The following is a 121,896-nucleotide window of genomic DNA, read 5'->3' on the forward strand; positions in this document are numbered from 1 at the left end:
TTCCGAGCCTAAATTCAAACTATTCCACCTTCCAGCGGATCTCAGGCGGCCAATCGCGTGATTCGAATCTCACGTTTGAACGCGTCCCCTGTTAACAGCTGGATGACAGCTGACCAATGGGGCAACGAGTGGCACACCATTTGAACGGAGGAACCGATACAGATGACTGACAACTGAACAATGGGGCAACGACCGGCACACCGTTTGAATGAAGAAGCCGAAACAGATGGCTGACAGCTGACCAATGGAGCAACGAGTGGCACACCATTTGAACGGAGCAGCCGATACAGCTGGATGACAACTGGCCAATGGGGCAATGAGCGGTACATCATTTTGAATGGCAAGGGCGTCACTTTGCGCTGTGCAATGCGGCGGACATAATTAGTAAATGAGATGCCGCACATGAGCGCTGCTTACAGGAGGTGCGAGTAAAATGCGGAGGTGCCCATTGTGATGGTGCAACCCGGTGCCGGCCCGGGCTAGCTAGGCCCCCCGAGTCTAGTGTTGCACAGTGCCCGGAGTGCGGTGCATAATGGCAGGCCCCGGGGGTAGGGGTAGGGGACAGTGGCAAAGGGGGGCGCAGGGAGCGAGGCATGAAGGAGCACAAGGGGCCGCCAGTGCAATCCCTCACGGCGGGGTCACGCATGGCCGCCCACCAATCAGCACCGGATTCCCCGCAGCGCAGGCGGCGGCAGATGCCGGGGAAGCGGCGTAAGAGTCACCGCTCCGCCAAGCGCGACGGAGAAAATTTAATAAATAAAATGTCACAGCCGCCTGCTGCTTACTGCTCCTACTGCCACCTTGCCTGCCTGTAATACTTTCCACGAAGCTTTTGATTCGGCTCAGCTAAAGGATGAGCGCCATGGCAGTGAGATGTATACTACGTCGCCTGCTATACAGGAGGTCGTGGGTTCAATCCCGACCTTGACGCCTGCTGTATATTTGGAGTTTGCATGTCTCTCTCTCCCCATAATTGCGTGGATTTTTCTCCGGTTTTTCCGGGTTTTCTTTCCACATTTAGAATCAACATCACGCCTTCAGAGTATATGGCTGCTATTAATTTCCACGTGATGATAAGCCACTTTATTGTGCTATCATTTGGTAGCCACGTCACTTCTGAAAAATAGTTATATAGCTCAGTAGGCCTTACCTGGTAAAATAAAAAATAGTTTAGTTTATGCCCTGGTCGATTTTTATTGATTATAATACGTTTCATGCAGTCAGTTTTTTTTCTTAAATATGATTAGGTTATTTCCTGCCCTATTTGACATCTATTGAAATCCATTGAAAACACACATCAGCCGGAAAAAAAACATGCGAGTGATACGCCTGTATTAATTTCGGAATACGTGACGCTTCTTTTGTAGCCGCAATGAGTTGGGGAGGGGGCAAACTGTGAAGCTGAAAACCTGACTGCAATATGAACCTCAGAGGAGCCGTGTTCTCTCAACACGTAAAACTCCCCCCCCCCCAACTTGCCTGGCAAAAGTAAGGCGAGGCAGCATCATAGCCCCCAATAAACAGACTTTTTTTACAACAGCAAAAAAGTGTCCACGCACAAAGGCGCTCTTCGTGCACGCGGCCTATTGGAAGATTGGTTCTCCTCTCTGGAGCCCAACATTTCGCCTGGCAACCGACCTCGTCAACAATCCCGCCAAAACGAACGCCGCACACTATCTGCTATATGCAGGGGACGTTGGTGAGATGGGGGGGGGAGATAATAATTTTTAAACTTGCTTTAAATAGACAGGTTCAACATACTAAGCCATGGGCAAAGTCTGGAGCGAGCTCTCGAGAGAAACACTTTTGGTCAAAGAAAGAGAGCACTATTTGTGTTGTAGGGTTTGATTTATGAATTTTTTTTGTTATCTTCTCACCCCCATCCAATCTGTGTCTCTATACTAAGCAGCTCAGCCACAAAGGAAATCGTTTTTTTTGTGATTCATGTGCCCCAAATAACAACGGCATGGGTCATTGCGAATTGTGCGCACATCCGTGTACACACGCGCACGCATACACACACATGGCTGGGTATTTTGATTGTTTTATATGCATTAATGAAAAGAAAGGGCCATCGCAGGGAAGAGAGAAACTGGCTGCCTCCATGCAAACATGGTCTCTCTTCGTGGATGACATTCGCCTCACCTCCACGTGCCCCAGAGCTGCACGTGGCATTCGCAATATTTCTCCCACATGGCCGGCTGACGCCCCCACACCACTCCTCCCTTCGACCGCTCCCATCCAACATCCTCGGCACCTTTCCGCCTCTGAGGCAAGATTGAGACCCATCAATGTCCCATTGGGGCCTATCACACATTTGTTAGGGCCCCAAGAACCATTCTCAAAAAAATCACGGAGGGTTTAGCGGCCAGGTGGGTGCTCAATTACCAGTCAGGACGTCTCGCACACACACGGGATGTGTAAATTGCTCGCAATCAAGTACAACTTTCGGAGCCAAAATGTTATTTGAGTGATGTGCCACTTGGCAAAGCTGCTAGTCCGAGGGCATCCATAGGAAATGTCAATGTGGTAAACAAAGCACAGAACGATCCTATCTTGGGAATTCTGAGCTTGCAATCAAAGAAAACAAATGTGTGCACTAAATAACGATTTATAGCACACACACACATGTGACCAGTCACGGAGGCCGGCAAAACCCGTGCAAGTAAAAATGTGCCAAAAGATACGGAAAGCAATGTGAAAAAAGGAGCACCATTTAGGCGATGTATTGTGCGGTGCAGAGGGTTTTTTTTCTTTACTGCCTGACATTTTGCTTCTGTCAAATCCTCAAATGCGCAGGGCAAACCAAAGGGAAAGGTTTACACTTGAGCTACATTCGGCTCATTCACAATCAGGCCACCCACTTGGGCTGCTTTCTTTACAGCACACGTTCCGCGGCCAGACCTCTCTCTCTGTATGTCAGTTTTTTTTGTAGCAACCTTATTGCGTAGGATTTGTGAGCAAATTCCCCTTTTCGGCACGTTAGTCTTAAATAAGCAGCCAATATTTCACTTCCGTGACCGAGGTGCTACCCACACGCACACTATGCATCTTTCTTGTTACCGTGGTTTTTGTTTTACGTAAATGTCTGCCTATGCATGGAGCAGGGGGTCGTGAGCCTGAACGGTACATCTTAAACACTTGCAAACTAATTGACGAGACACTACGGGACGAACCCTCCACTCTCCCACGCCAACATTCGGCTGCTTGGCACTTGCCCTCGATTATAAAGCCCCAGAAAATGGATAAACAACCGTTTGATAAGATGAGGCAATACATTCCGACCGCCGGACATGAATTTGCGCGTAGCGTTTTCGATTAATTAAACGCATCAAACTTATGGAGCAGTGGTGTAGTGGTTAGAGCATTGTACTAAGAACTCAGCAACCTCAGTTAAATTCTCGGCCATGGGCCAACACCAGCCACCCACCAGCTGCCCCCTCAACCCTCATAAGCAGCATAATGAAATATGGTTAAAACAAGTACGGTCAGACAACCCCCATAACTCTGGGGGGAAATAATAACAGATCCTCGCCGGCAATGACAAACTGCGGCAATAAAACCTCACTAATACATATTTGATATTGTTCAAGTTGTTATTGTCAATCACTTTGCATCCGTGGCTAGCAGCCAGCATGACTTTTCAGCGAGCGCTGCTGTTCAGCCCACTGGGTAGTGGCGGGCGGCTACCCTTTGCTCAATGAAACAACCCGAGCAGATCACAGGTCAGATTCTTCATCATTCTGCGAGGGCGGCCCCTCCGGCCCGACGCTGACCCAAGTCATCGGACCGCGAAAGCTGCTGGCGTCGCTCTTCACAGCTGTGTAGGACGGGATTGCAAGCCAGAGTGACGCGGCGAGAGGGAGGGATTAAGTCAATACCAATCGAGAACAGGTCTTACTCATCTCTACCACTTCCTGCTGGATGCATTCCAAAAGCATGGTGGGAGGCAATGGTCATTGCCATACGCAAACCGGGCAATCCAACCGACCACCACGGAAGCTATAGGCCAATATCACTCCTGTGCACGACCTACATACTCCTGGAACGCATCATCCTCCGGAGAATCAGCCCGCTCGTCGAGTCGGTGTTCCCTGAAGAACAAGCAGGATTCCAGACTGGACGCAGCAGCTGCTGCTGCTGCTGTGCCCAAGTTTTGTCCCTTGCGACGCACACCGAGGCCGGATTCCAGAAGAAATCCAAGACCGCCGCAGCCTTCGTGGACAGCCTGGATTAAGGGCTTGGTGATGAAGCTTGCAAGGACAATTCCCTGCCTTAACAACAATCCGTCTGATATGGACGATGCTGAGCAACAGGCGACTGCGTGTCGGCGTGGGCGAAAAATCCAGCTCGCCCCAGTTCCTCAACAATGGATTGCCACAAGGGTTCAGCACTCACGGCAATGCTCTACAATGTTTAACACGAGCAACATGCCGCCAATCGGGTCACGCAGATTTGTTTATGCGGATGACGTTACCCTGGCAACGTAAGCAGCCACTTTCAACGACATCGAATCCTCTCTGTACCGAGATCTAAACACCATGGGGGAATATTTGCGGAAATGGAGGCTCAAGCCAAATACCCATAAAACAACAGCCACTGCATTTCATATTATTGGTTCTTTCGGTAAAGTCACGTAGAAGGGAAATAATAAAATATTAAAAATAAAACATGATGAACATTCTCACGACGTTTCGGCCACAACGCAAGCAGCCGTCGTCTGCATTTCATCTACACCACTTCCTGCGATTTGATCTACATTGACAAAGTCTACATTTCTTGCTTTCTACGTTGGTCCACCTCTCACTCTGTTCCTCTCACTTTGAGAGCAGCACGCTACCGGCGAACGAAGGACTGATCTTAATTGATGTCCACAGTCAGCCTCTCGTCTGCTCAGGCAGGAACAGCAGGCTGTCTCCGTGAGTCAGTCTCACCCGTGCAGGTTGTCCATAAAGCAGCAGCCCCTTTGCGTTGATGGCGGACGAACGCATCAGCACCTGCCTCAGCACGCAGAGGATGTGGTGGTGGTGGCATGAGAAGACGCTTAATGGCTTGGTGGTAAGATGCCCTGCCAGCAGCAGAGCGCAGACAGGAAGGCAAGGGAGAGACGGAGAGTGATTGGGCTGAGCAACGATCTGCTGTAATGCCTCACTTCACGGCACGGTGGGGTGAATAACTGAACGTTATGAACACGTGAAGTTGTGGAATAATAACTTATGGGCGTTGAGAGCGGCAGGGCTGTGCTTACTGCGCTTGCGATGTGAACTCAACGACCTGAATTCAGTTACCGACAACAACATTCGTGGTATCTGAACGGATACTGGGAAGCTCGCCACACCAGCCGACACCGAACAGCGTAGTGGCTCATGGTTGACTCGACGCGGAGAGGCGTTCATCCAGCAGTGGATTTACAAAGGGCTATCACTATTATGATTAAAATATTCGGGGTCATTCATTCCAGAGGACACCCACTCTTCACCTGTCACAAGGTGGTTCTCAGAGTGCAGCGCGTTAATTACTGCCCCACCGCTCCCTTTGAAGCCCCACCATCATAGGAGTGAGAAATTGTCACCATTGTCTCAGAGTCATCGGGAGAGAAAAACAGCGCCAGTGCACTCAATCGACCAAGGGAGACACTGACCCTGACCCGGGTGAAGTAAACAGCGAAGTCAACGGTGGACAATGGCTCTTCGGCATGCAGAAGAGCCCCGCGATGTTTATATTTTACCCCACACGGGGTAGGTGACACGTGTGCTGACTGCATTGTTTCTCACAAAACCCCCGTCGCGAATGATTTGTATCCACTCCGCCCAGACCTACAAGTGCCCTGGCGCCAAGCGACCTGCATGCTCACCGCGCTCGCCAAATCCTCCACTCTGATTGCATCACGAAATGTAACAGCAGACACACACACACCCCACGAAGTGAAGCACAACAGCCGACAGGTTACACACGTGGCAATTTTGGAAGGCAGCGCAGACCCGGACTCGCTAATACCAGGATTTCAAAGTGACGAGGCTGATAAATCTACAATTATTTTGGGACTACTTTCCCCAATCCCCCACCTCTGTCAACCTCTTCCATCCAGGGCCCCTTTCAAATGCTCTTCGTAGAAAAACAGCCTATCGGCTTGCATCGACAAGGAAATTATAAACGTCAAATTACGTGCACAGTAGGCAGGTAACGGTGCATTTATTCAAACCGATTCTTAACTCTCACACTGCTCGCATCATATTGTGCATGTAAAAATCTATTCTTTTCAACTACCTAATGTGTGCGAGCTATTCGGTTTGCCTAAATTCGACCGCCACACTTAATTCACCACAATGACGGTAAAAAGGAATCCACTTTAAAAAAAACAATCATGGCAAATTAATCGAATTATAATGGGGCCGGGGGATGGAACATGGTGGTGATTCATAAAATATGCTCGGTTTAGAATGATTCCGATGTAATGCACAATGCGGTTCCTATTTGGCATCACAACTAGTGAATGATTGACAGCCGGGAGTGGTGGTGCTCACGAAGGGCTGGCTACAGAGGGCATTTGGTAACAGAAAAGTGTCCACGGTTCACGTGCGAACAAGACAGATTACGGCTGCACGGACTGTAGAAGAGCAGTGGTATCAGCAGGCCAGGGCCTCATCCGGCTGATCCGAATTTACAATTGCAATGTGGATTTATATATCTTACAAATGCAATCTCATCTCAAGACGTTCCACAAAAACGGGCCGGAATATTTATTTCACATGTAGAGGCAGGCAGAGGTGAAGGGGAAGATGTTGAGCCTCGACCTGAACAGGTGGCAGGGAGATGGCAGCACGGATGGCTGGGGTGGAAGGGTGCTCCATAGGATGGTGGGCATCAGAGGGTAATGAGTGACTTCCAATGAGGGAAGCTTGACTGATGATGACAATGACGACGACAATGATAGCAGTGGTAAGAATTATGAGCTTAATCATGCTCGTGCATGCAAGCGGGCATGTCCTGCTTGTCTGCGTGCAACCGAGACAGAGCAATCGTCATCATTAACATCGTTAAAACAAACACAGAGAGCGCCGAAGGGAAGAAACGCATGCAGATTGTTTACACCACACCTGAGCCTATGCATATTTGTCAGCGTAATGCGATTAGGATGGCTTCCCAGCTCCAATACCTTGCAAGCTGCCGTCCTTAAGCTGCGACACAGCAAGCTGCAGGCACGCGGGGCACCACATCCTGGAGTCGTAACCGCAGACGTTATAGGATTAGCGCAGCATAACGTATTGCCATGCTGTAAGCCCCGTAATCTTCCCTGTCAACGCAACACTCAACATTTGCTTTGTGCACAATGCGTGTATGGTTTTTATTTACGTGCATAATTTGTGTTGTTATGCTCCCAAGTCTGTGAAACCCTGTTCACGTCCACATCAGGAACCTCTTTCTCTATCGGTTCTTTTAAATCAAACCTAAAAACCTATTTTGATTCAATGATTGATTCCATCGTGAAATATTTTAATACATTTTTGCTAGCAGTAGCTTCCCTGGGTTCCACCAATAGTCAGTTGCCGAAGTATTTATTTTGTTTGTATTTTCGCTTTTATTGTATTGTGATTTGGTTTTTACTGGTGTGTCAGCGTTTTTTTTATGGTTTACCTCTGATGTGCAGCGCTTTGAGATGACCGAATTTAAAAGGCTCTTTATAAAACGGAGTCCCCCCCTCTCTCTCTATTTAAGGCCTCGTCACAGAGACGATCTCTCTCTTTGTGCCGATGCGCGTCCTCTCTCTGTGTATCTTTATGATGTCTGTCTGCTTATATGTCTGTCTATAGTTTTCTGGTTAGATTTTTGTTGCTATTTCTTTTATACCTGATGATGATTGCTTGTGTTGCAATCGAAACGTCGTAGTATGCTATTATTTAATTTATCATTTTATCTTTATACGTGACTTTACCGAAAGAACCAAAGAGGAGTCCATTATAATCACGTGTAATTCAGCCGAGAAAAAGTCAAAAATGTGTTGGTGGTGAGACAGCAAACGCACACTGCAAGACTTCACTTCTGGAATCGAACCAGTTGACCTCTGGTTTGCAAGTCCAGTTTGATTGCCATTCCACCATGGAAGCTCCCTTCATTTCTCAGACAGAACATTTCAAATGTTTCACTTACTGATGTGTGGCAAACCGGTCACCGGTTTTTAAGTTGTTTGCACTCATTTACCCGTAATGCAAAGAAAAACTATTTGAATAACCATGATTTATATATACAAAGTGTCCATGAAATGTATTGAGTATATCTTGACCGCAGTTTGAACAAGCGTGGATTATCATCGCCATACGACTGCATTTGCGATGTTTTGAAAGATGATAATTTGTCCATTATTTATCTTTTGGATCAACTCTAAAAAGGACGAGTCCGTGCCCATACAGCTGTTTGCTTTCCTGTGCACTCAAGCTGCGGTGGCGAAATGTTGCCAAAAGTTCTGCCAAAGCTCGTGATACATACACACGGACCTTTAGAAATAATTGCCTTATATAGAACGTGCGTATTGAGCCAGAGGGCCGCCGTCCACGCGGACGTCCGAAGAAGCGATGGATGGACCGAATAAAGGAAGACATGAAGACGGTCAACGCATCCCCTGAAGATGCCCTGGACCGAGCCAAATGGAGAAGACAATGCCGAAAAGCGGACCCTGCGCCACAGCGGGAACAACGCTAGGAAGAAGAAGAAGAACAGCATATGCATGTTGCGTGCCCAGAAAGCTTTGTGAAAATGTAAAATGTCATCGCTCAGCTCATCATCATTATAGGTGTTTATAATAATGATAAGATGTGTAAATAACACTTTTTTTCTTTGAAGACATGTGGAAATGAGACATGGTATCTGCTTTTTAATGTTGTGACTTATTTTCTCCGATGGTTTTGTTTCATGCATGCAAAAATGAATATACTTACCTGGCACCCTCTGCACACGCAACAACATGCTCCACTCATAATCACAAAGGCACGTGGCGGAGAGCAGAGCTTGAGGCAGACGAGTGTAAGAAAAATGGTTGTGGGGACCGAACGAAGAACCAGAAGCTGCCCTTAGGGCCGAGGCAGCCGGGGCTAATGAAGTTATCAGCGTGGAGCAGGAAGAGGCAGAGGAGGCGGGGAAGAAGCTGGAAGAAGTGTCTCTACCTGTTGACTTCTCAAAAAAGGGGGGGGGGAGACGTGGGTCACGTCGGCGGAGGCGTAGCAGAGTATGTTGCCGTCAGTCAGGCGCGCGCAACAGAACGAAGTGACCCCCACGCTTCCCCCCGCACACTCAATTTCCCTTTCAATCGTTTACAGTCCACTCCACACGTCCCATTCCTTGGCGCGCCTTCTCTGTCGCCATTACTTCTTCAATACGACCCGTGTTAGAGCAGAAAGGGGGTGGTGGGGGGCGGAGGGAAAAATGAGACGGGTGGTCACGCCGTATTACTTAAACAGCGCCTTTCGGTGCCGCCTTCACCGCCACCGCGCGTGCCCACGATGCCGACCGAGGAGAACGTTGCAATCCGGAGGGCCCCGATCACGAACCCGCGAATGTTGAGCGGTGGCAACGCACGACGACCGCCGCCGCTCAACATTGCCCAGATTCAGATCCGCCCAACAGTGAGCGACGAATTGACGGCCCAGAAACTGTAATCACTTAAGGTGGGGAAAATGAAAGCACTTGGCATGCGGAGGGAGGAGACGTGCATTGATTATGCGCAGTCCAAGCTATTTTGCTGTTTTTGTTGTTCGTAAGCATCTCGTGGCGCGAGCGCATGCACGTCGATGGCCCCTTGCGTGAAAGGAGCTTCTGCTCCTGTCATAAAACCGTGATTTCCTGCTCACCGTGATGGTCATTTTCAGTTTACAGCCCCGAGCCAGCAGTGGGCGGGCAGGGGGGGGGGGCTATTGAATGGATGATGGGCCGAGTCAATCCGCCCTAACCAGGATTTGAACTCGTATAATTCCGATTGCGAGCCTCTCACTCCACCGCTGGGCAACCCGGCCGGGTCCTGCTACCTTGCCCAGCATTCAATCGAGTCGGCGCGAGCTCGATGCCGGAGCGCTGTTCGCTACGTAAACCCTACGGTCACATCAATAAACAAACGACCTCGCTGCTGGGATAGATATCAATTAGCATGCGCTCCCCGAGCCTCCCCCTCTAACTTGATGCCATTTCATTACTCGGTCTAATTGTTTCAAGAGCTTATCTCCTATACCCAGTTTGGTCATAATACCCCAATTTGAATATCTTACACGCATCTTATTTGAAAACGAAAACAAACAACCACGGGCTGCACATAGTCAATGATGAACGGTTTTAATTACTAAACCATGCGGCAGCAGTTTATTCCCCATTGGGTTTAAGTATCGAACAGTGCTCAGCAGAACCCACTGTTGTGTACTCCCCCCATCCCCTCCTCCACATTCACCAACCTGTGTTGACCAGGGTGGTGAAGTATGGACAAATATCCCTCATAGCCGCCAATGCATGGGGATGCCCTCATCCAGCAGTGGGTTGACATAAACGGGGCTGTGCACGTGCGAATTTGTACATGAATATAATCATCCGTATCATCAGTCAGCAACCTATCCACTGCCGATGAAGGTGTCTCCATGCTGCTGCCACCTCTCAGTCTTGTTGTAATGGCGACTTCGACGCACTTGTCTTTTTTATTTTATTAAGGAGCCACGTGCTCACACTCGAACAGGCGAAGAACCACCACTGCAACTGCCCCGAGACTCCCGTGCATCTCCCTTATGTACGGTCCGAGGCCACGCCCCCATTCCCGAACCTTCTCGCTGGTTCTAGACCGCTCGCTCTACCAGCAGACTCTACCGTCCTCTTCCCTCACCTGGACATGCCCCTATTCTCAATCATTCCCGCAGCCACCAGTTCCACTCGTGCTGCAAGCTGACTCCCCGTGGCTACTAGTCCACTCGTGCTGTAAGCTGACTTCCCTGTCATTACCTCCCGTGGCCACTAGTCCACTCACACCAGTAGATTGACTCTACTGTCATTACCTCCCGTGGCCACTAGTCCACTCACACTGCAGGCTGACTCCCCTGTCATTACCTCCCGTGGCCACTAGTCCATTCGTACTGCAGGCTGACTCCCCTTTCATTACCTCCTGTGGCCACTAGTCCATTCGTACTGCAGGTTGACTCCCCTGTCATTACCTCCCATGGCCACTAGTCCACTCACACCGTAGGTTTACTCTACTGTCATTACACTGTGATGCCAACCTCCATCTCGATCCTTGCGCATGAACCGATCTCATCGCGCCATCTCAACAGCCTGCTCCTCTGAGACTCTCCTTTAGCTGCCATTCTGCAACCCAGTCTCATCCATCGACCACCGTCCCTTCTCGCGACGCATGCTGTCCAAGTCTACTCACTCACCTTTCCTCCAGTCGATATGATGTCTCTGATTTTTATTTTGTCTTAGTTTGTCTCTTGTAGCAATGCCAAACACGCGCCTCTCCATGCGGCATTGCAACACTTTCCAGCTTGTTTGCCTGCAGATTAAAGTTTTCAATAAAATAAGAAGAAGAAATATTAACCCATTCGTCAATAACACTGTGGCCAAGAAAGAAAATACATATGTAGTGGATTCACCTGAGTCGCAGATGTACTTCTTAGAGGCAACACATTTATTGATACCAGCACATTAACACAATGGGGTAACTGCCCCTTTACAAGATAACAGCATATGGTGGTGGACCAACAGGCTAACTACACTAATTACACTGGGAAAAGCTACAACGGACAGGACCCCGGCTTGGGTCCTGGTCCACGTGTTGGTGACTCTTCTCGGACGTAGAACATAGATCTTCAGATGACGACAGCAACGCTGAATCCCGGTCCCTCTGGGGACCCGGTTTATATGCTCCATGGTCGTGGCTGGCCCCGCCCTTGGCCACGACCACCTTCTCGACTCTTCTCATAGGATCTCGCCCCGACACGTGACCACCCCTAACCCCCACTTGGGGCCCATGTGTAGATGTTACCCGTCACGTGCCTTCCAGGGTCAACCAGAGTGCCATGGCCTAGGGCAGGGGTCCTCAAACTACAGCCCGCGGGCCACATGCGGCCCGCCGAGGACATTTATCCGGCCCATGGTCACTAATTGGGCTGCGCTTGTGAGCACTAATTGGGCTGCGCTGGTGAGCACTAATTGGGCTGCGCTGGTGAGCACTCATTGGGCTGCGGTGGTGGGCACTGATTGGGCTGCGGTGGCGAGCACTGATTTGGCTGCGCTGGTGAGTACTGATTGAAGCTGCGGCGGTGGGCACTGATTGAGCTGCGGCGGTGGGCACTGATTGGGCTGCGCTGGTGAATGGTTCAATGGGACAATTGACTGGACTTGCCCCCCAGGCCTAAGGCTGCCAGCCCTCCCCTGGCTGCGCTTGACTGGCTCTCCCTCCCTCAGCTCCCTCACTTGCCCCTCGGCTCCACTCCCAGTGATATTCCTGTGTGCTGGGGATGTACTGCGATCTGTGAACAAAACTGCAGGTATAATTAACTTTTTAATGGCACCCGCACCAGTGTGAGCCTGGGGTAAAAGCGGAGTTCCCCCAATCAGACTGCATTGATGGGCAGTGCAGTCTGTATGTCTCTGTGTGGGCAAAGTTATTGCTGGTATATTGTTTTTGTAGCGCTGTATATATATTGGTATTTTACTAATAGCAATTTTGACTCCCTAGGAAACAATGATGTCAAGAAAGAGAAAAATTGACTCGGAGTGTAGGATATTCAAGGAACAGTGGACTTATGATTACTTTTTCATGCAGTACAAGGAAAGAGCTGTGTGTCTGATATGCCAGAATATAGTGTCTGTGTTCAAAGAATACAATTTACGTCAACACTATGAAACTCAACATAAAGATAAATATGATTGTTTGGTCGGAGAAGTGAGAAAAGATAAACTATTAAAACTGAAAAATACATTAACAACTCAGCAAAATACTTTTGTGAAGCAAAAGCAGCTAAATATTTCATCACTGCGAGCAAGTTTTCAAGTTGCCAAGCTAATAGCGTGCACTGGCGGACCATTTGTGGAATGGAGAATTTATTAAAGAATGCCTTCTTTCTGTTGCCAAAGAGAGGTGTCCAGAGAAGGCCGATTTATTTAGTACAGCGAGTCTTTCAGGACCTACAATTACACGGAGGATTGAAGAAATGGAAGACAATTTGCATCAGCATTTGCAAAACTCCACAAAAAAACTTTCCTATTTTTCCCCTGGCACTCGACGAAAGCAATGATGTTCGTGATTCTGCACAACTTCTAATTTTTATTCGTGGGACGAATGACTATTTCGAAGTCACAGAAGAGCTTGCTGCACTGCAAAGCATCAAAGAAACAACTACAGGAGAGGATATCTATGAAAAGGTTTGCCAAACTGTGAATGGTTTGGAGCTGAATTGGGCTAAACTAGCCAGTGTGACCATTGATGGTGCTCCTAGCATGGTGGGGTCTAAGAGATGGACAAACATAACCATTCTCATCCAATAGCCATACACTGCCTCATCCACCAACAAGCGCTGTGTAGTAAATCACTGAAGTGGGACTCTGTTATGAAAATTGTGGTATCTTGTGTTAACTTCATTAGAGCTCATGCACTAAACCACAGACCATTTCAGGAATTTCTGTCTGAACTAAATGTTGACTATGAAGATGTTCTGTACCACACAGAAGTCCGTTGGCTGAGTCGAGGGAGAGTTTTGAAACGTTTCTATGACTTACTTCCACAAATTACAGCTTTTCTGCTTTCAAAAAATAAAGAAGTTCCAGAGCTCAATGATGCAGAATGTAAATGGCACCTTGCCTTTCTGACAGATGTAACAGAGCTACTCAACAGTTTCAATGTGCAACTTCAAGGAAAGGGAAAGCTCCTCTGTGATATGCAATGACATGTCAAAGCATTTGAAGTAAAATTAGGCCTCCTCATCAAACAAATTAAGGAGGAAAACTTCTGCCATCTCCCCACACAACTCGAAATCTGTTAGCGGAAAACCATTGGTTGCAATTCCCAAACAAAACATGTGTGAATTCACTGGAAAAATTGCAAAAGGAGTTCCAATTTAGATTTAAAGAGCTTCATCTCCATGAACAAGACATACAGCTTTTCCGTAACCCATTTTCTTTTGACATTGAAAATGTGGATACAATTTACCAAATGGAACTGGCTGAACTGCAGAATTGTGACTCTCTGAAAGACGCATTCAAGTCAAGCAGCCTTCATAATTTCTATGCATCTCTCCCCTCTGAGACATATCCTCATCTCAGGAACCATGCACTCAAAATGGCAACCATCTTTGGCAGCACTTATGTCTGTGAACAGACTTTTTCCAGAATGAAACATTTGAAATCTCCAACCAGATCTAGACTAACGGATGCACACTTGCATCACTTGTTACGACTAGCAGTGACAAATATGGAACCGGACATTGACCATCTCATTAGCCAAAAGCAGGCCCATAGTTCCCATTGAAATACTGGCAAGTTTGTTGATTTAACTTTACTTGTTCTTCATTTTAAATATTGTATTTGTTCCCGTTTTGTTTCTTCACTTCAAAATAAGATATATGCAGTGTGCATAGGAATTTGTTCATAGTTTTTTTTAACTATAGTCCGGCCCTCCAACGGTCTGAGGGACAGTGAACTGGCCCCCTGTTTAAAAAGTTTGAGGACCCCTGGCCTAGGGTAACCCCATTCCATGGCTGACACTCTCACACCCCATCCTGTAGGGGATACGACACTGCACGCCACGTGTGGTGCCACTCAGCGCTATGACTCAGCGCTCACCGAGCCCCTCTAGGGCTGGTACTACACCCACCTATGGAGTGTCCGCGATGGCAACACATCGCAAGCCGTGCCTCGCTCGAGCCGGCATTACCCAGTGACATCCACGATGTCGCTACACATATAATAGGCGCCGTTGCATGCAATGGCACTTTAAAGCACGTCAATTAATCACGCAGCGAGGTTTGTTCTCCAGCAGTTTTGTGTGAGTGAATAAACAAATCCTGTATGCGCTATGAAGAAAGGCCCTTGCTTGAAACGTAGCCTTGTATGTATCTTTCCTTTAAGGCCAGAGTGCTGTTATTTCATGAACGTGTTGAGTTTATTTATCTTTTTGCTCAATTGTGCTTGTGCACCACTGCCAACCGCAGGAGCAGCCTCACCAAAATAACGTGGTTTGATATATTAAGGGAAGAAAAATGGCTGTTTGCAGTACAGCCTCGCTGCCGCGCGTGCTGCACCTCGGAATGTGCACGCTAGAAATTAAATGGACATTACAGTTTATCGCTGGGGGGGATGGGAGGGGGTGGGAATATTCGTGTACAATCTTATTTTTCACGGTGTCCTTCTACAGGAAATTAAAAAAAACGCTGTGTGCTGACGCTTATATAAATATGTGCATTTCTCCACATTGTGTACTTACCGCCCATCACTCTTCTATCGTTCCCCGTTGCTATCTCTTCCCACACTTCCCTTTTCGCTGTCCCTTTCCCTTCGCTCGCTCTCATTTTTGTGTTTCCTTAGATCATAAACAAGTGGCTGTCACGCGTGGTTCACGCCTATCGTCTGGATTTCCCTGTATGTGTAACCCCGGTTGCGTGTTGCTGTTGAAAATGGAAATAACATTTTAAAGATTGACAAAATATCTCCCGCAAACAATTTGTACTGATTTGCGATGGACGAAACCCTCCGAGCTGAATAAATGAGCCATTTATCTTGTTTAACAAGGTAACGGCAATGCCAACCTAATTAATTATGAGCGCATTAATAGGGTAAATGTGCCGCTTGCCTTGACCGATATGCCCGAGAAAGCAGAACGCCAGGTCTCGCCATCGTGGCATTTTTTTTCCACCTCTTTCATCCAAACTCGCTGAAATGTCAAACATGTCCTTAACAAACCACTCACGTTCCCCCGCTCCTAAGCGATTATGCGCAGACATAAAATTACCCCCCCTCTCCCCCATATTTATTCACCCCAACTAGCCCCTACCCTCCACTTACATAGCAGCACTCAAAACGAAGTTTGGCTATATTTTGAAAGAAAAAAAATGCATAAAGCTCGAAAGCTGTGAAATAATCCGTAATGGTGACGAATGGCCGCTACGGTGTGCGCGTGTGATTTCGTGTGGAATTCCGCCGTCCGTATAAAGAGAAGCGTGGCCAGAGCCAGCTCCATCACTCCCCGTTGCCTTCAGGCCTCCCGCATCTGTCAGGGTTCGCGCCTAAATTATTAAAATTCCCCTCCGCCGGGACAGCGGCGGGGCTACTTGGCATTTAATCTTTGTTCCCGCTGATCGGGAAAAGGCTACGGAGATGCTGCGGCGTAACTTTTTTTGTGTGTTCCTTCCTCCCACGCTCCACTTTAAATTTCACGAGCGAAGACTCTCTTACTACCGCCACTGTCCGCGCCGACAGTGCCACTAAACACGTCACGCTTTTGCTCCTCGCTATACCCCCTGGGCTGAAATACCATCGTGGTTTTTTTTTGTTAAAGCAGATGTATTTTTAAATTGAGCAAGACAATCCCCTCCAGTGAGGAGCGGAAGAAAAAGAAGAGAGGCGACTGCGCGATCGTATTCTTGTTTATACGCCGATCCAGGAGTGAACACGGGAGCCAGCGCGATTGTGGCAACCGTTTTTAAAGGGGAATTTGCATCGCCGTTATGCGTTCACTTGATGCACGTTCATTCTAAATGTGAAGACGGGTGTGTTTAAGAGGCAAAAATATAATCTGTAAAAAGAATGCCAATCGCTGCACATTACGAATGTGCTTTCAGTCTGTTGCATTAATGCATTCATTATTTTTCGCATAGCCAGTCGCCTGTGAAAAAGAACTTAACAGTTCATCGGGTTGTTCGACATTAAATCAAATGTCTACGTCCATGTCTAAATTCTGCTTTTACAGCCTGTACACTAATTATTGTCTGGGGGCGATTTGGCAGAGAGAAAAGTCATAGCCCAGCAGCATACGGACTTCGTACTGTGGAAAATCTCACAATGAGCACACCACAATATACGAAGAATGTTTACATTTGTATTCTTAAACAGAGGGAATGTAGTGTCAACGGTATCGGGTGTAGATTTGTGCAACCATTTGATTCATCGATCCATTGATAAATTAAATGTTGTGCCTACGCTATGTGCATAAAATAATCCGTCAAAGGAGCTACTGCTTACACATTAAGTGAAATACTGCTAACATGATGAATGGAGCAGACAATACAAATGAGAGAGTAAAAATTAGATAAAATTGAACCATAGCCGCGAATCGTGAGAATTCATCATATCACCCAGGAGAATGACTCGTGACATGCCGAACACATAATATTCCACTTATTCAGCAACATTAATTAAGTCACCTTAAACAGAAAGCTTTTTAGTCCACAAAAAATCCTTTGTAAATGTTTTTGATCAGACCGCATTTGTTTTAATGTTTTCCTTCTTAACCCAATTTATTGTACATTTTTATCAAATTTAGTGTAATTTCCCTATTGGCTCTACATCACGAATCCAGTCCCTTTCCTTTCCAGAAATGACGTTATATTTCTTCAGCAGTATATGTAAAATGTTTAAGTGTTTTTCCCCTTCATGACTTGGCCCTGTTCAGATTTTATTCAACGAGTGTTAAACGCGGTCTAGATTTGTGACATTTTTTTTTAAGAATCCGTGTTTTCATAGTGACTCGATGGATCTCAGATTGCCCTTGCAACAAAGGCGAATGCGTCACGGATCTCGACTTGTCTATAATTCATCCGCGGGTTAAATAAAGGATACTGACTGGCAGACCAAAGCGAAATAAGGACACGCTGGAGAAACACGGCCAAATGTCTAATAGCGCCATGCCTTTGTGGAGGAAACCTTGATAGGCTGCCCTAACTCTGACTGAAATTTAAGAACCCCACTGTTAAATGGGCGTCCTCATAAGCATGCAGCCTGGCAGCTGAGATAGATAGCGAAAGGTTGGAGAGTGTGCACTATCTAGCCCTACTTTCTTCCGCGTTCTGTGATGAAGCCTACCGACACAACTGGGAATGCTCAAAGTCTGCCAATCAACACACCTTCAGAGAAGATCAGCAGCCTTCGCTATAACCAGCGTTATAGAATATTTGATTATAGGACCCAGAACAAAAAGTTGGCGCGACCCAAGGATTAAACACTTCCATGCTTGATATGTTAATAGAGTTCCCTAATCTCCATGTATTAATGACTCATTTTTATATTTTTAGATGCCACCCGGTATCTGTAGTGTAGGGTTATAAAGATTCAGCTCGTGTACAGGTGCGAGAAAGATCCTGGCATGGCAGGATAATGAGTGATGGTAATGGCATCGGGAGTCCTTCATTCAGATAGACAATAGCTGCTGATGATGTAATTTGCAATGCCCCTTAGCCATATTGAAATTATGAACATTGAGTATTAAGAAGTGAAAATTAACCTCCCTGCACAATGTGATTACTATAAGTGGCCGCATTTTCTTATCAAGGTAGAGTTTACAGCCTTTTCATTTCATGATGGCCAGATTGATCAGAAGAACCTGGCAACCCACTCTCTACCTAACCTCTAGCAAGCTACCAATGAACTTGCATTCAATCGTAGGCACATGACTAGACATATACCTATTGATAAATGTTGTGGGTAATGGGTTAACGTGACTCAAGTGACCCACCAGAAGGTCACTATATTCTAGATTTGAAGTTTTCGTGACTGAAATGATCCATACTCTTTGGTTCTTTCGTTAAAGTCACGTAGGTGAAAATAAAAAAAATAAAAATAAAATAGTGATTTAATTTAGTTATTTCTACTTTTTTATTCTTAATTTTGTTTCACCTACGTGACTTTACAGAAATAACCAAAGAGTATAGGTCACTCCATTCTCCGCAATACAAAAAAAAGTGTGATTATTTATTCCATCGCGAGACGGGTGAAACCTTCCACAAACCATTCCAATAATCATTACCTTCATCATCATCAGCCATGATCTATCCACGGTTGAGTAAACTCTAAGATGGTGCATCTCTATCAGTCCTCGGATGCCCCAGTCTATCTCATCGCTTCTCATGAGCCGATGTCATCCGCTCCGTCCCTGCAGTGGTCATTATTTGGGATGAATTCTCCCCTTCGACACGCATTCCGTCACCGGTCTCCGTCTCTACGGTGGTCACCGTTCACCGTTTCTACGTCTCGCTCCGTCCCTGCGGTGGTCATTACGTGGGGTGAATTCGCCCCTTCGACACGCAGCGGCCATCCCTTCCCGTGATGCATTTGCCCCTGCGCAAGCTCACTTGACTCTAATTTATATTTGTTCTCCGAAATGATGTGTTTCCTCTTCTCTTCGTCCCTCTGTGCAATTCCAAAAGTGGATTTGCCTCCACGCTTCTTTGCACACTGTATACATATTGTATGCGAGGCATGGACCTACTATTTGTTACAAAGGAGAGCAACGCGCCTCTTCTGAGGGGACATGATTACAAGAAAACTATTGTTGTCGTGCATTTTCTTGTGCCTTTGGACGAGGATGCTGTCAGCCTACGAGAGAGGGAAAAAATAAACCCCAACACTCGCGCGCTGTGTGACCACAACAATGCACAGTCGCAATCAGACCCAGGATCGAGCACATCCAATTTCCTAGCGATCAAGAATTGTGGAGGTTTTGCTCAGAGGCTGGAATCCCACATGTGAAAATCAGCTGGCGCCTTGGGGAAAGAAATCGCCTGATGGAGGCTGATCAATAGAGACGGGCCTTAGCAGCAGCGTTAATGGCACAAGCCCAACGCTGCACACGGGGGAAATTATGAAGTGATGTGCGTTGCGCATGCACGCAGGCGCTACGTGCTCACACGCGCATAGCGAATATTTAGATGTGCACGCGAACGCACATATATGCTCCAAGGCAAGTGCATGAGCACTCAACACGATGACATTTTGCATGAGATGCATTTAAACCTGAGCATAGTCTGAATGCCACCCATTCTCTATCACTATCTCGAACATAGACAAAGATCCCCCGGATAGCCTTGAACAGACTGTTGAGGCAAGCGCTGTTATGAAGGCCGGCAGGCACACGAAGGGGTGGGTGGCCAAAACCACGCCCGGCCACCTTTATCTCCCCGTCGCACCAGGTACTCGTTGGAGGCCGAGACCACCAATGGGGAGGCTCAGGAACGGCTCAAATATTGATCGGGGAATCGAACTTGAGTCGCTGGGTTTTGGAACGCAGTGCGCTAACGACCGCGCCACCGCTCCCCACCACGCACAGACAAACAAAAACACACGTGCCATCGACGTGCCTCCACCATTCGCGCGCGGTGTACACAAGCGGGCGGTGCACACACCGTGCACAGGTGTTGATGCGGCGTACCGACGACGTAGCAGGCTTTTTCAAAACCACGCTTAAAAATAGCTCGGGGTCAAATAAAACGACTCGCGGCGAAACTGCACCGCCACGTCCCGACACATCCTCCTTTTCTCCTCCACCGTACACTCCCCTCGGCTCCGAGGCGCCGCCGCAGACTTTCCGCCCTCCTCCCACCTCCTCCCACCTGGAGCTTTGCAGCCGCACGAGCAAATTAGGAACCCACCGTTATTTCGCGAGCGGCCGACCCCTCTTTACGAGAATCAAAACCTCCTGGGACCCCCCCTCCTGCTCGCAATCTGCTCGCTGATTGGAGGTGCGCAATCTTCCAATATGCACCTTGTTCCATAATTTCAACGCGTTTTATTTTGTCGGCAGATAAACAGAAGGTGCAGACACACACCCATTGATTGGCTGTCATGTCAGCGTCCTGTGCGGCAGATTGCGGGTGGATTCCATGCGCTCGTCCTGAAAGTCCACGGCTCCAGACGCTCAAAGCAGGAATAACAAAACGTGCGGGTTAATTGGCAAAAGGGATCATCGATGCGTCTTTGCGCTTCCGATATAATGCAACTGCGTATAGCACCATCAGATATACGCGCGGAGACATTCATCAATATTCACGCATTTGTCTACGTCGCGCGTCAAGAGGCACAAGCCGCAACTCGCATATGTATTTTTTAAAGACCGCACTCTTGCAGCTTTAATGTCTTAATTCCCACTCCTATATATACGGGACTGTTAAGCCCTTAATAATTAATGTTACATTTAACGATTTCCCACACAGCACTGGGTAATGCATGGGACGGTCCATTCGGGAAGAAATGAGCAACAATTAAAGTAAGTAAGTACATTTCTAAAGGCGCAACTCGTGTAAGCTACGCTATCACGAGTGTGCACTATTCATACATTGTAAGCTCTATTAAACAGTACCATTGTTGCATTGTATACCGAACTGGTTCAATGTCTGTGCAGAAACATAATTGACTCGCTCCTGTCCTGTATACATAGATGATTGGAATAATAATAATGTACATCCCATTATAATTCTATTGATGGATGAAGGCCTTCTCATGCCTTGTCAGTCAATGGGGGGTGGTGGGGGGGGGGGTGACCATACTTTACCCTGGTCAGTGGGGGAAAGTGGGGAGCCAGAATTGGTTACGATATCACACGCAACTGATAAACAGGTTCAGAGCGCGGTGCACAATGTAACGTGACATTTCGTGGGGGTAAAGGTGCTTATATAGAAATTAGAGATAGTATCATTAAGCAGCTGTTTCAAATTAGAATTAAAAAATACCCACATGTAAATAGACTGACACACAAGGGGGGAGGGGACCATTGAAATTAATCTTACAGGTTGGCCCATAAGAAATTTTATTCATGTGGTATAAAAGAAAGATGCTGCGATAAGATAAAGGCAATGTGCTGTACCCACCAGACATCGTTTTATTATCAGTGGCGTGCCTGGTATCGTCACCATTATGGAGGTACGAGCCAGCGGGAGCGGAGACATGGAAAGGACACAACAAACAACAAATAATAATATCATCACCGTTGCAATAATGTTTCACACTTCGCATGATAATTTCAATGCTCCAAAAATATATGTCTGTTGAACTTCTTTCGCACAGTACGTAGCCAACCAAGCTAATCGGAGGTGTGGAGGAAATCGGGGTGCCGTAGGTTATCTTTCATAATGTATAAAAGTCAAAAAAATACTATTTGTGGGTTTGTGTGTGGCTTTGTGTGTGTTCGCGTGCTTGCGAAAGATTTGGCTCTCCAACAATAGGGTCTACGTTAAGTAAAAATAGCGCTATTCCTTTTTCGCATCCGTCAAATTTAAATTAGTTTAATTAGCGATTTAGTGCGATTTGTGTTTGCTATCTCTTTATTTATTTATGACGCGTGCACGACCATACCAACTCACGCGCCTTTGGTGGGGGGGGGGGGGGGCGGCCTATGCCAAGTCACACGCCTTCGGTGGGAGTGAGGGGGACATTTTCTTTCGCGTTAAAAATGCTATAAATATACACTAAACTGCTCACGTAATTATTTACTGTGTGATGTCCCCCCCACCCCGATGCGTGCAGTTACTACTATATACAGTCGCTAGATGCTACCACTATAGGCCGTAGATATTACTGCAGAGTAGCCAGGAGAGATCGTGGCTTGGAGGGGGGGTCAGGGGTAGCAGCCCAGCCCCAGCCTGCCAAGGTGCCACCTCGGCCAGCTGAACAATCTAGGCGAGGCCGGACACTCTACACGGGACTAGGCCTCACCACGCCACTCTGTCAGGTGAGTACTTTGTGCTATAGAGTGGATAAATACTACTATAGAGTCAGCATGTACTACTGTAGTGATAGCAGGTACCACCACAGTCCGGTATGCACTGCTGTAATCATAGTAGGTACCACCACAGTCAGAATGCACTGCTGTAATCATAGCAGGTACCACCACAGTTGGTATGCACTGCTGTAATCATAGCAGGTACCACCACAGTATACACTGCTGCAGTGAAAGCAGGTACCACCACAGTATGCACTGCTGTAATCATAGCAGGTACCACCACAGTATGCACTGCTGTAATCATAGTCAGTTTGGACTGCTGTGAGATTTTTAAGAGTAGAATCTAGATTTGAAGTTTTCGTGACTGCAGGGATCCATACTCTTTGGTTCTTTCAGTCAAGTCACGTAGGTAAAAAATAAAATAAATTAATTAATGACGTTTCGATTGCAACACAAGAAATCATCATCAGGTGGGAAAACCACAGCAAGAAAATTTGCTGAAGTGGGAGAGAGAATTGCCATGGTAAGAGGTTATATAGGTAAGAAAGGGGGAGGAACAAGGGGGGAGAGGGAGGTGTGGGGGTGTGGGATGTGGGGTAGGGGGAGGGCGAGCGCTGCGTGGTGTAGTAGTATCCGACAGATATGACAGACGACAACCACTACAAAGCAGTTAGGGTTTTACCTGGTTAATAAAATCCTTCCAATGATTGCTCAGTTTGTATCCATCTTCTCGGTTGAAGATATGTCTATGTTTATATATCTGGATGGCTTCATGAACAAACCTTTGATAGTAGCCTGAAGGTTTGCGGAGTACCTTGGTCTCGGAAAAAACAATATCATGCGAGCCCACAGCGTTATAACAATGGTCAGCCACGGCTGAGGTATTGGTTCTGACGTGTTTCAGGTTTGCCTTGTGTTTGTGAACACGGTCCGATATATGTCGTTTTGTTTCCCCAATGTAACAGCCACCACAGGTGCAACTTAGTTTGTAGACTCCAGGAAATTGCATGTCAGGAATGACATCCTTCACAGATGGGATTAGATCACAGATGTTGTGTACTTTATTGTGTTTGTTTAAGATTTTGGAAATCTTTTTGGTAACACCTGCTATGTATGGCAACGTGATGGTTTTAATCAGCATCTCAGGGGGTTGTTTCTCCATGGTCGGAGAAACAGCGTTGTGAATAATGCGGTCCGAGTACCCATTCATCTTGAGTGCCTGGTGTACGTGTTCCAGTTCACTGGCTAGGTGGTGTTGGTCGGAAATGCAGTGGGCCCTATGGTGTAGTGTTTTGATGAGGGAATTCTTCTGTGCCGGGTGGTGGTGGGAATCAGGTTTCAGATAGGAATCTGTGTGGGTGGATTTCCTGTAGACAGTGTCCCAACGAGCCATCAGGTCTCTTCTCAAACAAAACATCCAGGAATGGTAGCTTACCATCCTTCTCCACTTCCATGGTGAATTTGATGGATGGGTGTACGGAATTAATGTGGTTGAGAAATTGGTTCAATGCTGGCAGGCCATGTGGCCAAACGACGAAAGTGTTGCTGTATGTGGTTGTATCCGTGATGACAGGAGCATTGCCCTTGTCGGCCGAGAGGATGACTATGTCATCTCTCTTTTTCAATTTTGCGAGTTCAGAGCGCTCCTCTTTGCTGATGTTACTAATGGGTTTCTTAGCATTTTTAAGGATGGTGGCAATTTCAGATCTAGCACGTCTGTCGCGATGTATCCCAAGCCTTTGAGGGCTACGTCGACCTGGGAGATTATATCATCTACTGGGATATGCTTAGGGGTGACTGCGAAATTCAATCCTTTAGCTAGTACCGATTTTAGGCTGTCGGAAATTGGGATGTTACTCTGATTGATGACAATCTTGTTGACATATACCTTTTTAACGTGTGGCTCTGACTTATTTTTTGACAGGAGGTTGAATGTAGCGATCAAGTTAACTTTACATTTGGTTGATATTGAATTAGCAGAGGAGACTATCATGTTATCTGCATGGTCCCAATCAGAAGTGGACATTTTATCTGTTAATTTTAAGTGTGATTGTAAGAGTCTTGTCTAAATGATCAAGTTCAAATCGGAGCAATCTTATTCTCTCTGAGATTAGCGATAGGCTGGTTTTAAACAAGATCCAATTAGCGTTAAGAGTAGTTTTTAGATATTTTTAAGACCCGGCAACGCCGAGTACTTCTCACTAGTACGACATATAATAATATATTACATTTAATAAGGTACCATTATATCAATTATCTTATTGCGCACGGCAATGTGTTCAGGAACTCGATGCCAATGTCGAGGTGTGATAGCCACGATGAGATAGCTTCAGCAGAAAGTGCGTGTCGTGTTCCTATTCCTCCATTGAAAGGATCGCAGACTGCAGTTGTTTACTATTCAGAGAGGGAAAAAAGTATTTGATCTCCTGCTGGTTTTGTACGTTTGCCCACTGACAAAAAAATGATCAGTCTATAATTTTAATGGTAGGTTTAATTGAACAGTGAGAGACAGAATTTTAAAAAATGCAGAAAAACGCATGTCAAAAATGTTATAAATTGATTTGCATTTTAATGAGGGAAATAAGTATTTGACCCCTCTTCAAAACATAACTTAGTACTTGGTGGCAAAATCCTTGTTGGCAATCGCAGAGGTCAGACGTTTCTTGTAGTTGGCCACCAGGTTTGCACACATCTCAGGAGGTATTTTGTCCCACTCCTATTTGTAGATCTTCTCCAAGTCATTAAGGTTTCGAGGCTGACGTTTGGCAACTCGAACCTTCAGCTCCCTCCACAGATTTTCTATGGGATTAAGGTCTGGAGACTGGCTAGGCCACTCCAGGACCTTAATGTTCTTCTTCTTGAGCCACTCCTTTGTTGCCTTGGCCGTGTGTTTCGGGTCATTGTCATGCTGGAATACCCATCCACGACCCATTTTCAATGCCCTGGCTGAGGGAAGGAGGTTCTCACCCAAGATTTGACGGTACATGGCCCCGTCCATCATCCCTTTGATGCGGTGAAGTTGTCCTGTCCCCTTAGCAGAAAAACACCCCCAAAGCATGTTTCCACCTCCATGTTTGACGGTGGGGATGGTGTTCTTGGGGTCATTCCTCCAAACACAGCGAGTTGAGTTGATGCCAAAGAGCCCCATTTTATCTCATCTGACCACAACACTTTCACCCAGTTGTCCTCTGAATCATTCAGATGTTCATTGGCAAACTTCAGACGGGCATGTATATGTGCTTTCTTAAACAGGGGGACCTTGCGGGTGCTGCAGGATTTCAGTCCTTCACGGCGTAGTGTGTTACCAACTGTTTTCTTGGTGACTATGGTCCCAGCTGCCTTGAGTTCATTGACAAGATCCTCCCGTGTAGTTCTGGGCTGATTCCTCACCGTTTTCATGATCATTGCAACTCCACGAGGTGAGATCTTGCATAGAGCCCCACGCCGAGGGAGATTGACAGTTCTTTTGAGATTCTTCCATTTACGAATAATCGCACCAACTGTTGTCACCTTCTCACCAAGCTGATTGTTGATGGTCTTATAGCCCCATTCCAGCCTTGTGTAGGTCTACAATCTTGTCCCTGACATCCTTGGAGAGCTCTTTGGTCTTGGCCATGGTGGAGAGTTTGGAATTGATTGATTGCTTCTGTTAACAGGTGTCTTTTATACAGGTAACAAGTTAAGATTAGGAGCACTCCCTTTAAGAGTGTGCTCCTAATCTCAGCTCGTTACCTGTATAAAAGACACCTGGGAGCCAGAAATCTTTCTGATTGAGAGGGGGTCAAATACTTATTTCCCTCATTAAAATGCAAATCAATTTATACCATTTTTGACATGCGTTTTTCTGGATTTTTGTTGTTGTTATTCTGTCTCTCATTGTTCAAATAAACCTACCATTAAAATTATAGACTGATCATTTCTTTGTCAGTGGGCAAACGTACAAAATCAACAGGAGATCAAATACTTTTTTCCCTCACTGTATTCGTCCAGACTGAAAGTATATTACAGTGACTGTCTTTCAGTATGTAGATAGGTTGAAAGTATTTTTTGCCTGTTAACTTTTTTCCAACTTATTGCATGAAGGCATACGCTTGGGTTTGTTTGCCGAGTAAATTGTCCACGAATGCAGGTGATGTTGTGCGAAATGGTACAAGTGAGAGAGAAAAATCATCTCACGGAAGAGTTGACAAAGGCTGTATACAAGATTGGCATTGGATTGGGTAAACCACGGCTGGAGTTAGGCACCGACAAATCATCCAATTCAAACCAAACAAAGCTGAAGATGAATTCAAAAGACTTTCCTTTAACGAGTTCGCCAGATTTTCTTTTAAACCCTAAAGAATTTACAAATCCTTTTTCACTCCAATGTTGGATGCCATAGTCGGGAAATGAACTCAGGTCACCGGGTTTAACAGCATAGTTGAGCTAACCACTGCACAACTGCTCCAAATAAACCCCTTATATGATACCAAAAATATATTTTTAAAACATACAGTATATCATGTCATAACATCCTCGCTTACACATTTTTCCTGCATCTCCTCCATTACTCACCAACTGTTTTAACATATTTGCAAAAATCTCAACTGACGGGGGTGGAGTGCTGATGCAGTGGTGAGCGCACTTCACTCTGAACCCAGAAACCTGACTGAGTCCCAACCAAGGCTATGTTGAACTTACACTATGGGAACCTCATTTGTTTTCCCCGAACTCTCATACTCTGATGGTACATTGTTTTTGAGTTGTGCGCCTTTTGGCGTCATCTGGTCCAACCCATGTGAGACTAGGCTCTAAGGAAAGCTGTCTCGGGTGTGGACCAATCAACTTCAAGGACAGTGCACATTATCAGAGTTATGTCTTTTGTTTGTATTATGACTGCAGGTATTGCGGTCTATGCAAACATGACTCCTTGTAAAAAGGTGTCAATTATTATATGTTGAACTTCTTTCGCACCATACGTAGCCAACCGTGATAATCGGAGGTGTGGGGTGAGGACAACATACCAAGCACGAAAAACAGTTCAACAGCGGCGAGTGATATCTGAAACCATTCTTTGTTCACTCCCTTCATCAACCCACGCTGACCAGCGTGGTGAAGTATGCACAAACAATTCCCATATTAAATTATGCTTTCAGGAATTATACCACAACCACCGACTCAGTCTCCAGGCCTCTGTTTCCAACGATGATGCGAAAGCACACAAACATTTGTGATGTTTTGTAATTGCTCCGCTTTCATTATTTTATGCAAATGCAAAACAGCAGTATCATATAATGTGGCATAGGCTGTGACTTCATTATTCACTCATTAACACAGATGTCGGTCTAACAAAGTGCATTTTTTCTTCTTCAGAATTCACTGCAATTTGGGACCATACGTTTCCCGTTTTTTCTTTCAATTCGCTTGTAATAAAGATGTTTATTTATCCATTTGCATTGCACCAAAATCTAGCATTCTCACAAAGCGATCGATCTCTCCGCTCTAGCTCAGAGTTACGTTTCAAGAGAGAGGAACATACAACTCGGGAATGCCGCCCGCAGAGTGAGTGACGGTCAGCAGACCCGACTGGCAATCAAGGAGATCGCCGACTCGATTTGACCTCCAGATGCGGCAGATGAAACATCGGTGGCAATATTTTGTTAGTTTTTTTAACCCCTCCGCTGCCGTTTCTGTTCACCCAGCAGTGTAACATGAGCTCACCATCAACAGCTCACGTGCATTAGGGTGAAGTATGTACTATGTTGAACTTCTTAAAACACCGTACGTAAGCCAACCGTGCTAATCGGAGGTGCGGGGGGAAGATCAACAACCCAAACTCAAAAAGCAGTTCTAGAGAAATGAATTTTAAATCTAGATTATTTCAAAGTGGAGAGCTCCCAGTGGCTTCCCAACATCGGAAGAGCATTCCAGACGGCCACATAATCGCATTTGAAAGTGCGCGATGCCAGTGACCGTCTTTGCTCGATGGTGAGCCATGAGGAGTGAAACGACTCTCCAGGGCTGCCTCTAACGGAGGAGGAGGAGGCCCCTTCTGCCAGCAGTGCCCCCTGAGCAAACATTCAGCACTGCTCCTTTACCTCTTTACCCAACTAAAACTCAGAGCGGTTCGTGCTCATTTGGAGACAAAAAAACATTCCGTCTCTTGCAGCTCTTTCTGCCTGCGTTGTTTGCCTGAAACCCCAAGCACTTCATAACACACGGAAACACAAAATATAGAATTCCAAAGTCCCACTCCACCTCTCCCTCTCTCCCCAATGACATCACTTGTCTAAGACCAAAGCAGCTTCAATAAAAGAAAGAATCGAGACGTGAATAAAAGAACAATATTTGCACCTTGCCATGGATACTTTTATTTTATATAACGACCGGCTTGTGTGTGTCATTTGGCCAAGCTGCGAGTGTTGTCTTTAGATTAATTAATAATTTCGAGCTTGGGACGAAGAATCATTTAAAGCCCCCTTTGTCAATCCTGTCAATCTACTGTTGGACGAAGATCTCCCCAAGCAATGTTGATCGTGAGTTTTCGTTTACCAGAATTCGCGAGTGAAGAAGGAGCCCAGGGTCGATTTAAATAAAAAGATAAAACTCGCCAATTATGGCAGCAGTGGCCTCGACTCGAACTCAGGTTTGCTAAGTTCATAGTGCAGTGAATTAACCGGTAACCAGTATACCACTTTGATTATATATGCATTTGAATGTCCCCCACAACATTCAACGTATGCACGGTTATACATGAGGTTTTAAATTTAAAACATCAAAAAGTGATCTGCATATTGGCCATAACAGCCACGCTATTGGACAACTGCATGTTGATCCCAAGCTAACGATTTTGAGACGTAATTGTTTCATAGGCTGCAAATGGTGTGGTGAGTGCAAGCCGTGTCCTGTCAACCTTCCAAAAGCAGTGAGAATTTATCTAAGCTGCCTCGTGACTGGAGAGCAGTTTTAAGCAGGCGTCGTTTTAACCAGTTTCGTTGGATCGCTTAAAATACCGCATTCAAAACTCGAAATTAATATTTGCTGGCTTGAATTATTCAACCATTTGCACAAACATAAAACGCTTAATATGTACAGAGGACTTAACAATCATGCTTTTGGATGTGCAATGTAGAACTTTATGGTGGCATGTATAATTATGCTACCAGTAAAGGCTAATGATGCAGTTTCTTCCCCAAAATTGGAAAGCATTCCCTGAACAGTGCTCCGTTGTCTAAAGCAGTAAAGTGTACCATTAAATAAGGTATGCTATGTAGAAGACATCCGCATCTCTCCAGCTCCCATATTCATACCTCTGCTCCCCACGCCCCCTCCTCCCCCCATCTCTCAAATCACTCTGCTCCGTCTTCACATAACCACATACAAAAAATCACACCGACGCATTAAACTTCCCTTTGTGCGTGTTGACAGATTGGGAGGATCGCTAGTCGCGCATGGCTGGCCAGTGGTATCTGCTGAATTGAGAACCACTTCAGTTTTGGTTCTTTCAGAGTAGAACACGCGAGGTCTTTGAGATTGTACACCGCATACACTTGAGCACGCCGTGTTACAGACCAAGTCACTTTGACACTTCACTCCCCGAGGAGGGATTTCTGCTGTCAAAGTACAGAACAGATCCTTCCTACAAACTCTCTCTCTCTCTCTCTCCCATCATCAAAATCCTCTTACTTCGATCAAACAGCCAAGTGGCCGGCAGCTGTTGGTTTATGGTGGAACAATGGCTTTCACTTCCCACGAGGGAACCTCAATATCACTGGAATTCGCTAAGAAAGTCAACATTTCACAAAGCTGAAAAACAGCCTCGGGGTTAACGTTATGCATGGAATTAGCATACAGATCAGACATTCATTCATTATTTAAGATTTGAATGTATTTATTTTTTTAAGAAACTTATGGAATGGATATTTTTGAATTTCAAAACTGTACCCTGAAGAGGGATTTAGTGCCACCATATTTGTGCAGAAAAATTGTGAAAAATGGTTTTCTGCACCGGTTGAGGCCTAACCCTCGGTCGGCTGCGACTCTCGAACGACCAGCGGGGGATGTTGGTGGCTATACTTGGCTTAATTAATGTGAGTACAATTTGTGTACCGAAGTGTGTGACCACAGTTGAACAGTCTGCATTTGGCAAGCCAGCCACCAACGAATTTCTGTCATATTTTTTTCCTTGAGGGAGAACGTGAGGATTCGGTTAAACAGAGCCTCTAATCTGCAGGGAGTGTCCAAAATTATAGGGCCCTTAACAGATTAACAACCAGCGTCATATTCTTGGTTCTTTCGGTAAAGTCACGTAGAAGGGGAACAATAAAATAATAAAATAAAATAACATTTATTGTTTGCCTTCTACGTGACTTACCGAAAGAACCAAGAATATGAATCCCTGCAGTCACGAAAGCTTTAAATCAAAATTTAACTAGCGTCATATTGGGTTTGAAGTAGATGTGTTTTTAACCCACAGATACGTAAACTTTAATTTTGTAATGCGTGTTTTCAGTGCTGCACACTTAATTTAAGCGTTACCTACATATTCCATTAACAACTTTATTAATATTTTGGTCTAGTCTATGTCCCAAATAAAACATCACTAAAAGCATGCCCTTAGTTAATATTGTAACACTAAGTGCAATCTAGGCCCAGACAAAGTTACTCCCTCTGGTAATGTTGATGGGGAATGGGAAGGGATGGGGGGGCCCAGCCAACATTATGGAAGTACTATATAATGATAATATAAATATATAACAACACAAATATATAATAATATAAATATATAACTCGCCTGGTAAAGGATGCCTCCTGGTAGACTCTCCCTGGAACTCTAACGGGCAGCACGTCCCACTGGGCGAAGACCCCAGGAGCCGGCCCAGGACACGCTGCTGCTGGCGGGACTTTGTCGCTCGGCTGGCCTGGGAACGCCTGGGAATCCCCCAGGAAGAGCTAGAGTCTGTGTATAGTAGTGTAGAGTATAGTGTAGTTTATAGTAGTGTATAGTAGTGTATAGTGTAGTGTATACTATTGTATAGTAGTGTATAATGTAGTGTATAGTGCCATTGGAACCTCCTTTTCCAGTAGCAAAATATGATCATTGTTTTTTTACCCTTTTATCTGGCAACAAAACTGACACCTTTTGTGGTCAATGCAAACATGACTCCTTGTAAAAAAAGTGTCAGTTTTGTTGCCAGATAAAAGGGTAAAAAAACAATTATCATATTTTTTCTACTGGCAAAGGAGGTTCCAATGGTGTAAATGCTTACCCCGAGCTCTCATGCTCTGATGGTGCATTGTCTTTGAGTTGTGCGCCTTTTGGCGTCATCTGGTCCAACACCATGTGAGACGAGGCTCTAAGAAAAGCTGTCTCAGGTGTGGACCAATCAATTTCAAGGACAGTGCATACTTTATCAGAGTTGTGTTTTTTGTTTGCATTCAGGTATTGTGGTCAATGCAAACATGACTCCTTGTAAAAAAAGGTGTCAGTTTTGTTGCCAGATAATAGTGTATAGTAGCGTAGTGTTTAGTAGTGTCGTGTATAGTGTCGTGTATAGTAGTGCATAGTGTAGTGTATAGTAGTGTGTAGTGTATAGTGTAGTGTATAGTAGTGTAGTGTATAGTAGTGTACAGTAGTATATAGTGTAGTGTATAGTAGTGGTGTGTATAGTGTAGTGTATAGTAGTGTGTAGTGTATAGTAGTGGAGTGTATATAGGTGTATAGTGTAGTGTATAGTAGTGTACAGTAGTGTATAGTGTAGTATATAGTAGTGTTGTGTATAGTGTAGTGTATAGTAGTGTATAGTGTAGTGTATAGTAGTGTACAGTAGTGTATAGTGTAGTGTATAGTAGTGTTGTGTATAGTGTAGTTTATAGTAGTGTATAGTGTAGTGTATAGTAGTGTATAGTGTAGTGTATAGTAGTGTATAGTAGTGTATAGTAGTGTATAGCAGTGTATAGTGTAGTGTATAGTAGTGTCGTGTATAGTAGTGTATAGTGTAGTGTATAGTCGTGTATAGTGTATAGTAGTGTAGTGTATATAGGTGTATAGTGTAGTGTATAGTAGTGTAGTGTACAGTAGTGTATAGTGTAGTATATAGTAGTGTTGTGTATAGTGTAGTGTATAGTAGTGTAGTGTACAGTAGTGTATAGTGTAGTATATAGTAGTGTTGTGTATAGTGTAGTGTATAGTAGTGTATAGTAGTGTATAGTAGTGTAGTGTTGTGTATAGTGTAGTGTATAGTAGTGTATAGTGTAGTGTATAGTAGTGTATAGTGTAGTGTATAGTGTAGTGTATAGTAGTTTATAGTAGTGTATAGTGTAGTGTATAGTAGTGTATAGTGTAGTGTATAGTAGTGTATAGTGTAGTGTATAGTGTAGTGTATAGTAGTGTATAGTAGTGTATAGTAGTGTGTAGTGTATAGTAGTTTAGTGTATAGTAGTGTATAGTGTAGTGTATAGTAGTGTAGTGTATAGTAGTGTAGTGTATAGTAGTGTACAGTAGTGTATAGTGTAGTGTATAGTAGTGTTGTGTATAGTGTAGTGTATAGTAGTGTATAGTGTATAGTAGTGTATAGTAGTGTTATAGTAGTGTATAGTGTAGTGTATAGTAGTGTTGTGTATAGTGTAGTTTATAGTAGTGTATAGTGTAGTGTATAGTAGTGTATAGTGTATAGTAGTGTCGTGTATAGAGGTGTATAGTGTAGTGTATAGTAGTGTAGTGTATAGTAGTGTATAGTGTATAGTAGTGTAGTGTGTAGTGTATAGTAGTGTAGTGTATAGTAGTGTATAGTAGTGTAGTGTATAGTAGTGTAGTGTATAGTAGTGTATAGTAGTGTATAGTAATGTAGTGCTGGAGTCTGTCGCCAGAGAAAAGGAGGTCTGGACTACCCTGCTCAACATGCTGCTGCCACGACCCTCACCAGAACAAGCGGATTGAGAAGCGAATGAAAGAATATATAAAGGTAAGATAAATAATAATGTGTTATCAATGCATTGCTGGATAAGGGCATTCCAATGTCATGTAATTCATGAGTTGTGTTTTTGTTACCGTACGTCACCATACTGGTTCGTGTGGGTTGTTGAAGGGGGGAGCCCATAAACGAGTTCAAATATCAAATCACCGCTGATGTTTGTAGCCGACAATTGAACTCCGGTCGCCGGCCTTTTATAGCGCAGTGCGCTAGCCACTGTGCCACTGCTCCTTCCAACATTAGGATAATCGTGGAAATGATCGATTCTCATGCACATCAAGTGTGTTGTTTTATTGATCATATAATAATTTTGCCATTTGCTCGCGAGCATCAGTCTCTCCGTTACTTGATTAATTTACTCATTCCAGTCAGCGCCTTGCCACATTTTACAAAGACAAAGATCCCCCGTGTAGCCTTAACAGACTGGAAGAGCAAGTGCCGTTAGCGAGCACCTATGAAGGTCGGCACGGCTCACAATGCGGTGTGTGGTCAACACCACGCCCGACCGCCTTTGTCTCCCCAGTGGCGATGTTTACTACACACCACACCAGGTACTCATTTGAGGGCGAATCGACCTATGGGAGGCCCGGGACCGGTTCTAATAATTGTCACTGGTGTTGGCCGTGAACGGGAATCAAACCCGGGTGGCCACACGTTACACACACACACACACGTGTAACACCAACACTCGTACACCCTAGAGATGCGGTGTTTGCTTCCGCATTTTGGCCAGTTTGCACAATTGTTTAAAAACCCACAGCTATAGCGTACATCAGCTAAATATCAGCTATCGTGAGCAGTGAATCCATTAGCTGCTAAGATTGGCTTATATGAAGTATAGGAATCACATTATGTGCACTTATATATGTGCAGGGTTATTATAAGGGTATTTCAACAATTTTGGAAATGTTTAAGATATGGGAAATGTACATATTATTATTATTTTTATCGGGTATAGTTCGTCAACCAATTCGCATCGGCATTGAAATCCAAAATAAATCCGCGTTTTCTGAGTAGGGGAAGAATCCCCCTTAAAGTACCACGAAAAGTGTCACTTCCATGACCATTGCAGATAAACTGGCGCGTGACGTCACCAGGCAGTGGATCAAAGCTGGCGCCCACTGAGGCAGTCACAGTAAGTCGAGAGGGGACAGTTGCAATGGTTACTGTTGTTTAATAGCGACTCGTTGTTGCTCTTAATTATTTATTCATCACGACCAGACCATCCTGAGCGTAATCACCGCACACTCCTTAATTCGTAAGAAAGGTTGCCAGGGTAGAAAGCAGAATAGACATCACCGTGACAGAGTCATTGAATTTTGACATCAACTCTAGACACATGGCCCAGTGCTAAGTCGCGCGCCTCACAGCAAATAAGTTCCTGGGTTCGATACCCGAGACGGGCAGCTTCTCTCTGTGGGGTTTGTGTGTTCTCCCCCTGTCCTGCATTGGGTTCCCTCTGGGTTCTCTGGTTTCCTCCCACATCTATAGAAAAAAAATTGCCATACAATGTAGCTGTCGTTTCAAAACATCCGAATGATGAAATAATGACACTACATCTTACCTCATTTGGATCACACGTCGTGACATCGCCCACTACTGCGAAAAATGTGCAGCACCCCTCCTGGCAAAACAATATTGGGACTCGGTGAGGCGTCCCTTGGCAATCAAGCGTAAAACAAACACAATAATCATCAGAATATGTATGGAGACTGCAGGAACACGATGAGCTATGAAGCTCTTTTTCACAGATGTCCATTTGGGGCACTTCAAAACGTCACAACGACAAACAACACAAACACACGACAGGAAGGGTAAATAAATCACTTTATATATATATACATACACACACATAAAACCAAACTAAAAAAACACACACGGCACATAGAGTACGCGGACAGAAACACTTCCAAAGTGCAAGCGACAAGCCTGGGGCTCGTATCCGGCTCCGTCGTTATTCGGCACGACTCATCGAGCCAGGGAGCGAACGCTGCGGGCAAGTTGCGGTGGCGACGTCTCGCGCGGCCGCGGCCCCGCGGGGGCCCAAGTCGCGACGAGGCAGAGCAGGCCGGCGCGTACTCGCCCGTCGGAGGTGAAATTAAGCCCAGCTAGCACAGCGTGGGAGGGCGGGTGGTGGGGGTGGGTAGGGGTCCCTCCTCGGTCACGTTCATGCGGGGTCGAGGGGTTTGCTCCCTCCCATTGACAAAAGGGACCACGGCCCCCCAGCCCCCCGGCCCCGGGGCAAAAGCTCACCGCTAATAATCGGTAATCACCAGCCGTGCAGGGCGAGCTTGCGAATAACAACAACGTACCATTTGTAACGTCCTTGCAAAAAACAGTTGACTGGTGCCGCATTGCCGGATAACTTCCCGCACCACGAATCGTCTCGTGGTTTGTTTTTTTTTGCGTACCCTTGCACACATGGAACATAATAATCAATGTGGGTGGTTCCATTAGCAGCACTACCTGCGGCTTTACTCCTTTGCATTGCTTATTTAATTACCTTTTTTTTTTGCTCTGCAAAAGAGACGGAAAATAACCCTTGCCAGTGAAAACTCTTCCACCGCGGTGCAAATGTCAGCCCGCTTTATATGGATGGATGTGGAGGCGTCGTTTCGGAAGAGACCCTGCGTATCTCATTAAAGCCGGTGCTCACGTTCGCGCTTGCTGTGCTGCCGCGGCAATTAGACAGGTTATGGTATGATAAATCAATGTAATGGTCAGAGACAGCCATCCGCGCCATCCCCTATTCAGCGTGCCGACAGCTGTAAAATATTGCGCGTTCGTCCAGCCCTCTCGGCATGAGGCCCCCCTTTCCCTCTCGGTTAAACAGCTTTATTATGCAGAGCAGCGCGGGAGCATCCGGCGTCTCGTGCTCGCTCTGCCGTGCGTATAAGTCGGGAGCTTAAACTCAAGACGGTTTTTTTCTTTTTTACGATCATCTTTACACCTCGAGCGCTCGCGGTGAAACTTTTAAGCATCACGGCGGAGAGGGTTCTCTTCAAGATCCCATAAAGGTGGACAAACGAGGGTTTCCCTCTTCCCTCCGCTCCTTCCCAAATGACCCACGCCAATAAACGATCGCTTCGTGCAAAGCTGTGGCTTGTCGGCGAATTCACGATGAAAAAAATATATAATATCGAACTGCGTGCGGCCACATTTTTTTAATATATATAATCAGCAAGTACATGCAATTAATTATTCAAGACGTTATTGTAACAAGGTTGAGAAAAAGGGGTCAGCGTAGACGGCGAAACTTCACATTAAGCCGAGGTCCATAATTGACGCCGCATGGCCACTGCGAGCTTCCCTTCTCGCTCTTCCCGGTGTCCTCGCTCGTAAATAAGTATCTGGCTGTTTAACGCGCGCAGCTGTAGATACGCAAACTGTGCCTATTTACTACGCCTAATGAACAGGGCATGGCTTCGCATAGGTCCCTGCCAACAAAAACAACCTCCGACTTGTCGAGGGGCGCTCATTAACATTTTGCCGTTGGGTAATTGCAAGCCACATTCAGACTTTGCAAATTTGGGCCACATCTCTGATGCAAGACTGCCTTCCCTCGGCCATGTCAGAGGATCTTTAGGTCCATTATATAAGAGGCCTTTACTAACGCGTGCTTGGTACAGGAAAGCGAGGGGTTACTGTATTGGAATGTCTTCGCCGATTATCTTTTAATTGGAGTTTTATTTTTGCATGTGGAGGGGGAACTCACCTTAAATTCCATTAATGATTTCGTTGAAGTGCAAAAGGTGAAATTATAGCTGCCAAAACCCCTCGCAAGCCATCGTCCCATGGGTAGTCCATTGACACCACCTAAGTGGTGTCAGTCACCAGCATGATGAATGCACGCAGTGTCTGGGAGTATGTGTCCTCGTGACGACGAGGCTGGGGCACAGCAGCCTTTTATCTTTAACAAGCGAGACGTCTGCACTCCAGCAAGGGGATAGTAGCCATCTCCAGTCTGCAATTTAGAATTGGATTACCGTATATACACCTAGAGTGGACAGTCACTGTATGTACACAGCTCAGGTTTAAATCCAGCTGGCACGACGTTCCACTGGCTTAGCCAATGAAGGGTGAAGCTTTATCAGAGACGACTTCAGCAGTCTCTGTTCAGAAAGGCTAGTTTTTATGATCCATCATGTTGTAATTAAATTGAGATAATGAACAGATTATCTGTGTTGTGATTTTGGCCCTGTATCCCAGACATCACCAACGACAGAACATGAAATCTGCAGTGGGTCTGGGCCTCCCTTAGGTTGACTCCAGACTTAAATGAATAATTAGCATGGACTGATAATTCACAAGTCTCGTCAATGTGTAATGCTGACATCAATAGGCATTCCCTAATCATGGCCACGTCTCAGTACAGCTATACAGGGACTCCTCTACTTACGAACGAGTTAGGTTTCAAAGGTCTGTTCGTAAGTCGATTTGTTCATTCGTCTAACTTTACTCCTGTCGATTCCAAACATGTTGTACGCCATGTACACTAAACAAGGGAACTTGCTTCAAAAGTTGTATAATCTCCTGTAAATGTAGATGCCACTGGTTCTTCATGTTCTGCAGATGTAGATGCAGCCACCGCCATCTATTGCACGGCCGGTTGAATTCTCGGTCTGAAGAGCTAACTGGACATACACACAGGTTTGTTCGTATCTGTGAAAGTTCTTACATTTAATGTTCGTAAGTAGAGGAGTCTCTGTATTGCGTCTTTATCGTTTTCAAGGTGATTTCTTGCACAGTGGACAGTGCTCATAGCCTGTTTACAGCCCTACGGAGCCGGCGGTGGAAATTCGTCATTCCTATGGCAGGGCTGAGTTTATCCATAGCACCACTTGAGTTCATTTTACAAGAGTGCATTTAATTGAACCTGCATGAACGTGTGAGTCCATCTCTGTGTGAATATTTGTTGACTATCTAAATTTCTCTGTGGTAAAATCAAAAGCCACGACCATGTAGCTGATTTTTATTTCATGTACGTGTATGCTTACGTAACTTTCTGATGGCCAGCGATGTATTATTACCCAGCATGTAATAATATAATCCGGCGCTTAAAATCGATTCTTATTCTTGCTATACATGCATTGACCTATCTCACAGCTGTCTTGTATCTATTCATGCTATATGCCATTTATTTCATTTAGGATAATGGGACAAATAACATAGGGCAAATAACAAGCAATGGTTAAAACGAAGCAGTACGAACAAGGCCAAAACGTATCGCCCTGGATCATGATGATTAGTAAAATCTCGGAGTGGGCGAGGGGGCGTGATTGCGGGCAGTGAGAGATAGCAGGACAAATTGTATTTGGCAGTGGAGAGTGGCGGGAGGGGACAAAGGGTAACATTGTTGGGACGAAGCACTATTCAAGGTTACTTTTGACTTAAGTCAAACAGGAAAAGGATATTTTCAACAATTCAAGATTGTCTCCCCCCCCCCCCCCCGTACACATATCCGCAAGGACGATGCGTGCGCGTGTGTGTAAGCTAGAGATTCAATGCCAACAAGAGTCAGACCTTAAGCCGGTGCCATCCTATTGTGATTATTGCTGAAGGGAGAAAGCCAGTTAGAAACTCAGAAAGTTGGCTGCAAAGGGCCAGTTGCTTTTATTGTGATGCGCTTGCAAATAAAGCCGAAACAATAATAATGATGGAAATTATTTACCCTAGGAAAGCCTTCCAGACGTTTCAGGAAAACGCAGCTTTGGGATGTTTATCCAAATTCATGGATGGAAAAAGCTGGAAAACCAGGAGACAATGCACACAGGGGGCGGGGGCGGGTGGTGACACTCAGTACTGCCACCTCACAGCCCCTCATCTACAACACTTGACAAGCCCCAATGGCCACCCATCAAGCACAAGCACTCGTCAAGTTCAAGCCTGCTTTGCTTTCCGGGCCCTGATATCCATTCATAGGCATTTCGCCATAGGCAATTTCAAGGTTCCTTATGACTGGGGCTGTGAATTTGGCACATCTTCACGCGATGATCTACTCCTGCACTGCGTCAAATGGTATTTTAGCGTCCACTTTCCTCAGAGGGCCTGTGACCAAATCACCCGGAACGTGCCCAATCTCATCGGATCTCAGGAGATGAGCAGGCGTGAGCGCGGGGAGCTTGGATGGGCGACCGCCACACACAACAACAACAACACAACAACAACAGGTGGCTGTGAGGCTGCTGCGTGGCAGCCTTGTTGTCAAAAGAGGGCAGTGGAGAATTCGGTTGTTTCTACTCGACCATCGCTCCAACGTCCATTGCTTTTCACCCTTCACCAACGCACAATGGCCAGCGTGCTGAAGTATGGTCAATACCCCCCGCCGCCCCCTGCCCCCCGACCCATGACCTGCACTCCGTGGGAGAGAGAGCCGCTCTCCCAGCAGTGGAAGGACGAACAGGGGACTGCAGTACGTGTGCATACTACAATAATAATATGTTACATTTATAAGGCGCATTTCATGCGTAGATCCCAATGTGTCTCGTGTATGGAAAGCAGAAAACAAACAGAACCTCGAGGGTAAACGGCCAGAACTCGAGGGAGCAGGGGGGGGGGGGGTTAAGGCCAATTTTAAGAGGTCTGTTTTCCAGACAGACTTAAATATATCTAACGACTCTGGCTGTGGGAGGAGGGGGGGGGGGGAGACGAAAAAGCTCCCAACGGACAAGGCAGAGGAGGAGGAGGAGGCATGGGGCAGCTGGCGATTGGATTGGCTCGAGCCGTGCAACAGTGACCGCCCGTGCTGCACGAGGCGCGTCCTTCTGGCTCAACTTGGTGACCTTTTTTCTAATGCGCCCGTTGTGTGAGAAAAGTCCGCGGTGGTAAGATCAACAGCGATCGATTGTTTTCCGTAACTCGCAGACGTGATTGGGCGCGGCGTTGGCACTGTGCGCAACTATGAACAATTAAATATATATATATTCTTCCAGGTAAGGCCCACTGAGCTGTATAGATATTTTTGCAGAAGCGACCTGGCTATCACAAATGATAGCTCAACGAAGTGGCTAATCATCATGTGGAAATGTATAGCAGACAAATACCCTAAACGCATGTTCATTCTAAATTTGGTGGGGGAAAACCGGAGGACGAGGATAAAAATCCACGCGACCACTGAGATAGAGATAAGCCAACTCTAAATATACAGCGGGCCTCAGGGTCAAAGTCGAACCCACGATCTCCTATATACCAGGCGAGGTAGTTAACATCTCGATGCTTTCCATTTTTAGAAGAAGTGAAGCGGCGAGTAACGCTCGGATCGACACTGAGAGAGGCAGCAGCAGGAGGAGCACTTGGGGGCTGAGAAGGACCAACGCACATCAGAGACATCGCATTGGCAAGGTCACGTTGCGGCTATAGAATGAATGGCGATGATGATGATGATGGCTATTGGGTGAGTGGTGGTGGAATGCCAGCCCAAGGGTAAGTCGAGAAGGCGCCGAAGGACGACCTCCGTGGAGATGAAACGAAGTGACCACCTGGCACGGTGCGGGATGCTCACGCGTGTACGGGTGTGTGCACGCGTGCATAGGTGCTCGTATAACAGCACTTGCCCCAACAGTCTGTGCAGGCTATACGGGGGATCTTTGTCTGTGTGCGTGGCGCGCGCAGTGGACAAACACATCGATCTTGATTTGAAGCTGTCGTGGCTGCAGCAATCCATACTCTCTAGTTCTTTCGGTAAAGTCACGTGGGTAAAAAACATAAGAAAAGAAAAAACACGACGTTTCGGTCGCAACACAAGCATCCGTCTTCAGGTGAGAAAAAATATCTGCTGTTGTGGCTTTATATAGGCACGGCGACAACCGGGCAGGACCAACTCCTCGGTGGCTGATCATTGTTTCAACGCTGTGGACACACATGACATTGTTTTCTCCAAGACCAAGGTGCTCTGCAAACCCTCGGGCCACCATCCGAGATTTGTTCATGAAGCCATCCAGATATACAAACACACATACAAAACTTTAATCGAGAAGATGGATTCAGATTGAGCAATCATTGGAAGGATGTGATAAACCGCGTCAAGTTTTAACTGCTTTGATTTTCACTCACCCACCCGGTTGCCGTCGTCCGATTACTATATGTACTACAAGTCCATTTACTTGCTAATATCTCTCGCCACACCTGTCCATGCACGCCACAAACCCTCCCCACCTCTCCCCTGTGAACTCCAACAGTCAAACTCCTTCCCCCCCCTTCCCTCACCTATATAAAGCCACAACAGCAGATTATTTTTTTTCTCACTTGAAGACGGACGCTTGTGTTGTGACCGAAACGTCGTGTTCTCTTTTATTTTATAGTTTTTTCTATCTACGTGACTTTACCGAAAGAGCCAGAGAGTGTAGACAAACACATTGCTCTGTGAACCTGATTACCCGAAGTCTTCCCAGCAACGATTTCACATCAGTGTTCTGGGACTCGTCTGGGTCGACTCAGCCACAAATGAGTACCTGGTGCGGTGTGTAATCATTAGCACTCCGGAGCTAAATGTCGACTAGGCGTGGTGCTGTCCACACCACCCACGCGTGTGCCGTGCCGGCCTTCGTAGGTGCTACTCGATAACAGCACTTGCCCCAACAGTCTGTTAAGGCTCATACGGGGGATCTTTGTATTTTGTAAGTTGAAGCGAGTGTACATGAGAATATTGATGGGTAAGTAAGTATGCATGCATGTGGGATGTAGCGATGAGACAATGTAGGGTGCAGGAATGATAATGTGAAATCGCAAATCTACGATGCAGGCGAGCGGGGGGGGGGGGTTCATTCAGCAGTGGACAGACCAAGTCTCGTGATAATTTAATACGAAATAAATACGTCAGAAAGCGAGTTACGTTGGGCCGGGATTACTTTGGTTTCACTCTGCGCACGTATTGAACAAAGTCAACTCGGTCAGCGTTGATGAAATATTGCAGAGGAATGGCGAGAGGCGAGCAGCTGGGCTCGCTCAGGGATGATTAATAATGCACGAACAGGGCCGATGTTGTTAAATGTCCGTTCATGCGCCAGCAAAGCGCTCAATAGCCTGGCAGCCTGGCGGCCTCTAACCTGCATCTCGGAGGAAAGTGGCGGCGGAAATGCTGAGGGCCCCAAAAACGCCAGTCAAGGGGACCCCCAGAACACATCGACTCAACCAAATATCATCGACAATTAATATCCTAATCAATATTATTATTTTTAAAAGACTAATTAATCTGTCGCATTCATATCTGGTCTGGAATCTCTCTTCTCGTCCCCTTCCTACATTTCTCTCATTCCACCAAAAGTCGGTCTCATCCCTATCTCTCTTTGCTGGCATCACTCCAGCTCCGTGTTTTTGTCAACATTTATCTGCATTCTCTACAATTATCTTCTTCACACTGCGGACACACACGGTACCCGTGATGTGTGACAGGGAGGGGATTGCACTGCACTCCAGTCCACGCAGCCCACCACGACGCACCAAGACGTACCGCCTCTCCACGTGTGCCCCCCCCCCCACCTCCCGTCTGCTCCGTTCAAATACAAATCAGCACACACGCTTCACGCGCCTCCTGATTGGTAAACACGTTCCACGTGACACACAGAGCCACGATTCAGATAGGATCGTGTGTGGGGGCACCGTGTATCGCGAACTGTGCACACAGATTCAATGGCGAGTTTACATCTGAACCAAGACTCCTCTAGGTCGACTCAGCCAAAACATTACAAACATATTCATTGCCTCATATCGTATTTTTACATTTGTACTACGCTCTCACCAACTATTGTAACTCCTGACACCAATTGTAGCGCTTCAATAAAGACATACACACTACGTGAGTTGAGGCGAGTCTTTTATTAACACTTCCCTTACCGGACGGATTCTATAATTGGTGTAAACATAACTACCCCTATGTAACACTGTGTAACACTATGTAACCCCCTTACACACGAGGCTCACTCACACATCATACACTCACTCACACAACCACTGAGCCATTCACTCATCATACACTAATTCACTCATCATACACTCACTCATCATACGCTGACTCGCTCACACATCATACACTCACTCACACTACCACTGACTCACTCACACATACACTCACTCACACTACCACTGACTCACTCACACATCATACACTCACTCACACTACCACTGACTCACTCACACATCATACACTCACTCACACTACCACTGACTCACTCACACATCATAAACTCACTCACTCTACCACTGACTCACTCACACATCATACACTGGAAGTGTCATACTTCCAGCTATGGCTGCAAGTTTGGTCGTACATGTTATGTATATCGTTTATTGTTACATTTGAATCACAGTTCTAATGATTACTGTCGTTACATTTTTTGTATAGCTTTATTTTGGTGATTTCGAAAACATATTTAATCTAAAACGTCTTATGGTTGTTATTGTTTGACTTGCATCACACTGGGATTATTGCACACAGCGTTGCAATACGTTTTTTTTTAAGATTTGCCGGTTTATCCAGGATGTTTCTGTCGCGCGTCGTCGCTTTAAGATGTTCTCTGTTCATGTTTTGTTTGTTGCCGTTGCACCCGACTCAAGAGCCGCATGGCTCACAGGGATATACCTAATAAATTAAACTTGAAACTTGCTATTGAAGATCCCAAGCCGACGACGTGACCCGACCCACCGAGTTTTACCCACAATGACGACCCTTTACCGTATCCACGCTGCCCTTGTATCCCCCTCGCGGGGCCTTCCCCCCGCCCTCTGGCTACCCCCTCCTTCTGGCACTCTGCTGCACGCTCGCTCCCTTGATTACCCGAATGACGGGATGTACCGGCATTACACATTAATACACATTCATGCAACGCATTCCTGCGGAGGGAGCTGGTAGGAACGTTGGGTTGCTCGGTCAATGGCCAGTGTCAACGGCGGCGTGGTGTATTTCGCAAATATGCCTGACTGTGAGGGCGAGCACAAGCCGGCGTGAGTAGGTTAAACGTTGAGTTTTATAAGGGCGCCACGGGGTGACCAACCCCTCCCCACCCAGCTCCACTCCTCCCACCCCCCACCCAGCCCCACCCTCCCCACCCAGCCCCTCCCCACCCTCCAAACCCAGCCCTTCCCCACCAACCCCTCCCCACCCAGCTCCACCCCTCCCACCCCCACCCTCCCCACCCAGCCCCTCCCCACCCTCCAAACCCAGACCTTCCCCACCCAGCCCCACCCCACCCTCCCTTCCCACCCAGCCCCTCCCTGCACGACGGACACAATAATCCCCTGTGGGCTGGTGTAACCAGGAGGTTCGTACCAGTATAACCACGCTGATAGCTGCAGGCTCGTGAGGCTGTGACGGGTTGCCGGGCAGGACCGGTTCGGATATCACTCGCCACTGATGTCGACCTCGGGTCACCAGGTCAGTCGCGCAGTGCGCTAACCACTGGCACCACCGCTCCCCACCACCACATTACGTGGCGGGACCCCAGATTCATCTCGCCGGACCCCCCCACCCCCCCCTGTACGCCGCACCCAGGGCAGCAATTACTCTAATAAAGCAATAAAGCAGCAGCAGCAACCCTGCGATGGAGCCGTGCGCGTGGAGGATGCGTTTAAGAACCGCGGTGACTGTGGGCTATTTTCATGACGTGGGAAGTGTAAAATAACGCTCCTCGAAGACAATCTGCCTTTGGCAATGAGGGATTAGGGGATTAGAGGCCGGGTTCAGGTTTACGAGGGCCCATCTATCATTGCTAGTAAAAAAAACATTTTAAACACGAGCTGCGTGTGCACGTGAGCGCGTCGCGTGTTGTTTAACGTCGACTAATTGTGCGCCAGCACCGTGATCGTGATTCGACGCGTTATATCATCAACCTGCAGCAGCAGCGCTCAACCCCAGCCAGAGCCGGCCCGCGACGCTGCTCCGGATGCTAGGTTGGCATCCCACATCTATGTCACTCGATTTTTGCTGCCGTGTGTGTTTATAAACCCCTTCACGGATTTATCGGGATATAGGGTGCAGCGATACGATGGGATTATTATTCCGAATATATGTAATTTTCACTCTAGTGGTAGTGCCTTACGCCGGAGTATATCAAGCAAGAAGTTAATCCTTGAGTTAGGACTACCCAGTCAACATGCCACTAACGTTGGCCAAACGTTCAGCGTGTTTTTACTTGGTAGTAACTGATAACGGGGTTTTATTTCCCATCAGCTTTAGCGTCACACTCCAGAGCAGGTGAGTGACGTGGTAATTAGTTCAGTCCGGATGGGGATCGCAATTATTAAACGGATTTAAAAATCGATTTAAATTTATTTTGCCAACCTTGTAACGATTATAGCGGCCTCTTGCGGCTTCAGGCGTCACGCGAGCCCAATGTATACAACGTATATGCGTAATGCGGAGAGACTGATTCATAAACGTGCCTGCCGTGTTACTTAACCGATGCATCAGCCATCGTTACACCACCGAGTGCTCAACACGAGACTTGGAGCCTCGTTGACCTCTGGGCTGACGCTGCTCTGAGTGAGGCCAATACTTGTTGAGGACCCAAAGTCGAGTTGGGTCTCGTTATGATTGTGGACTCAACTTAATTTGCGTAAAAATTCAGCTCTCTGGCCCTTCTAGATCATCATGTATACAGAATCGGAATCTTTATTTAGTCTGGCGGAAAAATCCGATGTGCAATGAAGCTCTTTATCACAGTCGGGATGGGCCAGCGAGTTACAACAAACGACAATACACGCTGAATGTGCGATTGCTTTATCCGCAACTCCACCGATATTACATAGAAGATATCCACTACCTTCATCCAGCAGTGGATAGATAATGGCAAGTCGATGTGTGGTCGACGGACGAACGGCAGGTGTACACACGCAAGCGTATTACGCGGAAACATGTTTACACTTCATTTACAAAATGCTTTGGGGTTTTTTTTTACATATTTTATCGCGTCACTTTTCTTCATTTGTGCGCGTCGCCGCAAACGACAGGGAAATGTATTTAATTAGCGACCCAACTGGCTTGTTAAAAACAATAAAAGCCGAGGCAGCGAAAACGCGGCAAGATAGTGGATGGGATTCATTCCAGACCGGAGCTCGTCTGAGTTGAGGCCTCCTCCCCCTTCGCCCCCTCCCCCCTCTGGAGTTCAATCGCTTCTGATTGACAAGATTCGTGTCAATCATCCAAACATCAACGGGTAACGTTTACACAACGGGGAAGAGAGAAGAACGCCGTTCTATAATGTATAAAAACAACTTTTTTTAATATTTTTATTTTACCAGGTAAGGCTCGCTGAACTATATAGCTCTTTTCTTAGAAGCGACCTGGCAACACAACCAAGTGGCAAATCATGCTGGGGAAATTTATAGCAGCGGCCAAACACACTAAAAGCATGTGTCTACACGTGGAGGGATAAAAACCGGAGGACCCGGAGAAAAATCCACGCGAGCACGGAGAGAACGTGCAAATTGGAAATATGCAGCAGGCGTCGCTATCGAAATCGAACCCACGCACTCCTGTATACCAGGCGAGGTCGTTAACATCTCTTAGTCACCGTGGCGACCCCACGTTGGTACGTCACGTGTTTGCTGTGCACTGAGACAAAGAGACTCAGTGTGGTCGCCTCCGCAGGAAGTTGTGCCAAGTGGTGTTAACAGAATCAGAATATGTATGAATACTGCTGCTGGTCGACCGCGGATTACTCTCCTGGTGCTGCTGGGTGCCTTTGAAACACGTCGGGACGGTTCACATGTGAGTCGTGAGTGGCAATCGAACTCGGATCGCCAGGGATTTTGCTCGCCCACCGTGCTTGGGCTTCTCCATAACAAAGACAAATATTCCCCGTATAGCCTTTGCCAGACTGTCGGAGCAGTGCTGTCAACGAGTTAGCGCCTCTGAAGGCGACGTACGACACGCGAGGGGGTGGGCCAACAACTACGCCCGGCCGCCTTTGTCTCGTTCTGCTGTGCTCATGTTTGACGCACCGCACCAAGCACTCATTCGAGGTTCAGTCGCCCTACGGCGGAGGGGCAGGACCGGTTCAAATATTAGAATATGTTGTTGTCGTCGTCGACCGTGAGCGGGGAATCGACCTCGGGTGGCCGGGAGAGGGGGGGGGGGATGAGGGGGTTCGTAGCGCGCAGTGCAGCGCTAACCGCTGCGCCACCGCTCCCCCCGTCGAATCGCCACGCGTGCACGCGCGGACAGCGTCACCTACCGTGGCAAAGTGACTCGGAGGGGGCCGATCGTAAAATATTTTATTTATATTCAAAATAATAAATAATAGCGCCTAACGCGCTTAATAGGCTTGCATAATTTATGCCCGTAACTTTGCGAAATGAAAACGGAGGCTTTAAATTCTTAATTAAAGCGAGACCCGCCGCGTCGCCATACGCACACACACAGTCGCCCTAAGTCAACATCCGCACCACCCCCTCGAGTTGTGCCAAATCGCGGCTCACAGCGAGTACAGAATCCCCCTCCCCGCACCCCCCCCCCCCGTGTCCGTAATCCGAAAGTCGCCTCGCTCTTTCGGTCGCACTTTTGCCCGCATTGTCCACTTATTCGCTTTTCCCCGCAACCTACGATGAGCACGCTTAGCTACGTACGGCGCGAAAGAAGTTCAACATACATACACGACACACGTGCCGGACACGCGCCCGTACGAGCGTTCGTAGACTCCGGATTATAAGACGCTGCGGGAAGTAAAGACGCACACCCCCCAATGAGGTCGTACAAATTCGGTCACGGACACACCGGTTTACAAGACGCACCCCCGACTTTGTTCTTTAAAATACGGCGGATACAAGTGCGTCTTATAAACACGATACGCGTGTTGTCGTACAGCAGCGAGCAGCTTTTGTTGGTGGGTTTAACCTTGATGTTATATAAAGGGAGCGGTGGCGCAGTGGTTAGCGTGCTGCACTATTATTAACCTCTGAGTTCCTACTCCATGCCAGGGTCCCACGATCCACGTGGCTTTGGAAGCGGAGTCGAGGTGACTTCCCCTCCCTCGCCTTCCTCCACTGCAGTCGCGACTGTTTGTAGCCCCAGGTGGAGGAGGCAACAAAAGTCCACTTCACGTTTCCCAGTCCCACGTTATAGCGTGGACTTATTGATAATTGGAACACAAAGACAGCGTGTGGTGGTAGTGGTATACTGGTGATGATGACGCAGTCGCCCTCCAGCAACAACAGGCTCACAACAATGAGCGGAGCGCTATGCGGATAAAATGCAGCAAGTTGGCACAGTAGGGGGTACATGTAGTGCATCTACCAGCCACCTCAGTCAGCCAAATCCATGGCACCTGGGTCTGTCCCGAGACCTCCTGTCAGCGAACCTTCGACACTTCACGTGGCCTCCAAGTGCACCTGGCCCGGCACAGGCGGCGTGGTGACGTCACCGTCACTGAGTGGCGATTAGCGGGTATTGGTATTAGATGATAATTGTGCCACTGCTCCATCCGTGCTGCGCTCCCACCAGACCGGTTCCCCCTGGGAAGCTGCGTGAGCTGCGTGTGTCCGTCTGCTGGAGAACGCCGATAATGATGATGCATCCACTGCTAGCGCATTCCAGTTTCGCAGTGGGTCCCTATGTGACTGCGTATCTGTGTGAGTTTGTGAATATGTGGGTTTATGTGTGAGTCTGTGGATCTCTGTGTGAGTCTGTGGGTCTCTGTGTGAGTATGTGGGTCTCTGTGTGAGCCTATTGGCCTCTATGTGAGTCTGTGGGTCTCTGTGTGAGTCCGTGGGTCTCTGTGTGAGTCTGTGGATCTCTATGTGAGTATATGGGTCTCTGTGTGAGTCTGTGGGTCCTTGTGTGAGTCTATGGGTCTCTGTGTGAGTCTATGGGTCTCTATGTGAGTCTATGGGTCTCTGTGTGAGTTTGTGGCGCTCTCTGTGAGCCTATGGGCCTCTATGTGAGTCTATGAGTCTCTGTGTGAGTCTGTGGGTCTCTGTGTGAGTCTGTGGGTCTCTGTGTGAGTCTGTGGGTTTCTGTGTGAGTCTGTGGGCCTCTGTGTGAGTCTGTGGGTCTCTGTGTGAGTCTGTGGACCTCTGTGTGAGTCTGTGGGCCTCTGTGTGAGTCTATGGGTCTCTGTGTGAGTCTGTGGGCCTCTGTGTGAAAAAGCGCTGACAATGAAGAAGCCACCTGCCAGCCCGCTTCAGGTTCTCGATAAATCCACCTGCACACATCGTCACCTCAGGCTGAAAAAGCGATGCGAACTTTTTGTTTGCCTTTGGAACCCGATGCCCCGCACCGCCACTGCTTGGTGGCTTCAACATAATAAAACAAAACATTGTTTTTTCCGCTTGCGGGACATCACAGGATGCGGTTCAACGTGACACCCGCGACGACGGAGAGACAAATATTAGCACGCGCGTGAATGCCGCTGCCAGCGCTGTCGCCACTAATCAAAGTGCATGCCGAGGCGCAAATCGGGGTCGTCACTCGCAAGCTGCCGGAACTCGCGTACGCATTCGCAGAGGCGTCGAATCGAGCGCTCGCCCAGCCACGCTTGAACGCTCGTGAAATGAACGCCGACACCAATGATTGTATTCATCCTAATGTTGTTGGGGTTAAGGGGGCGTAATGTTGTGCCCGGAGGATAGATTACGGATAGATTATTGAATCTATCCGCTCGGGCGCATGTGCTTTCACCGAGGTCAACTCAGCCTCAATTTCAGCCTCGGTTGAATGTCTGGTGCGGTGTGTAGTAACCATCGCCGCTAGGAAGACAAAGACGGCCGGGCGTGGTGATGACCTTCCTCCGCCCTCTTGTGTGCCGTGCCGGCTTCCATAGGTACTCGCTAACAGCACTTGCCCCAACAGTCTGTTAAGGCTACACGGGTGATCTTTGTCTTTGTTACCGAGTGGTCCAGTTTTCCCCCCCCCCCCCCCCCCCCCACGTGGAGCCGGACACTCGTTTAAGGTGGAATTTGGCCAAACGTGCCAAACAATGCGGGGACAAAACCTCCTGAGCAATATGTCTTGAGACACGGTGAGGCTTTTCCTGCATAACCAAAAGAACAATATAATAATTATTGTCATTGATATATTTTTTTAAAGCTAAACAGACAAAAAAACATGCACATTTGAATCAAAACGGACCGGTTCCTTGTGAATACTCGCACGAGTCTTAAATGAAATGTTACCGGAGAGATCCGCCAGCATGAGACGGTGAGATGGGCATTGTTTAGCTACTGAGCATAGTTGGGGAGGGGGTTCTTTCTTGGAAAGTTTGTCCCTTATTAATTTTAAGTAAATCGCATGGCCAGATGTGCTGCGTTGAAATTTGTGTGCGCTGCCAGAAGTTGAAACCAATTGATGGTTAAGCAAATGTAAGCAGAAGCTTAATCCGCGCGAACCTATTTGACACTATATTTTCACTTAGTTATTTATCACACGTCCTCACTAATGCAACAAACATACAGATGCCCTAATAATGCTCCAAAATTGGCGGCCATAATTACGGGGCCGTCAACCGGGGTAGACACGTGGTTCACGATTGCACGTTCCTTACAGCTCTCCCGCGCTGAGCCTCAGAGTAATTTGTGAACATGCTTATCCCCACTGCGGTCATTTACAAACACTTGCACTCTACAGCTTGCATACCGAAATGTCAACGTCTAACGTGCCAATAAGTCTGCGCCCGTTATTGGGTCACGGCAGTGAACTTGCAGCCCGAAGAAATATCTAACGATTGTCTTCAGTATAATTGGGTGAATTATGCACCTGCAATAGTGACTAGATAAATGATGGCAGCGGCCGGTTAATCAATTGATATGCTCGAGGCCACGGATCGAATTTGCAGAAGAGAGCGCACGTTCCGATGGCTCTGCATCCGCCGCTGTTGACATGTTCCATCACACACTCAAAACCAGCCGCAAATTGAATGTTGGATGCTGAGCTTCTAACGCCGAGGTCGCAGCTCAGAGGCGGTCGCAATGCTCTCGACAGGGAGGTCACCGATGTTCCCCAAATTAACAAGACCCACGCGGCGATCGATGCTCATGCTCGATACGATACGATATTGACATCAAACAATTACAGCGACCTGAACTTTGCCACCTTATCGCTCACATCGACTGCTCGTGCTTTTGCTCGCAGGGGCCTCGCTTTGGCTGCCGACCCCGGCGCACGCGGCGAGGCGAGGTGGCGGCTGCAAGGGACGACCGGCACCGACCCCGGGGTCAGACGCAGCGCAGAGTCGCGAGGGGGTCTCAGGGCGTGCATCAAGCGCGTAAAGTCACACCGACGCGCAAAAGGTGGAGTCGTATATTCGTGCTTTGGCTGAACTTTTTGCTGATAAAAGTGGCTTGAGATGTCGTCTTGCACGGCGATGGCAGATGATGCCGTGGCAAACAGACTGCTGAACGTAACAGGACAGGTTAATAATAAGGAAAACACCTCATCCAGCACGCATTTCCAACTGAGGAGATTCATCTGGCAGCGTATTATCTCGTAATTATGTAGTGAGTCTAACGGAGTCGCAGACGTTGTCTTGGGAGCAACACTATTTATTAAGCAACTTCAACACAACATCACACAATCTACACTCGGGTATCGAATGCCCATCTAACCATGCTACGGTAGAACTAGGCACGGTTCGCTATCCCGGCGTGGACCACAAGCTGCTGGGTCCCGGACCGCGTGGCTAGAGGCTTCTTCTTGTCCCCGACGTGGATCTTCGTAACACCAGCACACGAAGAACCCCGAGCTCCTCACGGGGCCCCGTTATATCCCCCTGGGCCGCGGCTGGCTCCGCCCCTCGCCCCGCCCACCTTCCAGATCTCTCTCGAGCTCTTTCTCGAAGGCTCCCGAGAGCTCTTTTATACCACGTGACCGCCCAGCGGCCCCCGTCCACCGGTGCCCCCCCCCCCTCCAATATCATCCGGTCACGTGTCGGCAGGTCAACCAGCGTATCATGCCCCAACGTCACCCTGGCTGGCTGACGCTCCCTCTCGCTGCCTCACCGGGAGCCCGCAACGCACACCGCTCGCGGTGCCGAGGCACTGACCAGCGCTCACCCAAGCCCCGCTAGGGCTGGTACTACGCCCCATAAGCGGCTACACATAATGCCAACACATTATCCACCGTGGCTTCGTAAGCCCGGCACCACACAGTGACATTCACAGTCACTACAAATATATTAATGTGGATACCGCTGATCATCTCATTAAGCCGTTTAACTCGTTGATACCGCTCATTACAGCTCGTGCCGTATGATGCGCTTTTTACGGTGCAATTACAACGTGAACTCGATTTCAAATAAGCCGTCTCTGCTTTTCCAATCACAATAGAGGCTGTGCTGTTAAACTGGTATGAACCCACTGGTTCCACCAGCCTACAGGGGATTATTGTGTCCGTCCGTCTGTCGTGCAGGGAGGGGCTGGGTGGGGAGGAGAGGGTGGGGAGGGGTTGGTCACCCCGTGGTGCCCTTATAAAACTCAACGCTTAACCTTCTCACGCCGGCTTGTGCCCGCCCTCCCAGTCGGGCATATTTGCGGAATACACCACGCCGCCGTTGACCCTGGCCATTGACCGAGCAACCCAACGTTCCTACCAGCTCCCTCCGCAGGAATGTGTTTCCCAACGTGTCACTGTCACAAGTAGATGCTCTCTCGGTCGTCTGATCAGCGAGAGAGAAAAAGAGCTCAGGTTTTTGACAACTAAAATATGTTTTGCGAAACAGAGCAAAACGCTATATGCATTTATTTTTTTATCCCAGCTTTCATCAATTGCTGGATGAGCGGTTCCCCGACCTCTGTCCATATTTTGTACGTACGTATGTTGAACTTCTGTCGCACAGAACGAAGCCAACCGTGCAAAACCGAGGTGCGGGCGGGCAGGGGGAGCACAACGAACTGAACACAAAAAAACGCAGTTCTGAAAGAAATGAGTTTTCGATTCTCACCAACACAACAATCCATCAAGCCTCCTGCACGCGGGCTGACGTCCTCGCTCCACCGCTGCTGGACATCTTCTCGGGCACGTGTTCCTCTCCCCTGCCCACCGCCTAATTAACAAACAACGCATTTTGCAGTGTCAAATATCTGAGCTCCCCGGTGACTTTACTGAGACAACGTCTGCCTGTGACGATTCCCTTCTGACAGCTCAACTTTAGGAGTAACACGATCGCCTATGTTTTAATTGAAAAATGAGAGACGGACTTTTTTCAAATCGTGTTCAAGTAGCAATCGTACCGTGAAAAAAACGCTTCATACGACACGAACCGTAATTAGCGGTATTAACAAGTGCAATGGCTTAATGAGATGATCAGCGCGATCCACGTCACTATATTTACGAGATAATACGTTGCCAGATGAATTTCCTCAGCTGGCAATGCGTGGAGGAGAAGGAGGTGGAGGAGGAGGACGGAGGAGGACGGAGGAGGATGAAGGAGGTTTCCTTCATTATTAAACTGCCCTGTTTTTATTCAGCAGTCTGTTTGCCGAGTCATCATCTGCCATTGCTGTGCAGGACGACATCCCAAGCCACTTTTATCAGCAAAAAGCTCAGCCAAAGCACGAATGCACGGCTCCACTTTTTTGCGCGTCGGTGTGACTTTATGCGCGCCCTGAGACCCCCTCGCGACTCTGCGCTGCGTCTGACCCCGAGGTCGGTGCCGGTCGTCCCGTCCAGCCGCCACCTCGCCTCGCCGCGCGCGCCGGGGTCTGCAGCCAAAGCGAGGCCCCTTGCGAGGGAAAGGCCGAGCAGTCGATGTGAGCGATAACGAGGCAAAGTTCAGGTCGCTGTAATTGTTTGATATCAATATCGTATCGAGCATGAGCATCGATCGCTACGTGCCTCTTGTTATTTCGGGAGGACGTCAGTGACCTCCGTGTCGAGCGCGACCCCCTCTGAGCTGCGACCTCGGCGTTAGAAGCTCTGCATCCAACATTCAATTTGCGGCTGGTTTTGAGTGTGTGACGGAACATGTCAACAGCGGTGGCTGCAGAGCCATCAGAACGTGCGCTCTCTTTGGTAAATTCGAACCGTGGCCTCAAGCATATCAATTGATTAACCGGCCGCCGCCATCATTTATGTTGTCACAATTCCAGATGCGTAATTCACCCAGTTGAAACTGAAGGTAGTAATTTGTTCTTATAAAGACTGCAGTTCCCTCACCATCATTATCATCGTAATCATAATAATAGATTTGTTTAAATCTAGATTGAAAACTAATGTCTTTAGAACTGCTTTTTGTGTTTAGTTTGTTGTCCTTCCCAAGCACCTCCCATGAGCACGATTGGCTACGTACGATGCGACAGAAGTTCAACATACATCATCAGCCACAATGTATCCACTGCTGGGTGTAGGCCACCCCAAGCCGTTGTCATCTGTCACAGTCACGCGATGCACCAATCCATCCAGCTACTGCAAACGAGCTAATTCCATCGCTCCATCTCCACAACAGACATCCGCTGAACTGTAGTTCCACCTTTGACTGCCACTCCATCATTAGACTCAACTACCAGACATTGCCAATTTGAAAAAGTGTCCTGCCCAAGGCCACCTACTTTTCCTGACCATCAATATGATGCCTCTAAATTGGGTAGACTCCATTCCGTGTTCCCTTGTATGTCAGTGTAATTCCAAGCATGCGTTTCTCTGTGCTTTTATGTATTTTTTTCCAGCATTTATTTAATATTCTTTGTCAATATCCATGTTTGTGATCCATGTCCATATACTGATTAGAAACTTTGCTTTCATCCACGTATGCGTGTTGCTATTTATAATTCATTTAAGTTTTCGGTGAGCATTGCAACCTGTTCTCGATTTCAATTACTAGTCTCAATTGATCCACACTGTGTTTTCCATTCGAGTCCCTTCCTCTAACAGATAGCGACCATTGTTGAGAAAACTTTGATATCCAGGTTTTGCCCAGATTCATCTTGAGCCCAACTTTGCAGCGTTGTGCATTCATGTATCCAGTCATATCCTGCAGCTCACTTCCCTTTGCGATTACAACCGTGTCATCGGCAAATCGGAGATGGTTAATACTCTCCCCATTTATGCTTATTTTCAAATAAGTGGAACCATTTGTTGGAACAGAGTTAGTGGACCTATTTCACAAAATGTTTGTACAGAAAGTGAAATACCTGAACCGTAGAATGATGCTTCAACCATTAAGTTATTGCCTAAAGGGGTGAGAAAATTGACTTGACTTACAATCTCATTAGACGTTTATCTTGCATGTATGTAATTGGTCACGAAGCTCACTGGGAAAAGAAAGGAAAGCAGAGGCTAAGTAACCATTTGAGCAGTCTGGGTTTAGAAAAGCTTTTTTTATATACCAATGACCGTACATACATACTATCAATCAGACGTTGGGAAAAAAAATAATGAATATCCAATTCCATTATGCGTGGCATTTGGAGACTATGAAAAGGAATTTCACTCGGTGAAAATTGATGCAGTCATCAAAGCTCTCGTGAAAACATAACTACAATTTAAAACAAATAATTTTGTAAAAGTGGAAACCATTTAGAAAAATGGAACTGCGCCACTCAGATTGCATGACGGAAATAGAAAATTACAAATCGGACGGTAAATTATAGCAGAAAACAACCTTGTGCCCAAAGTTATTTGCAGCGATATTTGGGGGAAAAAATCAGTTCATGAAGAATTGCCAGCTGAACGTACAGAGGCATCCCTCGATACGTGGAACAGACACGGTCCGGAAAAGTTTCCCACAAAGCAAAATGCCGTTTATCGAACCCTACGTTCTCATTTACGTTTATTACATAATCGGAGATGCATTCCTAGGGAGAGAAAAAAACATTGGCCCCAAGACATAATCGAATAACACTTAAGAATGCAGCTAACAATTTTGTTCGGCGCACTTTTTGTAATGGGAAAATCTAATTTTTTTTTCTAAATAAAACAATAATACGCCAAATAAGTTGCGGTAAACCAACCGAGTATGAAAAGTGCGGCATGCGAACGACCTGGGTAAGAATGAAACGCAGGCTTGAACAAATGACAGATGGCCGTGCATTTTTTTTTCTCCCCCCATCCCCTCCCTCCAAAACCAATTTTAAGTTCGGGATTCAACATTCTGAAACGTGCGATTCAACGTAACGTATATCAAATTCGTTCCCCGATTCCTATGCCTGCGTTGTAGCAACATTCCGTATACAGAGTTGCCATCTACCAAAGGGGGGTGTACGTTTAATTCACATTATCATGTTTATTTAACATATTGGTGTATCTGAGAACAGTGTTATGAAAAAGCAAACACTTATCCTAAATATTTACATTTGGAAAGCAACTGACTGATGGACTCAAATTAAAGACATCGATTATTTTGAAATAACAACGTCCACTTCCCCCCAAAAATGTATATTAATTATTCGGAATTAACTACCAGCCCATAAGACCAGAATTAATCATTAAGCACAACGCGTGTATTTTTTATCTACACGTTAAAGCATGAAAGTTGAACATCTAAAACAACGAAAGTATTAAGAGTATGTAATAATACTGTTAAACTGACAATTTTGTTTTAAATTAGTATCCATCATTATTACTCCGTTACATTTACATAATTTCAAACATATTTAACGATCGTTTTGAAATGTTTGTTGTTGTTGCATTGGATGGAAACACGTTTTATTGCATGAGCACCAGCACGCCATCGCTCACAGTGTAAAGTCTCACAGTGTAAATGCACGCGTAAATAAGAGAAGTGTATATATCCTTACACAGCGCGAGTGAACCCACCTGCCGCATGAACATCCTAAAGTAAAAAGTCTAAACAAGGCTTGGGGCCCACAACTTGAGCGATAGAAATTGCCCTCGAAATCATGCAACGCCATCGCTGCCCGCAACCGCTTTATCCACATCCACGGTGGCTAGGAAATGTCAACTCCCTCGCCTGGTATACAGGAGGTCGTGGGTTCAAGGGTTCAATCCCGACCCTGAAGATGCCTGTAAATTTTGAGTTTGCGTGTCTCTTTCCCCGTGGTCGCGTGGATTCTTCTCCGGGTCCTCCAGGTTTTTTCCCCTCCACATTTAGAATCAACATCACGCGTTTAGACGATTTGGCTGCTATAAAAATGTCGTACATTATAAGCCACTTCCATTGGGCTATCACTTGTGGCCAGGTCGCTTTCTCAAAAAAAAGCTTTATAGCTCAGTGGCCTTTACCTGGTTACTGTAGAATAAAAAATGTTTAGTTTTAGTTTACATCCGAGCGACACGATGTGTCTGGGTGTGGCTCATCCTGTGTCTGGCGAAGCTTCGCCCTTCCCACCCCACCACCCACGCCGGAATTGTAACGGGCAATCGATAGTTGCCACGGACGTTCGAGCCTTGAAATACGTCGCTAAAAAATCGCCCGAGCAGATCGACGCTTGAGAGTCGAGTCCCTTACTCGACGGTTGGCAAGCAGTTGCGCGGCAGCTTGCCACCAAGTTGCATATATGCACACGAAAGCAATTCGCGCATACCCAGAGTAGCCCGCCTTCACCTGGATTCACGTGTGAGATGCAATCATAGAAGTTATATAAGTGCATATCAGCAGAACACCCTTGTCAAAAGTAGTCAATGTCTCCGTTTTAAAAGCCACAAACACAACAGTTCCCCCATTTTACCTTACAGGCTGCAGAGGCAAGTGCCATTATCAAGCATCATATTAATGCTGCGATAATGGCTGGTACGACACTGTCCAACGATCATCAAGTGAAAGCTGTATCTCGATCTGGACTTGGCTTTTCCGAGGTCTTCCTCAGTATAGCAACCAGCAAAGCCTCCGAAAACTAAACAATCGCCGAGGTACAGACTCAGTACCGTCAGCAAATACAGGGTCTTTTAAAGAGATGGACCCGATTTGAAATCGCTATATCTCTGCAACCACGAACCGCCCATGAATGAAACTCTTACCACTTGAAAGGGCGGGGCATAGAGAGGCCGGGGCATAGAGTTTCAAATGATCACCGCTAGATGCCTCTCCCAGCGCACAAACAGCCCCTAGCCTCAATCATTCGCAAGACGGTGACCCCGTAACACAAGGCGTTTTGCGTTCTGCAGTTCAGAAAGACTGAATCCGTAATTGCGGTGCAGCGTGCGTTTCAACGGCGTTTTGGCATTGATCCGCCAATGTCAAAGAGCATGGTGGCACAAAGACCGTATTTTTGTGCCACCATTAGCGACTAATCTGGATGACCTCAAAAACAGAATCACGGCAGCAGTGAAGAAGACACTTTGAGAGGCGTTCGGGACGAATTCAACTATCGTCTCGATGTTGTCCGTACAGCAGGTGGAAGGCACATAGAGCATTTATAAAATGGTTAGTAAAACGTGATAACTCATTAAACCGTTTGTAACGTTTTGTGTAATTGTAAAATGTTGCCATCGTGAAATATACTGCTTTGAAATTGGGTCCATCTCTTTTAAACACCCTGTATAATGCAATAACGAGTCAAAAATTGTGTATTTCTGCGTACATTACCAATGTACGTGAAGATTCACCAGCCAGGGAAGACGATAACCCATACGTTGGTCTACGTATGGGTTTTAGGCACATTTCCTGAGGACCTCACCGCTTGCCGGCGGTACGGTGCTGGAGATCATCATAGCAGGGAGAGCATTCACGGACCCACCTGGTGCTGCTCGGTGCCCCACCTCCTTCACGTGCCATGCTGGCCTTGTAGGCGCTTGCTAACGCACACACCGTAAGTATATGTATGTTGAACGTCTTTCGCACGGTACGTAGCCGACCTCACTGGCCTCTCCGTGTGCCGTGAGGAAGGCCCATTGCCCAAAGCGTAAACTATTATATAATTTATCTTTTTTTAAGGCGGTGTTCTTGACAAATGTATTGAGGTTGTTTTTTGCAATGTTAATTGGACGTGTGGCTGATCAATGGAAGTCGTCGATACGGAAGTGCATAATTACTGCAGCATGACAGGCAACCGTTAGATATTCCATTCTCTCTCTTAGAATAAACACATGCATGACAGCATGGAATGTGAATCTTTTCCCCTTGTGAAAGAGAAAACTATAAGCCAGTACGTTTTAAACAGCTATTTAAAGCACAGTATATACAAAAGGCATACATTTCATATGTTACTTTAACAAAAACCTGAAAAACAATAAACGTGATATATTACTTATTTATTTCGTAAATGACAAATTATTTAAATATTACAAAAAACACAATCTCATTTCCAAGTCAACCTGTACAATAATTTACAAAAATATTTACAAACCTAACGGTACTATTTTACACTGTACAAATTAAATCCATCAGGTGTATTATCCAAGTCCGCAACATTTTTGGATATTCAATAAAAACCACAAGTGGAAGTCACGAGGAATTATTATTATTTTGCCAGAAGGCAACTCGGAGACTCATCCCATAATTCTACCTCTCATAAGATCCCGTAAACATCTGCGCGCACTCCTCCCCGTTGGGTATTACGTGTATTTATATGTATATACATATTTATTTTAAGCGAGTTGAAACCCTTTTCTCCAATCTTGCCTATTGTATTGCTTGTAGATATAACTCGCTGAACCCACCCCATCCTGCCTGCCCGCCCCTATGGGACGTGTGGAAAAAGAGCTTTACAGCTCATTGGATTCCTCCGGGATAAATAAAGATTCTGATTGTGGGTGGAGGCGTTTGTCGTGTCAAGGCAGCTTGTGAAGGAGAGTAATCCTGTGGCTGGTTCCCAGCCTCTTCACACCTTGGTGGTGTCCACCAGTGAACCCTTCTTGAGCGGCTCTTGTTCAGGCTTTTCATTGTTTGAAGTTCTACAAGAAACAAGGCACATTCTTCATTATTACAACAACAAAAGCATTGATGACCCTTCTTCACAGCACATCGAGATTTCAGAGAGGTAGAGTGTAACACAAACAAACAAACAAACGAATGTCCCCCGTATAGTCTTAACAAACTGTTGGGGCAAGTGCTGTTAGCGAGTAGCACCTATGAAGGCCGGAATGGCACACGAGGGGGGTGAGTGGCCAGCACCACGCCCGACCGCCTTTGTCTCCCTAGTGGCGATGTTTACACACCGCACCAGGTACTCATTTGGGGCTGAGTCGACCTAAGCGATGCCCAGGACCGGTTCAGATAATCGTCACTTGGTGTTAGCCATGAACGAGAATCGAACTCGGGTCACCGACTCGGGACACCGAGTTCGTAGCGAAGCGCACTAACCGTTACACTACCGCTCCCTAACACACAAACAAACACACATATATACTCTGATATGTTTATCTGGAAGTGAAAACGGAAGTGGAGCGGTTAGCAGACTGCACTACAAAACCCATCAACCCCGAGTTGTATTCCTGGCCACGGCTCACATCCGTGGTGAGTGGCTCTTTGCCTTCACGAACCCACAGGGAACGACGGCGCGGCGAAGTGTGGCCAAACAAAAGGCGTGGGAAGGCCTTCCTGCAGCAGTGGATTGACAAAGGTCTGTAATTTATTAATTATTATTGAGTATTTCGCTAAACAAGGTCCCTTTTCTATCCAAAGTACAATCTATATGTACACAAAGAGCGAGACCAAAGGGCCTTGCTAATGTGTTGCCTTATTTTGCATGCTGATTTTTTTTTGTTAAATCAATTTAACAATCAATGGCCGTAATTGATTTAAATAGACTTTGTCAAGCATAACGCATTACGAATTTAATCCGTTTGGAATTAAATCAGTCGGCAAGTAGTTAGCAATGTTGTCGCGACATAAAAAATACAATTCATATGAAAAAACAATAATGCAATAAACAAAGGGATAATAAGTGGTGACAATTCCATTACTGTCATATATTTAGGGGGCAAAGGGACGTAGTGGGGGGCAGATAAAACTCCGCTCGTGCGTCAGATTTCTCGCGGCAGTGCTGACGAGCCCACGGCTGTGCGCCACTTCTTCAAGAAGCCCTCGGGGCGCGCGCAGCGAAACGTCGGACGTCGCCGGCGAAACGACGCGGCAGCTAACGGCGGCGGCGGCGACGCTCCGGTGGAACGCGCCACTTGCCTGGGCGTCTTGTCGGGCGGCGCGCGGCCCCTCCTGCGCTTCAGCTTCACCACCAGGACCACGACCACGACGACGAGCGCCAGCAGCAGCGCGCCGCCCACCGCCAGGGCCAGGACGAGGGCGTTCTGCAGCCAGCCTGGCGGGCGACAGGAGACACGCGGGGCCACGACGACCCTCTGTCACGCAACGCCAGCATCCCCACGGCAGCAAACAAACCTCCCTGAAAACCGCGTCCTCCATCTCGTCCTTCCCCCCGGCACCTCCGCTAGAGCACGATTGGCTACGTACGGTGCGAAAGGAGTTCGACATACGTACATATTCATACGTCCCATCGCAATATTCGCAAGCGGCACCGCGGCCTTGTCGGCGCTCGGGATTGGTGATGGCCACGGTTGGCCAAGCGTCGTGTCAGGGGGCCTTGCGTGGTGTTGCCGGGAAATGGCAGCGCCGAGCGTTGCGCCCACCGCTATGCGAACTGTGGGGTTCAGACTATTTAATCACAATTTTTTATTTATCCCGGAGAAATCTGATGAGCTGTGAAGCTCTTTTTTTACAGATATCCAATAGGTTTCTCCAGGGACTCTGGTCTCCTTCCACGTTAAGTCACAAACTCTTTTGACTCTCCTAAAGTGAGTCTTGAGACTCGGCGAAGATTTCCATAGCTAAATAATGGGCATTATTATAATTTCATTATTATTAAAATAATACGGCATTGATTAAATACATGGGTTCGTAGAGGCGCATTGCCTTATCCTGGACCACATGTGGAGGGCCAACAGCAAGCGTTTAACACGTAGACTTTTGCGACCAATATGATTCATAATAAAGGTTTTTGGGTTACATCGTGTAAGTATAAATGTGTCATAACCCTTCACCACCCTACACAGCCAGTAAGGTTTGTAACGTAAATAACGCGCCAATTAGTTAATTCTTCAGCCCACCGGTGTGTTGAAGAGTCAAGCCACAACATTTACAATTTGAATACGATGTTTCGCTGGTAATTACATCCAGCATCATCGAGAGATTTGCCAGAATAGTGAAGCAATCCACCTGCTTTACCTCCCCCAAGAATTAAAGAATGATAACGCTGTGAGGTTCCAATTCGTTTCAATGATTGATTTTAACAAAAATTGTCTCACTTTCCATCTCATTTGAATTTTGTTGTTGCGGTTTTTTGTCCATACAATTTATACATATTTTTTTTGTTCGCTCCTTTAACCTAGATGTAACAGGAGCGTGTACATTGCCACACATTACGAACAAGCGATTCTTACGCACACATTTCGGGGAGTGTGACGTCATTAAGATTCGATTTCAATCGATGTAGTATTAGCACGCCGAACCAAATTCTTTGGGTCTTTCGGTAAAGTCACGTTGATAGGTTCAAAGAAAATAACATCAGGATGACGACCGCTTGTGTTGCGATCGAAACGTCGTAGTTTTTAGTTATTTTGTTATTTTCTTTGAACCTATCCACGTGACTTTACCAAAAGACCCAAAGAATGTGAATTCCTGCAGCCACGAAAGCTTTAAATCACGCCGAGCCAATATTGCAGCATCTATGGCCAAAGGCAGAGGCTCGAATAGCACGGCCACATGCGTGTTGGAAGAGAAATCTGAAGGGGATGTTACATAAATTGCAGGCGAGTGCGCTTGCAGAGTACAGCAGTTAGCACACTGCACTATGAAGCCGGCGGCCCTAGTTCGATTCCCACTCGCATCCACACCAGTGACGATTATCTAAACTGGTCCTGGGCCTCCCCTAGGTCAACTCAGCCTGAAGTGAGTACCTGGTGCGGTGTGTAAACATCGCCACTGGGGAGACAACGGCGGTCGGGCGTGATGCTGTCCACCCACCCCCTCGTGTGCCATGCCGGCCTTCGTAGGTGCTTGCGAACAGCACTTGCCACAAAAGTCTGATGAGGCTATAAGGGGGACCTGTTTCTGTGGATTGAAGAGGTGGTGGTTGGGGAGGTGTGTGTTGGTCAGGATGTGCCTCCCACTGCCACTATCAATATCGTCTTCCAGTGCCAGACTCCTGATCCGCACACCGAGATACTCTAAACAAATGCAACTCTCTCTCCAGATTGCAGAGCCACCACTGTACCTCCCGCTTCGAGTGAAACCCAATTATCATTGATCATTGTCAAACCAGCCAGAACATCGGAGGATATGAATGCAATTCCAATCCAAACACACCCTGTCAAGATTCTCTACAATCCCATGAATGCAAAAATAAAAAAGTAACATGCAGAGAGAATAAAAAGCAGCCTCGCTATCTACAGCCTCGCCGTGGCCTCGGTGACTAACTATATTATTGTTGTGTGCAAATGGATAAAATTAACATTTTTCTGCCAACAAACCTCCTCCACACCTGCATTATTTTACAAGACTGTGTAAAGCCCGTATTGCAATGTTATTTTGCTTAGAACTGTGCTAAAATTAGTCTATGTATATGTGGAAATACATCCCTATTTTCTTGTAGCTAGCTATTTGTACGTGAATTAATCAAACGTACACCATTGTATTGATTTTGCAGCCAGATGGTTGCTCCGGAAAATATCCTGCTTATCCATTCCTCTTTCCCGTCTGGATCGTTTTTAGAACGCTGCCACAGTGGTGTAACGATTAGTCCATCGGACTTGCAAATTTAGAGATCGCTGGTTCCATCCAATCGCCTGGCTCGACAGTCAAAGCAATGGTGGCGAATTTCTGAAATCCCCCCCCCCATCTCCCACTGCCTCTGTCCATCTAACACCAGGGGTCGGTAACCTGCAGATCCGGAGCTGCATGCGGTGGCTCTTTAAGGACTCCTGTGGTGGCTCTTGAAATTCGAACAAAAAAATGGAAGTCCAATTCACCGCGGAAGTTCAGTTCACCGTGGGCAGGGAATCGGCAAACCTGCAGCCCCAGAGGCGAATGTGGCTCAATTAAGGACTGCTTTGTGACATTATTTATTAAGGACCACCATCTCGTATTCACCACGTGCATTGCAGCTCTTGAACTATTGAGGTTTGTATATTTACTTACTTAAAAAAACAGCTCTTCTTTTTATTTTGGTTAACGACCCCAGATCAAACAGCATACAACGGCTACATTTAGTCCATCTGTACGTGGTGGGATAAAATGTGGGAACTTCCACCGCATCCCAGACATCTCGAGTAGGCCAAAATAGCCTCTCAAGGGACCCTCCAGAGCTCCCTCTAGTGAAGTTCCTTCTGCCAGCAGTAGTGTAAGCAAGCAATCGCAGGCATGCACCTGTACCTACCGATCGTATGATCCCACCTTATTAGTATTTACATAGTACATCACATAGAGCAGAATATATACACCAGCGGCACTCCATTAAATGTGACCCAAATCCCCCCACACAACAAGTCAGCATGAATTCTCTTCACACCTTCGACAGATTCAGGCAGCCAACAGTAATATTATCGCCAGCTTTACCGGCTATCCATAATAATAATATGCGCAATGTCAACACAGGCTCTCCCTGTCAAGTAGACACCAGGGAGCAGAACACAACACAATTGGACACAAAAGCAAAAGCGACCGATGCCGTTTTTGGCGCAGCAAACAAGGAGCAACCGCACGGTTTTTTTCATCGAAGCGATCTTCCCTTGCATTGTAGGGCTTGTTCGGATGTGAGTGTGCAATTAAGTTTTGACGTTTTCGAAAAATAATGTTTAATTTTCCATTTCAAGTGCAATTACATTCCTTTGTCGAAATTATATTGCTGCCATCTCTTCTGGTTTGTCCGTAAATTGGTTATTTAGCTGTCATTGCCGATGTAAGGGGGGGGGGGGCGGGGCGGTAGGGGTGAGGAAATAGTTTTGCAAAGTAAAATTAATCTTTGCATATTATATGGGGTTAAAAGTTTCTCCTTGTCTGAATAGAACGGGGCTCTGTTGTTGCGAGCGAGCGTGCGGCATGCATGGTGTCGCGCCCCAGCGCTGCATGTTTACCTATGAAGCTTCGTTTTGGTGGCAATATCTGACAAGGCAATATCTGACAAGGAAATAACGCGACGAGAAATGGCATCTCATTTAACGCAGTGCACCCCATTTAACAAACACACACACACAGCAAATACAGTAGAACCGATTTGATTTAGCCATAATAATTAATTGGCAGGGTTGTTAATCCAAACACCCATTTACAATACTTCACAATTCTGTCAAAAGTTTAGGCAACAAAACGCATACTATTTTAAAATTTCAGATCGCCGGTTTTGTGCCGACTTTGGAAGGCGGGGGGGGGGGGTTCTAGTGTACTTTTTTTTTTCAAAGTAAACACTTTTGTATTTAGAAATTCAAATGGCAGAAATGTTATGGATCTTACTGCTACACTCAGCGAGAGGCAAATTGTTGCTTGAGAGGATTTGGTACTGACAGCTGCGGCTCAGGGTGAAGCGTCGCCCCTCCGTGCCCAGCCGGTTGCTGGCGTTGCATGTCACCTCCTGCTGCGCTGGCTCCAAGCCAGACACCGCCAGCCGACTTATGAGCAGAGCATTCTGCTCCTCCCACTCCTCGGACTGAAACGACAGACGAACGGAGCACACGACGTTGCGCGCACGCACAAGCGCACGGCACGAGCAATAAGGGGGAGAGGCGTTTGCAGGCGACGGCGGGACCACGGCGAAGAAGGCCCCGAGGCCTGGGGATATGATCCAAGTTCAAGATCGGGGGTCGCTTGTAATTATATTATCATTAGCTCGACGAGGGTGCCAAAAGAAGTACGCTGCGGGAGGCGCTGGACTGCAGCGCTTCGCGTGTTGTATTTGTGCGAAAGCCGATTCAGCGATGGGATAAAACATTCTCCATTGCCCAAGCGCTGCACATATGCCCGTTTTTAATTGGATACCTATTTTAAAAAGTATAAAGAAAAGGGCAATGTATGATAAATAGATAAACGCGCTGATTAATCACGTACATGATGAGAATTAGCAAAAAAACACCCGCTGTTGTACATTAAAAATGACTCTCATCCAGCCACTTATATCGCCCTCCACAGTTCAATTTGTTATTCATTGACTTCTTGGAAAAATTACAATTTAAATTGTGTTTGTTGCTTATGGTTAAAATATGTTGTGCATTTTCATTAAGGCCTGAACACAATACGAAAATAAGCATTCGTAGCTGACGGTTATAATCTTGAAGTGCATTTTGAGTACTTGTAATTTACAACAAAATATATTTGTGATTTAATGAGAATATTGAGCGCAATGTTTCATATATTTTTTCTCCTATGGGATAGATAGTTGTACTTTCGGTTCCATTTATATGTACGCCGCATAAGCAGTCAGCTTAAACCAGAAAGGCTAATGCTATAATTTTCATACCAAACGGCAGCTCATAACTTGAAGTTGCGCCTCAGAGGAAATAAAATTGCTGGCACTAATAGCTTGTAAGAAATATCCATTTAGAATTCTCCATGTAAAAATTAACCCAGAAAAAAGAGCAACACCAATCTGGCCGTGAGAAACATGTGACCACACACAGTCCCTTGCACCGTGCAGCAGATGCGCCACGCAGGCTTGGAACGCAAAGCGCGCGAACGGCGATAATTGACCATGTCCGTAAAATGAATCGTAAGAAATGCACTCGCGAAAAGCGTGTTCAAGATCCATGATCTGCATAAGCCAGACTGAGCCACATTAAGAAAATATAATAATATTCCAAGTGGAAATGTCCCCAGACTCGCGGTGCCAAACGAAGGCAAACCTTGTCGCGAATTCTTAGAGAGGCAGAGATTGACAACGGCCGTGGCGAGCCGGTCCCCGCGGCTGTCCCTGTTTGTTCGGCGTTTGTGCCCAATGGGTGCCCGCGTGCGCCCTTATTAGCGTGAGCCACTTCGATCTTCTCGCAATACAAATGCACCCTGCCGCTTGCCCCTGCCCTACCCAGGCTCACTTCTGGGGTCTCTTCACTCAACCCTGCTCAGCTTAATTAGAGGACCCACCGCGCAACTGTTGACTGTGCCCGTGAGCATCGCACTAAACAAAGCTAAATGACATTATGGCCGCGACGCCTCAAAGTCCATCGGTCGTGGTGTTTATGTTGACAACCATTAGAGACTCTGGTGCAGTACATTAGCCGGTTCTGGTCTTCATCATGTTACATTACTATTTTCGTGCCAGCATATCGAGTGGACATGGCATGTGAGGGCCTTCATCCTGCGGTGGGTTCACAAGGGTCTGTTACATTATCACTATTATACTAAAAGCATGCAAATGCAGAGGTTGCTTAGAGTTCGTTGTGGATGACCTACCATACGAATGTCACGTAATGCATATAAATATTTGGTTCTAATAATTGTCATGGTTAAGAACTTCACAGCTAGAATGAGTGCCTTAAATTGTGATGGTGTTTCCTTCCTGCTCAAGGCTTGCTGCCTGGTCAATGAGTAGCACGACGAGTGGTACAGGGAGAGAGACACACTAAATTAAATAACCTAGCAAAATATCGAAATGTAATGTAATGCAACACAGAGAGTCGGTCAACACACAATTAACGCAATGCCTGGTTGATTACGTTTGTCTCTCTCCCTGTCCCCTAATTTTCAAGCTTTCGCACCGTACCACTCGTCGTGCTACTCATTGACATGCTAATTTTCTGTAACCCCTCCCTCTCTCTCCGCCCCCGCCCCCTCTCTCTATTTAAGGCCTCGACACAGAGGCGTTGCTTTCTCTGTGTGCCTATGTTTGTTCTCTCTCTATGTATCTCTGTGATATGTCTGCTTATATGTCTTTCTATATGTTTCTGGTTCTGTGTTTTATCTCTCTCTCTCAAATTTAACATTCTCAGGAAGAACGTAATCAACCAGGTAGGGTGTTGACTGTTATGTTATCCGACTGTTGTATTACATTACATTTCTAAGTATACTAGATTTGTGTTTCTATTTCATTTATACCTGATGATGATTGCTTGTGTTGCAATCGAAACGTCGTATGCTAGTATTTAATTTATTATTTTATCTTTATACGTGACTTTACCGAAAGAACCAAAGAGTAATTCCTGCAGTCACGAAAGCCTGGTCCCCGTTCACGCCCCGCTTATAACCACTCCGGCGTGGCCGGCTCCGCTCCAGGCCATCCCCCCTTCTCGATCCAAGTGACCCCAAAGCTTCCCCCTGGGGCCCCTGGCCCCCCTTTATTCGGTCACGTGTCCTGTTGGGTTCACGCGGAGTGCCACGGCCTGACACGACCCCCGTGACACCCGCCTACAGCGCCCATACCGAGCCGACACGGTAGTGACGTCAAATGTCCCTACGCTCGTACAGTCCCGACATAGTAGTGACGTCATATGTCCCTACACAGGTAAGTTATCATCAGATCGCATCCTTGGGAGCAAGATCCACTGACAAATGTATTGATAAATTGAAAACTTTGTGTAAAGATTGACAACTAATGCAATCCGCAACTGCTAAACTTGGTGTTTAATCAATGCTCCTTCAACTATTTTTTTTTATAAAATACCATATGACAGCAGTTTATGTATAGCACCTCCCAAGGTCAAGGCCTCCAAAAATCCCTGCAAATGCTGACGATCACCTTGTTATGATAAGATTATCTCATCAAAATCAGCCACTGTGAATCTGCTTCTGGATGAAGGCCCTCCACATTTAATGTCAGCATGGGGTTTGTTTGACCGCACTTGATCACACTGGCCACTCTAATACATCACTCGCCACTGATGTTAGCCGTAGCCGCAAATCAAACTATTTTAATTGTAACCACGATACCGTCCACCCGCGCTCCATAGCACGCTAAGGATATGATGATTTTTTTTCTTGTCCCTGTGAAATGTGTATTTATACTGGAAACCTCCACCACTGTGGTAAATACACAATTAGCACCGCCTCGTAAACATGCACATGAGAAGCAGAATAGAATTTGTTTACAAATATGCAAAAACGTACTTTATTTACAGTTGTAAACGTAACCTGGCCTATCAAATAACATTAAACAATTGGGAGGAACCAGTTAACAGTGGTTAGCGTACTGCGCTGTGAACCTGGCGACCCAAGTAAAATTCCTGCCCACGGTTAACATCAGTGGCGAGCGATATCCAACATGCACTGACCAGTGTGACAAAGATCCTCCGTATAGACTGAACAGGTGCTGTTAATGAGCAGGAATCAGACTCGGTTCGTGATGTAGCGCGCTAACCACTGCGCCACCACTCTCAAACACCGACCAGTGTGGTGAAGTATTGTCCAACAACCTCCATGACCAACACGTGTCCTTCATCTAGCAGTGGATTAACAAAAATGTACGTTATCCTTGATAATGAATTAGTATATTTAACACGGGGCCTCAGACAAGCACTAAACGCCGATCGGTGCAGTTATTTTTAGGCGTTTAATTTTCACGTGGCACCTCGCAAAAATGAATTCTCATCAGCGCCCGTTGTTCGTGCTCGTATTAAAATGGACCTCGGCGGAGGGCGGTTGATGAAAGTGAGCGGCTGGTGCTTTCATCGTAATCTTTTGAACGCGAGTCTACATCGGATAAAACGCAGCCAAACGTTAACTTCCCCCCCACCTCCCCGTTCCCATAAACGCCGCACCCTCCTCCTTGGGTGCGCGCACGGGGCAAGCGCTCCCCGGAGCACGGAGGTGAGATGATTGCGCACATATCTGATACGTTCCCGGTCCAAACCGTTTTAAGTGCGTTCGTGTCAGCCACTTTGAATCTGGGAAACAATCCGTTGCGGTCATCACATCCAGCGGCCGGAATAAATTCAAGAGCGAGTTGCTGCTCATATGGGATCAGCGGCTCCTGTGTGCGATCCCGGATTAACTTTCAAGATTGCATTCGCTGTCTTCAAGAATCCTCCGCGGATTCGCTCCTGCCCACCCCTTGCCTCTCATCTCACTCTATTCCCTCCCTACGCACATTCTGGATGGTTCGGTCAAGCAATCAAAGCGCTGGCCGTGGAAGCCTCCAGTCAACCTTCACTCAGTGGAAGGTCGCCTATTTCTTTTGCTGCCCCCATCGTCCGGAACTTTCCTGTATGTACTATGTATGTTGAACTTCTTTCGCAACGTACGTGGCCAACCGCGCTCATCAGAGGTTCAGTACAGAACAGAACATACTTTGCTGCACTGCTCTCTGCTGCCCACAATGTATCCCCGCAGCAACCCATTGCAACTTCATTGTCCGTGGTGATCGCCTATCCAATCACTATTCACGCTCATCCCTGCTTAGCTTCTGAAATCTGACAAGGTCGGGCACATTCTGGATGGTTCAGTCAGACACTTAAAATGAATACCGTATTCCAAATTAACAACGGCAAGAACATATTGCGTTTCAAGGGGGCCACGTAGCTGATGGGATGTAAAAAAAAACTTGTGTTTCTGTTCAATAAAATAATATATAAGAAGGAGGAGGCGCAATGATGCCCTCAGTTATTTTGTCGCTTCTATACTTCCGCACGGCGCATGTATGCACGTTAAACTCCGTTCGCACCGCACGCAGCCAACCGACGACGCGAACAACGCCGTGGTTTGCGCGGCTCCACGGGGAGACGGAGGCACCCACCTGGCTCCCGGTGATGCTCCACATGACGTGGGGCCTGGGAAAGCCCTGCATGGTGCATGCGAGCTCCAGGCTCTCGTTCACATCAACGCACGTGCTCGGCTGTCCCTGCAGCGCTGGGGGACCTGCGGAGGAGCATGGACCAACAGGCAGAGACAGTTGGTGAACAACAACAAAAAGGAATAGGCTTTACCCTTTCCGGCAAGGATACAGGTGTTCGAACACCAAATAGAACACCTCTCATCAAGTCTGCATTAACCACACACGCTTGTGGTAAAACATGTAGGGAAAAGCGCTTTGATGATATATATGTGTATTGTCCTTGAAAATGATTGGCCTACACCAGAGACGGCCTCCTCTGTGGCCTTGTCTCACCGCCAGTGTTAGACCAGAGAACACACAGAGTCAATGCAAATATCAAAGCATTAAGAGCTCGAGTCGAGCTGCTATATCTATGGGACCCTCGTCATCTTGATACTGGCAAAATAGGATCCCATGAACAAGGACAGCGTTTTTACAAATAATAACATTAATATACAAAAACTAAACCATTTTTTATTTCACCAGGTAAGGCCCACTGAACGATATATTTATTTTTTCGAAGCGACCTGGCCACAATGATATCTCGACGAAGTGGCTTATCGCGTGGAAATTTATATCAGCCAAATACTCAAAACGCATGTTGCTTCTAAATGTGGAGGGAAAAACCGGAGGACCGGCAGAAAAAAAAACACGTGACTACGGGAAGAGAGACACGCAAATTCCAAGTATACCCGCGTCAGGGTCGGGATTGAACCCACAAACTCCTGCATACCAGGCGAGGCAGTTAACATCTTGCCACTGTGGCGAGATGTTAATATTATTAAATTATAAGAATAATAGTAGTAGTGTTGATTATGATGATAATCCTTTTCGTACCCCAACACAAAGTATCCGTTCGGTTCTGTCCCTGAGCAGCGCTTAGAGAGAGAACGGCCCACAGAAGAGGATATCACAGAGCCACCTCTGAGATCCCGTCGAGTGAGCTCGATTCCACACAGCAGGGGGCAGCGTTTTACCACCAGCCCCGCCACCGAGACCAATTGGGCGGCAGGGTGGTGGCGCAGTGGTTGACACCCCTGCCTCGCAGCAAGAACGTCCTATGTTCGATTCCCAATTCGGGCACCTTTCGTCTGTGGAGTTTGCATGTTCTCCCCTATTCTGCATGGGTTTCCTCAGGGTTCTCTGGTTTCCACCTATGTAACTCATGTTGGCCAAACATCCCAAGGCTGAAAATGACATCGCAAATGACTTAATGGGGATGACACATAGCAACAGCGTCCCCTACTGCAAAGAGTCTTGAAACTTAGTGAGGCTTTCCTTTGTAAACAAGCGGAACATTAGTCATCAATGCTCGTCACATGACAGTAAATCCATTTACGAGTCAAACCAATATAAAAAAAATTTAACGCCAGAATTTTGCCAAAAAAAGTATGGAACTATATATTTAATTTGTTTTTTTGTGCGTATAGCCATTGGTGACTGGGCTGAGACCACCAACTCAGTACGCTCGACAATCACCCGGTTGAATCACACGTGCCTGCATTGTGGATTGGAACCCAGAGTCTCAGCACGCTTCGGTGACCTCTGAGCCACCATGCCCCATCTCACGAGCGAGGTCTAAAATAGTCATGTCCTTTATTTTGATCACACTATTTTCAAGAGGGTCTTGCAATGGGATGATTGGTCAATTCAATTCATGAGAATTTGGAACGTGCAAAGAAATTATATTACACGGAGAAAGCCTACTGACACATATAAGGAAATACATCCTCAAAGCTCCACATGATAAGCCACTTCATTGAGCTATCATTTGTGGCCAGGTCGCTTCTGAAAAACGAATCTAATAGCTCAGTGTTTACTTTTATTTATATGGTATTTAAGGGATTCGTTTACCTTTCCTATACTTTGCACTGCTATCGTTTTGTTGTAACGTTCTGATCTGCCTCTACTGGACATCTGTGAATAAGTGCTTCATAGCTCATCGGATTCCTCCTGCAGTATGAATAAATATTCTGATTCTGACATCCATTACTGCATTGCCATAGCCTGGCCAACTCGCAGCCCACGCTGACACGAGCCCGGTCTTCCCTGGCACTCTCCCATCCACAACCACCCAGGCTCCGTCCTGCTCAGCTGTTCATATGCCACAAGATCGGGTGAATTGAGGGTGATTTGGTCACACTCACTGGATGATGGGAGAGGCTGTGTTGGCAGGGAGGAGCGAGTGGCAATTGTGGGGGCGGCGAGGGGGGCGGCTGAGATGCCCGTGTCAGAAGCTGAGGGGTTGCTGCGTGGTGCTGGGCTCATTGAGCCACAGCACTGCTCATTTACTGGGTTTTATTCTGGACAACCACCCATTACTAAAGCAGATTCTCAAGTTACCGTGAGTTGACTGCAGGAGAAAAAAAAACCCCCATAACAATAAACTTGGCTTTTAATTAAATTTGCCAAAATTCCAACTCTAAGGCTTAAGGATGTGATTGACACGTGATGAATACTCGTTGTAATGCAGTACAAGGTGTGGCCCGCGTGTGTGCATAAAGAGGAGGCTTATTGAGGGGAAAGCAGAGGTTGTTCTATGACATAATCTTGGAGATGGGGGAGGGGGTTCTCTGACACAGTGTGATGTGCTGATAGCTGCGTAATAATTCCCAATGGAGATTTCGTCATTTCACGACACGCTGCCCGTATCCACAGCTGGAATATAATTGGGAAATAATGCAGCAACAGCAGCAGCAGCAACAACAAAACTAATAAAGAAGTGGAGGCCTTGTGAACACGACGTACAAACATCCGTGTAACTTGAAGCGACGCGGTGAGAATAAACGAGAGGGAAGACTGCCTTGGGCAGCACATCCACGTTGTGAAGTGGATTGCGTTACACAGGCCGAAACGAGGGGGTGTGCATGAGTCATTGGGAGACTTAATGAGAGTGCCGCTTTAATCCGTGAGGCTCTAACGAAGATGACAATTAAGACGCGTGCAATCTTGCTGATCATTACAAAAAAAATTACCAAAAAAGTCGCGGAGCAAATTTAAATACATTTTGAGAACGTTGGCCGTTTTTTTTTAATCATTTGCATATGAGTGCGGGTGAAAAAAACAATTATTGAACTTATATTCTTCGGGTTTTTCGGTAAAGTCACGTAGGTAGGTTCAAATTCATAAAAATAAAATCAACAGAAACCACGACGTTTCGACCACAACGCAAGCGATCGTCATCAGGAGGATCACTTGTGTTGTGGTCGAAACGTCGTGGTCTTTCAATTTTTATTCAAAGCTTTCGTGACTGCAGGGATTCATATTCTGAGTTCTTTCAGTAAAGTCACGTAGAAGGGAAACAATAAAATAATTAAAAAATACAATTCTCACGACGTTTAGACTGCAACAAAAGCAATCATCATCAGGTGATGATGATTGCTTCCCTTCTACGTGACTTTACCAAAAGAACCAAGAATATGTCGTGGTTTTTGTTTATGTTATTTTTATTCATTTGAACCTATCTATGTGACTTTACCGAAAGACCCAGAGAATATGAATTCCTGCAGTCACGAAAACTTTAAGTGGAGAATTATTGAATGTCTACAGGACATCTGTGAAGAAGAGCTTCGAAGCTCATCGTATTTCTTCAGGATAAATAAAGATTCTGATCTGATCCTTAATCATCTTTAAGCAGATGCCCTTCGCAGTCCGTCTTTGAAAGTGATCGATCCGCCAAAAATATGAACCGATTACATTTTTTCTCTCACGACCAATGTGTCACGCAACATGTCCCCGTGTTTACGGCGAGCGCCGTGCGATTTGACGAGCGGGGGCGGGGGAGAGCGGGCAAGTGAGTGGGAGAGCGAGGGGGGGGTGAGTGGGGGGACGAGCAGGCAAGCGAGTGGACGAGTGGGGTGACGAGTGGGGAGGCTAGCAGGTGAGCGAGCACGAGAGCGAGTGGGAGAGCGGGGGGGGTGAGTGGGGGAACGAGCAGGGGGGGTGATCGGGGGGGCGAGCGAAGTGGGCGAGTGAGTGGAGCGAACGACCTTCCACAAGCACTTGCACGGAGCTGTTGCGGCTCAGGTCCGGCACCTCCTCCAGCGTGCACACGCACGTGTACACGCCCATGTCCGTGTAGCCCACGTTCTGCTTCCTCAGCTTGAAGCCCTTGAGTAGCACCTGGTCGTTCTGCGGGGCCGCACGCACCACAGACACCGAACCCCGATTGAGCCCTCGCTCTAGCGACGCTTCCTCAACCAAACTCACGAGCGGAGCGCCGGGCGAACGCTGCTCACCGTGACCTGCTCGTGTTCGTGTCATCACGTGCCCGCTGCGGCCGACACCAGCGGCGATTATTATCTGAACCGGTCCTGGGCCTCCACTAGGCCGGCTCAAATGAGTAATCTGGTGCGATGGGCAAACATCGCCGCAAAGGAGACAAAGGCAGCCGGGCATGCTGCTAGTCACCCCACCCTCTCGTGCGCCGTGCCGACCTTGATAGGTGCTCGCTAACAGCACGTATCCCAACGGTGTGTAAAGGCTATGAGGGGGGTCTTCATCTTTGCTACGTTCCTGACGTGTCTATTGACACACCCTGGACACACCTAAATCAGATGTATGGTGGGACACGTGCGCAAAGCTTTCAAGTGAATTTGACAGAAACCAAAAATCTGCAACGTGAACCTTTTCTTAATCCTACAAACAAACACACGCGCACGCACACCGTTAAAACGTCGTCGACAGAGAGAGGGACAGAGACGACGAGGTGGAGCGGGTTCCACCGCTCGGCTCACCTTGACCCAGGTGCACACGAGGGTCGTGGACGCCTCGGCGGTGCACCACACGGCCAGCGTGCCCCCCCGCGGCACCACCACGGGTGCCCGCGAGCTGGGCGCCACCTCGCCCATGACTGGCCCGGGCACACGGAAAAAATAAAAAATGTAAAAAAAACACACGAGAGATGGAGAGAGGGAGGGAGAGAGAACAGTTTCACAACGAATGCGCATGATGCAAATGTAGTTAGTTGATTAATGTTGCTGTCATGTTTTTCACTTAGATTAGTCAGCTTGTCGCTGGAAACTCACAGGAACAACAACAAAAAAGTGGTAGAAAAAGTAACCATCATGTCCAACTTGTGACAGCTCTGAATGAAATGTATACAGGCCCTGTGAGCTCCATGGGTTGTAATCTGAAAACTCGGGTCTCAGGCTCGTCCACTTTTGAGAACGAGTGGCAGCCCTTCATGAAGCAACGCGAGCCCACGCCCGTGGCATCCCCCCATTCCAGCAATAAAAGTGGCGCTGCACGAAACGTGAGGCTTGTTGTGTGCACGCAACGCTTTTGCCGGCGGTGAGATGTCGGGGATGAGAACTTCCAGAGAAGCATCACTCGTCACCACCTGTGATGAACGACCCAAGCGGTACGTTGGGCGGGATCCGCGCATCGCGTGTCAAACCACGGGGGCGCATCGCGAATGTCCAGCGGATGACTCAGTCCATACTCTTCACGGTGCTTTGTGCAAGTCAAGGAGATGAGAAGCTGCCTTCTTATCTCGACACCGCCAATTTGTTCAGAGGGTTAAAACGCTGGGCGGGTTCTGAGCGGTGCTCTTACGAACGATTATTGCTCAGAAACCCCACGGGGGGATGGGGGGTTATGGGGGGGGAGGGTGCCACGCATCCCGCTCGCTCTCACAGTGCACGTAGAGGGCCTTGCGATCGGCGGTGAGGCCCGGTCCCGGTTGGCCGGGCGGCGTGACGGTCGGCGTGCAGGCGTAGACGCCCGAGTCGGAGCGCTGCACCGCGGGCACGGTGAGCCGCGCTCCCCGCACGCCCGTGGTCAGCCGCTCCCGCCTCTCCTCCTTCTCCTGGGCGCAGGGGAAGGGTTAAAGGCTTTGTGATGCGGCACGGGGGGGGGGGAGGAGCGGCTCCCCAGCTGAAAAATGAATGAATTAGGTGTTTTACATACCTCTGTCAAGAATGACTGATGATGCACACCGACTATAAATGTGTAAAACGTTTTGTTTTGAATTTCAATCGAGAACTGACTGAAGCTTCCACCATTTATCTTGGCTTTTTCGAGTCAACCTTCCATACATAATATTATCCAAAGCCGGCTCCATATTTTTTTTATTTTTTTTGTTCCATCAAAATGGGTTTATATTTCATATTAAAGTGAATAATTGGTATGGCACTCTGCAAAAGTTTAGGTGTCAAAAAGAAACCAGAAAATACGTAAAAAAAATTATTCTATTATTTTGTGTCCCGCTGACACAACACAGCTAAAAGCGAGGTCGTATTTTCACTCGACAGTTCGACGTGTGGTTCTGCTTTGCCCCTGCAGCCGACATTCTCACAGCATTTACCCAACAATCTCAAACGCACCTACCGTAACCATTCCTTTAAGCAAGTCCCCATCACGTTATTTATTTATTTCTTTTGTCCTTTCTCCATTAATCTTTCATAGGCCGGAGGGCTACACGGCGGGAGTTGAGTCTAAGCAAAGAGTCGCAGGCGTGATCATCCTTCGTCGCCACCACAAGAGTCGTCACGTACAAAGACCCTGTAGAACTCGAAGGAAGAGGGCTGCGGGTTCCCGTCCGTGCTGCACTCCATGACGACGCTGTCTCCCTCCTTGACAGTGGCGGGCTCCACGACGAGTGTCACTCTCTGCGGGGGATCTGCGCTCCGCAAAGATCCACGAGGGGGGGGGCGGGGGGGGCACCACTTAGGGGGCGTAACGACGGTTCGGAATTTAGAAGCGGGATCTTGACTTTTTTTTGTTAGGCTGGTGGAATCCGATGAGCTGTGAAGCTCTTTTCTTACTTACAGATGTTCAATAGGGGACGAGTCACAAAGTTACAACAACAAAAATACAAAACCCGATAGAAGAAAAATCTTAAATAAATTGCCTTCATCCCCCCCACCTCCCCCTCCACGATATGAAGAATTGTCAAGATTCCATACTCGAAACGTCGTGATTTAATATATTTTATACCTACGTGACTTTACTGAAAGAACCAAAGAGTATGGGTCCCTGCAGTCACGAAACCTTCAAATCTAGATTATCAAGATTCCAGTTCACCATATTATTATTATACTATAAACTAAACTTTTTTTTATTTTAGCAGGTAAGGCCCACTGAGCTATATAGCTTTTTTCAGAGGCGACTTGGCCACAAATGATAACTCAAAGAAGTAGCTTATCACGTAGACATTTATCGCGGCCAAATGTATGAATTTATTTCGCCAACCATGCTAATCAAATCGACTGCCTGTTACTACGTGGTGACAATGATGAAGGTGAATGTAGCGGCCACTAGTGGCTCGTGAACCAGTCACGTGGCGCATGTTCGAGTCTGAATGCGTTGCCGAGTCGTGAAGAAGAAAAAAAACTGCTATGAATAGATTCATCAATGCATCGTTAAACGTCTTCCACATCTGTCAGGGCAGGGAAAGTTCGGTGAACAAAACGTTTCATTTCAAACAAATGTGGGCGTCCATTGGCACAGAACGTCTCTTGCGAGATAGCCGACCTGTACAAAAACAGGACGTACAAAACTATAACTGCAGCGTGAGCCATAAAAAAGAAAAACTTATTTACACGGCACTTTACGTTCAGTGGAAAACAGAACAACAATAATACGCGGCGACATAAAACCGCGCGGCAAAAATTACAAACTACATAAAAACGCTTAAACGAAACGCAAAATTTGCCCGTGAAATAAAAACTGAATTTAGTAAGAATACCAAAAAAGCAATGCGTGCATTTACCATTACAGGTCTGCAAAGTTAGAAAACACAGTGGCACGGTGGAAATATTTATGGGGCAAGAGAACAAAGTGTAAAACGATCCATAACAAAACATCAAACATTTATATTATGAATGGCACCAAACCACCCGCCGTACTCACTGAATTCATGATGTGATGGCAAAACATGATGCGCTGGCCCTTGTTTATTTTGGTTCAATTTTTTAATGGAAAGATTTTTCAATTTGTAGTCAAGATAATAGTGGCCAAGAGGCAGACCGCAACATGAGAAGAGGGGCACGAGATGAGATGGTAGTGAGATCGGGGGCGCATGCAAATTAAAGATGGATATCAGAGTTTCAAAGCGTGTATGTATGTTGAACTTATTTCGCACCGTACGTAGCCAACCATGCTAATCATAGGATTGTAGGAAGTCAAATACACAAGTCTTTGTCCAACAGCAAATTCAGAATGGCTGATCAACATTCGCCCGATGTTAAACAAGGATGCCCTGAATTATGTGTCGTAACAATTTACATGCGAAGGGAGATTTTATTCATAAGCTAGTGATAAGGTTATTTGCCTGCCGAAAGGTTGCGTTGAACTGAGTAAACTTACACGCAAGTGTTGCCCGTGATTAGAAAGCAGCAATAGAGAAAGTCGAATTGTATGGCACGACTTTCTGGATCGTTCGTGGTACACGTTGCAAAAAAAACAACCACAGTGGCGGCTCGCCGTAGCATTTTGCCCGCCAGCTGTTAAAAATGAATACCGGTAAATGTTTAGTGACAAAGCGCAAAGTATGCTGCTCGACTGGTCACAACACTGCCAACACACCCACCACCAACACACTCACCACCAACACAACCACGAACAACACACCCACCACCAACACAACCACGAACAACACACTCACCACCAACACAACCACGAACAACACACCCACTACCAACACACCTACCACCAACACACCCACCACCAACACACCCACCACCAACACACCCACGAACAACACACCCACCACCAACACACCCACGAACAACACACCCACCAACACAACCACGAACAACACACCCACCACCAACACAACCACGAACAACACACCCACCACCAACACACCCACCACCAACACACCCAGCACCAACACACCCACCACCAACACAACCACCACCAACACACCCACCACCAACACACCCACCACCAACACACCCACGAACAACACACCCACCACCAACACAACCACCACCAACACACCCACCACCAACACAACCACGAAGAAACACACCCACCACCAACACAACCACGAAGAAACACACCCACCACCAACACACCCACCACCAACACAACCACGAAGAAACACACCCACCACCAACACAACCACGAAGAAACACACCCACCACCAACACACCCACCACCAACACAACCACGAAGAAACACACCCACCACCGACAACGGACTCACAGTGCACCGTGACGTTGACGGCGGCGGACTTGAGAAGCTTTTGCTGCGGGGGCATTCCGGGGCCTTTGCCCGGCGCCCAGTGAAGGAGCTCGCAGTAGTAGAGCGAGTCACGGTCGGCCCTGGAAGGTCTCGAGCGTAACTTTGAGGTGACGGAGAAGAGGCCGTCCGGCTGCACGGCCGACTCGGTCTCGGCTGCGGGAAAGGTCGCAAGGTCGGAGAGAAGGAGGACTTTTGTCAACATCAAAACTATTTAAAAGATATATTTTATTTAACCAGGTAAGGCCCACTGAGCTGTATAGCTCTTTTTTCAGAAGAGACATGGCTACCACAAATGATAGCTGAACGAAGTGGGATATCGCGTGGAAATTTATAGCAGCCAAATACTCAAAATTCGTGATGTTGATTCTAAACGTGGAGCGTAGAACTGGAGGATCTGGATAAAAATCCACACCACCACAGGGAGAGAGACATGCAAACTCCGAATATACAGCAGGGGTCAGGGTCGAGATCGAATTCATGACCTCCTGTATACCAGGTGAAGTAGTTATCATCCCACCATGGTGACGATGGTCGCAAAGTTTTTTCCGGAGACATTCATACAGATTTGAATATCCGCGCCAGCTTGGACGCCATCCGTGCAGAAGCGGCAGGTGCTTCATTATCCCACAGCAGAAGGCAGATTAATCTACCAGCTGAGGGTGCCCTAAGTGTAGGCTTTGCAAGAATTCCAGTCATTATTTTAATACGTATGTCACTTTATTTCCAGGTATTCTTTATGTATCTGTCTTTTTTGAGGCTCTAAAAGTATTCACGCGTTCGACCGTAGCCCCTTAAATACAAATTGTTATTTTTCTAAATGTGTCTATGGTGAAAGGAATTACTCGATGGTAAATCCCTCTGTTCTATACATGAACATGTACGTATGGTGATATATTTTTTTAACCATTTTTAATTGCTATATGTGAAGCGTAAACAACTTCGGTTGACCGAAAAATAGGGATGAAACAACGATTAAACTTTGCCTGTGCAGACAATCCTTTCAAAGAGCGACACCTGTTTAGTTCTTTGAACGGTGCGGCGTCTTTATACAACCGCCAACATGACACGCGGATTCTTGGCAAAACACTCACAATTATGGCTTTAATAGAATATATATATGCGCTCAAAAGTCATTTGGGCCGATTCTGCTTGGTAAAAAGGACGCAGCACGCGTCAATGTTAAGTGCCTGACATTGTGCGCACGCAGCTACGCTGTGTTCAGGGATTAAACACGAGCTGTCAGTTTCATGGAGAATGACAAAAAAAAACCCCGGTGACATCCTCTGTTCTGTTCACTCCACATGTCGGCGACATCTGCAGCGAGTCACATGCAGCTGTGTGCACTCAGAGGCATCAATTAGCGCCGACACTTAAGCCCTCCGCGGAATTTAATCATACAAATTACGATAGATGACAGATTGATATGCTTTATTTAAAATCAGGTGGGAGCCACAATGAGGCTAAAAGACACTTTTACGAAAGGAGACTCCGGTTACAAATGAAATATTACGCATTACGCGTGACCATTACTTTACGAATTACAATTAAATTTGGACTTAGTACAAATGTAGTGGCATAGAATAGTAATGTAGCAGCATAGCCCTGACTGCTGGCAGGGAAGGGGGTCTGTGGCTTACAACAGCCCTGACGTCAGCAGGCCACGTGATACACCAGAGGGAGATCTCGGGGGGAAAGGTCACAGAAGGGGCACACAAAGAACCGCTGGTAGGTTCTAGAAAGGGGGCGTGGCCGGGGGTGGAGCCAGGCCATGCTGACAGGATATAAGAGGGGCCCCTGGAGGGGACCTCGAGGCTGTCGTATGGAGTGGGATCCCCGCCGTGCTACTGAAGCCTTCACCATTCTTCTCGTCGTCTTCACCATCTCGGGGCGTCACCAGCCAGGCGGCCTACCAACTGTCCTGGCTGAGTAATGTCGCTGACCATATACGGACTTGTTATGAAAGTGGAGATCCTAATCAACCAGATCGTAATCAACCAGGCTATGCGGTAACTGTGTGTTAGCCGACTCTCTGTGTTGCATTACATTACATTTCCAAAAGATTTGTTAGATTTTGTTTTCTCAAACTATTTCTCTCTCTAAAATTGACCAGGCTCTCATAGGGCCATTCCATCTTCTTTCCCTCGGTCGCTTCGGGGTGGATTCATTGACATGCTGATTTCTCCGCTCCAGCAGCTGCCCCAGCAGACCCACCTCTCTCTCTCTGCCCCCCTACTTCTCTTTCTCTATTTAAGGCCTCGACACAGAGGCATTGGGTCTCTGTGTGTCTATGTTGTGTGTCTCTCTCTGTGTGTCAGCGTTGTGTCTCTCTGCTTGTGTGTCTGTCTGTGTGTCTCCGTGTCTGTGTTTTGTCTCTCTCTCAAATTTAGTTGCACCTGATGACGGTTGCTTGTGTTGCAATCGAAACGTCGTACTCTATTATTTAATTGATTTTCTTTCTACGTGACTTTACCGAAAGAACCAAAGAGTTATTATAAACGTGTTAACCCCCATGGTGCTTATTAATAAGAAATGCCTCCAACTCTTAGTGTCCCCGAGTTCGTCACTACACAAATACTAACACTGCGCGGAGCAGTGGCATGGGTAGCACACTGCGCGATGGACCATGTGACCCGAGTTAGATTTAGCCATGGCTAACTTCAGTGGCAAGTGTTATCAGAGCAGCTTCGAGCCCTCACCCCGATCTCATCTTCATAAACGTGTCAAACAAAAACTGCCATGACCGGTCCCGCATGAGCAGGCCTATGTTTCAATATTTTAATAATGACAAGCAATATAATAACCACAATGTATTTGTTTACGTAACAACTGACGTGGCTGCATAGGTGTGCGTCACTTTTGCGGGGAGTGGGTCGGTGCACTGCGCTACAAAGTTCGATTCCCGCTCACGACTAATAACAGTGATGAACATCTTAACCGGTCCTGGGCCCCCTTGGGGCGACTCAGCCTACCTGGTGCAGCGTGCAGTAAACATCGTCACTGGGGAGACAAAGGAGACTGGGCGTGGTACTGGCCAACACACCCATCGTGTGCCATTCTGGCTAGAAAATGTGCTCACTAACAGCACTATATGGTGGATCCTTTGTCATTATTAGTGTTGGTGGAGGTTGAAGGAGGTGGGGGGCTGGCGAATTCTGCATGTGCGACTCCATTTGGCTGCCACGCACGAACAAACAAAGACAAAGATCCCCCATGTAGCCCTGACACACTCGTTAGGGTAAGTGCTCAGTGAGCACCTACGAAGGCCGGCAGGACACACGTAGGTGCACGAGGGGGTGGGTGACCAACACCATGCCCGGCCGCCTTTGTCTCTCCAGCGGTGATGTTTACACACCGCACCAGATTCGTAGTGCAGCACGCTAACCACCCCACCTGCAGATTTATCCATCTTCTCTACATCTTTGTACCACACGATGACAGGCTCCGGGAACGCGTTGCTCGATGTGCAGGTGGCAATCTGTAAATCAAAAGAGCGGGAGGGCCATGATGTACGGGGTGAGAAACTGGCCCGATCCAAGACAACGTGGTGCCATTTTTAAAAAAAAATGTTTTTTGTTTTTCTACGGTAAGTACCTGCTCAAGCGTGTTGGCAAGAATGGGAAGGCTGTTTGCTGTTATTTTCGGAAGTGTCGGTTTACCTGTAACAACACAAATATATATAAAGGTTTGAGACGCAGACCCAGCCTGGATTTAATTGGCACCACTGTTAACTCAAGCCACTGGGAGCACGTCGCTCCCACTTCCGTACGTGCCTTCCTTCGATTATCACGGTTGGCTACGTACGGTGCGAAAGATGCTCACCGTGCATACATGCAACATACATTTATCATCTTCATACAGGTGCGCTGCATTGCACAGATACATTCCTGCGGTTGCTTTCATCAGCATTATTATAATCATCGTCATCAACATTGTCATCAATGGCATTGGCATTAGCATCATTGTTCACGCTTTGAAAAAAGGCAAGACGGATGACATTAACAGAATGTGAGAACCCCGAGTTCTGAAGTTGCCAGCCCAACGCTCCCAAGCTCCAGCGCGGCTGTCATCAGACACCGAACAGAAGCAGCCATTCATGAAGCAGGGGCGACCACGTGGCTTTGTGCACCGCACGCCAATCTCTAAACTTGCCCCAATGCACGACCTGGGGAGGAATCGTCTGAGTGTCCATGGGGGGCGGTGGAGGGTGGAGGCCGTCATGCATCCCACCCCGAGTCCATGGAGCACGGACGGGGAAGGGAGGGCGATGCACGGGACGGACGGTGACGGCAGGGGCCGTTTATAGAAGCCAGTCTGCCACATTTGTGATGCCGCGCAAAATGTTGGCCAACGTGCCGACCGCAAATGTTAGTTTGAGAGCAGCTGTCCTCTGTGCGTCTCTGGTCCCAGTCGGGTATTGTCGGGGGTTTGACCTTCCCATAATAAACTGTCAGCGGCGTGTCCAAGAGCCTCTGGAGCCTCGCTGCACTCTGCCCTTACTTTTAAAGCTCATATTAGCACAATTCTTAGGTCAGCTTATTTCCATTTGTGTCACGATGCTAGAGTATCAAAGTCACTCAGATCGCCCCTGCCGTATTACACCACCTCTCACACTGTCTGGCCTCGTCTGGGCTGGACCTCCGCAATTTGTCATTTGCTGTCTGTAACAAAAACTGTCTCTAAACAAAAACTGATGAGACCCCTTCCAGTTTAGTGGATAATTCGGCTCCTAAAACAAAGTATTAAGTAACAATCATTGTGAACACGTGTGGCTCTTTTCCCCCGAGATGTACCCTGGTCGCCTGCTGCCCTTCACGGGAGTTTAAAGCAGGTGGCTAACTCACTGCACGTGGTCGCCCTGACTGCACGTCCACGTGCACCCCCCATCGCAGCTGCACATCACTGCCAGCGCGCTCAGGTGCAGTGGCGGCCATGGACGGGGTCCCAGTCAGGTGCCATGGGGGTCGCCACCGTGGGCGCTGAGCCCTCGCCACCGCGGTGCCGGCGTTAAGGCGGCAATCCGCCCGAGCATGTCGCTGCATCGACGGGCTTGGATCCATTCAAGGACAGACTCGATACTGACATTTTTTTATGGGCTTTAAGCAATGTCCCATGGTACATTGCACGTGCAAACATACACCTATTCAATGTTTTTTGTTGTTGTTGTTAGATTGTATTTATTTGTATGTATAGTTATACACTAATATGCCGTTGGTGTGTTCAGAAAGTTTTGGGCATTTGGTTCACGTCTCAAGAAATATGTGAATCATGAAGGGATGATGACGACGACGATGATGATGACGACGATCAAACCTGTGCTGGGTCGGTGTCGTGTCGGTTCTCGACCCATCTTGTGCACAGTTGGCAACGTATAGTGCGACAAAAATTCAACATACATACTGTCCTCTAAACCCCCCCCCCCCTTCCCGTTATACAATCACTATTATCATCAAATCTGCAGTCACCTGCACTGCCTCTCCCGTCCGTGCCACCCCAACCCTAAACGCCCGGCTCGCCACGGGACGTGTCTCAACGCGCTCGCCCCACATTCCCCCCCGCCCCGGGGTATCGACCGAGCACGACGCCGAGACTCGCGAAACGCGCGCACCGCCGGCATTCGACTCTGATTCGCCACACACGAAGACAAATACAAAGATCCCCCGTATAGCCTTAACAGACTGTAGGGGCAAGTGCTGTTAGCGAGCACCTATAAAGGCCGGCGCGGCACACGAGAGGGTGGGGGTAGCCAGAACCACGCCCGGCCGCTTCAGTCTCCCCTAGTGGCGATATTTACACACCGCACCGGGTGCTCATTTGAGGCTGAGTCGACCTAAGGGAGGCCCAGGACCGGTTCAAATAATCGCCACCGGTGGTGGCCGCGAGCGGGACTGGAACCCGGGTCGCCAGGTTCGCAGCACAGCGCAGCGCGCTAACCGCTCCGCCACCGCTCCCCGTCGGTCCGTACGCAGGCGCACGCCATCGGCATTCTACTGCCGACGGGTTGGCGGGCCCACGGCTCTGATTCGCCACACACGGACACACGGACAAACACGCGCTCTCGTGCGCGCGTCTCCCTGGGCTCCTGTCAGCGTTGGGACAGATCAAGCCTGCGCGCGCCCTGGGGACATCCGAAATGAGGAGGGCGTGTGGAGGAGGCAGGGTGTCGTGGCCCTCTCAATCAGTTGGCACCGATTTTAAAATCGCAGCCGGTAGGTCTTGCCGCATCCTTCTGGTGACAAAAAAATAATTTCCCTCCATTTCACAACGAGGCGAGCTGTTTATACTTCTCACTGTGCCCAGAGTAACGATATCAATCATGTACGTTTCGCTTGACATTTTAGCGCTTGCATTTTTTATAACGTCATATTTGTTGTCACTCCCTCGTCGACGTATGTAGTGAGACAGAAACACAACGTTAAACCTGTTAAACATTCATTCCATGAAGTTAAAGTGAATGTAATTTTGCAAAAACAAGGTCTCACTACGAGCCAACATTTTCCAGCATCTGACTCTCGTGATGTTGTATACAGTCATGAGCCCCTTTATCCTGTTAGATAAAACAATATATATTGGTTTAACCATCATGCCGCGTCGTGGCGGATCACGCTGTACGCGATGGCTCACAGTCTAAGAAATCCTATAGGGAAGTGACACGGCCTCGCGTGTGGCTCGCCGCTTGTGACAGAGGTTCGAATCCATCGGGCCGCCCTGATTATTACCGCGGTGTGTAATAAGCAGAACGGTACGACTACGCGCCGTCTGCTTCACGGTGCACGTCAATGATCCCCTGACTTCATTCGCAAGAGAAGGCCACTGTGTTCAGGCCTTCGGGGTCCACATCCGCTAACTTGGAATAATGCGTAGCAATCATCACCCTCCCAGGTCACTTTAAACGAAATAAAGTTTAACTTTATTGGCACAGCCGCTCATACTTTTTTGAAGCCAATTTTCTCTATTAAATTAGCAATTAATGAATCATTAAAAATAAGTTTGTGCTATTACTCTTTTCAAATTTGGGATTAACTATCACACGAAAAAGGCCTTAAAGTGTACAGTAACATCAAACAGCCTCCCACTTTAATGTGGTTACGCGGGCACAATACGTGGCACTAAATCAAAGGATTGCGCATCCTTGTCAAAACGGGCGACGCCTCGACACGCATTGGCTATTTGCTCAAACGCTGGTGATGAACCATGGGCAGAGAGATAACAGTACCTGCAACAAACACGCTCGATTGGGATTGTTCGGCAGCAAAGCCGCCCCCACGACTGCGAAAACTTGGCAGAGCCCTCCAATTCTTGTCTTGCGAGCGATCGTAGCGAAACGTTGTTCAGGAGCGAAATATGTCCCACCTCTCTGACTTATATGAAGCCTCTTAACTCCAGCATCTCTCCCACTTCAGTAAAAAAATGTCTTGCTGTGGTTGTCACACCTGATGACGATTGCTTGTGTTGCAATCGAAACGTCGTGATTGATTTACTTCTATTTTCATTTTATTTTTATTATTTTTCTATTTTTATTTTTTTCACCTACGTGGCTTTACCGAAAGAACCAAAGAGTACGAAATATCCATGTTGACATTTGCTCGCCACAAAGAGAGCTTCGGGAGAGAGTTCGTGTAGTTTTGTTATGCCTCCATTAATGGAGCGCAGGCCACAGTGGTTTACCAAAGTTTAGATTTGCACGGCCACCATCGCACTGACAAAGTGCCGCTGCACGGTAAGCGCTTTGCTGGATCAGACCAAACAGAAATACGAAAAATAAATCGCTCGGATGATTTTAACTTGTCAGGCTGCACTGCATCGCGGAACTGCTGCGAGACGCGCAAAACGCGACTCAATGCCATAGATGGGGGAGAGGCCCGCGAACGCGGGGGCGGCGCTGACTCACCGAAGACGTTGACCGTGGTGTGGGCCTCGTTGGTGCCGTGCGGGCTCACGACCTCGCACGTGAACGTGCGAGCGTCCTCCAGGCGCGCCTGGCGAACGGTCAGCGTGAGGTCGGCGGACACGTCCACGCGCCCGTAGTAGTGGACGTTGTTATCGTGGTAGATGGTGCTGCCATGTTTATATAGAATACGTTGAGGGCTGGTCCGTCCGTCCGTGCCCTTTTCTTCCTGACAGCGGGAGAGAGAGAGAGCGGCGGCAGCAGCAGCAGAGGGCCGATCGGACAAGGCGGGTCACGCGGTCACCACCCCGACAACACTCGGTATTCACGGTCGGTCTCCCATCCAGAGATCAACCAGGCTCGTCGCCACTTAGCTGTCGGGATCCGACGTGATCGGGTGCACTCGGGGTGATTTGGTGACGCTAAAAGTATGAGCGGAATTTTTTTTTGGAGGGGGAAAAGGACAATGGGGTTTTCTTTTTTTAAACCGTGTATACTTGCGATAATTATTTTGAACGACTGTCCTACGATGATATGTTTTTCTTATCATTCTGAGAAGAAGAAGAAATAAACCTCAAACCAGGTATTCAATTAGACTCAAAGCAACAGTGTATTTCATTGTTGTTGTTGTTATAATGAACTCGCAGTGTCTTGCGAACTGCGATAATATTGAACAGTCGAAGGCGCTGCAAGAGGAAGAAACAAGCTCGACTCACATGCCGGGAGACGGTCACCTCGACCGTACGAGTCAAACTCTAAGTAATTGTCCTGAGCGACCGCGTGTTTGCTTAATTTGACGGACCACGGGAGCTTTGTGGAGACGGTGTCTGTGAAGCTCACGGGAGCGAAGTCAAAATATTACACCAGCAGTGACCAATGTCTTCTCGCTGATTATAAAGAAAAGCCAATGAGGCAAGCGGTTGGGCGGTGGTTTAACGTATGTATGTTTAACTTCTTTAGCACCGTACATAGCTAACCGTGCTAATCAGAGGTGCGGGGGAAGGACATCAAGCTGAACACAAAAAGCAGTTTTAAAGAAATGACTTTTCAAACTGGATGATTTAAAAGTGCATCGCTCCCAGCAGCTTCCTAATATCGGAAGGAAAGCGTTCCAGACGGCCGCAGAAGCGCATATGAAAGCGCGCGATGCAGTGACCGTCCTTGTTAGAAGACTAGCTAGAAGCCGCTGCTGCGTAGATGACCGGAAATTGCGTGATGATTGGATGAGAAGGTGCAGAACCACGGAGGTTCAGTGAACCAATGGGGGGGGGGGGGGGGGGGGGGAAGGAGCAAGAGGAAGAGTTCGCATCCTGGCATCGGGCAACAACGCCAACACGAGGTCGACGCTGCTCCGCAGAATGTTCAGTCGTGGCATTTGCAGGAGGACACATCCCCGGAGTGCTGGAGTTAGATGAGATGGAGCCAAATAAAACGGGCGGCAAATTTCACGTCCAGCGATATGGAACGCCAAAAAAAACTGCACTCATTTCAGAAACATTTACACTTGTATATACGGTGATTACAGTCGAAACGATATCTAAGGGTTTTCATTTTCTTTCCATTTAGATCCAGAGAGACTCTTTATTTCAGCTATGTGCCATCGCATTTTAGTTTCAATTTTATGCTTCGCTTGCTCACTTTACTTATGCGATATATTTTGCTGGGACCCGGCGATCAGCGCTTAATCAAGTATAGGGGGCCCATTTGATTGCATGTTTGCACAACACAGGCGCAAGGTTGTTTTTTTATGAAATATTTTTTGTTGTATAATGGAATGTCTGCTTTGAGGTGTTTTTCAAATGAAAGCTGGAATTGAAAAAAAGAATCTCATTTAATAGGATAGTCAGCTGAGACAATAATTTCACCATCCCCTTCTGTATTTGGCGTACATTTGGGTTCGTCCAATAATGCCATTTCTGGCTTGGTACCTGCAATTAAACCGTACACAATCATTTCATATTAAACTGTAAAGTATTAGCTTTGTGCACAAAATTAATGAAGCTATGGCTCATGACACAATGCATGACTACTTCAAGAGCCCAAAGGAGGCTCTGCGGAATTTTCATTTTCTTTCTTTTATGTGCTCGGCCATTTATAGGCATTTTGATTACATATTCGGTATATGACACGTGCAGTTCAGGCAACGTCTCGGGCTGGTTTCGGTGGCTCGCCATCGATCATAGGCGGTCACCACATCGCGCGCTTTCAGATGAGCTTCTGCAGCCGTCTGGAACGCTCTTCCTTCCGATATTAGGAAGCCACTGGAGCTATGCACTCTTAAATCTAGATTGAAAACTCATTTCTTTAGAACTGCTTTTTGTGTTCAGTTTGTTGTCCTTCTCCCGCACCTCCGATTAGCACGGTTGGCTTCGTACGGTGCGAAAGAAGTTCGACATACATACCAGAGGTCGCAACCGGGTACCCGATACCCGTACCCTACTCGATACCCGGCTACCCGTTTGCAACCCTGGTGCGGCCGGGTACGGGTAGACCGTGAGTCACTGGTGAGTAACTGTTTGTCACTCATTTCCCAACGTCTTGTCTCTTCTCACAATTCAAGTTCCTAGAATCAACCCACCCGTGCCTGCAACATGGCTTCATCCCAGAGGTCGCAATCAGGTACCCGATAACCGTACCCTACCCGTACCCGACCGGGTACGGGTAGGGTACGGGTATGGCCGGGTACGGGCACGGGTACCCATTTGCGACCCTGGTGCGGCCGGGTACAGGTACGAGTAAGGAATCAAAACCCGTTTGCGACCTCTGATACATACACACAGTCCGTGTCGTCATGAGCTCGTGGGATGGCCTGCAACTCCACGTATGGAGCCAGGTTGCGTGCGGTTCATGGCCCACTCAGGAGGCGCGTTCTCTCCTTCGACTGCCACTGACGTCGTTTCCAACCTCGTTGGTGTACGCTGCTTTTTTTCTGGAAGACTTTGCAGTTTTTTCCTGGATTTTTCTGTTTGCGCATAGTCACTTTAAGATGTTTTCTTGTTCACGTTTTTGTTTTTTGTTTGTTGCGGTTGCACCCAATTCAAGAGCCGAATGGCTCACAGGGCTATGCCAAATAAATGAAACTGAAACTGAGTATTCGCCACCAAACCTCACTGGCGACGTGGCCATGTCCAATGCCATTTAATTTTATTTTTTTCCAATGGGCCACGACTACAACGTGCATGTTCTCTGACCCACGTGCTCCTCTTTCTGTCTCTCGGTGTGATTCCAAGCACGAGTTTCTCTTCCACGCTTCTTTTGCTTTTGCATTTCTTCGAATTTTTTACTTGGTTTTGTTATTCCTGCAAATGAGACTGCCTCTTGAGTTCTCATCCGGTTAAACAAAATAAACCAAACTGCTCTGTATACTTGTCAGCTCGTGTTTAATTTTCGTTGTTGTCAATCTCTCTGACCCATTTTGTCATAGCAGGTGACATGCACTGCTAATGTTGCAATTCATAATAAAGTTTTGGTGTGTAAATAAAAATCACTGTACCTTGGTCTCGTCCATATCTTTATTTCATAACTTTAATCCCATTTCACTTTCCAGATTTTCACAAATACTGGATACAGTATATATATTGCTTTGTTCTGCGTGTCCCTGATAATTTACAGTTTTGGAAATGTCCGCTAAATTCTAGGCGTGCGTCAGTGTCAGGGTTGTCAGCCAAGAGACACATTCGCTTTCATTGTTTTCTGTCAGCTTTGATTCAATGCAATGTTCATAGAGATCCCAATGCCCAATCTGTTCGTCTGAATTCACCATTCAATATTTGTCCTGTACAGTGTATGTATTTGCACAAAAACGTATCAAATCGGAGCCGATTTTTTCGATTAAATCCACACCCACACATCAGAATTACGGCCACCAACTCAATCATTAACAGATGCGCTTTTAGTGAAATAAAGAATTACGTGTTAAGCTCTCCGCATTCCGACACGACCATCTGTCCGTTACACATCGCCCTAATTAAACGATTCCCAGCCCGAGACGCACTTAACCGCGAAACAATGTAATTATCGCAGCTGACCAATTACTCGGATGTCATGGTCCGCAGAAGAGCTGGCAAAACTGCCATTGCCGAAAACAATGCCAACCGGGTCGCGCATTTTAGCAACGAGTCGCATTGACCAATTCCACGCACATTGCTTATTGAGTTGCTAATGCAGTGCCTCGATGTGCCGCGCGTCACCCCCCCCCCCCCCCCCCGTGCGTATGTCTGGACACATCTCACGTGTCCTGCAAGGCGGTGTGTGCGTGTGTGCATGCGTGCCTAGGTGTGGGTGTGTGCGTGTGTGCATGCGTGCCTAGGTGTGGGTGTGTGCGTGTGTGCATGCGTGCCTAGGTGTGGGTGTGTGCGTGTGTGCATGCGTGCCTAGGTGTGGGTGCGTGCGTGTGTGCATGCGTGCCTAGGTGTGGGTGTGTGCGTGTGTGCATGCGTGCCTAGGTGTGGGTGTGTGCGTGTGTAGTGTGAGGGCAATGTAGTGTGGGGGAGCGGTTCATTTTCCGCTCACGGCCAACACCAGTGACGATGATCTGAAACGGTCCTGGGCCTCCCCTAGGTCGATTCAGCCTCAAATGAGTAGCTGATGCGATGTGTTAACATCGCCACTAGGCAGACAAATGCGGCCGGGCGTGGTGTTGGCCACCCACCCCCTCGTGTGCCGCAAACAGCACTTGCCCTAACAGTCTGTTTAGGCTATGCGGGGGATCTTGTCTTGTTGTGTGTGGGTGTGCGTGTGGAAGTGTGGGTGTGTGCGTGTCTGTGGGTGTGCGTGGGTTTGCAGCAGTGTCTGCTGCTACTGTGTGCTTTTCAGCGCTTTGACAGCCTTGATGAAAAGCGCTAAATACATGGAGTTATTATTAGTGCCCGCTCACAGCCAACAGTGACGAATATCTGAACGGGTTCTGGGCCTCTGCTAGGTTGACTCAGCCTTGAATGAGTAGCCGTTGCAGTGCGTAAACATCAGCACTGGGGAGACCGAGGCAAGCCAGGAGTGATGCTGGCTACACACTCCACACCGTGTGTTGTTGGTATTTACAGGTGGCTCACAGCACTTGCCCCAACAGTCTGTTAAGGCTATAGGGCAGTGGCTCTTAACCTGGGGTGCAAGCACCCCCTGGAGATGTGAGATGCTCTCCCTGGGGGTGTGAGATGCCCTCCCTGGGGGTGTGAGATGCCCTCCCTAGGGGTGAGAGATGCCCTCTCTGGTGGTGAGAGATGCCCAGTCTGGGGGTGTGAGATGCCCTGTCTGGGGGTGTGAGATGCCCTGTCTGGGGGTGAGAGATGCCCTCCCTGGGGGTGTGAGATGCCCTGTCTGGGGGTGAGAGATGCCCTCTCTGGGGGTGAGAGATGCCCTCTCTGGGGGTGTGAGATGCCCTCCCTGGGGGTGTGAGATGCCCTCCCTGGGGGTGTGAGATGCCCTGTCTGGGGGTGTGAGATGCCCTGTCTCGGGGTGTGAGATGCCCTGTCTGGGGGTGAGAGATGCCCTCCCTGGAGGTGTGAGATGCCCTCTCTGGGGGTGTGAGATGCCCTGTCTGGGGGTGTGAGATGCCCTGTCTGGGGGTGTGAGATGCCCTCTCTGGGGGTGTGAGATGCCCTCCCTGGGGGTGTGAGATGCCCTCTCTGGGGGTGTGAGATGCCCTGTCTGGGGAATGTGAGATGCCCTGTCTGGGGGTGTGAGATGCCCTCTCTGGGGGTGTGAGATGCCCTCCCTGGGGGTGTGAGATGCCCTCTCTGGGGGTGTCAGATGCCCTCTCTGGGGGTGTGAGATGCCCTGTCTGGGGGTGTAAGATGCCCTGTCTGGGGGTGTGAGATGCCCTGTCTGGGGGTGAGAGATGCCCTGTCTGGGGGTGTGAGATGCCCTCTCTGGGGGTGTCAGATGCCCTCTCTGGGGGTGTGAGATGCCCTGTCTGGGGGTGTGAGATGCCCTGTCTGGGGGTGTGAGATGCCCTCCCTGGGGGTGTGAGATGCCCTGTCTGGGGGTGTGAGATGCCCTCTCTGGGAGCGTGAGATGCCCTGTCTGGGGGTGTGAGATGCCCTGTCTGGGGGTGAGAGATGTCCTGTCTGGGGGTGTGAGATGCCCTCCCTGGGGGTGTGAGATGCCCTCCCTGGGGGTGTGAGATGGCCTATCTGGGGGTGAGAGATGTCCTGTCTGGGGGTGAGAGATGCCCTCCCTGGGGGTGTGAGATGCCCTATCTGGGGGTGAGAGATGTCCTGTCTGGGAGTGTGAGATGCCCTATCTGGGGGTGTGAGATGCCCTCCCTGGGGGTGTGAGATGCCCTCCCTGGGGGTGAGAGATGCCCTATCTGGGGGTGAGAGATGTCCTGTCTGCGGGTGAGAGATGCCCTGGCTGGGGGTGTGAGATGCCCTCTCTGGGGGTGAGAGATGTCCTGTCTGCGGGTGAGAGATGCCCTCCCTGGGGGTGAGAGATGCCCTCTCTGGGGGTGAGAGATGTCCTGTCTGGGGGTGTGAGATGCCCTGTCTGCGGGTGAGAGATGCCCTGTCTGGGGGTGAGAGATGCCCTCTCTGGGGGTGTGAGATGCCCTGTCTGCGGGTGAGAGATGCCCTGTCTGGGGGTGAGAGATGCCCTATCTGGGGGTGTGAGATGCCCTGTCTGCGGGTGAGAGATGCCCTGTCTGGGGGTGAGAGATGCCCTGTCTGGGGGTGAGAGATGCCCTCTCTGGTGGTGTGAGGTGCCCTCTCTGGGAGTGAGAGATTCCCTGTCTGGGGGTGAGAGATGCCCTGTCTGGGGGTGAGAGATGCCCTCTCTGGGGGTGCGAGATGCCCTCTCTGGGGGTGCGAGACATGCCATGATGTTTTTCAAGGTAAATAATCAAAACACAAATTAAGCACGGGTACGTGAGTACAACTACTTTGTTTCATCAAACCCTTTGTATTTATTCCCATTATACATTTTGTTTACGATTGAGAACCAACGGGATGCAAGGCTGCAGTGAAGGTTAAGGGCCACTGCTATAGGAGGATCTTTGAAGCGGGCTTTCAGATGCACTTCCGCGTCCGTCTTGGATATTCTTCCTTCCGACGTTAGGAAGCCACTGTACTTTTCAATCTAAATTGAAAACTAATTTATTTAGAACTGCTTTTTGTGTTTAGTTTGTTTTCCTTCCCCCGCACCTAGGATTAGCAGGTTTAGCTACGTACGGCGCAAAATAAATTCAACATACATGCACATCAGTCCGTATCTGTTTCCCCGTGTGGCCTGCGTGTCCATGCCCGCTGTGTCACTCACGTAGAGCCACTGCAAAGTGACGGGTGAGGAGGACGAGGTGGCAGAGCTGCCGTCCGTCACCTCGTATGAGCACGGGATGATGATATCGCTCCCCAACTCCACCGTCACCGGAGAAGGGACGATCACCCTCAGTGCCGACTGAGTTCCTGCCGCACGGAGCAAAAACAAAAAGCCACAGGAGACATCACTCAGAGGCAGCGCCGTCCATCGGCACTCGCGGGAACAACTGAATTGACACGGAAGGGAAGCGGTGGCACAATGCAATGCAATATGTGGAGCATTTCCATTCAAACTGCATCTCAAGGCACTGTACAGGTGAATAAGTCACAGACAATAGGACACAGGGCACGGGCAACAGAGGCTGATTCGTTGTTTTGTTTACGAACGAAGAGTCAGTCACAGGTAGAGGAGAGAAAGTAGGCATTGAGCCTGGACTTGAACAGACACAGAAAGTCTACAGCATGGGCATCTGGGGCAACAGAGCACGAGACAATGGGGCCAGCAGAGGAGAATAAGTGGCCTCCCACTGAGCAGAGGACGACTGGGGGCTTTGACAGAAGGCGATAGTCGCTGTTGCAAAGAGTGAGTGGATGGTAGTAAGAATGAGATGAGAAGGCCGAAGTGGGAGCAGTGAGAGAGTCCCTGGAAGGGGGGTAAGAGTGAGATGAGAGGTAGGCAAGCGGCGAGCCCCAAAAAAAAAAGATCTTGAATAGAATTACGTCAATTTTGAAGTTGATCTGGACTTGGATTTAGAATCAACCTGAGTTGAATTTACAGCCACGGCTAACATCAGTGGTGAGTGCTGTCTGACCAGTGTATCACACTGACCAGCGTGATGAAGTAACCAACCTCCCATGACCAACACAGCATGGGGACCTTCACAGGGCAGTGAATTGATGAAGGGCTGAAATGTACTCTTACCCTCATAAGCTAAAGGGCAGCGTGTCTATGCTGTTCAAAGACACCGGATTCAGCTGGTAATGCCTTCGAATATAGAATACACAAGCTAAGTTATCATGAGACAAAGCATGTAATGGAATACTTGATTGAATCAATCGATCAGTCAGTGTCCCCTATTTAACCAGGTGAAACCACCCTGAGAAGAATTGTAACTTTTTATAATTTCATGACAGCAAAGAATAGCAGTTGTAGTAAACAAACTTCATACTTTACCATTCATCTATACATAAGTGATTCAACCACCTCTGCCACACCCACAAGGTAATACTACTTAAGGCTCAATAGACTTGCACTGCATTCCAAACAAGAGACACAGTGTAAATGCTCGGCTCCTTTTTCCGTGTATCTCGACTCTCGCGCGCACGACGGGATGAGAAACCAGTTGGGGCACAAAGGCACCAGTCGACAACCTGTCACTCGCACGAACAGGCACAGCAAGTCGACAGCACGCGCATCTGGAGGAACAGAGTTCTAGACAATGGGGGCAGCAGAGGAGAAGAAGTGGCCTCCCACAGAGCAGAGGTTGACTGAGGGATTTTGACAGAAGGCGATGGTCGTTGGAGCAAAAAGTGAGTGGATGGGGAGTAAGAGTGAGATGAGACGGAGGCAAGGGGTGAGCCCAAAAAATATCTTGAATAGAGTAACGTCAATCTCGAAGTTGATCTGGAATTAGATTTCGAACCAATCTGAGTTGAATTTACGCTAAAAAGCTGAACAAAATGCGACTTCATGACGATACAGAAACCTGTGCAGAGGTCACCGGGCAGACATTCGCGAGTGCATGAGAACGGCTGGATGCGTTATCATTATTATTATTTTCGCCGCGTCATTTGTGGGTCGGCACTGAACACAATTCCATGCCAACTTTATTCAAAACGCTGTCCTGCGCTAATGTGATAGGCGAGCGAGTGAGGAGGCAAAGCACACGGCGGTGCTGTGTTGCTGCGATTTCCACGTTTGTGAAATGTGGCACCCCTCGCGCGGGCCGTCCTCCCGTGACCACAATGCTCTCGGGACCTCGGGCGCTCCTCCCGTGCAGCGTAAACGCCACACTAAAGGGCCCCAGCATTCTCTGAATTTCATTTCCACACCCCTCCCCCCACCAAAACTGTCGTTCTGTCAATACATTTCTTGTGAAAAACATGGCATTTTAAAGGCATGGGTTGTTTTTTTTCAAAGATACTCTCTGCCACAAGAAAGTGCTGGATTAAGGCTCAGCTTTTTATTTGTTTTAATTTGTTTTATGGAACGGCTGGTGCAAGGTGTGACTGCCGCTTTTGTTTAGCTCATTTTCAGTTTCAATATCGCAAGGGCAACGTGGAATGGCTTTGTTCATTCGTTTTGCTTTTAATGCCTACTCGCCGTTCAACCGAAACATCTTGAAATTGCAACAGATGTTTGGGCCTCAACGGTCTTATCACTTCGGACAAATATTGAATCGCGAATTTATGTTTGCATATCTGAGCGAAGCGCCACGCTGCCGTGCCTGACGGCTATTTTTTTTTTCTATGCTTCTTTGTGGATTTGAAAACATCTACATTCAGTTTTGGGGTCAAGCCTTTTACAAGTCACGGCATATCCTTACCTTGGGGTGTCGGCATAAAAGTAAAATACATCTAAAAGGGACTTCAAAAACAAACTTTATTTCATACATTTCTATCACCACTCATATGGTGACAAAATGCCTTGAGGGGAGTTTTGATGACAGACAATGCCTTTCAACTTTGGCCAATTAAAGTAAACCACGACAAAGTCATTGATATGCAACGGTATGGTTACTTACTTATTGGGGATGGGTCTATAATAATAAATGTGAAGCCAGGTGGTGGTGGCAGCAGCTTTGGGAGGCCTTCGTCCAGCAGTGGATTGAACATGGCTAACAATAATGATGATGATGAGCATCATGATTATATCATGATAAATGTCAGCGCGGCTAAGAATGATGATTACACTGTGTAACACATTTTTTTTGTTCCTGGGTAGTAAGTGTTATTTACTAATTGCTTATGGCTCAAAGTACAGAAAATGGCTATTATTCCCCACAAACTTTGCTTTTGTGACCAGGACAGTGATATTTAGAAATGTACCTATTTTCCAGAACATTCCAGAGAGATTCAGTGCTGAGTAAATTTTGAGTAACTTCTAGAACATTCTAGAGCTTTCCAGTAATATAAATAGTAGCCTTAAGCCCACCAATTCAGTTTAGTTCCTTGGAGAGGTCTGGGAGATCGGCTGCAGTGGGGGAGAGACAAGTGGGGGGGGGGGGGGGGGACAGAAAGTGGAGCCCGCAGCAGCACCCGAGTCACTGGAGTAAAGTGGACCACCGCGGCAGTCACGAAAGCTTCAAATCAAGATTTTATTCATATGTTGTTTTTTTCTGACTTTATGTGAACGAAAAGACACAAATTCGCCCGTTTTCTCATTTAAAAAAGGTAAATTTCTAAATATCATTGTCCTGGTCACAAAAGCAAAGTTTGTGGGGAATAATAGCCATTTTCTATACTTTTTAGGTATAAGCAATTAGGAAATAACAGACTACCCAGGAACAAAACTTGCGTTTCATAATGTTATCATTGTTATGATTATCATCATCATTATTAGCCATGTTCAATCCACTGCTGGATGAAGGCCTCCCCAAGCCACCGCCACCTCTCACGATCCTTCGATGTAACAATCCACCACGGCACCTGCAGTGTTGTTGTCACGGGTCCCTTTTCCCAGAGTCACGGGTGACATATCCCAGTCTACTCCGGAGTGCGCAGTTTCGTAATTGGCCAGGGCTGAATAATCTGCAAAATATGGTCAATCAACTGGACATGACGTTCGTAATTTAAACAAAAATATCTTCAAGTACTTTATACCAAGGATGTTCACATAATTAGAAAAACATGGGTTAGTTTGGGTTGTTTTTCTTTGTGATACAAATGTTGATGTGTGGCTCTGGATATATAATGATTTACATCAGCGATGTCCTTGGTGGGCTGTGTCTGTTTGATGGTGACACACGAATCTCTGGGAACTAATTTTACATGTCTATGTAGTACTGTCATCATCATCTGCCATGTTCAATTCACTGCTGGATTTAGCATGGCTATGTTATGCTATTACTGTATCAATTCCTATAGAAAAGGCAACTCTGCCAGCTCAGTCAACTACAGTCCATTTCAGTATAAATATCCACATTCAATGAGCTTTACTATTGCAACACATTTAAAGTTAATATGGAGAGCAGAGATAAATGTGCTAACTCAGAAAATGCTATTTAAAGTGAGTGGATGTAGATTAATGTAAAAATGATTAATGTCAGGACGGTCTTAATTTAATAACAATTTTCAACAGATGACATAATTCATTTTAACAGAATATTGGCTCCTTCGCTAATCCGGCTAACTTTTTATCATGCTATTCATCTATTAAATCACGAGTACTTTTTTTTTATCAAATTCCATTTCCTATGTATTGTTGGAAATTACAATTTAGCTACACTGTACTTGTCTTCATGAAACTCAATTACTTTGTTTCTATTTCATCGGTGATGAGGCCTCAAAATGTGACACGCATGTGTGTGTATATCAGTGACGAGGCGCCTTAATACTGGCAAATGATGACTGCTCGAAAACCCTTTGACCGCTGCTCATACGTCGTGTATATATAGTCGTCGTGTGTTACAAGTACAAAAGGACTCCAGAGAGCAAAAACACGGTACGGAACATCCGCGAACCGCAAACACATTGCTCGTTCAAAAGTATTGAATTCTACATCGCATCCAATATCTAGCCGACACTGCATTCCCCGTAGGTACGGACAAATAACTTAACTGTGATAGGATAAGCTTTTGTTAATTTGATTTCCATAAAATCTGTTTGACCTTAGACATTGTGCCAGTACAAACGTCTATGCCTGGGGTTTACCTTTTTTTAAATCTTCGTTTAGATGTTATAGGAGAGGAGACAACAGCCGTTCAATCCCACTGCAGGCAATTCCACACAAAAGCCATTCATAACGTGGCCAAGTGGCCCAGGAGTCAAGAGACATTGAGACAGCGTCAACTGGGAGATTGAGTTCAAATCCAAGTTTCAATCGCCCGTAATTAAAGCAGATTCTCAAGAGGGGGTGGGTGGCCAACACCACGCCTGGCCGCCTTTGTCTGCCTCGTGGCGATGTTTACACACCGCCCGCACCAGGTACACATTTGAGGCTGAGTCGACCTAGGGGAGGCCCAGGACCGATTCAGATAATCGTGATAATGTTGGCCGTGAGCGGGAACCGAACTTTGGTCGCCGGATTCGTAGCGCAGCGCGCTCACCGCTACACCACCGCTCCCCGCATCACACACACGCACACACTCACAGACACACACGTGCGTGCAAAGCAATCCAAGCGGGCGTGCGGTTCAAAAAAAGAATTCAACATCGTTGCTCGTGGGTTTTTTTTGCGCAATGTCGGCCCTTTTTCATTATCGCGCACTTTGGGCTCCGTCAATCAGAGTTGGCTCGCTGCAGCAACAACCGCGGCGGCGGCGGCGACTCCGCGGCGACATTTCGCTCCCCAACGCGGCGGCGTTTTTATTGAGCGCCCCGGGGCATCGGCACTCATGAACCCTCCGCGCGCCTCCCCGAGATCGGGTGAAGTTAGCAACAACAACAACAACAAAAAACTTCGTACAACAAACGAACAGACGAACAGACGAAAAAAAGTTGCCTCCCTGGGCAACGTTGCACGACAACTTAGGGGCCGTCCATAAATGACGTACACCGCACCCCCCCCCCCCCCCCTTGGTTACACGGCGTCACAAAAAGTCAGACCCCCCCCCCTCAAATATGACGTCACAAAGCTCTGCCCCCCCCCCAAAAAAACATGCTTCAAATAGCTTTAAACTATTGTCATTGTAGTGCGTATTTAATGTGGCGCTGCACTCTGATGTTGTGGGAGAAAACATTTATTTAAAAATATATTTAATTAAACATAACGTGTTGTCTATATTTATTTAAAATTGCGCATTTTGATGTGACGTCACATTTCTCAAACCCACCCCCCCTCGCCACACATCGTCACAAATGTCTGACCCCCCCCCCCCCCCCAGGTGCGTAACGTCATTTATGGACGGCCTCTTAGCAACGATCTGATCTGAAATAAGTGTAAGATTTTGGAAATGTCTCGCTTTAGAGATCACACGTTGAGGTCGTGTTTGCGTGGAATGCGTAGAGAAATCTCACCATGATACGAGGAGATAACGCGCACACTTTCTATACTTGCTTCACCGCCTTCCACCAACTCCTACTCGCTGCACTTTACGTTTATTTTTATTTTGTTACGCGGATGATCCCGTTTCAGCAGTGTCCTGCCTATTTCACAAGCGAGACCCGTGGTGTGTGTGAGCACAGCATGGCTCACACGAACCACAGATCTCCGATTATCGCGGTTGGCTACGTACGGTGCGAAATAAGTTCAACATACATCCACTAACAGAACGTCAATATTACAGAGATACACGAGTGCAGGATCATCGAGGAATATTGTACAAGTAGCCAACGAGGTATTTGACGGTCGAAAACAAATGAAACCGTTGAATGCGACAAAAATGGATACAGATGCACCTATGTCACTGTTAGTCTAACTGTTTATGTCACTGTTAGTCTAACAGTGACGTAAACTTCAGCAGCTGGACTGTATACAAGTGCTGTATGTTGAACTTATACTCTTTGGTTCTTTCGGTAAAGTCACGTAGTTAGAAATAACATTAAAATAAAACAAACCACGACGTTTCGATTGCAACACTAGCAATCTTCATCTGGTGTGACAAGCCACAGCAAGACAAATTGCTGAAGTGGACGAGAGAGATGAGAGAGAGAAGAGTATGAATTCTTGCAGTCACGAAAGCTTCAAATCAAGATTATGTTGAACCTCTTTCGCACCGTACGTAGCCAACCGGAGGTCTAATGATGTAGATGCTTACCCCGAGCCCTCATTACTTTAATAGTGGCATTGTCTTTGAGCTGTACGCCTTTTGGTGTCCTCTGGTCTAGCACCAATTGAGACGAGGCTCAAAAGAAAGCTGTCTCTGGTGTGGACCAATCAGTTTCAAGGACAATGCATATATTATCAGTGTATTTTTTGTTTGCATTTGGACCACAAGTATTGTGGTTAATGCGCACATGAATCCTTGTAAAAAGGTTTCAGTTTTGTTGCCAGAAAAAAAAAGGGGGAAAACCCTATTATTATATTTTGGTACTGGCAAAGGAGGTCTAATGAAGCAGTTCTAAAGAAATGAGTTTTCAATCCAGATTTAAAAGTGCATCGCTCCCAGTGGCTTTCTTATAACGGACGGATATGAGGCAGCCACCAAAGCTGCCTTGACAATGCTCCACTGTAGACATCCGTGGACGAACCTGCCTCGCATTATCCACACGATTGCCTCAAGACGGAAATATTATTCCGCAAAGCTTATGAATCACTAAGTGCAGTGCCTTCAACACCTACGCGCAATAAGAACAGCGCGAATACCAAATGTGCTTTTCATTATTATTATTTTATTAATATTATGAGGACATCTGAGCATGCAAAAGTAAATGTGTCATTAGGGCCTCAACGGTCGCGTTTGCATCGCGTTACTCCGAGTGCAACGCTTGCGTTCAGTTCATATTTGCATGATATCATTTAAGCGGCAACGCATCGATTGCATAAGTGCTGCACATCGAAGCAGTTAAGCACCCCTTTTAGAGAGAGCATTAGCCTGAAACGTGTTGCGTCAGAGAACTAGGGCGGGCGCGATGCCTTCCAACGAGAATCCCTCGACACGACGTTTCGGGTCAGGTTCCAGGTGCAGAGGCGCTGGCTAGCAGCTCGCCCTTTGGGATTACGCGACATCAGAACCGGTGCAGCGCGGCGCGTGTGACTCGGACCAACTACGTCGCGACGACTGCTCTCTCTCTCTCTCTGTGTGTGCGCGCGCATTAAGCGGAACATGCCTGCGGCACGGACGAACGCACCAAGGCGACTGAACCACGACACAATACGCAGGGCATGTGTAGGTAGGGAGACGGACATTGAAAAAGCACTGCCACGTACCGCAGCTGTTCTTCTCGACCAACTTTATCGTGGGAGATCTTTTTTTTTGTCCTAAAAGCAAATGTGTAGAATAATACTAATAATACGTAATATTAAGTGAAATAAATTTCGGTCTGTTATATGTTGTGTATGCAGTATAAATGTGTGCACTGTGAACCCAGTGGCGCCGGGGTTCGATTTACGCCCGTGGCAAATCATGAGATGCGAGAGATATCTGAACCGTTCCGAGCCCTTCCGCCTTCACCATCCCCGACAGACCAGCGTGGTGAGTATAGTCAAATACAAACGAAGCTATTAAAATGTTTTAGCAGATAAATAACGAAATACTATCTCGGGATGACACGGGTGGGAAGACTGCCTGTCCAGCAATGACTTCAATGTGTACCGCATTAATTAATTGTTTGTGCCAGACAACCGCATGCAGAGCGAATTCATTGACACATTAACTTCCCTCGGGGGGTGAAAGAAAAGCGGAACTATCTTGCGCCACGTATGTTTTTAATTTACTTGTATGGCCAGACAGGCCCTCTGGAGGTGTGGGGGAATTAGCAAAGCCAGACGACGAGGTCCACACCGCTAATCCGAAAAATATTACCCTCCAGCAACTTTGTTATTCTTCAAACGTTTGCGTTAAAACTTAAACATCATTACACTACCATGTCGCACACAACGATGCTGTAAATTTCCACCAACATCCCCGACCACTTGATATGTACTCTGCTTTGATTTTCATTTCCTCTCGGTTATGATTTAGGGGACGTAAACGAGAATGGATCCTGCCCGCAGAGTGAGGACGACATGGGAACCAGGCGCTGGAGATTCGTTCCGAAACTTTGCGAAAATCTCCGTGCTCAGCAACTGCTGCACATGGGGATGTGGCGACGAATACAACTGAACAGCGTGGTCCAGATGTTTTGTGACCCCCCCCCCCCTGCCTCCCCACAATAATTATATTAAACGCAATATTTTTGTTTAAGTAAGGTTCATTTCAAACAAAAATTATGATATGAAAAGGAAAAATAATGTTAACAATCTCGCCTGGTATGCAGGAGCTTGTGGGTTCGATCCCGACCCTGACGCCTATATATTTGGAGTTTGAATTTTATCTCCCCTTGGTCTCCTGGATTCTTCTCTGGGTCCTCCGGTTTTTCCGTCCACATTTAGAATCAACACCATGAGCATTTGACTGATATATATTTCCACATGATGATAAGTCACTTCGTTGAGCTACCATTTGTGGCCATGTCGCTTCTGAAAAAAGAGCTATACATATTAGTGGGCCTTACCTGGTTAAATAAAAATCTTTAGTTTAGTTTTAGTTTAGACTTCTGGCCAAGCGTGGAAGAAGAGGCCAAGTACCCTCGAGAGGGGGCCTCTAGCCCTTGGGCCAGCAGTTGCGCAAGCAAAGCAATTTCAGGGCTCCACATATAGCTTTTAAACACACATTTATGTAAAGAATGCTTTGAACAATCATTTATAAGAAGTAGTACATTTTCTCTACGCACACAAATGCTTTAAAGAAACTGGGCCAAGTTATTATCATTTTTTGGCGTCAACAAAAACCCGGGGGAAAACGTTACTTCTGCGTTTAGTGTCACTCAGTCATCGGCTGGTAACACCCGACCGATCCATGGCCATCAAATCATTGGACTCGAGGTACAAATTCCAGCTCGTACTTATTTATATACAAATTATTTGCTATTGTTGGAATTTGTTCTACATGGTCGCAAACAAAGCTACAAACGAGACACCAACATCCTCGCATTCAACGACTGCCACGCAACTCAACGCATTTTCTGCCTGCGTAGCCACGGAGCACCCGGCAGGGATCGCGTGATGGTTTCAGGTGGTCTTGCGTGGACAACTCAAACTCAGCCTCATCACCGCGAGCTAAAAGGTCTGGCACTGCAATGGATCGGCGCAAATAACAGCGGCGGTGACCGAAACACAATCTCTTGTGGCTACACGGCGGGAATTAGGTACCGTGTTGACACAGCTGACAAGCGTGGTTTTTTTTAATCTTCACAATCTCAAATCCAGTGGTGGTGGTGGTACAGCGGGAATAAATACGGAGACGATTTTAATCTCTACACGATCCTTCTTCAACGGGCCGCCTTTCCTCCGACAACAAATAGATCATTCCTTGTGGGACGGTTTAGCCACAAACTCTTCCATATCACGGTAGAGTTGTGTGTGCACGCTTTCATTTCCACTTTCTCTTTCACTACTCGCTGTTGTGCATTGCTAGCTATTGCATAGGATGATGCTTTGTTATACTTTTTTATTCAAACTAAGTAATCTATAAGTTTACACATATGTGTTGAAATAACGTAAAAAAATGTATACAGCCATTTTTCATTGCACTTCTGGATGAACGCTTTCTGGTGCCGTGTCAACCCATGCGGGTTGTTTGACTTTAGTTCACCACGCGTGGTCAGTGCGAGTTGGTGAAGCTGTGGGCAGGCAGGACCGGTTCAAATTTCACTCACCACTCATGTTAGCCAATGGTTGGGAATCAAATTCAAATCGTCGGGTTCACAGAACTGCGTCCTAACCAATGCGCCACTACCCTAAGCCCCAAGGTGTAATTTAATTCATTGTATCATGTTTCTACATACATAGCGTTAATTGTATCAGTACTTAAATCAACGGAACACATGGATCTGGGAACAAATGCAAATTTGAGATCATACTGAATGCTGAGAAAAGTAAGTGGGGGGCTTGGGAAGGACAAATCACGGTGAGAGGGGATGATGGATGAGAGTGGCGACAAGAATAGCAGCCAAAGGACGGAAGATGCAGTGCCGGATTATCCGAGTAGCAAAAGTAGCACATGCTACGGGCCCCGCACTTTCAAGGGCCCCGCGCTAAATGCTTTCAAGCTATCAATTCCGGTTCAGTGATTCTGCACTTGCTCTATTACTATAGCTGTATTACTATAGCCAACTACTAAGGGTTGTTACGTAAACAGAACATGCCAATTCGTCACTAGTACAGCACTAGTGTATAGTGTAGTGTGTAGTGTAGTATACTAGTACAGCCCACCGGTGTGTTGGAGAGCCAAGCCACAACATTTACAATCGGAGTACGACGTTTCGCCAGTAATTACAACCAGCTTCATCAGGCGATAGCCAGATTTGTGGAGAAGTCCACCTGTTTCGTTCCTTATACAGAGGTGTAGATGTGGTGACCACGCTTCTGCGCTCTTGCGCAAAGTGGGGGGGGAGGGGGGTTAATGAGTCAACGTACATTATGCATGCGCATTATGCGGCCCCTTTGATCTGCTCCTTCCTGTCCATTGTGTGTATTAATGCAAAATAATTTAATAAAATACACTACACACAGGCTAGAATTGAGCCATGTGTACGAGCTGAACATGTCTGCATGCAATGCACCGATTCATCTGCTAGTCTGGTGAAGCGTTCCTTCCAAAGACCAGGGTCGGGGCAGCCTCTGTCTGACAATATCATGGAATTAAAACTTTGCAGCGCGTACCTCCAGGTGTCAGCGGTTGTGCCGTTTCTCTGCGGTCGCACAATGTAAGCATTGAGTACAAAAAACATAAAACACCCTTTGTTGAGCTTTATTTGGCAACGACACAGAAAGATCAAGGGTGAACCGCTTAAGGTCCGCACACTGCTTGCGCAACGGCGGTGAGATGTTAACTACCTCGCCTGGTATACAGGAGGTCGTGGGTTCGATCCCGCCCCAGACTCCTGTATATTTGGTGTTTGCATGTCTCTCTCCCCGTAGACTCAAAATGCGTTTAGAGGGTTTGGCTGCTATACATTTCCAAACGATAAAGTACTTCGTTGAGCTATCATTTGTGATAGCCAGGTCGCTTCCGAAAAGAGTTGCATAGCTCTGTGAGCCTTACTTCATTAAAATAAAATACACGTTTCGAAAAATCTGTAATGCCGTCGGCGGCACGTCCTATTAGCGAAAATTATACAAGTCTTCATTCGGTATTGGATTCCAGCTCAGAGCTGATGCACGTCCGATCAGCACAGTTGGCTACATACGGTGCAACAGAAGTTCTACATACGTGTAAACTTACACTTGTGTTCTGACAGCCACATCCACTGATTGGCTCTCGAGCGCACAGAATGCCAATGGCCGGTTTTTAGCCTGACACCAAATATTTCCACTGCAGCGGGAATGTAGCCTCGCTGATCTGACTGTGTTGTGACTCACCCATTAGACCTCAGGAGGCTCCCAACAACACGAGATCTCATTAACGGCTTGTACGCTAGAAATTCAGAATTAATGGGGACGGCGGATAAGGACCTCGGATGAAGATGAGCACGGCTCAAAGGTCAATTGAGCAGGGAGACGAATTGACTTTTGCTTTTTGTTGCAGGAAATTGGCTCGTATGAAAGCTAGAGGACCCGAGCGCGATTCCCGAACGTGGCTACGAGGCCATGGCCAGAACAGAAAATTGTTCGTTCGAGGTGGCAAATATTTTGTCATGCTAATGTTTTGTTATCTGGGTGATACAAGTAGATAATGTGATTTGAATAAGGCTATTGCGTAATTCACTTCAAATTGGCGATTTAAATGTATTGGATGAAGGCATCTCTTCATTGAAGTGTTGCCATGTCAGTTGGTACCAACAAGGAAAATAAATGGGCTGGGCCCTTGCATGAGAACATGGGTGGGCGAGTGATTATAATCTGAACGGGTCTCGGGCCTCTCGTCCACTTCACCAACCCATACGAGCCATCACGGCGCAGTATGGTCAAACAATATCCATGATCTACGCAGTGTGGGAAGCCTTCAGTGGATTGTATCAAGCCAGTAAAACGTGTTTTTATTATTGTTATTACCAATGTTCTTCCTGATAATTAAACACTGAACTTGTGGGTAAGTACAATTCTAAATTCGTCTCCTTTGTAAGGCTGAAGCTGATGCTGAGCAAAAACTCGAATTTTACGATGAATTCGCAAGATTCAGGATCCTGATTTGATTCAAGAATACATTTTTTTTTTTAGTCGTGTTGAACGTAGAAAAACCTAGTGGCTGGAGGGGGGGGGGTCACGTAAACTCATTACATACGAGTAAATATGAATTGAACACACTGATTCGTGCAATGCAATGCATGCACCGTGGGCTTAAGAATCTATATCATATTGCACAGTCGTGGGAAGGTTTTACAATGGGCTGCCGGTGAGTGACAGCGCATCTGCTACCGGGGCACTGTTCCGACCAGCGCAGCTGATAATATCCTCTTCTGTTTGTCCGCAACAGTTGCCGTGTTGCAGCCGAGTTTGAGCAAATTAATGACACTTTTTTTTCTGTCCGAGATGCATCGTGGCAATATTCTACACCGCCAAGACGAACCTTCACGGGCCAAGAGGGCGAGAGGAAGCTCACAGTCACGCTGAGCAGCGCTCTCGAGCCGCACACACAGAAAACCTGGGGTTGAAAGTACAGATTTTTTTTTTAACAAGTCTACAAAATCCCAGGCAATCGCAGCCGTGTGCTCGAGCGAAACAGCTCCGGAGTGAATTGTGGCACCCGCCACGACTATATTGCAGGGATGTTATCAATTTGAATGGCTCGCGTCGTCAACTGTGCCGCGTGGTGCTCGCCATGTGAGTGTTTTCACTTCCCGAATATCGAAGTTGCCCATGTCTGTTGATAGAGCAGGAGTGTGTAAGTGAATGCAAGCTGGAATTTCTATACTTACTGTACTCTGGTTTCTTCCCACGCAAAGCCAAATGCTCGTTACAGCACTTCAATTGGCCCAAAACATTTAACAGGACCCTCTGGGAAATGACTTTAAGTGCAGAAGTGACGCTTTCACGGGTCATTAATTGACATTATTGTTATTATTACCGCAAGCCCTCTGCCTGATACACAGTCCATTTTTTTATTCAGCGGCCCTGACCGGGCGTAACACATGCTGAATCGCTACCATCGCCGCCCTACGTTGTGCGCTCCCAAATGTTGCAGCAATTAACTTGGAAACCGACCCCAACCACAGAACAGGTTGGTCCGCGGGGCTGTGCCGTGCAGCCCTCTCTGACGAGATGTCCGTTCGTTTCGCTCCGCGCGCTGCTTGTTCGCGTAGAGGTCGAACGACGCAACCGCACAAATCGTAAATGCGTCTGAGAGAGATCGCCGTGGGTGCTTTCAAAGTTCAACTGCTTGATCAGAGGCCCAACTGATTACTGTCAGTCACCGTGCCCGTTGCCATGCAATAAAGCACCCAACTCAAGAGTCTCCACGAGTGTCAAAGTCTTCTATCTACCGCCATAAACGACAACGTTAAGTTTTCAATGTAGGGAAACCATAACCCAAGGACAATCCAGCTCTGTGCTACTCACTAAAAAGCAGAGGTGGGACAAAGTCATTGTTATGCAAGTCCAAGTCGAGTCTGAAGTCATCAAATTCATGACTCGAGTCTGACTCGAGTCCAAGTCACATGACTCGAGTCCACACCTCTGCTAAAAAGAGTACGAAATAGAATCTCAAGGTGCTACTTCCGATTTAGTTTTTATATATACGGTGTGTCAAGTAAAGAAAAAGGGCAGGTTTGTGGGTACATTAAAAAAACTGCAGCAAATGCTGTCTGGTTGCAGACCGTGAGGGCATACAGTCACTCCACCTCTCTAAATGTCTATCGTGGCTCAGAACAGGCCGGGCAAGTGGCGCCAATTACCAGGCCGGGCAGGGCCGCTCCAGGAGAGATAAGTTCATCGCAAACCCAACAATTATCACGTCAGACCCGTCGGGGAGGGGGGCCTCTCTTACCTCCAGGGGGGAGGGGGGGCTCTCTTACCTCCAGGGGGCAGCGGGAGGGGGGGCTCTCTTACCTCCAGGGCAAAAGCAGAGGCACAGGAGAGCCGACAAAATGACTTTGCACAAGATGCCGAACCCCATCGTCTTGAGTGCATGCACAGCAGCAGCAGCCTAGGGCTCAGGGCAGAGCACGCCCCGTGCAGCTGATGTCACCGCAGTGGCGATTCGAGTGGCTGAAGGTCAGTCAGCGCAGGTCGTTTTTTGGAATTGGACTCTTTTTTTGTCCTTAACTTGCTAGTTCCTCAACACGTCTGTGGCTTTGCTGTCGGTCAAACGCCCACGCGCGTTTGCCGGTCACGGAAAAAAAAGAAAAAAAATCATCACATTAAACGCCCAATTCCAAGTATCACAGCATGTCCCAAATCCGTCTATATCTGTGCAGCAACGCGGCGGTGTGCGACGAGACGCCCTCGTCTCAGTGACACGGCACACAGACGAGTGTGGGCGTTGAAGGGCGTGCATACGACAACATATACGTGCAACACCAATTGGCCGTTTTTCAAAGGCCCCTTTTTGGCACAAAGTGGCAGCAGCAGCGGCACGACATGCCGGAAGACACCTTGACATGGCGAGCCACCAAAACTAGGAAACTGAGGTCTGCGTGCGTGCAATTTCGTTTTAAATCATTAGGCTTACGTGTGAGTGTGTTTTAGGAGTGCTAAGGGTTAAGATTAGAACATGAGTTAACATTCATAAATACGGGGTGTATTGTGTTTCCATACACAATTTAAAATGATGCATTGTAATAAGTGTGGCATTTTTAAGGTTTTACGCATAACCCAGATGCATTCATATTTAGATTATGTGGAAACTATCATACACAATAGATGAGCATCAATAGTACATTAATAATGTCATTTATTTACCCAGGAAAGCCTCAACAAATCTCAAGTCGATTTTTCAAGAGGTCCCTGCTTTTCGATGTTTTCCGATTCTGTCTTAAGGTGTGTTTTGCACATGGGAAAGAAAAAAAAAACTATCGACCAGAGAAAAGCCCATTCATACAAGGAACTAACACTCAAGAATCTGTACAGATGGGTTTACAAACACACTCGTTGTACTGCCACCCCCTGGCCACCGCGCAGCTCAGTCGGTGATCTGCAAACCCTTGCCCCCCAAGCGCAGGATAGCCACCCCGGCTAAACCTCACCGCCGTGGGAGTCGAGTGCTAGGTGAGTGAAAGAGAAAGAGCGGTGTAGAGATCGGCGGTGCAATAGTTAGCACACTGCGCCACGAACCCAGCCACCCAAGTTGTATTCCCACTCACGCCAAAATAACAGTGGCGAACCGATCCTGGGCCTGCACGAGGTTGACTCAGCCTTGCTTGAGTACCTGGTGCATTGTGCAAAACATCAGCACTGGGAAGACAAAGGCGGGCAGAGGTGGTGCTGGCCACCCACCCCCTCGTGTGCCGTGCCGGCCTTCATAAGTGCTCGCTAAGAGCATTTGCCCCATCCGTCTGTTAAAGTTTATAAGCGAGATCGTTGTCTTTATGAGTGATACACAGTTGAATTGACATGCGCTTAAGAGGTGCAGCCGACACGGAGTGGTTGTGCTACACCACTTCTCGGAAGCGTGGTCACAAACAATTCACATGGCAAACAATTTCAAACACCTGTGAAGCCAACAAAAGGTTAAACATTTGTAAAAGCTGGATAGGTGTGGCGCAGATAGCGTGCCTGAATTGAAAGAAGATATTAATCACACGTGCTTTACCACCAACACTGACCAACATGGGGAAGTAGAGCCAAATAGCTCCCATGAACAGAGGGCATTATGAACCCACTCACCTGAACTTGATTCAGCAGTGGATGCATAAAGGGCTGGTACATTACATTGCAAGATAAAAGTGTAACTGTATCTCCTGCGCAATTTTGAATGTGGTTCGGTCCTGTTCTGTGGGAAGGCAACTGTCGTTGCGTTCCATTTTGCGTGACCGGTAAAGAGACCGGGAGGCTTCAGGCAATGTACAGACTACAGACGCATACTTGTCTCGCTTGCACGGGATAATGTAGCATTAGGCGAGCACTACGGCTAATGCCTTGCTCAGGCGAGCCTGACTTTGCGGATGAGATACCGAACATCAAAACCGGTCCAGAGTTTGAACCAACGCTACTGGAATGATACACCTCCCAGAAGGCCGGGTGGCTTGTGTTTTATATGCACAGGGACAGATATGTGAAGCAGATGTCTTGATCTGCTTATTGTTTAGTTTCTCATGCTCTGCGCTATAACACTAAGACCGGCAAACAATTTGCATGAACGCCATACGTGGAATTTTCCACTTGGTTCAAGGGAGACTCGGTTCACGTAAATGCTTTGTAACAGAACATCTATTCTCGTGCCACAACAAACGTCTTTAAAGCAAAAGTTACAGAGTGACATCAACTCATAAAATCTTCAATCGTTATTTAATTTCAGAGACTACAATGACATTTGCTTTTATGGTTTTATACCCATAGCAATCACTTTGAAAATTATAGTGCGAAGGCAACTCTTAAACAAATATCATCTCAAGATCACGCATACAATGTAATAACGTTTATGTTGACTTTTTGGAATCTGACGAAATGCATTTGTCAATGACCTTAAATTCAATTAACCCGGGGGAGGGGGGGGTGGTCATGACCAGTTCAGATGCCACTCACCACTGATGTTAACCGTTGCCGGGAATATAAATCAGGTCGCTGAGTTCATATCCCAATGAACTAATGACTACAGTGCCTCCACTCTGCCCCAAGTGAAGATACAAGGTTAAGTATTATTTAAAAAAACATGCAAAAGATATTACCTTTCATCCTTTCATGAGAATCCCTATGGAATGAGAGGAAACCAAAACAATCTTACAAATCACAATGGTGACCTCGACGTGTAGGTTCAGCATACGATGTGATGCAAAATGACGAAGTCAATCTGATTTATGGAGGATGAGCAAGCGTTCACGCCTCCATAATTTAAAAGGTTGGTGGTGGTAGGGAGCGGTGGTGCAGTGATAAGCACACCACACTATATACCCAGTGACCTGAGTTTCTGGCCACGGCTAACATCACTGGCGAGCGATATTCGAACTGGTCCCCACAACTGACCAGCGTGGCCAGGTACGGATCCATACTCTTAGGTTTTATCGGTAAAGTCACGTATGGTAAAAATAAAAATAAATAATATAAATAATAATAAAAATAAAATAGTACGGATCCAACAAACCTCATGACTGACACGGTGTGGGAAGGCCTTCATTCAAGCAATGGTTGTACAAAGGACTGTGCGAATTTTATCACTCTTAACAAGAGCCAGGATGTAGTAAAGATTGGACATTTATGAGGAAAAGAAGTAAGAGCATGATTTATTTCCATATTTTGGACGTGAACATGATGGCCCCATCCCAACCAGATGGCTCCATATTTATAGAGTCGCGTTCTGAATAAATGATCAACGTGACCCGCGCATGCCCATCACAAGAGATTATTATTTTGCGATGTTTCGCGGATTCATAAAAGGCTTTAACAGCGCTTAATAATAGTTCTAGAGATAATAACGCCTACTGAACAATATAAAAATCCGATTACTTACATTTTATTTTCATACTTTGTGCGCTACATTTGGAAGTAGTGAAATCACTGTTATAGTATACGGCAGAAGTGGCGGTGCAGAGGTAAGCACACTACGCTATGAACTTCTCGAACTGAGTTCGAATCCCAGCCTTGGCTAATATCAGCGGCGAGCGATATGACGAGCACTAGATAGAAAATGCTTCATCCAGCAGCTGATTAACAAAGGGTTGTAGAGTATTACTTAAGGCAAGATAGGCAAATCATTGATAAAGTCATACCCAGTATACATGCTATCGTTTGCATCACCTACAAATTAGGCAAGAACTGATTCACTCACTGCCTGCCACCCCCTACGCGATTAGACGAATTGTGAAAATTTTGCAGTCGTGATTTGATTCAAGGATGAATTGTTTTGACCCTTTTTTTACTTTGGAAAGGTGGAATTTCCACCACAGTTTGCCATCGCTGTAAACAGGAGTTGAGCTTCCATCTCGGATTGGTTTGAGGCGGGAATTAACTCTGACTGGCAAAAATCAAACCTGTAAAGTGAACACAGTACGCTCATTGGTTGATTTGTGAAAGTGAACCGATACAAGTCCTGCAAACTCTGAGCACGGTGGTTTTTAATATCCCTGGAATAAGCTCATTATGCAAACAAGTAGCAGCTACATTTAACACGTGGGCTTTCACGACTAACATATGATTCGTAACCAATTTCCACCCAATTGTAAAATGTTGTGGATTGCTCTCCAACACACCGGTGGTGCTGAAGCAGCATTACATTGGCGCAGTGGCGGCTCCTGCAAAATCTCTCAGGGGGGGCAAATGTCTGGATGATTGATAAGGATAAGGTCCACCCATGTAATGGATAAATTAACAGCTTAAGCATGTAAAGGCAACTTCACTTCTTTAATATTAATGAAAAATAAAGTGAATCTTACAATACATCTTGTTTGTTTCTATACTCACTATTAAAACAAACCACTCAAGTTTATTTTATTAAAGATTCCACTAGGTGGCGACAAATTATATTGTTGGATGAAACGTGCTTACGTATGATGACGTAAGCACGTATGATGACGTAAGCACGTTAGGGCGAGCCCTCCCGGAAGCCATAGAGAATGCATTGCAACGCCGCCGTTCGAAAAAAAACATCTTTGAATGTAAGTCTATGGGACCACTCGGGGCGATTCTCAGCTGGAGGGAAATCGCCCAAAAAGAGGCGGTACTCCACAGAACGTAGCATGACGCTGATTGGACTATATCCAGAGGCACAGTGACGGCTAGCGTGACTCTGTGGTTGAATGACATTGGTGGTGCGTCGCCCAATCGCCCTAATGAAGAAACCGCCCCTGCATTGGCGCATTTGTTCACGTTACCACTTTAGAAAGTTGGGTCTGTCGGGTGGAGGAGGGGGGTACACGACACAACTTTTGACTCCCGCGATCCAACTCCAAACAATAACGAATGAGGTGCAGGGCGGCAGCTATTCCAGGACACAGTACACAGCGGTTCCATACCCACAACCTCAACGTAACGTTCAAACAATCTACAGTGTGCAGTGCATTGCATTGTCCGCAGACTATAATTGGGGATTCTAAAAGTAACGCGGCAAGCGCTGTTCACACAACTCCCCTTTCGTACGGCCGATGCAAGAGGCAGAGGGATGATCACAATTTCCACATTCACGGCGTTCAAGGCGGCAGGCAAACCCGCGTCGGGAAGTAGTGCATCCCCGCTGCGATTGCCCCCCTTTTTATTATTACACGCTTTTATTTAACTCACTCCGTCTGTTGTCGTATCCTCAAAAAAGAAATCTTGTAACTCAATTTTTACCAACTTTCCAATGTGCTCTCGACTGCAAACTTGGTATACTTATGTCATACTGATGGCACGACTATATTATACTATTAAAATAAAATATATATATGTGTAAACATTTTACACGCTTTTTTTATTTAACTCAAATCTTGTAACTCAATTTCAACCGTCTTCCCAATGTCGTATCGACTGCAAACTTGGTATAGATATGTCATACTGATGACAATACTATATTCTATCAATAAAAAATGTAAATGTATATTTTTAAACAATATTTTTTCCGGGTCTAATTGTCCACGCTCAACTGACGTTGGCTGTACGTCACGAAAAGCTTCGGGGAGCCACGCCGGGGGACGGGGGATGTGGAAGGAGGGGAGGGGCGTTGGGGGCAGGGGGATGGGCAGCTCGGACAGTACATTTCATTAAAGCGTGTTTTTTTTTTTTAATATTTTATCATTTGCGGCTCGGGGCATTGCTTTGTCGGTATAAGTTGTTACGGTCAGCTCTGGATGACCCACAGTCGCACCCATTACCAGAGAATTACCACGATACAATTTATGTTGACTAAGTTGGTTGGGGGCGGAGGGGGGTACAAAGGCTATTGTTGCCCAACCCTCTGTTGCACCACGCGAGGTTGAATGGAAAGGGGGTGGGGGGGAAGGTTACGGCGCTGTGCTTTCGTGTCAACCGACGGGGATGTCACGCCTGAGCACAGGCACGAAGACACGCAGCCTAGGCAGCGAGCCAGCCTCCTGCGTGGGCTGTAATCATGCCAGCCGGCAAACTTCGCCACACTTCTCTCGGGGCTCACCCACTCCACTGGGCTCGCCTGCCCGCGGGCACGGTGCCATGCAACGTATTCACGTTATGTTGGGTTTCTATTTTGAATGACAGTGCAGCGTGCTCCTACACGTACGCTATATATGCGTACGTGTTGCGTTTAATGTCGGGTTAGGTCTACTGTACGCTTTTTGTTCACCCACAGCTGAATTGTAAAATTAGTGTGGGTTCTTCATTCACCTATTGCTGTACTCGTGAAACTCTCTCTCACACACACACTCTCTCCTGTCTGGGCACCAAACTCCAGATCTTCTCTGATGACCAGTTGAGAGCTGTTGTGTAGGTTGTCACCGTAACAAGTGATTTGCTGCTATGCGGAGAGTGAACTTTGGGGCAAGTGCCGTTAGCGAGGAGCACCTATGAAGGCCGGTACGGCACACGACTCAGTGCCGGATTATCCCAGTAGCACAAGTAGCTACTACACATGTAGTAGCTACGTATGTAGTATATATGTAGTAGCTACGGGCCCCTCACTTTGAAGAGCCCCGCGCGAAACGCTTTCATGCCGATTCAGTGATTCTGCACTTGCTCTATTACTATAGTACTATCCTGCCTTCAACTTTTGTGAACGACTGGGTGTTTAAGGTTAGCGATTTGTCGTATTATCTGGCTGTATAGCAACTAAAAAAATAAACAATTACTTTACTATGCAAGTAAAAAGTTTGTGTTTTAATATTTAGGTGTGTTTTTTAGGGCCCTTTTATAGCATATGCTACAGGCCCCACACTAGCTTAATCCGGCACTGACACGAGAGGGTGGGTGGCCAGCAACCACGCCCGGCCACTTTTGTTTCCCGAGTGGCGATGTTAACTACACACCGCACCAGGTACTCATTTGAGGGCTGAGTCAACCTAGGGGGGGGCATGACCGGTTCGCATAATCGTCACTGGTGTTGGTGGTGGCCGGGAGCTGGAAACGAACTCGGTAAACCGCTGGGCGGCCGCTTGTTGAACACAGGCTCGCCTTCAGTGGGCACAGGTTTTACAAGCACAGTAAACATTTTACAGGCACATAGACGCGAGTCTCAATGAAGATGAAACCGGTTTACATGTGCCCTTTTGCCAAATATAAAATGTGCCACTACTTCGGCTCTATTGCGCCTGTGGCCTTCCCTCGGCTCTGTGTGTGGAATATGTGCAAGGCTGGATATGTAATCTTGCCATGCCCAGCCTGGTGGGACACGTGGCAGACTTTAATGTTGAATACACCTTATAATTGTTCATATAACACAGACGTACACAGTACACAAATATTGCTGCAATGTGTTACCTTTCCTGTAAGCGCCAGTGTAAAAAAGCTGCTATGATTTTTAATTAACCAATGTAACTTTCACATAAAAGACATTTAATAAAAATGTACTGCCCAAATTAGAGCCCTCTGCAAATTATCAGCCAGCTGTATACATTTCTGCGGCCAGAGTTAACGGACATTGTGAAAAATATATTTTACACACATATAGATGTGCATATTTGTATTTGTGTGGGTCAGGCTATGTCAATATACTGTACCACACATTTAATTGGCAGTTAACTCCAGGAATTCATGCTGCTCATAAAACATTGTCAATTATCGGCAGACTTGCAAATCGATTTTGGAGTTGACTGATAGATTAAGTGCGGCACTAATTCAAGTGAGTCGATTGTTCTGCTGCCCATGTATGTTAGCACAAGTTTAGGTTAGAAACCTAAGCGTTGCTCAAGAGATTTCGTGACAAGGAAGTGAAAGTATTTGTATATTCCCATTATGCAAATTTCAAATAAAGGTCACGCAAGTACACTATTACATTAACGTTGGTAATGTTTTACTGCCAATAATGCTTCCTTTGCCGTTAGAATATTGCAAAGAGTACTTAATTTTCGCTTTGTTGGAAAAGGTTGTGAATCACGAAGGGACCCAAATGCACTTGTGCATTAATAAACGCAAGCGAAGGGAGTGATTCTCAAAACAGCATGCGATCAACAGTCGACTACACCGAGTGTCGTAGCTATAAAGTGTGTAGGCAGTGAAACTGCGCTGGGGTTCACACGCCAGACAGGGCCCAGGTGCCAGTCTACGAAGTGGGCCCATGCCAATCACACGACACCATTGTGCCACATCTGGCAGCAGACTAATTTGACATGGGATTGAGATATGATGACACAAAGGCAAATATCATCAGTTGGCCCCCAGCAGTGATCCATCCAGGTCGAGTTAAATCACTCAGATTTGATATTGCGGAATTTGGACCATGAGTCCCTGACGGTCACATGGTTAGCAGCTTTATACATTTGATTGTGCTCAACTCAGTAAACTATCTCTACGTTGCATAGTAAGGGTCGCTGCCGTGATGACCAAGACTTCTGGCCAGTGTGCAAGCCGAGGCCAAAATATCCCAGGAGAAGGGATCTCAAGAGCACCCTCTAGCGGAGGCCCTTCCGCCAGCATTGGTGTAAGCCGGCAATTGCAGTGCTGCACCTTTACCTTTTTAACATTTCAGCCTGGGGAAGATTCACATCTTGACAATGCGGACACAAACGGCAACGTCCGCCTTCTGAGATGGCCTCGCCAATGTCGGTAACGGGAGAGCATCGTCACTTATTCTCCAAACATTGGAGAAAATGCAACATTGGCCATTGTGAATCAGACCCCACTGTACGTGCAAACTTTACACTCGTGCTCTTCAGCGAGACGTGGAAACACAGGTGCTGCGGGTGCGGTTAATCATCCATGTTAATTCATTACATGGAGAAGGGGTGGGAGTGTGTCCCCCCGTCATGAATAGCAGTTGTGGCCCTTACATGTAGCTCGCGTCAGACGGCTAGTGTCTGAAGCATTTGGAGACGCGTTAGGGGTCATCGTGTCTGATAATGTTGATGACACATCGGCTCGCCATCGCTTCCTTCTATCTGTCGGTTCTCAAAGCAGTTGCACAATCGAAACCGCCCCCTCCACCCTCCAAAGTCTGCTTTTGCAAAATGAATCACTATTACTAGATTTATAAATAGAGAGTTTGTGGAGTTTCGCAATTTCCATCGCCCCACCACCATTTCTACGAATTATCGAGATTCATAGTCATGCTTTACTCCTAGAATCGATTTAAAAGAAAGTCGAAGCCACTGGTGACTTGCAAGAGACTCGTGGAACCATTGCATGCAGTACGATTCGAAAACGTGGATCCTTACACGTGTGATGAATCAATCGACAAATCCTTACACCACTCGTAATTATGGGTGCTTGCTCCCGACCCACCCTCCAGTAGTGTAAGCCGGCAATTGCGAATCAAGTTCAACATGCCTACATCCCATAACCAACACTGCCTATTACAAAATCACCCTGAATGCTCCCGCGATATCGGAAGCTAAGCTGGTGGCAGCCTGCATAGCGGAGGGACCATGCACAAACAGGGCTGTCATCGGTGTTGCTGCAGGGCTACTACGTTTGACACTCACATCCGCAGCTGACAATGTGGGTTGGTGAAGGCCGAGAACTATTTAACCAAACCCGCACCGTGTTAAAGTGTGGTCAAGCCCCAACCCTCCCTGCCCCAGGACCTGATCCTCACTGCGATAACAACCTCCTTCTCATCCTCCTCTCGTGAACATCATCGAGATTCAACATGGGCCACAGGTAGACAGCGGAGAATGAACACAGGCAAGGAAGTTAGAGTTAGGGTGGGGGGCTGATGGAATGAACCCCCTTTGGCTGTAACTTGATCCTGACCACCATCACCACCAATACTCACAAACAGAACTTCACTTCTCGCTGAAAATGTACCCGCGGCTCGCTGGTAAGGCTGCAGTCGAGAATCGGTGTCGCGCGTCTATTGAAGCCACAGAGTCGTCGTGAGAAGTGTGCGCCGTGTGCGGAAAACATTTTCCGGCGGGGTCGCTGAAGTCAAAGCCCTGCTCGCAACTCACCTGGGAAGGTGAAAATCAGCAGTAGCAAGAGCTCGGCCTCGTGAACTCCCATCCTTGGTGGCTTGGTGTCTGTCCCTGTGTCTCTCTCTCTCTCAGCTGTCTCTCATGCTCCGTGCTGGGTGTCACCCACGCGGTGGCGCGGCCACGTTGGGGCCCCACCAAAGTGAACGACGCGGCCAGCGAGCGAAATAATCTAAGTGTGTGCGCGCGCGTGTGTGTGCGTGGGCTCGGCACGACTGGGATGTGTGCGATGGTGTTGGGTGTGGAGTGCGTGTGTGTGTGTGCGAGATTGCTGGCTGGATACGCTGCCTATCCGGGCTCGGGATGTAGGCTTGGCAGCGATGTCAATAGACGTGTGGGAGGTATCGTGACGCGGGCTGCTTTGGCCCCGGAATGTCTCCCCGCGACACCTGTACTGACCTGTGGAGGCGCCAGGGTGTGTTTGTTATTGTTCAGTACCTGGCTGAACACATCTGAGCGTAGCTGAACGCACCTGCCAACGTGGCTCCGCTGCGGCTGCATGCCTCAAGGGAGCGCGCTCACTGAACGGACGACGATGATGCCTGGCTCGTATAGGGAAATAATCCAAATATTAATTTACGGAGCTAAACGAACCAGTACTCTCAATAGGAAGGCAATTAAATGAGTAATTACACTCGACTATTCTTGGTTCTTTCGGTAAAGTCACGTAGAAGGGAAATAATAAAATAATACAAGTATAAACCAATAAAAATGCTCACGACGTTTCGACTGCAACACAAGCAATCATCATCATATTTGGATTATTTTATTATTTCCCTTCTACGTGACTTTACCGAAAGAACCAAGAATATCAATCCCTGCAGTCACAAAAGCTTTAAATAAAAATTTACACTCGACTAGTTAAATTTGATGTCAGAATTCGCGCATGGATTTTTGTCATCGTTTTTTCGAGTATTTATTTTCTCTTCTCTCTGCTGAATCTGTTTCTCGCGTCTATGAAACATCCCAGGGCAGAGGTTTGACCTTCAAACTGCGCCCAAATAAAACGGACACCAAAAAGGGGCATCACCATTGTTTCCTAGACGATGATGCCATGTGATTTGTTCAGAGCTATTTTATTATAAATTTGATGATTAGGCCTCAATGAAGATGCAGTTAAATAGATTATCATCTAGAACTTTTATTTTTTTCCAAGCTGAATGAACTACAATGCCACAACATAGTGCTTCAATATAATACATACCTTTATTTAAGGACATTATTTAATAGTTGAATCTTGAAATATGGTTAAAAGTATAGATTTGCCATCTTCTCTATTGCATAACTTGTAACTATCGTTTTGTTACAAAAACATTACTTATGCAAATACATTTAAAGGCTATACGATATATAATTATTTTGGTATAGAGCTTTGACCAGTAGCAGAATTACTGTGACGTCCATTAATCCCATAAGTCTTCTAAA

The 121,896-nt window shown here is 47.1% G+C and overlaps 1 protein-coding gene across 3 annotated transcripts; it reads right to left on the minus strand.

Moving 5' to 3' along the window:
- Positions 1–59,674: 59,674 nt before the first annotated feature.
- LOC133347880 (CD166 antigen-like) lies at positions 59,675–120,829 on the minus strand. 3 transcript variants are annotated; one of them, XM_061560600.1, is made up of 15 exons: positions 120,451–120,829; positions 110,357–110,604; positions 95,510–95,655; positions 88,262–88,487; positions 83,965–84,029; positions 83,764–83,848; positions 80,335–80,526; positions 77,679–77,803; positions 76,819–76,990; positions 75,918–76,033; positions 75,171–75,312; positions 71,104–71,225; positions 65,952–66,093; positions 61,560–61,695; positions 59,675–60,331 (listed from the first exon to the last, which is right to left on the minus strand). In XM_061560600.1, the coding sequence occupies exons 2-15, from the start codon at positions 110,421–110,423 to the stop codon at positions 60,259–60,261; spliced, it is 1,809 nt and encodes a 602-aa protein (XP_061416584.1). In that variant the 5' UTR covers positions 110,424–110,604; positions 120,451–120,829; the 3' UTR covers positions 59,675–60,258. The 3 variants fall into 3 exon arrangements, with proteins under 3 accessions (XP_061416584.1, XP_061416582.1, XP_061416583.1); XM_061560598.1 differs by having other exon boundaries at positions 65,901–66,093; XM_061560599.1 differs by lacking the exon at positions 110,357–110,604 and having other exon boundaries at positions 65,901–66,093.
- Positions 120,830–121,896: the final 1,067 nt, after the last annotated feature.

Source organism: Lethenteron reissneri, chromosome 26 (assembly GCF_015708825.2).
Source record: "Lethenteron reissneri isolate LAM-NWPU_2019-01 chromosome 26, ASM1570882v1, whole genome shotgun sequence".
NCBI classification, from domain to species: Eukaryota; Metazoa; Chordata; class Hyperoartia; order Petromyzontiformes; family Petromyzontidae; genus Lethenteron; species Lethenteron reissneri.

Bases quoted from the DNA above. Each gene is read 5' to 3' on its own strand.
- LOC133347880 (XM_061560598.1), bottom strand. From the start codon at position 110,423: ATGGGGTTCGGCATCTTGTGCAAAGTCATTTTGTCGGCTCTCCTGTGC. The intron at 61,696-65,900 runs GTAAGATCCATA...GTCGCCCGCCAG, and splicing joins GCCTCTCGCTGAGTGTAGCA to GCTGGCTGCAGAACGCCCTC. The intron at 60,332-61,559 runs GCAAGTGGCGCG...TGTTTCTTGTAG, and splicing joins CCGCCCGACAAGACGCCCAG to AACTTCAAACAATGAAAAGC.